Source organism: Chenopodium album, chromosome 8, assembly GCF_948465745.1.
Source record: "Chenopodium album chromosome 8, dcCheAlbu1.1, whole genome shotgun sequence".
In the NCBI taxonomy this organism is placed as follows: domain Eukaryota; kingdom Viridiplantae; phylum Streptophyta; class Magnoliopsida; order Caryophyllales; family Amaranthaceae; genus Chenopodium; species Chenopodium album.
This window is the reverse complement of record NC_137841.1, coordinates 69,451,390-69,595,568: the sequence shown is the minus strand read 5'-3', so window position 1 is coordinate 69,595,568 and position 144,179 is coordinate 69,451,390. Positions and strand designations below refer to the sequence as shown.

Here is a 144,179-nt window from a genome sequence, read left to right as displayed (position 1 = left end):
AGAGAAACACTAATTACCATAATATATATATATATATATATATATATATATATATATATATATATATATATATATATATATATATATATATATATATATATATATTGAACCGATTACCATAATATATCATATGCTAGATATAGGCAAAGTCACATAAATTGTTGATTACAAAAGCATTGAAATTCTAGTATTCTAAAAAAAAAAAAAAATTATATAAAAAAAAAAATTCAAAAACCATTGAAACATTAACTCCAATAACAACTTAGGACACTACTTTCTACTTCTTCTTAAGAAGATCAATTGCATATTGTTTCTTCATATTAGTTGGGGCTTGATAGAAGATGCGAAGCTTATGTTCTTCGGCCATGAGAATTGTAGCAACCTCCAAAGCTTCGGATGGAGAAATTCCATCTAACTTCATCACCTCATCCAAAACCTTGTTCACTTTTTCATCCATTATTTGCTCTCTTTCTTCCGCTTTAGACCATGCACTAGCCATAGTCCCAAGATTAACATTGATATATTCAAATATCTTCCCAAAATTGTTAGATACATCATGGAGGGAGGCCACCAAATCATCATCATCATTCCTACACAAACTCTTCAAAACTACTTTGTTCTTTCCCTTCACCTTAGCCTCCTTTGCCTTTGTAGAACGTTTTCCGGATTGAGTAGTGGAATCACTTGCGGAAGAATGAATCGTAGAAGCCTTCACTTTTGCCATTTTTGAAGGAGTTGAATGATCATCCTCTATCTTCCGTTTTCTAGATTGACTTGTAGAAGAATAAGTGTTCGAATGAGTAGAATTCACATCATCTTCTTCATCACTCTCGACATTCAATGGTTGCTTATCAATCTCTTGATCCATATCTTCTATAGCATCAACAAACGACTCACTTGCATCTCCGGTAGCTTTGTCTTTTGCATAAATTTCTGCTAGAGTGTCATAATGAACGAATGGAACTCCAAACAACCCCTTAGCTTTCTTATGAGTCTGCCATATAAGAGATAAAACAATTAAATTAATATTTTTTATGCATATACTAGACCTTCAATTCTGCTAAAATTTCTGATCTAAACTACCTTTGTAAAATTCTGACATAAACAGGGATAAATTGAAGTAGTTTAAATTAGATGAACAGATGCAGCATCAACACTGATTTCTATGCTACTATGAACCTATGAATCAATAAACGTCAGAACTGTTCAATAATGACATGCAAGGGTACCCTTTAAGAAAAAACTAATACAGTTTGCAAGTAACAAAACTACAGTAATACATTTCATTAACATTTCATTCGAGTCATTAACTCCACTCATGTCAAATAACATTGCAACTAATACAGTTTGCAAGTAACAAAACTACAGTAGAATACTGCAGTCCTCCTTGATACAACAAGTCTCTTCATGAGTTAATAATTAAGTACCAGATTTCAAGCATAAGCTAGCTAGCCTAAAGCATCACCTCCACCTGAAAGCCGATTCCAGATATTCAGTTTCTCTCAGATGACTCATTAAAATATACCCATAAAAAGGCACAAATGAGAACTGAAAATTTTGGGTTACATATCAGACAGAATAGACACAATGTCTACGCTTATATAATAAGCAAGTTATCATTTGTTGTTCTTTCTTATATAAATTATATTGAAAGCACAGCAATGCTCAATACAATCTTTATCAGTAATAGTAGCAAACTTTTCTTTATTATAAATAATAAGAAATATTTGTCCAGATGTACCTGATATATATCATTTCTACCTTAATATTTTTTTCTAAAACAACTATCACCCATTTTTTTTAGCGTAATGTAGCTAATGCTACCTTTAACTGAACATGTAACCAAATTTGACCTTCAAACCATCATTACTTAATCAAAGGCAAAATGGTGATGATCACTGCCCTCTAGACAAAGCTGAATGAATCAATTGAAAGTCAAATTACTTCATTTTCAATACAATATAAAGGAGGCATTAATGTAATAAAAATAAATTGGTAAAATAAATAAAATTTTTACCTTTACCCATCCGTCGAACACCGACTTATCAACTTGTAGAATCTTCTTCTCAGCATCTCATCCAAATCCTGAGGTGGATAACATTTCCGCCAATGCACTATATTTCTCCGACCAATGCTTGATCCTTGACTCAATGTGGGGAACCGCTCTCAAGCCGCAATTAGGAAGTACACGATTGATCATCTCTTCCAACTTATTCATGTAACCATTCTTAAACCCATTCTCACACTTCCACTTTGGATCACAACTCAACTCATGCAAATATCTTATTAGAACCGCGTCTTCTTCATACGTCCAATAACTTTTATTTTTGCCTCTTCCTCGATTGCTTGCCTCACCCTTAGCTTGACTAGCCTCCATCTACAAAAAAAAAAGTAGGTTAAAAGGCATATTAGAACTCAACATAACAAATTACAAGGCTAATTACAATAGAACATATCATACATAACAGATTATAAGGCATATTTGAACTGAACAGAACATAACATATTCTAAGGCATATCATACTTTTTGTGTTATTGACCATGTCTACCTCTCGCCCTCCAATCGTTAAACATATCTTGGGCTAATGTGTTTCTAAAATTGGTCCAATGATCTGAAGTAGCAACACTTGTAATAAACTCCCTCTCATCATCAGAATCACTCTCGGAATCATCATCGGATTCACTCAATTCATCTTCTTTTATATCATCCGTAGGCATGAATTTTCTAATTAGATTATGCAATAAGCAACAAGCCATCACGATACGTCCATGAGTTCGAATAGGGAAAAATGAAGGACTTCTAAGTATACTCCATCTTCCTTTAAGTAGGCCAAAACATCTCTCAATCACATTTCGCGCCCTAGCATGTTTCATGTTATAGAAATCCTCGGCACTTTCGGGTTGTCGATCCGTCCATTCTTTTAAATGGTATCTTTGACCTCTATATGGAGCAAGAAAACCCTCACAATTCATATACCCCGCATCAGCCAAATAATAATTACCTTCAAAGTTATTAAACAAAATGATTACTACCTACCAAAACTAACAAAACATATATAACTCACAAAAAAAAAAAGACCTTCACTTACCTCGAGGTACCCTAAAACCGTTTGGTCTAGAAAGAGCATTTCGAAGTACACGCATATCATGGGCCGAACCTTCCCAACCAGGAAGAACATAAATAAATTGCATATTAGGTGCACAAACACCCAATACATTCATAGCAATTGTTCCTTTTCTTGTTCTATACTTTGGTCGTTCTTGTGAAGGCACATTTACATTAATGTAAGTCCCATCTAATGCCCCTAAACAATTCTACAAAAATAGGAAAAAATATTACTTACAAACAAGCAAAAATAAGAAAATCCTAGCAAAACGTAGGGGCTTTGAAAATACCAATACCTTGAAGGATTTCCACCTTTCATCTTCACAATCATCCGATATTGGTGTGGGATTGTAAAGTAGTACTTCATGCAACTTGAGAAAAGCCCTTAGACAAAGGTGAAATTGTCGGCTCACGGTTTCTCCACTTCTAAAGAAGTATTGTCCAATAGACCTATTCTTCTTATGATGAGCCAACGTGTATAAAAACATGGCAACTATCTCTTGAAGCGACATGTTTTTTGTTCCACTCAAACCCCCGATGTCTCTAAGCATCTCACAAATAATATTGAAAGTTCTTCTATTAACGCGAAGCTCACTCTTGCATTTCACATCACTCTCCCTATAAAGCCCTCTCAATACTAACATTCGTAACAATTTTTTGTTTCTTTTCCTTTATTTTATTTGAACCCCCCTTATTGTAACAACGCAAATTATATACCACATCCAATACATCATCAACATAATAATAACCATTGCAATTACTAATTGTATTTGTTTTAGTTTTTTCTTCCTTATAGAACGCATAAGTCGAGCCATTGTACAAGAAACACAACAAATGGAAATTGAACCTGACAAACGGAAAAATTTTCATGATACGTTAGAGAACGAGATGAATGTCACATATTCTATTAGCCAAGATTACAGTCAACTGCATAAAGATTGCGTTGCAACACATCGAGAACTTGAGTATGGGATGCTTTCCCAAGGAGATTAGTAATCATGAGCTAGTTTATTTGAATATTTCTCTTATGATTGACTAATAATATTAACTATCTACTCCTTTTCCTGCATCTGATTTTCATCAAGCACCCACAGAAGAAGTCATATGGACCAAAGCTGAGGGTCTGTATAATTGGTTTTATTTTTACTTTAGCTTTGGTGTGGTATCTATTGTTAAAGCTGCCTAAATCGTTGCAAAGGGGATATTCTGGCTTACCTAGTGCAAATATGGACTTGTAGTCCCACCACTCAATGTTTCTGTCAAGTCTCAGTCATATTTTTCTTAACCAATCTAAACAATTGGACTATACTTTGATTATGATTTCATGAATTCAAGGGAAGAATATTATTGCAATTGCTTAAGCTTTTAGAAATCATTGGAAGAAATCAAAATTCTAAACAAGCAACTTCCTAATGCACTTAAAATCCAAAAAAATCCCCAACTATACAATCAACCCACCAAAAGTAAACCAAAATCATGGAAAAAATTGGGAGAGTAACACAAAATAACCAGCAAAAAAAATGCAGCAGTAGAAATCCTAAGACATCAGTTTGTATTACTAGTAAGCACAAAATCAAATTTGGGGGAAAAAAAGCCAAATAATAATAGCATAAAATCAAAATTTGCAGAACAAAAAAATCAGTAAGTATTATTTCAACAATACTGATAAAAGAAGCCAAATAATAACAGCAAATTATACCATCTAATTTAAGCATAAATCGAAATTTGGGGGGAAACACAAAATATACAACAATTACATGCAATAATAGCTATATATACCATCTAATTTAAGCATAAAATCGAAAATTGATATCATGTTAGCAATAATGTCATGAAACAAAAGGCAGGTGATTCAATTGAGAAAAATAAAACTCAAATAAAAATGAAAAATTAGGACAGAAAACCCTAGAAATTAACACCATAAATCGAAAATAGCAATCAACACAAACAAAAAATATGGATCGCAAATCAAATTAAGAGCATGAATCGAAAATACCTCCTAAATAGCAATCTTTCGATATACAGTAGAAAAATCAAAACACAATCAATCAAACAAATTTTATATAAATTCAACACAAACTCAACATCTAGGGTTCTTAATCAAAAAAGTGAGAGATCAAACCTTGAGATTGTGGATTTCTGGAAATTTGAAGTACGAAAATTTAGGGTTCTTCAGCGAAATTGTGGCTTCGATCGATCAAAGTTGAGGATTTTGAGGGGTGATCTGTTGTATGACAGGAGAGAGAATAGATAGAGGAAAGAAAGGGGATTTGTTTCCCCAAATTTTACAGTGGAAACAAAGTAATGGAATGGGTTAGAGGAGGGAAACGGTTTCTATTACTTAACTCTTTAACCAAACATCTTCTAACGGAAACGGTAACCCGATTCCGTTTCTAGCCCTATAAAAAGCCCATACCAAACATGCTCTTAGATTCATGCCCACCCTCTCAAACAAGTACTCCAACTACAAGTACTGAATTTAATTGGTTGTTATATTCGCTGATTAGTTATTTGAAATATTCGATTGTGGTTAGATTTTGGCATATATAATTATTAGTGTTATTGTTGTCTTTGTTTAGTGTAATTGAATAATCCAATGATTCTTCCAGTTACTTAAGTTGTTCTATTAATTGTATGCTTGTTGATGCACTCTGAAATTAATTATTTTATTGCTGCAAATACTCATTTGTAGGGTAGAATATATGGGTGGAAGGAGATGTTTGAAACGTAAAAGGAGTGCTATCCAAGAAGACGATTTGCAAGTAGTATTTGTCTGCAATTTAGTTTTGTAGCTTGCTTTTGGTCTTGAATTCAGTCGTTAATAATCGGCATTGTTGTGTTACTAGAGGTTGATTATTACACAAAACTGTGCAAATTCTCTCTCCTCAGAGTTGTCCAGTTCAGAAATCAAGTCGCAGGAGTAGAAGTTATGGTTTAGCAGATCGTATTACGGTCGAATTATCCACCGCCGACCAACGACGACATCGTGGAAATTTTCCCCTCTACTACCTAGATTGCTTTTCTCTCTCCTGCATTCCAATCAAACCCAAATTCCATTAATAGAGCAGACTTTATTGTGTTATTTTTCTTAACCATTTATGATAATTATATGTTGTCATAAATGTTCTAGGCTTTATTTAATGAAACCAGTGGAAGTTGTAAACCGGTAAATTTAAAAGCAAATTGGATATTTCACCCCACCCAATTAGACTCCCGAAGGGTAATAGGAACCATGATAAAAATTTCGGCAATTTTTATTTGCGGGCGAAAAAAGTCAAAAAATTCAAAAATTGAATGCATATATCCACGCCTTTTGAGAAATTTTGAAGGTTTTGGGTCACGGTATCGAAAAGCCTTGAGATTTTATAGAATACATCTCGGGGTCATATAATAACGTTTGGAACCATATATGGTCATTATACGTTGTCATAAATATCTGTGGTAGATTTGAGTTAATAAAATCGGTGCAAGTTGTAAATCGGTGAACTGACCGTTTAAAGGCAAATTGAATGGTTTCACCCACCCAATTGGACTCCTGGAGGGTATTGGTGACCATGGTAAATATTTCGGCAATTTTTTATTTCCGGGCAAAAAAAAGTCAAAACATTCCAAAATTAAAGGCTAATATCCACGCTTTTTGAGAAATTTTGGAGATTTCGAGGTCGGGTGTCGAAAAGCCTCAAAAATTTAAGGGATACATCTCAGGGTCATATAATGCCATTTGGAATCATATATAATCATTATATGTTGTCATAAATGTTCGTGGTAGGCTTGAGTTAATGAAATCAGTGGAAGTTGTATACTAGTAAATTGGCCATTTAAAGGCAAATTGGATGGTTCCATCCACCCTATTGGACTCCCGGAGGGTTTAAAGGACCATGGTAAATAATTAGGCTAATATCCACACTTTTTGAGAAATTTTGGAGGCTTCGGGGCTTGAAGTACGTCGAAAAGTCTTGAAATTATAGGGGATATATCTTGGGGTCATACAATGTAGTTTGGAACAATCTATGATCATTATTTGTTGTCAAAAATGTTCGTGGTAGGCTTGATTTAAAGAAATCGGTGCAAGTTGTAAACCGGTAAATTGGTCGATTAAAGGCAAATTGAATGGTTCCGCCCTCCCAATTGGACTCTCGAAGGGTATTAAGGACCATGGTTAAATTTTCTTCAATTTTTATTTGCGGGCGAAAAAAAATAAAAAAAATTCCAAAACTGATGTTTAATTATACACGCTTTTTGAGAAATTTTGGAGGTTTCGGGGTCCTTTGATGAAAAAACTCGAGATTTTAGTGGACACATCTCGGGGTCATATAATGCCGTTTGGAACGATATATACTCATTATATGTTGCCATAAATGTTTGTGGTAGGCATGAATTAATGAAATCGGTAAATTGGTCGTTTAAAGGCAAATTGGTTGGTTCCATCTACCCAATTGGACTCCCAGAGGGTATTAGGGATCATGGTAAACATTTCGGCAATTTTTATTTTCGGACAAAAAAAAAGTCAAAAAAAATCAAAGATTGAAGGCTAATATCCATGTTTTTTGAGAAATTTTGGAGTGTTCGGGCCAGTGTCTAAAAGTCTAGACATTCTAGGGAATACATCTCGTGGTCATATAATTTCGTTTGGACCCATAAATGATCATTATTTGTTGTCATAAATGTTTGTGGTAGGCTTGAGTTAATAAAAACGGTGCAAATTGGAAACCGGTAAATTAGTAGATTAAAGAAAAAATTGGATGGTTCCACCCACCCAATCGGACTCTCAGGGGGTATAAGGGACTATGGTAAACATTTCAGCAATTTTTATTTCCAAAATTGAATGTTAATATCCTTGTTTTTTTAGAAATTTTGGAGGTTTCGGGTCCCGGTGTCGAAAAGAAATAAGATTTTAGAGATACATCAAGGTGTAATATAATGCCGTTAAAAACCGTAAATATTCATTATATGTTGTCATAAATGTTCGTGGTAGGCTCTAGTGAACGAAATCGGTGCAAGTTATAAACCGATAAATTGGCCATTTAAAGGCAAATTGCATCATTTCACCCACCCAATTGGACTCCTAGAGGGTATAAGGGACCATGGTAGACATTTCGGTAATTTTTATTTCCGAGCGAAAAAAGGTCAAAAACTTCCAAAATTAAAGGCTAATATCCACGCTTTTTGACAAATTTTTTATGTTTAGGGACCCGGTGTTAAAAAGGCTTGAGATTTTTGAGAATACATCTCGGGGTCATATAATGTTGTTTGGAACCATATATGATCATTATATGTTGTCATAAATGTTCGTGGTAAGCTTGAATTAATGAAATCGTTGTAAGTTGTAATTCGGTAAATTGGTCGTTTTAAGGAAAATTGGATGGTTTCACCCACCCAATTGGACTCCTAAAGGGTATAATGGACCATGGTAGACAATTTCGACGATTATTATTTCCAGACGAAAATTTTTTAGGGGATACATCACGTCGAGTTATACTTTTTATCGGGTTTAGTTCGGGTTAATAACAAGTCGTGTTACATTCGGGCCTGGGTTTAATTCGGGTTATAACGGATTAGGGTAATTCTCAGGTTCGAGTCTGGTTCGGTTCAAGTAAATAATTTGCGGGTAATGATCAGGTCAAGTCATTCTCGGGTTTGAGTCGGGTTCGATTCAAGTCGATAATTTGCGAGTTATAATCAGGTCGGGTCATTTTCAAGTCGGGTCATTCTGGGGTTCAAGTCAAGTTCGGTCCAAGTCAATAATTTGCAGGTTATAATCAGGTTGGGTCATTTTCAAGTCGGGTCATTCTTGGATTCAAATCGGGTTATGTTCAAGTCAATAATTTGCAGGTTACAATCAGGTCGGGTCATTTCCAAGTGAGGTCATATTCAGGTTCAACTAACTATAAATAGATAATTATCATTTTTATCAAGCTAATTAATTCCTTTGACTATAATATATATGGCAATATACTAGGGAACTATAGTGTATAATTTAGGAATATAATTATCTCCTTTGACCATACAACAAATATATACTATATTTAACTCGTAAATTTGAGGATGATGCTCCTTTCTTTTGCTGGCCTGGACCGACTTGGTCTCCCTAGACAAAATGCTTTGATCAACAATAATAATGTGGTCTAAATTGCATTTAAGGTGATTTGAAATCGGGTCAAGATCAATTTGGGTTGACTTTAGGTCAGGTCAATAACAAGTCGTGTTAATTTTAAGTTGGGTTAGTAAGATCAGGTTGAAATTTTGGGTTGAGTAAGTAATAGGTCTGGTAAAATTTGGGTCGCGTCAATTAAAAAGTCGGGTTGAATTTGGGTCTGGTCAATAACAAGTCGGGTTGATTTCGGGTCGGGTTTGTAACAGGTTGGGTTAAATTCGGGTCGAGTTATGAACGGGTCGGGCTGAATTCAAGTCAGGTTGGTAACAAGTCGGCTTAAATTTGAGTTTGGTGCAAGTTAATTAAATTAGCCGTTGTAAACTGGTAAATCGGTGCAAGTTGTAAATCGGTAAATTGGTCGTTTAACAGCAAATTGGATGGTTCCACACACCCAATTGGACTCCTGTAGGGTATTAAGGACCATGGTAAAAATTTTGTCATGTTTTATTTTCAGGCAAAAAAAAAAGTCAAAAAAATTGTAAAATTGAAGACTAATATCCACGCTTTTTGAGAAATTTTGGAGGTTTTGGGGCCCGGTGTCGAAAAGCCTTGAGATTTAGGAATACATCTCGAGGTCATATAATGACGTTTGGAACCATATATGATCTTTATATGTTGTCATAAATGTTTGTGGTAGGCTTGATTTAATGAAATCGGTGCAAGTTATAAACCGGTAAATGGGTCGTTTAAAGGCAAATTGGATAGTTGCACCTATCCGATTGGACTCCCGAAATGTATTAAGGACCATGGTAAACATTTCAGAAAAAATCTATTTCCGGACGAAAAAAGTCAAAAAATTCAAAAATTAAAGGGTAATATCCACATTTTTTGAAAAATTTTGGAGGTTTCGGGGACCATTGTAGAAAAGTCTTGATATTTTAGGGGATACATCTTGGGGTCATATAATGTCGTTTGGAACCTTATATGATCATTATATGTTGTCATAAATGTTCGTAGAATGCTTGAGTTAATGAAATCCGTGCAAGTTGTAAACCGGTAAATTAGTTGTTAAGGCAAATTGGATGGTTTCACCAACCCAATTGGACTCCCGAAGGATATTAGGGACCATGGTAAACATTTCGGAAATTTTTAATTTTGGGCGAAAAAATTAAAAAAATTTCCAAAATTAAAGACTAATATCCACGTTTTTTGAGAAATTTTAGAGATTTCGGTGCACGGTGTCGAAAAGTATTGAAAAATTAGGGGATACATCTCGGAGTCATATAATGCCGTTGGGAACCATATATGATATTTATTTGTTGTCATAAATGTTCGTGGTAGGCTTAAGTTAATGAAATCGGTGCAAGTTGTAAACTAGTAAATTGGTCGTTTAAAGGCAAATTAGATGGTTCCACCCACCTAATGGGACTCCTGGACGGTATTAAGGATCATAGTAAATATTTTGGCAATTTTTATTTTCGGGCGAAAAAAAGTCAAAAATTACAAAATTGAAGGCAAATATCCACGCTTTTTGAGAAATTTTGGAGGATTTGGGGCTCGGTGTCGAAAAGTCTTTAAATTCTATGAGATACATCTTAGGGTCATTTAATGTCGTTTGGAGCCATTTATTATCATTATATGCTGTCATAAATGTTCGTGGTAGGTTTGAGTTAATAAAATCAATGCAAGTTGTAAATCGGTAAATTGGCCGTTTAAAAGCAAATTGGATGGTTCCACCCACCCAATTGGAATCCCGACGGGTATTAGTGACCAAGGTAAACATTTCAGCAATTTTTATTTCCGGGCGAAAAAAAAAGTAGAAAAATTCCAAAATTGAAAGCTAATATCCACGCTTTTTGAGAATTTTTGAATATTACGAGGCTCAATATCGAAAAGCATCAAAAATATAAGGGATCAATCTCGGGTTCATAATGCCGTTTGGAATCATATGTAATCATTATATGTTGTCATAAATGTTCGTCGTAGGCTTGAGTTAATGAAATCGGTGCAAGTTGTATACCGGTAAATTGGCCGTGTAAAGGCAAATTGAATTATTCCATCCACCCAATTGGACTCCCGGAGGTTATTAGGGACCATGGTAAACAATTTGGCAATTTTTATTTTCGGGCAAAAAAAAGTCAAAAAATTCCAATATTGAAGGCTAATATCCACACTTTTTGAGAAATTTAGGAGGTTTCGGGGCCCGGTGTCGAAAAGTATAGAAATTCTAGGGGATATTTCTCGGGGTCATATAATGTCGTTTGGAACATTACATTATCATTATTTGTTGTCATAAATGTTCATGGTAGGCTTGAGTTAAAGAAATCGGTGCAACTTGTAAACCGGTAAATTGGTCGTTTAAAGGCAAATTGGATAGTTCCACCACCCCAATTGGAATCTCGGAGGGTATTAGGGATCATGGTAAACGTTTCTAAATTTTTATTTCCGAGCGAAAAAAATCATAAAATTCCAAAAGTTGAAGTCTAATATATATACACGCTTTTTTAGAAATTTTGGAGGTTTTGGGGCCCGTTGACGAAAAGACTCGAGATTTTAGTGGACACATCTAGGGATCATATAATGCCATTTGGAACGATTTATAATCGTTATATGTTGTCATAAATGTTCGTGGTATGCTTGAATAGATGAAATCGGTGCAAGTTGTAAATCGGTAAATTGGTCGTTTAAAGGAAAATTGGTTGGTTCCACCTGCCCAATTGGACTCCCAGAGGATGTTAGGGAACATGGTAAAAATTTCGGTAATTTTTATTTCCGGACGAAAAAAAAGTCAAAAAAAATTCAAAAATTGAAGGCTAATATCCATGTTTTTTAAGAAATTTTGGAGTTTTCGAGGCTGGTGTCTAAATGTCTAGAAATTCTAGAGAATACATCTCATGGTCATATAATGTCGTTTGGACCCATATATGATCATATTTGTTGTCATAAATGTTCGTGGTAGGTTTGAGTTAATGAAATCGGTGCACGTTGTGAACTAGTAAATTGATCGTTTAAAGAAAAAATTAGATGATTCCACCCACCCAATTGGACTCCTGGGGGGTATTAGGGATCATGGTTAACATTTCGGCAATTTTTAATTCTAAAATTAAAGGCTAGTATCCTTGCTTTTTTAGAAATTTCGGAGGTTTCGAGTCTCGGTGTCGAAAAAAAATAAGCTTTTAGAGATACATCTCGGTGTCATATAATGCCTTTTGAAACCATAAATGATTAGTATATGTTGTCATAAATGTTCGTGGTAGGCTCTAGTGAATGAAATCGGTGAAAGTTGTAAACTGGTAACTTGGCTTAGTCCAAGTACACTTATCATATCCACAAGGTTATCTAGTATCAAATTATCTATCTAGTTTGTTAATTTGCTTGGTTGTTGTTCTACCGAACGAGTTTATATAGATAAGACTTTTGCGCTCTAGCTCAATCCTCATCAATCCATAATTTCGCGGCAGCCCTTGTTTTAGTTTTAATCATTGGCTCAAATACTCTTGATCTTTCCACGATCATTCAAGGCTAAGCAGCAACAACAAAAGCTGTTCGTCGTCCTAGTAGTAAGAGATGGAAGAAAACTTTGGAAGAAGAAATCGAAATTTTAAGTGATGCATCACCACCCGAGACTATTGCAAATCCACCACCTACTTTAAATGCTGAAATGTTTTACTAGGAATACAACAGCTATGCATTCCTCATCTACTAGTACTGCTGTGGCGTTGGCATTCATGGCTATCCAAATTGCAATTACTTGGCTGTTCCCTCGCCTTCGCCGCTCATTGGCTATGGCCGCAGCAGCAGTAAGAGAAACCCACCCTTAGGCAAGAGCTGGCTATTCATATTCCTATGTTAATAATGTTTATGGTCGTATAACAAGAACCTATTTTTAAGGGTTTTTTATTTTTAAAAAAAAAAAAAAATTAAAAAAATATTTTGATCAACAATAATAAGGTGGTCTAAATTGCATTTTTTTTTTAAATGTGTTAAATCGTTTATAAAATGAGAGATATGTTAAAATTAGCAAAACTTGATCCGGTGGGAAAGTTTGTGTTTCAGGATCAAACCCCACCCGAGATAATTTATAATTGTATGTTGATATAACAACAAATCTAATTATTCCGTGGGCAGCAAGAATTCTTTTTTTTTTTTTCCTTTTTTCATTTTTATTAACCTAGCTTCAAAAAAGTACCCTTCAAAAATATTTATTTTCTTAATATTTTTCTTAAATTAAAATATAAATGTAGCTTCCAATTAACGAAACTAGTTTTCTTTGAGCTATATCTCTATATGGGTTTTCTCTCGAAATATTGTTGTTAAGTGGTAAAGTGGAGAAAAATATTGGAGAAAACGGCTTAGCCTTTGCATTGATATTAATCACATTATTATACACAATACAATAGGAAACCTTACTTGCCGAAATTTCCTAACAACATAAACTTAACAAATATCCAAACTTAACATAAATACACCAAACCGACTCTAATACTCTCCCTCAAGTTGGAGCATGCAAATCGTGAATGCCCAACTTGCGTAACAGAAAACCAAACAGTTGACGTACAAGAGCCTTAATTGGTAAGAATAACTGCCAACTGATGACCAATCAAAATATATGAGGTAGAAATATTACCGTTTAACAACTCAACACGAACATAATGACAATCTACCTCAATATACTTCGTACGTTCATGAAACACCGGGTTTTTAGCTATATGCAAGGCCGACTGACTATCACAAAACAACTACATAGGATTTCAATGATTGACACCAAGAACAAACAACAACTGCTTCAACCATTTCAACTCACGAGAACTATTAAAATTCCGCCAAATTGCGACCGTCTCTGATGGTCGTTGAAAATAGCAAAAACGGTCGCTAAAAATAATTGCGACCGTCAACGGTTGAAACGTGGTGGTCGTTATTTATGTGGACGCAAAAGAACAGAATTACGACTGTTTTTAATAATATTTTCAACGACCATAAGGGAAACAGTCGCAAATATTAATAATTGCGAGCGGTTTAAGTGGAGGTTGCAAAATTAGATATTAGCGATCGTCTTAAGCCGTCGTTAAAAGTTTTTAAAAAAACAAAAAAAAAATCACAACCTCCCTGTACATCACAGCCAGCACAACCTCCACTACCCACCCAAACCACCAACAGCCACCCCGAATACATCACTAGCCACCCCAAATACACCATGCACCTTCACCCCCGGTAACTCCACCAGCCACCGCAAAAACTGCAGCCACCCTATAACTCACCCAACCACCATGGATTTCCATCACTTAACCGTGAAAACCCAAATCAAACAAACGAAACATAAATCAACCACAATTAAACCCACATTAATTAGCAAAATTCAAATCCAAAATTAACAAAACCAACAAAAAAAAAATAAACATTAGAATTTAAACGAAAAACAAAAATTAACTAAAAAAACAACCAAAATTAAGCTGAATAACAAAACAAATCCAAAAATTAGACATCAAATCAAACCCAAAAATAGATCAAAAACAAACCACAAAAAAAATTAACAATAAGCAACCAAACAAAACATAAATCAACCAAAAACAAAATCAAAAGTTAACCAAAAAAAAAACAAGAAAACTTACCTCAAACCCCAAAATAACATTGAACTCTTGGGTAATTTTCGGGTTCGAGTCGGGTTCGGTTCAAGTCAATAATTTGCGAGTTATAACCAGGTCAAGTCATTCTCGGGTTTGAGTCGGGTTCAATTCAAGTCAATAATTTGCGGGTTATAATCAGGTCGGGTCATTTTCAAGTCGGGTTATTCTCGGGTTCAAGTCGGGTTCGGTTCAAGTCAATAATTTGCGGGTTATAATCAGGTTGGGTCATTTTCAAGTCAGGTCATTCTTGGATTTAAGTCTGGTTATGTTCAAATCAATAATTTGCAGGTTACAATCAGGTCGAGTCATTTTTATGTGAGGTCACTAATTATAAATAGATAATTATCATTTTTATCAAGCTAATTATTTCCTTTGACTATAATATATGGCAATATACTAGGGAACTATAGTGTATAATTTAGGAAGATAATTATCTCCTTTGACCATACAACAAATATATACTATATTTAACTCAATCTAAATTAATTTAATGATCGCTCAATCTTATTAATTGCATATAAACCGATTCTTAGACTTAGGGCTTGCTTACATACATTTACTGAATTATGCTGAACTGAATTGAGCTGAACTAAATTGAATTGAATTGAATTGATTGGATCTGAACTGAACTGAAATGAATATTTCATGAGAGAAGAAAATTAGGAAATGAACTAAACTGAAATTAAGCGAAAGTGAACAGACCCTTAATGAGATAATTATGTATTAGTTTGACAAACATTCTTTCTTTTAGCATCTATGGATTGAGTAATGAAATAAAGAGTGATCGTGGAGACTAGGCAATAAAACCCAATCACATTCGCCAATAATAATAATCGAAGGATTATAAGAATGAAATACCAAAATTAATTTATAGATACAAATTAATACTTGTGCTACGATATATACTTGGTCCATCTTGTAAGAGCGAGTGTCTAGTGGTTATTGTTTTAAGTTTGCAACTTGCAAGAGATTTTTTTAGGTGCAACTTGCAAGCGATTATTAAAATGACGATATGCCATATGCATCACATGATGTCACTTTGCTTACATATATATGTATGACGTTTACAGGCTTTGTAATCCTTATAAATTAATTTAATGATCGCTCAGTCATACTGATTGCATATCAACAAATTCTTAGACTTAGGGCTTGCTTACATACATTTACTGAATTGAGCTGAACTAAACTGAGTTGAACTAAATTGAATTGAATTGAATTGATTGGAGCTGAGCTAAACTGAACTGAAATGAAATGAATATTTTATAAGAGAAGTAAATTAGGAGATGAACTGAACTTAACTGAAATTGAGTGGAACCTTAATGAGCTAATTATGTATTAGTTTGACAAACATTCTTTCTTTTAGCACCTATGGATTGAGTAATGAAGTAAAGAGTGGTCGTGGAGACTAGGCAATACAACCCTATCACATTCGCGAATAATAATAATTGAAGGATTATAAGAATGAAATACGTAAATTAATTTATTTTGGCTGGTTATAAACCCTTGTTGCCCCCACTTGACACTTGTTACATCTATGTAAGTGTATGTAATACGTAGCATTTTGGCATGATACTAGCAGATTTTTATTTCTTTTGTTTTCATTTGGAAAACCAAAGGAAGATCACATAGAGGACCCGGCGGCTAAGCATGTACCTTCAACGAACATGCAACGCATCTACCCTTGAAACAATTCTTGCAATTTGGAACCACACAATTACTACAATTTATTTCAATAGTTACATAATTTGATTAATATCTTCCACTATAAATACAACACTTGACTAGCTAGCTAAGTATACTCAAATAATAATCAAACTCCATAATTCAATTAAAAAAAATGAAGAGCTATTGTTGCAAAAACAACAACTTGGTGGCCATGGGATGGTTTCTTGTTATCCTAGGCCTGGTGATCACTAGCGGGGTTGACGGTTTACGCTTTAAGGGAACGGCCCTTGAGGGATTTCCGGAGGGCATTGTGAGGAGTGGTGAAAATGCGGCACAAGACGCCGCAGCCATTGAAACGGCACAAAACGCCGCAACCCTTGAAAAGTTTCTTCAGACTGAGAAGAAGAAAGAGTTTGCTAAAGCTATGAGTGATCCAAGCAATCCGGAAGAATATTGTAAATTGGCTAAATTAATAGAGGAAAGGTTCCCCGCAGCAATGAATAGTGCTAAGTACCAGACCTTCCGCAGCTATGTCAAAAATATCTGCAACAAGCATGATTAGTGGCAGTGATCCAGGCCACCATCAACGTATAACTGAAGCTGTCGCGGTCATTCATAATTAAGTTTTACTCTCTGTCTGTCTGGAATTAATTGTCACGTTAATTAATATAAGTCATCCTAATGAACCTGTGGGGGATTGTTGGAAGTTCTTGATATAAAATAAGAGGGGTGGGGAAAACAAGAGAGAGAGAAAAACAAATGAAAGGGGAAAATCCCACATTGGTTGGGGGGAAAGGTTTTTTCCTTGTTTTTATATTGTAGTGTCTTAACACTACTTAGTTGAGTGAGTGGGAGTTAAGTGTTACTCCACACACACACACACGCGCGCGCGCGCCGAGCCGAGCCGGGCCGGGTCGGGCTCGGGCCTCGGGACTTGGGTCTTGGGGAATGCGATGCGCGGGCGTGGGTCCTTGTTATCTTTTTGGAAGAATTTTATATCTTTTTCCTTGTTAAACAGAATATTCTTTTTATGTCTGTTGGGAATATTCTTTTTTGTCTGTTGGGAATATTCTTTTCTGACTGTTGGGATTACGGAATTAAGTCAGTCATTAATCCCTTGATTATAGTTGATTAATTAATTCCTTGTTTCTTGCTTACGTTGTTGACTGGTTGAATGAATCTGGTCGTTTTCTTAGCCAGATTCGTACCTCGTTTTACGTTTCATGTCTCCCTTCTTCTGCCTATATATACTCGTTGCTTTTCCCAGTCAAATACACACAACACATTCAGTTATCTCTCCTCTCTAAAATTATCTACACTCGAGTTTCTTCTGTTCTGTTTTCTGGGCAAGTATTCTGAGTTCCAGTCGGGTTTGTGAGTGCACATAAACTCCGGCGCCGTGCTTATCCTGGAGGGCGACCGCTTCTAGTCTACTGCACCGGGAGGTAGCGCGGAATCGTCTTTTAGGTCAGTGGTTTTCCACGACGCGGCTATTATCACTTTGGTTCACGCATCAAGAGATAAGTAATTTCTGTTTTATTGCTTACTACTATAACAATCTAAAAGACGACTATGGCTTCCAAGTTTCTGATTCCTGATATGTCTAAGTTAGAACCTCTAGATGGAAAGAATTATAAACGTTGGGCTGTTAGGATGCGTTTTTATTTGGAGCAAATTGATGTTGCATATGTTCTTGATGATATTGTTGAACCTGATGATAAGGATAATTTGTCTGAAAGTGATGTTAAGTTTGCTAAGGATGATAGAACCTGTAAGGGCATGTTGTTGCATTATATGTCGAATAGTCTGTTGGATATTTATATGGGTTTTTATCATGCTAAGGATATTTGGGATGCTTTAGAGAAAAAATATGGAACTGATGATGCTGGTACTAAACGTTATTGTGTTAGTAAGTGGTTAAGTTTTCAAGTTGTTGATGATAAGCCTATTATTGATCAGATTCATGCTTATGAGAGTGTTTGTATTAATATGGCTGCTGAAGGTCTGTCTATTTGTGATACTACCCTTGCTATTGTTCTGATTGAGAAACTCCCTCCCTCTTGGAAGGATTTTCGTAACCAACTCATGCACAAAAAGAAAGACCTAACCTTAGAGGAACTTGCTGCCCACCTCAAAATCGAGGAGGAAAACCGTATCAAAGATAAAACCCCTTATGTTTTTCCTTCCTCTTCTTCTGCCAAAGCCAACCTTGTTGAACCCAAACTCAACAACCAGTCCAAAGCCAAAAACAGTAACCTTAAGCCTAAAGGGAAAATTCAGAAGTACAAGTTTAAGGGTACTTGTTTTGAGTGTGGTCTGACTGGTCACAAGGCTAAAGATTGCAGGGTCAAGAAGAAGAAAGGGCAAAGTCAAGCAAATCTTATTGAGGATTCTGACGTTATTATTGCTGTTGTTTTAGAAGCTAACTTTACAGGTAATGCTGCTGAGTGGATTGTTGACACTGGAGCTACCAGACACATCTGCGCCAACAAGGACATGTTCACTACCTATGACAAGGTTGAAGGTGAAAATGTCTTCATGGGCAACTCAGCTTCTGCTTCTATCCAAGGCAAAGGGAAGATCGTTCTCACTCTCACTTCTGGAAAATTGCTTACTCTGACTAATGTTTTGCATGTTCCAGAAATGCGTAGGAATTTAATTTCTGGCAGTTTACTCATGAAAGCTGGACTGAAGCTCTCTTTCGATTCTGATAGATTAGTTCTTACTCGCAATGGGGAATTTGTGGGGAAGGGATTTTGTAATGGGGGGCTTTTTACTCTTGATGTTAAGATTGACACTATGAATAAGAATGCTAGTACTTCTTCTGCTTATGTTGCTGAGTCTATTGATTTATGGCATGCTAGATTAGGTCACGTTAATATTGATTCTGTTAAAAGGCTTAAACACTTAAATTTGATTCCAAGTTTTTCTAATACGGATTTTTCAAAATGTCAAGTTTGTGTTGAAGCCAAATTTACAAAGAAGCCATTTAAATCAGTAGATAGACAGACTGAAGTACTAGAGCTTGTTCATAGTGACTTAGGTGATTTTAATAATCACGAAAGTAGAGGGGGTAAAAAGTATTATATTACTTTTGTTGATGATTGTTCACGTTTTTGCATGGTTTATCTTCTCAGGTCTAAGGACGAAGCTGAGGAAATGTTCCTCAAATATAAAGCTGAGGTAGAAAACCAATTGGACAAAAAGATTAAAAGGGTTAGGAGTGACAGGGGTGGTGAGTACAACCCTGACACTCTTAAGGCATTTTGTGAGCAACTTGGCATTGTTCATGAGACGACGGCTCCCTATTCACCCGAACAAAACGGTATAGCTGAAAGGAAAAACAGAACTTTAAAGAATATGATGAATTCTATGCTTATTAGTTCTGGGCTTCCTAATAACATGTGGGGGGAGGCTATTCTTTCTGCTTGTCATGTTTTGAACAGGGTTCCTCACAAGAAGCTTGACAAGACTCCATACGAAATATGGAAAGGTCGAGTGCCAAACCTGAAATACTTGAAAGTGTGGGGGTGCCTAGCAAAAGTAGGCATACCTAGTTTCAAGAGGGATAAAATTGGTCCCAAAACTGTTGATGCTATTTTTATTGGCTATGCTTATCAAAGTGCAGCTTATCGTTTCTTTGTTAAAGGTGCTAACAACTCTTATGCAGGTGGTCATATCATTGAAGCTAGAGATGCTGAGTTCTTTGAGAACATTTTTCCTTTGAAGATGTCTTCTTCTAATGATAGTGAATTGCATGCTAGTAGTTCTGTTAGTTTGCCTATTGCTAATGCTCCTATTACTAACGATGATTATGTTTTAGAGCCAAGGAGAAGCAAAAGGGCAAGAAAGGAAAACAGTTTTGGTCCTGATTTTATTACTTCCTGTTTATCTGAATCTTCCTTAATTGATGATGATTTTGTGCATATTTTTGTTTTGGAAGATGATCCAAGAACCTATGATGAGGCAATGAGGTCAGTTGATGCTGTTTTTTGGAAAGAAGCAATTGATAGTGAGTTACAATCAATTCTCAACAATAACACTTGGGAATTGGTTGAACTTCCTAGAGGTTGTAAGCCCATTACTTGTAAATGGATCTTTCGAAAAAAGTTAAAGGCCGATGGATCCATAGACAAGTATAAGGCAAGGATAGTGGTAAGGGGTTTTACGCAAAAGTTTGGCATTGATTATTTTGATACCTACTCCCCTGTTACTAAAATTGCAACCATTAGGACTTTAATTGCTCTTGCTTGCATTTTTGATCTTGTTGTTCATCAAATGGATGTCAAAACTGCTTTTTTGAATGGTGACTTGGATGAGGAGATTTATATGGTCCAACCTGAAGGGTTTGTTGTTCCAGGCCAAGAGAACAAGGTTTGTAAGTTAGTCAAGTCATTGTATGGGCTCAAACAAGCTCCAAAGCAATGGCATGACAAATTTGATAAGACTATGACTGGTAATGGTTTTCATGTTAATGAAGGTGACTCTTGTGTTTATTTTAAGCATGATAGTCATGGTTGTGTAATTATTTGTCTTTATGTGGATGATATGTTGATTTTTGGGACTGACTTGGATCGAGTAAATGAGACAAAACAGTTTTTGAGTTCAAATTTTGAAATGAAAGACATGGGTGAGGCAGATGTGATTTTGGGAGTAAAAATCAAAAGGACTCCAAAAGGCATCTGTCTTAATCAGTCACACTATGTTGAAAAGCTTCTTAAAAGGTTTGACTCATTTAATGTCGATCCAGTTAAGACTCCATATGACCCAAGTTTCCACCTAAAGAAAAATAATGGTGATCCAGTTAATCAGTCTGAGTATGCTCGAATTATTGGTAGTGTTATGTTTCTAATGAACTACACTAGACCTGACATTGCTTATTCTGTTAGTAGGTTGAGCAGGTACACTCATAACCCAAGCAGTGATCATTGGATTGCTCTTAGGAGGTTGCTTAGGTACCTTAAGGGTACTGCGGATTGGGGTTTGCACTACTCCAAGTTTCCTGGAGTTTTGGAAGGTTTTTGTGATGCCAACTGGGTATCCGATAATGATGAAGTTAACTCTACTAGTGGCTATGTCTTCACCCTTGGTGGTGGAGCTGTATCCTGGAAATCTTGTAAGCAATCTTGTACTGCTATGTCTACTATGGAATCTGAGTTTATTGCTCTTGAATTGGCAGGTCATGAGGCAGAATGGTTGAGGAACATGCTTGCAGATATTCCGCTGTGGGGGAAGCCAGCTCCTTCAGTTGCACTTCATTGTGATTCGCAAGCTGCTATTGCTGTTGCTCACAACCATGCCTATAATGGGAAAAAGAGACACATTCGTCTGAGGCATAAAGCCGTCAGAAATCTGTTGTCTGAAGGGGTGATATCACTGGACTATGTTAAGTCCGAAAAGAACATTGCGGATCCGTTAACTAAAGGCCTATGTAAAAAACTAGTTTTGGAAACATCGGAAGAGATGGGGCTAAAGCCCGTTGTATGAATTGTGAAATAGTGAACTCCTACTCATCATGAGTTCAAAGGGGAACATTATATAATAATTCGGAAGCACATTTTGTTTTTATTGGACCATCTCTAGATGTTTGTTGTGCTTAGCTACAAATGAGAAGGAGGTTGAGCATATGGCTCTTAATGAACCCATATCCATATTTTTGGAGGTGTGTTGTAGCTCACACTTGATGGAGTTCACCTACTTAGGTGTGGAAGTGTGGCCGCTTCCTATGAGTATTTCGTGGGCTTATACTCTAGAGCACCTATGAGCATCCAGGCTGGACGTATGGCCAGTATAATGCGTCATCTTTATTCGCGGAATTTCAGAATATTATACATGTTCAATTGTGTGGCTCAAAGTGACGGGTTCCTAACTCCCTATTAAGTTCAAGACGAAAGTCACTTGGTAGGTGAGGGATCATAGCTTGATGTCCACTATGTGTTAATTCAAGTCGCGAGACATTGACACTTATGCAATTGTTTTGTTTTGCCCAGAATTCATCTTTTCCTTTCTTTCTTTTCATATCTTCGAACCTGTGGGGGATTGTTGGAAGTTCTTGATATAAAATAAGAGGGGTGGGGAAAACAAGAGAGAGAGAAAAACAAATGAAAGGGGAAAATCCCACATTGGTTGGGGGGAAAGGTTTTTTCCTTGTTTTTATATTGTAGTGTCTTAACACTACTTAGTTGAGTGAGTGGGAGTTAAGTGTTACTCCACACACACACACGCGCGCGCGCGCGCCGAGCCGAGCCGGGCCGGGTCGGGCTCGGGCCTCGGGACTTGGGTCTTGGGGAATGCGATGCGCGGGCGTGGGTCCTTGTTATCTTTTTGGAAGAATTTTATATCTTTTTCCTTGTTAAACAGAATATTCTTTTTATGTCTGTTGGGAATATTCTTTTTTGTCTGTTGGGAATATTCTTTTCTGACTGTTGGGATTACGGAATTAAGTCAGTCATTAATCCCTTGATTATAGTTGATTAATTAATTCCTTGTTTCTTGCTTACGTTGTTGACTGGTTGAATGAATCTGGTCGTTTTCTTAGCCAGATTCGTACCTCGTTTTACGTTTCATGTCTCCCTTCTTCTGCCTATATATACTCGTTGCTTTTCCCAGTCAAATACACACAACACATTCAGTTATCTCTCCTCTCTAAAATTATCTACACTCGAGTTTCTTCTGTTCTGTTTTCTGGGCAAGTATTCTGAGTTCCAGTCGGGTTTGTGAGTGCACATAAACTCCGGCGCCGTGCTTATCCTGGAGGGCGACCGCTTCTAGTCTACTGCACCGAGAGGTAGCGCGGAATCGTCTTTTAGGTCAGTGGTTTTCCACGACGCGGCTATTATCACTTTGGTTCACGCATCAAGAGATAAGTAATTTCTGTTTTATTGCTTACTACTATAACAGTATTAGGTTGATGTTATGTTTTTCAATTTCTAATAAGCTAGCATAATAAGCTAGTGTAAGTCATTATTATTGCTCTTCAATAAAACACAAATTATTATTATTAATCTTTTAACGTTAATACTTACAAAAGACATATTAAGACAAATCAAATAGGATCCTGATCCCAATTAAGTACATAACTATATATATATAAACTATAAATAAAGGACATAAATAAATCTAATATGTAACTTGCAAACAATGATCAAATGGAAGTTTTTGAATAGTGTTAAATACGGGTTTGGGCCGCACCCGTCACGAGAGAGTGTAAGTACAACACTTCACAAGATCAAGGAGGTTCCACCTCAAAATCATATGACAATAAGGGGGGTAGCCCCTTAGCCTTATATTGTGGTGGTAACTCTTGAATTCTTTCAATGTGGGATTCCATTATCACTATACTCTCCCTTTTTAGTGAATTAGTGTGGGACAAGAGAATGCTCACATGTGGGTTGTTCCCGGGCTCAACAAATAGTGCTTAATTCAACTGTAATTTGAAACGGAAGTACTATATACACAAGCTTGTTCACATATTTTCTTGAATCGTTTTAAGGAACTCACAAGTATGGACTACTAGTGATCAACCAACTTGTCCTCGGAGGGTCGAAAATTCAACTCCTACTAAAACATGTAGCATGGATTCTGCCAACCCCTACTTCCATGGCCTGGCATCAATGCTGAAGCAACAAAATTTTGAATGTATGTACTTTTCTATACGAGATATTTTGTTTTTTAGTTTGGTTCATAAGGTAACAAAAATAAATAAAAAGTAAATACGAAACCTATATCTATACTTATATATTAAAAGGCGTTACTAAGAACGTCTATGTACCACGTAGACCACGCTACGTCACCTACTCCATCTCTCATTATTCCACATCATCACTACTCAATCAACTAGAATATTGTTTCATATAAAAAAATAATGATAAGGGAATTTAAACACCCCACCTTTTATAAGAAAGATAGTTACTTAACAAACTAAGCCAATCATAAACTATGTTATAAACATGAAAATAAATGTATATAATTGATAATCACCAGGTCTAATTAAAGTAGCAGCCGGTGCAACGCCCGGGCTACACACTAGTTTTGAATCAAAACGTTACATGCATATGTTTAGAGGCTTCATCGATATAATTAAATCATATAGTCTCTTCAGGGATGTGATATAAATGAGATCGATCTTATTCCTATTTATAATTGTACGTGTCTTAATATACTATGGCATCGTATTATTTTTGCTGAGAATAAATAATATGCGAGCTGTTTTAGCATCCTTATAAAATATGGAAATTGATTGTAACATACTAAATAGTAATTTTGGTGTGAGTAGAAATAGAAAATTGTTCTCTCACAATGAGTGTGGCTAAATTAATATTTGGTGTGTCAAAATCATTTCCCACAAAATATATGTAGAAAATTAGAGAATTACAACTAATGTTCCAATGCTTGGTGCCTCGGTAGATATAAGGGTTGTTGACGAGACTTGATTGGTTTGTATTCATAGTTTCACCCTATGTTAAGCCTTCAAGTCGCAACCTTTAATAACCATTAGTGTTGGCACAATACTTCTAGTGTAAAGTTCGGCATTTAGAGTATTAAACAAAGCTTTCAACAAACAAAAATCATAACTCATTAGATACCCCACATACTCGTGAAAAGTAAAGATCACTTAAAAGTTTCATCTATCTTTTTTACCACCTTCCTTAGTTGTACTAGCTTATACATATATACATATTGGTCATACGCCCCACTAGCTTCATGCCAACCCTCTCAAACAATGCAAGTGCTCTAACTACAAGCTAAGATTGACCTAGATTTAATCTACCCATATTGTCTTGGTTGTGAGCCTTCCCAAGGAGACTATAAATAAGGCTTTTCCTCTAGCTTAATCCTCAGTCCTCACCCATCACCCACATATTAAGCAAATCATACAATACTCAGCATTGTAAACACCTAATTTCCTCCACACCCAAAAAAACCTTGAAAATGGATGCTAAGATCCATTTCTCAACCTTTGCATGGGTTTTCATCCTTGCCATAATGTCCTCAATTATCATGAGCTCGGTCTTTGTCTTGGGTGCCCGATCACTACCATCGGAGTCTGAGCATAAGACCGGTCTTCCTCTAACCCCTTCTACCACGACTACTAACTAACAAGATATGCCTATGATCTCACCGAGTAAAGTGGTGCTAGGTGGGTATGTTGGATATTCACCTCCCGGTAGCACTCATCACCGCAAGAATTCCAAATTTTCTATTAATGATCAACAAGCTTTCAGCAAGCCAACTGTAGTAAACCAAATGCCGCCATCAACTACACCTTAAAAACACATGATTTCGCTACTACAACGTACTATTGCTCGCCTTGCTTATAGTAGTATGTATCAGAATAAAACAAGTTACTCTAAAATGATGTTGTACTGTATTTTGTTGGTGAGGGATTAAACCGAAAGCCCTTAACATATTAATATGTTTGCTGTAACAAGTAAGTGAAATTAATTATGTCCTGTGTTTTTCCTATGGAACTATATAATGTGCTATTCCATGAAATTTGATCCTTATCACTTCATACTTCATCTTAATAACATCTAGATTAAAAAAAATTAGAATAACTAGCTAATATAGATTGTGTTATTCAAAATAGGCTAAATATGTTCGTTCCTGATATGGTGGTGTTATTAGTCTTCTTACTCTAGCTACGATGAATGATAACTAAGCTCAACTATGATTTCCAGATTTTGGTTGAGTCTATCAAATCACCATTAAACATGTTACGTACCACTTCTCAATAATTCGATCAAAAGCCGACTTAAAATATAATCACGTTCATCAACATACAACACGGCTTGCCTAAAGTTCTCAACAATATAACCCATCCTAGATAAAATGGATTCAGTCTCACTAATATGTTGCAATTTAACTAGAGGGTCCCAAATGTACACTTTCAAACGAAAAGCATTTTAGTAAGGCATTACACTTACACATGAATCAAAATTGCTTGAGATCAGAACTATTTTTCCCCTTCTAAAATATAGATTCCTTCTCACAAAAATCCAACTTTCCTAGTCTTCATCAACTTTTTATTATGTTTAGTAATTTAAATGGTCAACATTATGCATTGAAAGCCATGCTAAATGTAAATAGAAAAGTATTTACACAATCAAGAAAATGCTCAATTAAATTAATTACTTTTCCTCAAATTATTTTCCTTTTTATTCGTATTTTGTAAATTAAATGACATAGAAATAATAAAAGCCAAAAGCTAACGACACTACAAGAAAACAGCTTAATTACGACGGAAAAATTTCGTCGGAAACACCCTGTTTTCCGTCGGAAATCGTGTTTCCCACGGAATTCCGTCGGAACGTTTCGTCGTAATAGTATTTGTCGGAAAATCGACCTTTTCCGACGGAATTTCCGTCGGAAACACTTTTTCGACGGATTTTAGCATCGGAAGAGGTTTTCAAGGTACGGAAAAGTCCGTCGGAAATTTCCGACGTAAACAAAATCCTTTTACAAAAACAAAAAAAAAAAAAAAAAAAGCCCGCACCACCCCCACCACCATCAACCCCCACCGCTAAACCGCCACCTCCACCGCAACAAATTAAATACAAAAACTCCTCAAATATTCCCCACAACCACCACCGGCCACCCTAAGGCCTAAGCGAACCACCACCGACCACCTAAACCAAAACTAACCCAGATCCACCCACCAACACCTAAAACCAACCCTCACCCACCCACCTAAAACCGACCAGACACACCACACACCCAGCTACCACCCCCCACCACCAGCCCAAACCACTAGCTACCACCCCCCACCACCAGCCCCTAACCCGATCCACCACTCACACCCACAGCCCACCGCTAACCCGTTTCACTAGCCCCCCTAACCCGATCCACCATCCACAGCCACTAGAACCCTAACCCGATCCACCACCCACACCCATAGCCACACCCACTAGAACCCTAACCCGATCCACCACCCACACCAACATCCACCAGAACCCCTACCCACCTAACCGACCCCCTAATCGAACCCACCCACCAACCTAACCCAACCCCCTAATCGAACCCACCCAAACCCAGCCACCTAAAAACACCAGCCACCCGAAAATAATTTTAAAAAAATGAAAACAAAAAAAAAACCACCACGGCACCAGTCACCCCCCAACACAGCGCCACCAACCGAAAAAAATTTGAAAAAAAAAACATGAAAATAATAATAAAAAAATGTCTAAAAACATACCTCAATAATAGAAATTGGCTTTGAATTATTGAATTTGGTTTAAATAGGCCAAATTCGACCACAAAAAGCCTACATCTAGTCTTTTTATGGTCGAATTTGACCAAAAAAACCATTAATTTCTGAAATATTTGAGAAGCACCACCGTGTTGCCGCCACACCACTCGCCACCACATCATTCGCCGAAAAAAAAAACAGAGAAAGAGAAGATAAATGAGGAGATAGAAAGAGAAGGAGGAAATAGAAATGAGGAGAGGGTAGAACAAAATAGAGGAGATGACCAGAGAAGAAGAGAGGAGAGGAGAGAGAAAGAGGAGAGAGTTAGAGGGAGGCCCATAGTAGAGGAGAGAGAACAGATGGAATAAAAGGGTAAGGAGTGTCGGTTAGGGTTTATAAAATAAAGGGCTTTTAAAAAAAAAATGTCTTCCGACGAATTTAAATTCCGTCGGAAATTTTGAATTACGACGGAAAATTCCGTCGTTAAATACATATTTTCCGACGGATTTAAATTCCGTCGGAAATTACCGACGGATTATTTAAATCCATCGTAAATTTTCGACGGAATTTAAATCCGTCTACGACGGATTTATACGTCCGTTGGAACGAATCCGTCGGAAATAGGCTGTTTTCTAGTAGTGCGAACGCCCTGGGAATGAGCTAAAACTAGAAAGATTAAATTAATTAAAATGAACATTAATTACACCTACCAAAGCATAATTTTGTCATGCTTTTCCAAATTAATACCACTTTTGGTAATATTTTAAATGCTTATCCAACGCCCTGAGGGCATTCGTTAGCATGATCCTTAATGAAATTGAGTTTACAAGAATGAGTAATTATAACTTTGGTTGATCTAATAAATACATAAGGATTCAAATTTGATAAGTATTTTTGTATATAAAATAGTCCTAAAAATAATATACTCCGTAAATAGATTGTATGATGTAAAATAAATCAAAGTATTTTTTAGATTTTAACACCACAAAATTCCCAAAAAATGGTTTTTAACACTACAAAAAAAAAAAAAAAAAAAAAAAAAAAAAAAAAAAACACTTAATTTAACACCATAAATTATTTAAAAAAATTAATTTTACCACCACTTAACAGTTGCTGTCAAAAAATCAGTTGAGTGGGATCCATTGTGCCACGCGTCATCATATTATTAGTTTAGGAAAAAAAATTATATAAATCCGTTAAAACAAGATTATTGAACAAGACGATACACATTTATATATATATAGTTCCACATAAAAAAAACACAGGACATATGCTCAGTCTCCGATACTAGTGACCGTGCACCTGAGACAAAGACATTAGAAGACACCTTAAAACCTCACTTTAGCCTCAGCAATAAAACACAATGACATCACAATGACATCACTTTAGCCTCAGCAATAAAACACAATGACATTAGAAGACACCTTAAAACCTCACTTTAGCCTCAGCACCTGATACGGTTTTAAGGTGCAATTGATGGTGGAAACTGCTTCACTACAGCCTTGTGATTATCACGTTCATTAAACCAAGGCCGCCCATTAGCCATAGCTTGTTGGTAAAAGTTAGCAGAAGGGGTTGGTTTCTTAGCGATTATAAGGCCAGCCTTGTGATTATCATGTTCATTACTTTTAGTTTCGGTATTCTTGTAGTAATAGGACTAGGCGGTGATAGCTCATGTGCCACATGTCCAGCGTGACCAGCCTCCACCCCCAAATGTCTGTTAAAGTTAGTACTTCAAAGTTAGTTATTAGATATTTAGTTTTTAATATTGTTATTTACTTAGTCAAATTAGTAAGTTAGTATTGGTAGTAGTAGTGGCCTAGAATATTGGCACTATCAACAACAATCCCACATTCCCATATAAATAGGATTTGCATGCCAATTAGTTGCTTTTTATTTAGTTTGTCAGTTACCTTTGTAGCCTATAAAAAGGCATGACTCAATTAGAATTTGTTGAATGAGAAAGCATCAGTTCATTTTGCAATGTCTCTCTTTTATTTTTGCTTTCTTATATCCAACAAATTGGTATCAAGAGCCATTTGATTCTAAGGGCTTGTGAGGTTAAAAAATCGTGAGAGTTCTAATGTCTATCCCAAACAACTTTTCACTTTCCATTCCCACATTCAAAGGGGATAATTATTGTACATGGGCTATCAAAATGAAATCATATTTGAAAGCCATGAGTTTATGGGAAGCAATTGAGAGTGATGTGTATCCAATTCCTCTTTCACAAAATCCAACCGTAGCCCAAACAAAAAAATATGATGAGGATATGGCAAAAATTGCAAAGGCACTTTCGTGTCTACATTCGGCAGTGTCGGATGAAATCTTCACAACTATTATGGGTTGTGACACCCCTAAAGAAGCATGGGAAAAAATTGAGGAGTATGAAGGAAATTGTAGACACCCATTTGTATCTCCCCAAAACCAAACCCAGTGATGAGTATCTTTCACGTCGAATCATAATCGAATGAAGCGAAAGTGTAGAAAGTCTAGTGTTGTGGATAGTTTTAATTCCTTTTCTCTTTGAAAACTTATTTTAAGAAAACAGTCAATCCTGTTTGGTTGGTCCATGATATGGGTCCAATAGTAGTGTAGTTGGATGGGGCTTGACAAGAGCTTTCCAACGATATATTATAAGCCCAGGCCAATTCCGATGAATATTAAGGAAATTATGGCCAATTTACCAAACTGGGCCCGGTTTGAGCTTTATATGCGGCCCAATGATCTAGAGGAGGGCCTAATATGATTTATCATTCCTAATGCAATTAGGAATGGTTTTAGTCTTCTAGATTCTTCTAGAAGGTTCTTTTCATTCCTAATTCAATTAGCATTAATAAATTGACTTTTGTTGACTTTTCAGAGTTTTAATTAAAATCAAAGAACATTTTTGAGGAAAAGATACGATTTTACGGCAAAATTTATCAGATTTTAGAAAACGCGTCAAAAACAAGATTGGCGCCTAACGCCAGGCATTGGCGCCTGGCGCCGATTTTTTTTTGCGTGCGCCAAACTTTATTTTGTTAATTTTATCTTTTTGGCTGATTTTCTCTATAAATAATCATCTAAAACTCCGTTTTCATTCATCAACAACCAGCTTTTCAATTAGATTCACCTACAATCAGTTTTCAATTCTCTCTCATTCTCTTTAATTCTCTCTTAACTCATTCATCTCTCTTTCTTCTCTTTCTGTTTTCTAAACCTTGTTTTTACATACAAAATTCCGCATTCGCAAGATCTAGAAACATCTAGCCATATTCGAAGTTGCCTTCGCCCTAGACGTGAAAGGTTTAATTTCTGAGGGTTTGGTCTCAAATCTCTCTTTCAATTATTTAATTTGATTGTTTGATTATTTATTTTCCTTGAAGTTACTAACGTGTGTATTTTGTTATTAGAAAGAGGTACGAGGCATCCAAGTAAGTACTTTAATGGTTTTTTTATTGATGTTATGATGTAGAAATCATGTTTAAATTGTTATTATGATATTCCTAGTATCATGTCTAGGGTAACTTTAATATTAAATATGATTGTTACGATGCCTTTTATTCTCTTCCTAATATTTATGATTGTTAGTATCATGTTAGGGTTAAAGATTTGATCTTTATTGCTTAGTGACATGCTAGGGTTTGTTATTAATCTTGTTAGTATCATGCCTAGGATCTTGCTATTATTATTATGCTTTAACATGATTATGTTAATTATGATTAATTTTATTATTTTTATTATGATTATAATTGTTAAATTTTATGATCATGATTATTTTAATTATTTTTTATTATGATTATTATTATTATTATTATTATTATTATTATTATTATTATTATGATTATTTTGATTATTATTATGTTGTTTGATATTTATTTTTATTGCTTGATCACGCTTTTTATACATGTTTAAAGGGAATTTGTACTTGTAATCACGCTTAATAAGTTATTTAATAATCTTGTTAGGGTTAATGTGATTATAATTCAAGTGATCGCCAATAATAGATTTATTTGTGCATTAAATTCAACCAACATAGATAAACAGGTTTAGGGTTAATCCTATTGATTGCATGTTAGTCAGAAAGCGCACATGAATACGATCTGAATTAAGTAGAGGCCTATTATTAGGGCAGGTTCAATCTCTTTTAGGTTGAATTTGTACCTTCATCCCCGAACCCTTATTTGGTTCAAGACCTTATGGAGTTGACGATCTCTTGGATCGTTAAGGGGTGTAACCTTCACCTTGTGAACGGTTTACAAGTTCCTAAAACTTGTTGACGACTCTTTTGCTCTATCTTCTTCCCTTTTGGACGCCACCGTACTTTAGTGTATGATCACAGTGGTGTTTAAGCTAGGGGTTAACGCTTGAATTTATTCCCTACAGAAACCATCAAACCAAACTCATGCAAATTTTAAACCTTAAAAGAGAGTTTGAAATGATGGGGATGAAAGGTAGTGAAGGTGTCAAGGAATACGGGAGTCGGCTAATGTCCATTGCAAATCAAATCAAATTACTTGGTGGAGAATTTGACAATCAAAAGTAGTGGACAAACTTCTTGTTAGTCTTCCGGAAAGGTATGAAACTAAACTTTCTTCAAGTGAAGGTACTAAAGATTTTTCAAAGTTGACAGTTTCGGAGTTGATCAATTCACTCCATACGGTGGATCAAAGAAGGACCATGAGAAATGAAGATGGTGAAAACAAGAATGAAAAATCATTTTTAGCAAGGTCTCCTTATCAAAAGGGGAAAGGCAAGTCCCTCAAATGCAACATTTGCCACAAAATGGGTCACGAGGAAAAAGATTGTTGGCATAAGGGGAAACCTAAGTGTTTTAATTGTCAAAAATTTGGGCATATGGCAAGAAATTGTAAGTCCAAAAATGAAGAGCAAGAAAACATGGCACAAGTGGCCGTGGAAGAGAACCTATTTTAGAGTTGTGGGTGAGAAGTGCACCATGGAGGGAAGTACTCCAAAATTTGAAGAGTGTGTTGGTGAGATGTGCATCAACAAGTAAATATTGATGATTGGTGATAATGTGCATCAAAATGTGCATCAACAACATTTGTGTAAGTGATGAGAAGTGCATCATGGATGAAGATAAGTGCTTCATTAATTTATTTTTATCAAACTTTGAAGCAAAGGGGTGTGTTAAAGTTAGTACTTCAAAGTTAGTTATTAGATATTTAGTTTTTAATATTGTTATTTACTTAGTCAAATTAGTAAGTTAGTATTGGTAGTAGTAGTAGTGGCCTAGAATATTGGCACTATCAACAACAATCCCACATTCCCACGTAAATAGGATTTGCATGCCAATTAGTTGTTTTTTATTTAGTTTGTCAGTTACCTTTGTAGCTTATAAAAAGGCATGACTCAATTAGAATTTGTTGAATGAGAAAGCATCAGTTCATTTTGCAACGTCTCTCTTTTATTTTTGCTTTCTTATATCCAACAATGTCCAGCATGCTCAAAGGCAGGTCCAGCTTCTATCGGTTTAAAGAAAGCTTGTTGGTTAAAGTTAGTAGAAGGGGTTGGATTCTTAGAGACCGTAAGACCGGTCTTATGCTCAGACTCCGATGCTAGTGACCGAGCACCTAAGATAAAGACCGAGCTCGTGATCATTGAGGACATTAGGGCAAGGATGAAAACCCATGCAAATGTTGAGAAATGCATTTTCAAGAAAAAGGGTGTGTTTGTTTGATGTTTGGGTAATGGGTGAGGATTGAGTTAGAGCAAATGCCTTATTTATGGCCTCATTGAATTGGGAAGGCTAGCAACTAGCAACCATACATTCAAGTTAAGATACGTAGATAACATGGATTACTTGGATAGATACAAAATTAATACTTGTGCTACGATGTATATATACTTGGTCCATCTTGATTGTAACAGCAATTAAGTGTGTAGTGGTCATTGTTTAGGTGTGCAACTTGCAAGAGATTTTTAGGTGCAACTGGCAAGCGATTTTTAATTGTGACCGCCTATTCTCTTCACCGCGTCATATGAAATAAGGAGATATGATCTGATTTTAACATACAAGGTCGAATATGTTCTCATCTGAATTATAATTATTTGGTCTTGTTTGGTCTCATCTAATTTATCAGTTAGATTAAACATTAACCGCAATTTAATACTAATATATACACAAAAACATTATCAAATTAGAATTATTAGATTCGTCCCATCATGTACTTTTCAAATATGTAATTTTTATAATTTTTTAATACACAATTTGGGTATTTAACATTAAGTAAATGATAATTAAAAGTTTTTGCTGATCTAAATGTTTCTAACCTGATTTGAATTTATTTAATGCCTGATTTGTACATGGTACACCCGGTCACAAAAAGAGAACATCAAGATATGTTGCAATGAACATGTACACATAGTACATCAAGATATGTTGCAATGAACATGCTCACATAAAAGAACATATGTAGTAATAGGAAGAACGCGAGCTTCATTCCCTTAATTTTAGAAAAGATACTCCCTATTATCTAAAATTAATTATCCTGCATTAATTGTCAAATCTTCTCAAAAGTTTAGGGCTTGTTTGACATCATTTTTGGTTTTTAGTTACCTGTTTTTTTGAAAACTAAAAACAAAAAATAAGAAACAAGAAAAAGGTGTTTCCACTTTTTTGTTGTCAGTTTTTAAAATTATTATGATTCTAATAAGTTTAAATAATTTTTTATTCATTATGTGACATATATCATATACTTTTATGCAACAAAAAACCAAAAAAACAGAAAACCACAGCAATGCCAAACAAACCCTTAGTTTTCCTGATATTTTTCTCAATTTAAAATTATTTTCTCCAAATTTAATTCAAGATTTCATTTTTAAAATTCAAAATTAATTTTAAATATAATTTTGAATTTTAAAAATGAAATCTTGAATTAATTTTGGAGAAAATAATTTTATATTGAGAAAAATATACCCAAATGACACATCAAAATAAGGGAATTTGTGGGAAATTATGGGGAAAAAAGGGGGTCATTTTTTAAGGTCACATGAGAGGTCAACGTCGGAGAAAAAAAGTCAATTATTGTCAGATCTCGACTTCAAGTAAGGTCCCTCCAAATAACAAAATCAACTTATAATTTTTCTAAATATATTGAGCTTAAGATTTCATGACCTAAATTTGATCCTTACTTTCCTGTCACTTCATCTTATTACTACCTCCATTTTATGTTATTTGTAACTTTAGAATATTTTATATCTCACAAATAACATCCTAAATTAAAGTTGCAAATATTATATGAAACGAAAGTAGTATATAAAACAAGTGTAGCTTTAAAATTTAGAATAACTAGCTAACATTGCTTGTGTTATTCAAAATAGGGTATATGTTGCATCCAAACAGTTGTTGCTCCTAGTCTGCTTACTCTAGCTACGTTGAATAATTACTAAGCTCAATGACCATGAAACTTGTTACGTGCCACTTCTCACTAATTCGATCAAAAGTCACCCCAACATAAAATATGAAGTCATGTTCAACACATCTTGCCATCTAAAAGTTCTCGACAATATAACTGTTAGGTACAGGAGATTCCACTCCAAAGTCATCTGGCAATAGGAGATTTAGCCCCTTAGCCTTATTGAAATACTTACGTGTGTTATTTGATAGGATAAACTTCAATAGTAACCCGTCGTAGCTAAAATGGATTTGGTCTGACTAGTGGCGGACCTACCCTTGGTCCAGGTAGGTCACGTGACCTAGCAAATTTATTTTTTTTTTAAAAAAAAAAAATTAAAAAAACAAAAAAAACGGACTGTCAGTACTGGAAGGGAAAAGAAACAAAACAAAACCATATTCAAAATCACGCACTCTCATCCTCTCAAATCTCAATCTCTCTCTTCGCTCTTCGCCGCCGCACCGCCTCACCGGCGTTCATGAATTGGACTTTGCGTTCTTCGACTCTTCTTGCTGCCAAGTAACTAAGTAAGTTTGTTTTAAAGTTTTTAAATTTGTAAATTATACCCAAATTGTTGAATTGTTGGGTTGAGTACTTGAATTTGTGATTAATTGAGTTGATTATGTAATTTAATCTAGTTAATTAGTGTGTGTTCTATTGTTTTTTGAAATTGTTGATAATTTATCAATTTAAGGAGTTAGGGTTTCTGATTTTTTAGGAATTGAATTGCTGCTTTTTTTTTTTTTAGGAAATGAAATTGTTTCCTGTAAATTGATATTATAAATTGAGTTAATTGACAGTAAAATTGAGTAATTGATGATTTCATATTAGAACTTAGGGTTTCTGTTTTTTTTTTTTTTTTTTTTTTTTGGAATTGATTAGTTTGGATAATTGCATATGTGGATTGTAAATTGAAGCATTTGTGGCTTTCTTAATCTAATTGTTAATGTAACTTAATTTTCAGAATGAAAAGGAAAAAAATGTGTGATATGACTGATATCACAAGTTTCTTTGGTCCGAAAAATCCCCCTCCTCAACAAAGTCCTCCTCCTCCACAAAATCCTTCTCCTCCACCTCCTCCTCCTTTACAAGATCCACCTCCTTCACCACAAAATCCTTTTCCTCCACCACAAAATCCTTTTGCTTGGTTACTTATATAAAGCGAGATATGTTTTTGAATGTTGACATGAATGATATTATAGATCGATATCAAAACATGAAAACTCGTAGAGAGCGATTGTAATTTCTTTTATTTGGTTGTAATATGGATATTTATTACTTTTGGAATGTATTTTTTTTTTAAATATTAGCTTTTTTTTTAATATTCTTGCATTAATTATTGATTAGTAGTCGGTGGTGACCTAGCACCCGAAAAATCCTGAATCCGCCACTGGGTCTGACTAATATGTTGCAGTATAACTAAAGGGTCATACTAGCTAAGTAAATAAAAATTAGGTTTACTGTCATCTTTAATTGGTCAAATTCAGTGGCATGATTTGTATATTTGGGCGTCCTCCAAATTTTTTATTAAAAAAAAGAAAAAAAATAGGGTACAATTCAGTCGATGTAAAATATTATGCCCACGCCTATTGTCAATTATCTCAATCCCTCACAAGATTGTTCTCTTTTCCTTTCTAAAAGTGCAAAATTGGCCATTAGATTAGAAATTTAAGACCCACATATATGGAGTTAGATCTGTCATGTTGTAAATGTACACTTTCAAACAAAAAGCATTTCAGTAAGGCATTACACTTGCACATAAGTCAAAATTGCTTTAGATCAGAACTATTTTTCCCTTCTAAAATATAGATTCCATCTCACAAAAGCCAACTTTCCATCTAACTAGATTTCGAGACTGGAGGGGAAAATAATACATCCATAAACAAAAAGGTACACTGTAAGCATCACAGCGTCATAAAATACGAGCAAAAGGAACAGGCATGAAATAAATTCTACAGATTAAACAAAATTGTGATCTACTCCAACTTTATCCTGTCCATATCATTCATCACGCCTTCAAGCTGCAGACAATGAAATAATTGTATCAGCTTTGAATCAAGAAACTCACAAGCTAAGGACTATAATTTTGAGCTCCATACGGGTAAAATTTACCTTTGCAATTTGACGCATAAAGTAATCACCATATCGCTTGGGTGGCTTTGATTCAACAATATGGACCATACCCTGAAACATCACCAAATCAATTACAAGTCTATCGAAAATTACAACAGAAACATTAATACTTGCTGTAAAACAAAGAAATATAGCTGTTTGGTATATAATGATAAAATGAGCATTGCAATTTTATGTTCTCCATAATATTATATGCAAGGTTATTTAAAAAATAAAAAATATTAGGGGAAAAAACACTTTTTGCGGTTTCCAGTTGATCATCAGTTACAAAAGTGGCAATAACCAATCCTTAATAGTTGTGTCAAGATTTTAAAACTTGTTTAAACCAAAACAAATCAATAGAAAAGGCAGCAAGACCTTTCAATTGCATGTGTAAGAAACAGCAGATAGTGTATGCAGAGATATTGTACCATAAACATTTATCCTGAGAAATTAAAATGAACTTACATCATCAATATAGAAGTCAATATCAGCATTAGATATGATCTTGCCCTCAGCATCAACGGTATGTGTCTTGTGCTTGTATGTCATCAAAATAGTCCTGAAATTGCATAAGGTCACAACTAGGTTAAGAAATCTCCAAACACAAGCAACAGTAATAAAACATTTACCGGAAAGTCAAGTTTGACTTTATTTTCCCGGCTTTGACCTGGTCACATGACTTTCCGGTGGGAGGTAGTCGATTACAACATTTTGGGTTTTATAAGGTAGTTAATTACAACATTTCGTTTTCAAGGTAGTTTATCGCAAAAAATGGATTATAAAAGGTAGTTTTTTACAAAAAAAAAAAAAAACCTACAAATTAATACTTGTCCTACAATATATACTTGGTCCATCTTAATTGTAAGAGCGAGTGTGTAGTGGTTATTGTTTAAGTTTGCAAATTGCAAGAGATTTTTAGGTGCAACTTGCAACCGATTTTTAAAATGATGTCACTTTGCTTACATATATATGTATGACGTTCACAGGCTTTGTAAATCCATATAAATTAATTTAATCATCGCTCAATCTTATTAAGGGCCTGTTCCGATTGACTGTACTCAGCTGAACTGAAATGAACTGAACTGAACTTATTAATTAGTGATTTTTAATTACGGATTAGTGATTTTTAACTATGGATTAGTGATTTTTGATTATTTATTGATTATTTATTACTATACATATGTGTATATACAAATGTACATATTATTAATATTATTATTATTAATTATTGATGATGATGATGATTATTATTATTATTATTATTATTATTATTATTATTATTATTATTATTATTATTATTATTATTATTATTATTATTATTATTATTATTATTATTATTATTATTTATTACTTATTGATTATTATTATTATTATTATTATTATTATTATTGTTAATATTATTATTATTATTATTATTATTATTATTATTATTATTATTATTATTATTATTATTGTTAATATTATTATTATTATTATTGTTGTTGTTGTTGTTGTTGTTGTTGTTGTTGTTGTTGTCGTCGTCGTTGTAATAAGAGCTTAAAAGAATGAAATTTGGCTTTATATCATTACCAATATCATTAGACATAAATTAAGAGTTGAACTGAACTGAATTTCAACGGAAGAGAACAGACCCTAATTCCATATATATCAACTGATTCTTAGACTTAGAGCCTGCTTACATACATTTATTGAATTGAGATGAACTGAACTGAACTGAACTAAATTGAATTGAGTTGATTGGAGCTGAGCTGAGCTGAGCTGAAATGAAATGAAATGAATATTTTATGAGAGAAGGAAATTAGGAGTTGAACTGAAATTAAGTGAAAGTGAACATGCCCTTAATGAGCTAATTATGTATTAGTTTGACAAACATTCTTTCTTTTAGCATCTATGGATTGAGTAATGAAGTAAAGAGTGGTCGTGGAGACTAGACAATACAACCCTATCACATTCGCCAATAATAATAATTAAAGGATTATAAGAATGAAATGCGTAAATTATTTTATTTTGGTTGGTTATATATAGTTAGTAATTTGTATGTATAGCTCATTTTTTTTATCAAGGAGCAGTGCGGTCGCTGGCAAGGGCAGCCGGGGCGGTCGCCCAGGGCCCTGAAATCAAATTTGCTGTTTAAAGGAAAAATACTTAAGTTATATAATTCCATAAATGTTATACAAATAACAAACTAGCTTAGTGGTCAAAGCAAGTTTTTATAGTGGAATTTAATTGGCCTTGTATTTTGGCAATCCAGGGTTCGAGACCTGACACTTAATGTTTTTGTTTCTTTTTTTACTTCTTTCTTTACTTTTAATCTATCTTCTTCTTCTTCTTCTTCTTCTTTTTTTTTTTTTTTTTTTTTTTTTTTTTTTTTTTTTTGGAAGCAATCTATATTCTTCTTTTTATTTTAACCATTAGCTATTTTGTTTGGTTTTGTTTTTTATTTTTTTTTTCTAGAGCATATAATTTTTATTATTTTTACTTGTTTTCTTTTTGTATTTGTTTTAATCTTCCCTCTCATGTTTTGAATTTTTGAGTTTCATTTTTATAGTCGCCTTCCAATTTTTTATTTACTACTCTCCCATTCTATAATATTGTACAAAATAATTTTGAGGCACTTAAGAAGACAAAGGAAACATTTTAAAAGTATGTTTTTAAATAAAAATGACATTTTAAAACACCAATAATAGAATACATGCAGTATAATATTTCTAATAAATCTTACGAAAAGCTAAGTGTAATAACACTATTCATTTTGATTATTTCTAATGCACATTAGTACATATATGATACTCCCAATCCCAAGTCCCATCCGCATGAATTTCTTCTTGTATTTTTTTCCTACTTTTTTTTGGGGGGGGGGGGGGGTTAATGAATTTTATGCTACATAGATAAATATTTTGTTTTAACTATAGTATACTCGCACTTAAGTACTGTACTATTTTTTTTAAGTATAGTTTTACGGAAATTGAATGTATATTTAGTATATTGTGCAAACATCCAAATTTATAGGGGCCCCTAATTATTAGTTTGCCCTTAGGCCCCTAAAAACTCAGAAACGGTCCTGTCAAGGAGCAAAGGTAAATACGAGTATTAATATTGTGGGTGCACTTAATTGGTGTGTATAAGTTAATTAGATTACACTACTACAAAAATGCTCAAAGAGACCGTAAATAAGAGACCGTTTAAGTAGATAACCGGTCTCTTTGTTTCAAGAGACCCAATATTACAAATAACCGGTCTCTTTGGTATAGTCTTAAGAGGTAAATATTAAACAAAGACCTTTTAATATAGATAACAGGTCTCTCTTGTAATTTTTTAATTTTTAATTAAAAAAAGAGAGACCTGTGTTAGTACATAACAGGTCTCTCTTGAATTTTTTTATTTTAAATTTAAAAAAGAGAGACCTGTGTTAGTATATAACCGATCTCTCATTATTTTTGTAAAAAAAATTGAAAAACTTATTTAATAGAAACTCGTGACAACTGACAACTTAATTAATTGGTTTCCCTAATTTTTATATATAAAAAGGAAATGAAACCCTAAGTCTCTAATAATTCACGAACCTCATCAGTCTTCATCTCGCTGCGGCGCCGCTTCATCTCCTTCTCTCACTCCCCTCTTTCTCCAACTTTTCAACAGATGAATTAACAACCACCACCACCATGATCTACCTCCTCCTAATCTCTTTTCTCACCCAATTTATATTCGACCAAGTCAAATGAATATAATGACCTGCATTCACCTCTATCAAATCCGCCATAACCTTGTTCACTTGATTAAGAATCTCCGGGGTTTTTTTATTGTTTAGATTTTTAGAAAATTTACTAATTTTGGATTGTATAGAGGAATTCCACCTTGCCGCAGACACTAACAATTGCAATTCCACTGCAAGAATCCGCGTTGATTGTAGATTTATTGTTTTATTTTACTTTTGTTTAGCGGGCGTTCATCGTTTAGTGGTAAGTTATTTTGGTTTAATGATTTTTTTTTTTTTTTTACTTGCGTCTGGAATAATTTTGACTCTCAACTAAGGAGTATCAACATATTTTCTGGATTTGTAGAACAATATGGGTCTCCATCTTTTATGTCTTTGATTTTCATCTTCTTTATATATTCAAAGAAAATTCAATCCATCTAAAAAAAAAAAAAGAAAATTCAAGAAATCTTGTGCTTTAGTGAGTTAATCTTTTACTAACGTTATATATCAGTTAACCTTTTATGGATTTGTTAAACAATTGATGCTTTAGTGAGTTAATTTTTTACTCACTAGTTATATATTTGTTCAATTTTTCAGTTAAGTTTTCTAAATAATCTTAATTATATATAATTTATTAATTATGTGATTTTTGCTTTCACAGATGTTGTTTTCACAAGGAAGGAGTATTTCAGCTACATTTTTTGTTGATGTAATTATTTTTGTATTGTAGATTACAATCATTTGTATACGAAGTACATTATTTATTGTAGAATTTCAAATTTTTTTTTGTACTTTGATACTTTCAATTTTACACCATTTTTTTTTTTTAATATAGCACATATTGTAATTTTAATTTTAATTTAAAAAATCAAATTAAATACGTTTATTTTTTTTATTTAAAATGAGACTATAGAGACCGGTTAAGCTGAAAAAGCGGTCTCAATTTTCTTAAAAGTAGACTACCTAATTAAGATAGGCGGTCTTAGTTTTCTGAAAAGAGAGACCGCTTTTCTTATAAAAGCAGTCTCAACTTTCTCAAAATTGAGACCGCTTATCTTTAATAGGCAGTCTCAACTTTCACATTCTAGAGACCGCCTCTAACAAGCAGTCTCTTTGCCAAAGAGACCGCTGCGCTAGAGACCGCCTCTAAGGCAGTCTCTTTGGTTAAATTGAACTGGTCTCTTTGGCCAATTTTGTAGTAGTGTTAGTACTCGTGCGTTGCACGGCGGTTGATTAGTAATTTCTTCTATAATTTTTCATCTTTTGTTGTTGATAACTTTCTAATATGATTTGGCTTATTATTTTTTTAAAAAAAAAATTGTTATATAAATATAAAAAAAAAAATCATGTACTTAAAAAAAATAGTTATAAAATGTTGCATCATAATGTAATATTTACTATGTTTTTAAAAATATACGAAAATGATGGTTAGATTAAATATATTAATGTTGTATAATTTATAATTCATTAAGCTTATACGTTTAGAGTGGAAGCTAAATAAATGTGTATTTACTATTAATTTTTTTTAAAAAAATGTGTATTAATTCGTTAAAAAAAATGTGTATAATTAGCTACCGATATCTATGTCTATATAATATTGTTGTATTATGAGTATCCAAAAGTAGTGTGGAGTATATATAACAATATTGATGTCAAATTCAAATTTCACACCTAATTGGTCCTAGTTTCTACCTAGAAAAGACAACAAAAATTAAAAAAAAAATAAATAATAAAAATAAAAAAAATTTGATGACATCATAGGTAAAAATTAGAGGGAAATTTTTTTATAAGAGTTTGACACATAAGCACTTTAAGAAATTGTTGACATCATCAATGTTTTGTTTTAGTAATAGTTAATAGATAAAGATAGTGAGGCTAATAAAAACAGAAAAAAGAGGTAATGCAATCTAGTGGGCTTCTCATATTAGTCACCTATTTGTGACTTGACTTTATATATCCGCTAGGGCTTTTTATTTTATTTTAGTTTTTGATGCAAAAAAAGTAGTCTTTGGTCTTATGCATGGTGTGAGATTGTTAGAGATATTGAAAAATACATGTGTGATATTTTTGGATATTTCAAATCTCTAACTATATTTTCCAATATCTATAGTTTGTTATGTTAGACTTTGAAGACCAGCAAATATATTTTCCACACAAGCTCCTCAACGAACATTCAATTTCAACGCATCTTCCACTATAAATACCATACTTCACTAGCTAGCTAAGTACTCAAATAATAATTAACCTCCATAACTCAATTAAAAAAATGAAGAGCTATTGTAGCAGAAACAACAACTTGGTGACCATGGGATGGTTTCTTGTCATCCTAGGCCTGGTGATCACTAGCGGTGTCGACGGTGGCTCGTTATCCAATATCTTAAAGAACATAGCAGCGGAGATGAAGATCAACTGGTTTAATGGTATTGTACAGGAGGCAAACCAAGATTCTGCCTATGCAAAATTTTTAGACGATTATAAAGAGCTTATTAAAGGTGTTACTGATCCACGCAATGTGCATGACTTTTGTACTGCGGTTAAAGCATTAGAGGAAGAGCACTCCGACGAACGAACCGTCCCTACATATATTCCCGACTACGAGACCTTCGTACGCATTGCCAATTCCGACAAGAGCCCCTGCGACAAAATAAATAGTCCTCCGTCTGTCTGAAATTAATAGTCATGCTAATAATACATCCTGATGAACAAAGCGTGTATTAAGTTGATGGTGATCGATATATCATTATCAATCGCTTGCTTGAATTGTTATGTTTTGCTTTCTTAATAAGCTAGCATGCTCATGAGCTAGTGTGCGTACTTGTTGTTTGTTTGTTTGTTTTTCTTTATGTATTGCACTATGTTTGAGTGAGCTTAAGTCATATATTATTGTTATCAATACAATCAATTTGTTTTATATACAAAGGATTGGAATATATATTAATGTCGTTTTAAGATTGTAGACATCTAAAAATGTCTCCCCAAAACCAAACCCGATGATAAATAACCTTTCACCGTCACTATTGGTCGGATTTAATATTTAATCCCGAGAGTGCTTAAAAAATCGTATTTTACTAAATTCATAATTTTGAAAAGTCCATGGATTAGTCTTGGTGTTTGGTAAAAGCATAGTTTTAATTTTAGCCTAAACTTGTTAATTAATTTTAAGCCCAAGCCTTTTTTATTATTTTATTATTTATTTTTGGCCCAAACATTTTATTTATTTTTATTTTATTATTTTCTTATTTTAGCCCAAATAATAAAAGTCAGAAAAAAGCCCGAAATTATCAATCGGCACTTAAAAAGCCGAAAGAAATTAGGGTTAAAAATGAATTTAGACGGAAAAATGGACTGGAAGTGATCGTGTCACGGTACAGTCTGACCGTGTCACGGGAACCCTTCCCGTCTGACGGTGGGACTTCCCGTGACACGGGAGGTCTGCCGTGACACGGGACGTTCCGTGTCCTTTCCGCGTAAACCCTTAACGCGTTTTTCATTCCGTTTTCTTAAAATTTCTCGCGTCACTCCAAAACTGTACTGTGTCACGGGAAAGTGTACCGTCTGACGGTACAGTCTGACCGTGTCACGGGATACTTTTTTAGGGTTTTTATCATTTTAGGGTTCCGTGTGCTCCCTCAGCAGCACACCCGCAGGGGAAGGCGGCTTGACGGCGTCCGGCACTCCGGCGGGCGGCAACAGTGAATTTGAGTGCGGTGGGGCGGGTGGGCGGAAGTGAGAAGTTAGGATTTAGGGTTTGAAAACTTTGAAGTTTGAACGAGAAAAGAGAAGAGGAAGGTGAAGCCATTTCCCGTGGTTTTTTTCTCAAAAAAAATTTTGTTTTTTTTTTTGTGGGGGGGGGTAGCACGTGCCCCCCCGGGCCCCTACGTGGGTCCGCCACTGATTGGGTTAATGATGATGCCGATATTGATGTTAATGTTGCAGCGTTTTATTCTAGAAAATTCGAAGTAAATTTGAGGTAACATATGTTGTGGCTTCTCCTTTTCTTGGTTGTTGAAGTTTCTTTTAAGTTTTCACGTGAAACTCTTGCTAGTCCAATAGCATATTGTAGCATTTCAACTCACCGGCGGTGTGGCTATGAATTGCAAGTAAATGATGCTCAACCTTAATTCATGAAGTTTGTTTAGGGTGAATACGTTAGAATCTCAATATCTTCCTATAGTTTTTAACTTTTATATTGATAGATTGACATGAAGATTAACATGAGCTGAATTTCAGAATTGAATTCAAAAATGAAAATCAGAACCGAATTTTCGAACTAAAAAAGAAGGGGAAAAAATGCTTGATAGCTCACAATGCAGTGTGCACCTAGAAGTATCTTATAAATAACAATAGCCAACACTTCCAGATTTTGATATTTTATTGCGTGCATAACCCCTTAAAGTTATTGATCAGTCGTACTTGTTCTCGGAGGATCAGTTTGCTCGATTAACTTCAGAAAGCTCGTTCCCCTTCGTTACGAGGTATTTTTAGGTGATTTTTTTATTTGAATTTGGGTGAAATTTTGTCTACTTTCTTCCTTAAAAATTTCAGAATTTTTCGAGTTCTTTTGCTATTAAACTGGACTGTTTTCCGCAACAGTGTCAGTTTTAGTCCGAGTTGATAGTTATTGTTGTTTGTGTGCGATTTTGTTCCAAGTTGTGCTGCAATTTTTGCTTTGTTTTGTGCGCATATTGTGTGTATAAATCATGGCAGACGAGGCTATATTCAATTCATGAATAGACTACTCATTATATTCAATTTAATGGAAGTTTGATTTTAATTACTTGCTAGTGCAAACTCGGGTTTCATAGTGAACTAGGATTAAGAATATCTACTTTTGAGAGGTACCCTTATTTTATTGCTTGTATTCCGTCATTATCGAGGGGGATGATTTGATACTGATGTCTGTAGAAGGAGAGAAGGTTGATGTTAGGTGGCCTAATTGGTTTGCTGCAGTTGCAGGGGAGGCTATTAAAAGGTGGGTTTCGTGGTGGGTTGTTTCCGACTTTCCTTTGAGAAGATGAATAAGGTATATATTGTTCAATGTATCCCTTGTAATTATTGATTTGTTTTGAAAGAGTTTGGTACTTGAAATTGGATAGTGTTGATTGTTTAAATTGTTAGAAAAGATTTAATTTTTGATTAGATAAATGCATTGTTTAGTAGGTGTCGTGGAGTATGTGGACCGGAGGTAGAAGTTTTGTCTTGGTTAGAGGTAATGTCACTTGTAATATGGTTCCTATTTTCTATATAGTTGGGAATTCTTATTGGGTTGCTTGTTTAGATTCTACATAATTTGTATAACAGGGGAAGGTATAATTTGTATAAATCAGGAACTGACCATAAAACTATGTAAAATTGTTCTTGTCTATGGCTTGAGTTTTGGCATCCTAAATTATAAGGGTCAAACACACATACTACGTTTAGAGCATTACTAACATCTTGGTTGTATGCTCATGGTAAGTTATTCCTTCTTTGTTGGATAAGACATTGTTTGACCAATCAAAAAGAAAGGGAAATTTTTTTTGTGTGAATCTAGATTAGTTATTGAGCTTGTCATTTTGATGCATTACAAACCTGATTTTTTTTTTTCATTTTCTATCTGAATTCTATATGCTATGTGTATTTAATTGCTTGAAAATTGACTAATTTTCTCGTCATTGCTCATAAGTTAATCTTTCCTTCATTTTGTCGAGTACTATGATTATGACTTGTTATCTAATTATCTTATACTAATTTGAGATGAAAGTCTAGTGATGTCCTGCAGTTTTATTGCTTGTTGCTAAGATCTACTGATGTCCTTCATGTCTTGTACAAATCCTCTTTCTTTTGAGGTTGACAATATTATGTATCATCTAATCTTTGGACCTTTTAATTTGTTTCTAAATGATGTGCATCTACAAGTGGGCTATGTCTGTAAGATATCTTGGGACATCAAATCAAAGTATTGTAATTTGGAGAAGTATTCAGAAGCTAATGCTGAAGAACATTTAGATGAATCTTGCGCCATCTACCCCTAACACTCTAGGTAATAGTTCTTTTTATTTATTTTTATTTATTTATTTATTTATTTATTTTCTCTTTTTTCAAATTTTTTATCAATTGAAAGTTGCTTGTGCTAGAGGAATAGGAACTTAGTAGCAGGAAAAAAATACAGCAACTACTAGAATTGGATGAGTTTCGAGAACAATGGGCTAAGTTTGGCAAGATTTACAGCTTACAACGATATAGAATTGGACGAGACTCGAGAACAAGGGGATAATTTAATTCTTTTAGACTTAATTTTTTGTTGAAAGACTAGTTATTTTATTGATCAATGTTATGATTAATCGCATTTAGCTTAATAAAACAATATAACACATTTCTATACGACTACTTTTATTTGGCTTAATAGTTATTGTTATTACATATATTCCTAAATTGTAAATCAATAATTTATTATTCAAGTTTTAATTGTTTTGTGGAAAATATAGTTTATTTTGTTGTTTGTTGTGGATGAATCAAGTTGTGTGAAATCATTTGGAGTGTTTATTGTATTGTATTTTGTGGGTGAATTCAAGTTATGTGGAACCATTTGGAATATGTGTTTTGTTGGTTGATTTGTAACAGGTTTTAATCCATTTGACAATGGGTTGTTCGGTAAAAAAATACTACCAAGCATGTATTCAAATTAAATATTGATCAAAATAAAAATTATATATTTATTAGTACCTGGCGTAATCTAATGCTAGTTACTAATAGATTATTTTTTTTAACAAAAACAAAACTATTCGTAACTGACGTTAGGCTATGCCAATTACAAATAATACCCTTATTGTAACCGGCGTAACTCAACGCAAGTTACGAATAGTATGCTTTCTAACTTGGAAAATAGGCTATTTGTAACTGGCGTTAGGTTAAGCCAGTTGCGAATAGTACATTATTAGTAACCAACATTAGCCAGTTACGAATAATTTTCATTAATTGTAACGGTGGCATTCGCAACCAACAATGTCAGTTACAAAAAGTCAATTTCGCCAGTTACAAATAGCATTTTTTCTACTAGTGATCACTTAACAGTGACAACCCAAATCAAACAAACGAAACATAAATCAACCACAATCAAACCCTCTTAAATTAACAAAATTCAAATCCAAAATTAACAAAACCAACAAAAAAAAATAAACATTAGAATTTCAACGAAAAACAAAAATTAACTAAAAAAACAACAAAAACTAAGCTAAAAAAAACAAATCAAACCCAAAAATTAGACATTAAATCAAACCCAAAAACAAATCAAAAACAAACCACGAAAAAAAGTAACAATAAGCAACCAAACAAAACATAAATAAACAAAAAAACAAAACCAAAAGTACGAGTTAACCAAAAAAAAAAAAAAAAAAAAAAAAAACCTTACCACAAACCCCAAAATAACATTGAACTTCACCTCGAATTTGGTTTAATAAGGCCAAATTCGACAATGAAAAGTCTAGATCTAGGGTTTTCATGGTTGAATTTGACCTTAAAAACCATAAACTAGTTAACACCACAAAGCTAAGCATCAAACCAACACACCTCGAATTTGGTTTAATAAGGTCAAATTCTTTTGTTTCTTTATAGTTGCAATACTTTCTTAAAATAGAAATTTCACAATATTTGCAATATACTATAAAAGAAAGGTTTTTATGGTAAAAATTGAACTATTACCTTTACTAAAATTTCATATGATTATACTCTTAACAACCTCTTAGTCCCATTTTTGGTATATTATATCATGTGAGATACACTTTTCATAAATACCCTGATAAAGTGTATGTTTCAATTATTAAAATTTTTCTTAAGAAAAAAAGAAGAAGAAGTAAGCATTATATTATAGTTGGTATAAAATAGTATTATTGACATTTTTTGTATTTATCAAATTTTTAGTTTTAATTTTGTAATTTTTATTCTTATTTTGTAATTTCTTAAAACTATTAATTTTATTTTTCATTAAAATTTTTAAAATTATATTTGCATATACTAGAAAAGTACATAGTAACTTGTGTCCATATTATATATAATTATGTGAAAAAATTGAAGGTGGACAGCATTTACAATGTATATAACCCTTCATTTTGGAGTGATGATGTATATTCAACACTTGGTAGATATCTATCCCGTTGCATTTTTACTATATATGCCAATTAATACGACGTTAAAACAAGATTATTGAACAAGACGATACATATATATATTACAACTTACATTTTCCCAACTTAATTTGAACAACGAACATTATTAGTACCTTATGTACTAAATTACAACATTAGAATTGAAGACAACTTATATGAAAACCTCACTTTAGCCTCAACAATAAAATACGAGTAGTATTTTATTCTTGTAGTAATCAGTACTAGGCGGCGGGGGAACGGGGATATGATGGATATGAGGGAGATGAGGGAACGGGGTCGGTTTTGGGTCAAAGTGCGGAATAGAGAAGACTAGGCAATACAACCCAATCACATTCACCAATAATAATAATTGAAGGATTATAAGAATGAAATACGTAAGTTTATACAAATAACAAACTAGCTTAGTGATCAAAGCAAGTTTTTATACTGGAATTTAATTGGCCTTGTATTTTGGCAATCCGGGGTTCGAGACCTGACAATTTATGTTTTTGTTTTTTTTTTTACTTCTTTCTTTACTTTTAATCTATCTTCTTCTTCTACTTTTTTTTTTTTTTTTTTTTTTGGAAGCAATCTATATTCTTCTTTTTATTTTAACCATTAGCTTTTTTTTTTTTTTTTTTTTTCCACAGCATATAATTTTTATTATTTTTACTTGTTTTCTTTTTGTATTTGTTTCAATCTTCCCTCTTATGATTTGAATTTTTGAGTTTCATTTTTATAGTCGCCTTCCAATTTTTTATTTACCACTCTCCCATTCTATAAAACTAGATGAAGCCCGTGCGATGCACAGTTTGTTAGTATTTTTTTATAAAAATATTTTTGATATTTATGTGATTTTTTGTTATTAAATTAGCTTTAAAATATTAGATAAAATTCCTAATCTCAAAGGATAATATTTTTTATTTAATTAATTTAAAATTTAGTATCTCATTCGTCAATTTTGCTTACGTGGCATTTCAATTATTTAATTGTAAAAGAAATTAATAATCTCTTATTTAATAGCCTACAACTTAAATTTATAATCCTACATGGCACGCTAAGAAAAATTAAATCCTACGTGGCTCTCTAAAAACTCGGGGAAAAACTCCCCTTTATATATACACTACCTCCGATCTAATTTACTCGCAACAAAGGGGTATTATTTGTGAGACATAAAATATTTCTTTGTTGCGAGTAAATTGGAACGGAGGTAGTATATTAGATTGTACAAAATATTTTGAGGCACTTAAGAAGACAAAGGAAACATTCTAAAACACCAATAATAGAATACATGCAGTATAATAATAAATCGTACGAAAAGCTAAGTGTAATAACACTATTCATTTTGATTATTTCTAATGTACATAATACATATATGATACTCCCAATCCCAAGTCCCATCCGCATGAATTTCTTGTATTTTTTTCCTACTTTTTTCAAGGTTTTTTTTTTTTTTTTTTTTTTTTTTTTTTTTTTTTTTTTGGGTTAATGAATTTTATGCTACATAGATAAACATTTTATTTTAACTATAGTATACTCGCACTTAAGTTAATACTGTACTATTTTTTTAAGTATAGTTTTACGGAAATTGAATGTATAATTAGTATATTGCGCAAACACCCAAATTTATAGGGGCCCCTAATTATTAGTTTGCCCTTAGGGAAAAAAAATTTATAAGAGTTTGACACGTAAGCACTTTAAGAAATTGATGACATCATCAATATTTTGTTTTAGTAATAGTTAATACATAAAGATACTAAGGCTAATCAAAACGGAAAAAAAAGGTAATGCCATCCAGTAGGCTTCTCATATTAGTCACCTATTTGTGACTTGACTTTATATATCCGCTAGGGCTTTTTATTTTATTTTAGTTTTTGATGCAAGAAAAATAGTCTTTGGTCTTATGCATGGTGTGAGATTGTTAGAAATATTGGAAAATACATGTGTGATATTTTTGGATATTTCAAATCTCTAACTATATTTTCCAATATCTTCTTAATTATGAGCTGTATTAGTTTGACAAACATTCTTTAGTTTAGCAAGTATGGATTTAGTAATAAAGTAAAGAGAGGTCGTAGAGACTAGACAAAGTGACGAACCCGGCCCTATCATATTTGCTAATAATTGAAGGATTATAAGAATAAAATACGTAAATTAATTTATTTTGGCTGGTTATAAACCCTTGTTGCCCCCACTTGACACTTGTTACAACTATGTAAGTGTATGTAATACGTAGCATTTTGGCATGATAGATGATACTAGCAGATTTTTATTTCTTTTCTTTTGTTTTAATTTGGAACAAGATCAGATAGAGGACCGGCGGCTAAGCATGTACCTTCAACGAACATGCAACGCAATTTGGAACCACACAATTAATACAATTTATTTCAATAGTTACATAATTTGATTAATATCTTCCACTATAAATACAACACTTGACTAGCTAGCTAAGTATACTCAAATAATAATCAAACCTCCATAATTCAATTAAAAAAAAATGAAGAGCTATTGTTGCAAAAACAACAACTTGGTGGCCATGGGATGGTTTCTTGTTATCCTAGGCCTGGTGATCACTAGCGGGGTTGACGGTGCGTTCAACTTTAAGGGAACGGCCCTTGAGGGATTTCCGGAGGGCATTGTGAGGAGTGGTGAAAATGCGGCACAAGACACCAAAATCATGGAAAATGTCGCAGCCATTAAAAAGTTTCATCAGAAGGAGAAAGAGATAGAGTTTGCTAAAGCTATGAGTGATCCAAGCAATGCGGAAGATATTTGTAAATTGGCTAAATTGGCTGAAGTCAATAAGTCATGCGGCGAGGATGATTACTGGCCACCATCAACGTATAACACTGAAGCTGAAAAGATTCTTGAGATGAAAAAACTCAAGGCCCTTTATAAAGCTATTACTGAGCCAAGCAATCCTCAAGAATTTTGTAAGGCGGCTAGAATTTTGTACCATACCTTTCCTAAGTACCTGACCTTCCGCACCATTCTCGAAGCCTGCAGCAAGTATAATATGTGACAGTCCAGGCCACCATCAACGTATAACTGAAGCTGTCGCGGTCATTCATAATGAAGTTTTACTCTCTGTTTGTCTGGAATTAATAGTCACGTTAATTAATATAAGTCATCCTAGTGAACAATGGGTGTATTAGGTTGATGTTATGTTTTTCAATTTCTAATAAGCTAGCATAATAAGCTAGTGTAAGTCATTATTATTGCTCTTCAATAAAACACAAATTATTATTATTAATCTTTTTTTTTTTTTTTACAAAGCTTATTAATCTATGAGCATATATATATATAGTCACACAAATTAAACGTTAATACTTACAAAAGGCATATTAAGACAAATCAAATAGGATCTTGATCCCAATTAAGTACATAACTATATATATATAAACTATAAATAAAGGACATAAATAAATATTTTATATGTAAACTTGCAAACAATGATCAAATTGAAGTTTTTGAATAGTGTTAAATACGAGTGTGGGCCGCAGCCATCACGAGAGAGTGTAAGTACACCACTTCACAAGACCAAGGAGCTTCCACCTCAAAACCATATGACAATGAAGGGAGTAGCCCCTTAGCCTTATATTGTGGTGGTAACTCTTGAATTCTTTCAATGTGAGATTCCATTACCACTACACTCCCCCTTTTTATTGAATTAGTGTGGCATAAGAGAATGCTCACATGTGGGTTGTTCTTGGGCTCAACAAATAGTGTTAAATTCAACGTGTTGATGTAATTTAAAACGGAGGTACTTTATACACAAGCTTGTTCACATATTTGCATGAATCGTTTTAAGGAACTCACAAGTATGGACTACTAGTGATCAACCAACTTGTCCTCGGAGCCGAGGGTCGAAAATTCAACTCCTACTAAAACATGTAGCATGGATTCTGCCAACCCCTACGTACTTCCATGGCCTGGCATCATTGCCGAAGCAACAGAATTTTGAATGTATGTACTTTTCTATACGAGATATTTTGTTTTCTAGTTTGATTCGTAAGGTAACAAAAATAAATAAAAAGTAAATACGAAATTTTGAATCAAAACGTTACATGCATATGTTCAGAGGCTTCATCGATATAATTAAATGGGATAGTCTCTTCAGAGACGTGATATAAATGAGATAGTCTCTTCAGAGACGTGATATAATTAAGTTTTACTCTCTGTCTGTCTGGAATTAATAGTCACGTTAATTAATATAAGTCATCCTAATGAACCATGGGTGTATTAGGTTGATGTTATGTTTTTCAATTTTTAATAAGCTAGCATAATAAGCTAGTGTGCTTTGGTTTGGTTTGATTGTTGTTTGTTATATTTTTATGTTTTTACCTATATCAGAGCGAGTGTAAGTCATTATTATTGCTCTTCAATAAAACACAAATTATTATTATAAATCTTTTTTTTTTTTTTTTTGACAAAGCTTATTAATCTATGAACATAAATATAGTTAATGTCACATTAGTAAAAAATAAAAAATAAAAAAATAAGCGTTAATATTTACAAAAGCTAAGGAATATTAAGACAAATCTAATAGGATCCTGATCCCACTTAAGTACATAACTATATATATATATATATATATATATATATATATATATATATATATATATATATATATATATATATATATATATATATATATATATATATAAACTATAAATAAAGGACATAAATATATCTTATGTGTAACTTGCAAACAATGATCAAATTGAAGTTTTTGAATAGTGCTAAATTCAACGTGTTAATGTTATTTGAAACGGAGGTACTATATACACAAGCTTGTTCACATATTTGCTTGAATCGTTTTAAGGAACTCACAAGTATGGACTACTAGTGATCAACCAACTTGTCCTCGGAGGGTCGAAAATTCAACTCCTACTAAAACATGTAGCATGGATTCTGCCAAACCCCTACTTCCATAGTTCCATGGCCTGGCATCAATGCTGAAGCAACAGAATTTTGAATGTATGTAATTTTCTATACGAGATATTTTGTTTTATAGTTTGGTTCGTAAGCTAAGGTAACAAAAACACTATCTCCGTTACATATTATTTGCAATGATTAGACATTTTTACTCTCTACTTATGTCAAATCGTTGCAAATAATATGTAATGGAGGTAGTAAATACGAAATTTTGAATCAAAACGTTACATGCATATATTCAGAAGCTTTATCGATATAATTAAATGAGATAGTCTCTTCAGAGACATGATATAAATGAGATCGATCTTATTCCTATTTATAATTTTTTTTTTTTTTGAAGGATATTCCTATTTATAATTGTGTCTTAATGTACTATGGCGTCGTATTTTTGCTGAGAATAAATAATATGCAAGTTGTTTTAGCACCTTATAAAATATGGAAATTGATTGTAGCATACCAGATAGTGATTTTGGTACACCTTGTGAGAAGAAAATAGATTATTATGCTCTCACGATGAGTGTGCCTAAATCAATATTTGGTGTGTCAAAATCATTTCCCACAATATATATGTACAAAATTAGAGAATTACAACTAATGTTCCGATTCTTGGTGCCTCGGTAGATGAAAGGGTTATTGACGAGACTTGATTGTCTTGTATTCATAGTTTCACCCTGTGTTAAGCCTTAAATTAAAGTCGCAACCTTTATATTATTGTGCTCTCACGACGAGTGTGCCTAAATTAATATTTGGTGTGTCAAAATCATTTCCCATTATACTACCTCTGTTACATATTATTTGCAACGATTTGACATAAAGTAGAGAGGAAAAATGTCTAATCGTTGTAAATAATATGTAACGGAGGTAGTATATATATGTAGAAAATTAGAGAATTACAACTAATGTTCCAATGCTTGGTGCCTCGGTAGATATCAGGGTTATTGACGAGACTTGATTGGCCTGTATAGTTGTATTCATAGTTTCACCCTATGTTAAGCCTTCAAGTCGCAACCTTTAATAACCATTAGTGTTGGCACAATACTTATTGTGTAAAGTTCGGCGTATAGAGTATTAAACAAATCTTTCAACAAACAAAAATCATAACTCATTAGATACCCCACATACTTGTGAAATGTAAAGATCACTTAAAAGTTTCACCCTATCTTTTTTACCACATTCCTTAGTTGTACTAGCTTATACATATATACATACTGGTCATACGCCCTACTAGCTTCATGCCCACCCTCTCAAACAATGCAAGTGCTCCAACTACAAGCTAAGATTGACCTATGACCTTAATTAGCTTGTTCATTATTTAATCTACCCATATTTTCTTGGTTGTGAGCCTTCCCAAGGAGACTATAAATAAGGCCTTTCCTCTAGCTTAATCCTCACCCATCACCCATATATTAAGCAAATCATACAATACTCCGCATTGTAAACACCTAATTTCCTCCACACCCAAAAAAAAAACCTTGAAAATGGATGCTAAGATCCATTTATCAACCTTTGCATGGGTTTTCATCCTTGTCATAATGTCCACAATGATCATGAGCTCAGTCTTTGTCTCGGGTGCCCGATCACTACCACTGGAGTCTGAACATAAGGCCGGCCTTACAGTCCCTAAGACCCCAATATATGGTCTAAAGAATCCAACCCCTTCAACTAAGACTACTAACCAACAAGATATGCCAATGACGCCGAGTAAAGTGGTGCTAGGTGGGTATGTTGGATATTCACCTCCTGGTACTCATCACCGCAAGAATTTCAAAACTTCTATTAATTATCAACAGGCGTTGAGCAAGCCAACTGTTGTGAACCAAATGCCACCATCAACTACACCTTAATAACACATGATTTCGCTACTACGACGTACAATTGCTCACCTTGCTCATTGCCTAAAACTATGTATTGTGCTCACCTTCTACTAAGAACTTATAATAGTATATGTATTAGAATAAAACTAGTGAATCTAAGGTGATGCTGTTTTGTTGTTGAGACTAGACCAGAAGTCCATAACATATTGTCGTTGTAAGTTTGATCAATTGTCCTGTGCTTTTCTATGGAACTATATAACGTGTCTATTCTAATCGTGTTGTTGTAAAGCAGCAAGAATATCATGTATGGAGTTAGATCTGTTACGTAGCAAATTTACACTTCAAACGAACAGCATTTCAATAAGGCATTACACTTTCTCATAAATCAAAATTGCTTGAGATCAGAACTATTTATCCCCTTCTAAAATATAGATTCCATCTCACAAAAGACAACTTTCCATCTAACTAGATTTCGAGACATGAGGGGAAATGATACATCCATGAACGAAAAGGTACACTGTAAGCATCACAGCGTCATAAAATACGAGCAAAAGAACAAAAGGCATGAAATAAATTCTACAGATTAAACAAAATTGTGATCTACTCCAACTTTATCCTGTCCATGTCATTCATCACGCCTTCAAGCTGCAGACATTAAAATCATTATCAGCTTTGTATCAAGAAACTCGCATACAATACAATTGCCAAGTACTATAATTTGAAGCTGCTACTCCGTACAAGTGAAATTTACCTTAGCAATTTGACGCATGAAGTAATCACCATATCGCTTGGGTGGCTTTGATTCGACAATATGGACCATATCCTGAAACACCACCAAATCAATATCAAGTTTCCCAAATATTATAACAGAATCATTATATTACCGGATTTTGGGATTGCTAGAATAAAATGGAGGTGAAAGTTGGGATTATTGCAAAATAATCAATAGTTGGGATTATTCAATGTAAATTGGACAAAGTTGGGATTAATAAAATAATTTTTTCCTAAAAATATTACAATGAAAAAAAAAACAATTTTAGCAGTTTCCAGTTGATCAGTTACAAAAGTGACAATAACCTAGTTGTATCAAGACTTTTAAACCTGCTCAAACCAAAACAAATCAATAGAAATGGCAGCTAGACTTTTTCGATTGTATGTGTAAGAATATATGCAGTGATGTACCATAAAGGCATAAACATCTATCCTGAAAGAAATTACAGTGAACTTACATCATCGATATAGAAGTCAATATCAGCATTTGATATGATCTTGCCCTCAGCATCAACAGTATGTGTCTTGTGCTTGTATGTCATCAAGATAGTCCTGAAATTAAAAAGGGCACAACTAGGTTAAGAAATCTCCAAACACAAGCAACAGTAATAAAACAGTTACAGAGTCTTAACCTCAATGTAGCTTCATCCACTTCCATGTATGTAGCAAGTTTCCCAAGAGATATGGTAGAATAGACCTTCAAAAAGGTGCGAACACCAGAAAGTAATTGCTGTTGCTTCACTTCATAAAGGAAAAGCTTCAGTTGAAGTCTGTAAGCATCCTGCATCAGACAATATTAGATTGATAATAAGATAACATCTCTAAATCTCAAGCTCTGTATAGCAATTATCACGAAATTTACATAAAATATTTTCATTTCTTGTAGATCGGGTAAAAGATCTTTTATCATTTGAAAAAACAAATGCCAAGGCAGAAGCTAACAGTTTCCAAGGACAAGTACCAACATTCTTTTTACTAATTAAGCACACAACAAGCGAAATATATAGTACAAGCCTGAAGAAGAGAATGGTTACTGGCTTATCTCTTACAGGTCAACAAATGTTAGTACACACCCTTTACCAGAACACCAAAACAAAGTACTTGCACCACAAAAGTTACTGCAACAATCAAATAAATGCAAGTAACGTAAGCAGTTAACCAACCTGATTGTAATTGACTAGCGGCTCATCAAAGTTAGGGGGTGATGGAGTAATAAATTTGGGACACGCATATGAGAAAAGTTCATCATAGAGAGCAAATGCCTCGTCATCATATCTTTGCATCCTACTCATCTTCTCACCATACTTCTCCCTAAGCTGAGAGTTTACAGTTTCCTCTACAAGTTTGGTCTGGGGGCATAGAGAAAGACAAATTGCCAGCAAAGCATACATCTGCTCATTTTTCTTCAGTATTTGCTCATACTGTGGAGATTTCTGATGATATTGTTTTGTCTTGTAGATATACAATAGAATTTTATTAAATTCACGAATAGCCACAACATATCTGCAAAGAAAAAATTCCCAGCAGATTAAAAAACAAATCATATATTTCAGCAAGATGCATGCAAGCAAAGCAGCAAACATACCTTCGTAACATAAGATTGGCGAAACCATAATGATAGATAGTAGTGATGTGGCTTCCAATTACAGTGGTATATACACCATGCTGGCTAATGTCAATTGGAAGCATGCATTTCAATCCAGTGTGGTAATCCCCCAACAGACAGTGAACTCTAAGCAATCCCACCATGCTGAAGTACCCCAATACCCGCAAAACATTACTTCCACCATTATAATCATAACCATCATCTGCAGTGAAATTTTCAAGTCCCTCTTTCTCCCGCTCCAATATATCAATGATCGATGACTTGTCAACAAGTGCTTGCAGATAGTTGAGGACACCATATACACTCCAAGCCTGGAGCAGACCAATAAGAAAGAACGAAAGAAGATTTTTCAACTTCAAAGAATATATACTCAAGCAAGACAAGGATAGGCATGAAATAAAAATTATTTCCCCAATACAGATGAGTAAAAAAAATGTAAGGGACAAATTAGGATAATAACCATAAACAGTAATAAAACAGCAGAGAAACAGGTGATCTAGAATTGACTATTAGAAAGCTTGTAAGTGTGCGAGAAAGTTATCCCCCAAATTCCAATAATTGCTAATATCTTGGCATCCATAATTCCTTCTAATAGCTCCTTTGAGTCAACCAGGATACTCAAAAAGTACTTTGTATAACATATCAAGCAATCCCAACCTAACAGCAATACAGAAGAATTTCATCAAAGAATGGATAGCTCAAGACAATCAGAACATGCAAAGGCAAGCTTCAATCACCACCACCACCATTCAAAATAAGTCCTTCCCTAAAGCAGGAAAGTAACTTCCCATCAAACAAATGGTATATCAGTCATCAATTCATCATGATAATCCTAAGCCACAAAAGATAACTAGAACTTAAGCTCACATGACTGCTAAAACTCACTCAGAGAAACATAAAGATACCTTTTTTTTTCTAAAAAACTAATGGATTTGATACTAAGTAGACCAAAAACATATTTGCACCAAACAATATCATTTTTATGCACGTTTGACAGGAAAGGATTACCAACTCCATACCCTCTCTGATAACCTCCCACCAAACAGACAGTTGATAAGCCCAAATCCAAGCCCCCCCCCCCCCCCCCCACCCCCAAAACCAACACACACACCAACATTTTTAAAAACTAAATAAAAAAATAAAAATCCTCCTAAAATTCTCATGAGTAAAGACAAAACATGTTGTAAACCCGGACTTTCTGCTCCTAAAAACATAACAAAGAGCAATGACTTATTAGTTGTTAAAAGTTGATTTTGAAATTCCAAGAATTGTCCATTTTCCAATAACTTCTTCACAATATGATATTAACGCATCCCTAATTCACATTATAACTAAACAGACCAACACTACATAAAGTAAGAAAGTCCATGATATAATTCCTAAGTCTACATGAAAGCAACCATCAAATTTATATAATTTCAAAGTCTTGAGTCAATCCTTTAGAAGCTGACCAAAAAAATGATGTAAGATATTGGATGCATAGTAACTCAAAACGTTGAATAAACAAAAAAAACCTCAACCCTCCTCAAATAAATCCAACAGAAAGACCAACATATATACTCACACTACCATAAAAGGAAACAACAACAACAACAAAGCCTAAGCCCCCACAAAATGATTTGGGGTTGGCTAACATGAATTGTCATAAGGAACAATCCGAAAGGAATACTACTAAAAAAGGAAAATTCTAGAAAATGTAGCACACCCTGCAAAGAGGAAATCATACAAAGGAACCCAAATCCCTCACGCCTATAAAAGCAAGAGAAAAAAAAAAAATCAAGCACCCAAGCTTCTCAGACAATAAGAGGATATATGTGTAAGTCTAGACCTCAGCCGATCTACTGCAAATCTCACTTTGACCAATCAGGTTTCAAGCATTGACAGAAAACCACAAGTCCCCAACTTCAAAAATACAAAATCTCCCATCCTCCAATAATAATTTCCAATTCTGAATGTTTGAGTTCCACATAATACTAAAGTTCTAATAAAGCAGCTCATTGTAAAAAATCCTAAATACTCGATAACTTATCAAGTGCGTAGCCTCTTGACAGGCTCACCAAACTTTATGACAGCCCAAAAACATAACATAATGTAAATTAAAAATCTAAACTTCCAAAACTTCAGCATTTTATATCAAGAAATTGTAGACACTTCTAATCAACAATGCACAAAAGAGCTCCCTAAGGCATATACAGCCTGATGAACTTCCTAGTGGTAAAAGATTCCTAAAACATAACATTCACAGCCTCAGTCTCCTCAAGAAACCCCTAAAAAGCACATATAAAATCACAAATCCCTTAAATCAACCAAATTCAACACTTATCAATAAAAATCACTAGTATTCTGACAAAAAAAAACTCCAACTGAGAGGTTTATTACATGTAAAAACTCTAAAAGCCCAACCACTGTCGAGCATTCCAAAAGTCAAAGGCTTCCTTCACTCACTTAGATTAATAAGGATAAGATTACCAACAATTCAAAGATAAGTCCCAAACTTCACAAAGTTTAGCTCCCTAACCCCCAATAAAATTAAAACAGAAATATCATAAATGAAGGCTTCAAGCCACCATATAAACTGAAGCGCCAAAACATAAAAAGGAAAATTTTTAAAACCCTCAAGTCCATAGCACAGTTGCTTCTCAACTTTACAAAATAGTGTTTAGCACAACAAGGATATGCTGTAAAGACAGAATACGTTGTAAACCTACAAACGTAACAGAGAGCAAGGTCATGTTAGTTGTTAAAAGTGGATTTTGAAATTCCAAGAACTGTCCTACTTCCATCAATATCTTCACAATAAGATACTAACAGCATCCCCAGAGTTCTCATCGATACCTAAGACCAGACCTGTGATAGTATGTAAAGTAAGAGCATCGATTTGATATGATTCCAAAGTCTACGTGAAAGGTGAACATCTATTTGATATAAATAAATCCATAGGCTATAACTCAATTCTTACAAAGTTGAATAGAAAAGTGACCCAAAAAGAAAGATGCACGAAATTGGATGCAAAGTTACTCAAAAAAAAAAAAAAAAAACTAAATCCTCCTCAAAGAAATGCAAAAGCAAGGCCAAAAAATATATGCCCATGCAACCAGAAAAGAGAAACTCTAGAATATGTAGCACACCTGCAAAGAGGATAACATAAAAGGAACCCAAATCCTCACAAACACAAAAGCATAAGAAATAATTCAAGAACCCAAGCTTCGCAAATGATGAGAGGATATCTATGTATATCAAGACCTCAGCTGATCCACTGAAAAATCACATTCTTACAAGTTCTAGGTGTTTCAAAGCATTGACATTAAACCCCAACTTCAACAAAACAAAATCCCCCATCCTTAAGCACAACATTAAGCTTAAGAACAGCCCAAAAGCACAACATTATGTAAGTTAAAAATCTAAACTTCCAAAACTTCAACTTTTTTAAAACAAGAAATTGTAGACACTACTTGTCAACAATGTACAAAAGAGCTCTCTAATATACATACAGCTTGATGAACTTCCTGGTAGCAAGAGATCTACAGACATAACATTCACAATCTCAGTCTCCTCAAGCAACACCTAATTAAAAACAATGAAAACCCAAAATCCCTTACATTCAGATGATCTCAACACTTATCAGACTGGATCACCAGTATTTTGACAAAAACTTTCTACTACTACAAGCAAAGCTCTAAAAGCTTAACCACTATCAAGCAATCCAAAAATCAAAAGCCTTCTTAACTCACTTCTATGAATAAAGATAAAACTATCAACAAATCAAAGGTAAGTCCCAAACATCACAAAGTCCAACTCCCTACCGCCAATAAACAAAAACAGATAATATCCCATACGAAGGTTACTATATAAACTGATGCATCCAATATAAAGAAAAACTCTTTAATCTAACCAAATATTCTATGATTGAATGGTTTATGTTAATATGATAACAGAGTCAAATATCTTGATTTTTCTTTCAAAATCTACCCCCTCTTCGAAATATAACTCAATTATTGTACTCCCATATATGTTTTTCCGCACCAAGAACTGCCATTAACTCGTAAATTTAACAAAGAACATCCAAAATTCCAGACAATAACTGAATTACACCTACAATCTCCGCCACACTGAATGCCACATACTTACAAAAGCAACACAAGTTCTCTCATCAAAAACTGCAAACCATTGCACCTACCATCCCAAAATCGTTAAACAACCCCAACACAAAAACACCCAACAAACTTGAACCCCTTAAATTCAGATATCCTCAACACATTCGACCAAAATCACCTCTAATTACCAAAAAGTTCCAGCTAATATAACCCAATTCTCAAAAAACCACCTTAACTTACCTCGAATCACACCCAATTACCAGAACACCCACATAACTATTCTCAACAAAAAAACAGTAAAATCACCTTTTAGCTAATATAATTCAATTCTCTAAAAACCACCTTGATTCGCCCTCGAATCGCACCCAATTACACATAAAATTTCCAATTAACAAAATTCCAAACAATTAAATCAAAAACACAAAATCAAAAAAAGAAAAAACCTGATCAGCTTGACGAAGCAAAGCAATCTCCTGCTCAGTCTTGGACTTCATCTTAGCCCTATACTGACAAAAACTCTGAAACTGGTACACAAACTCATCAACCATATCCCACAACCACTGATTGGGCAACTGCATATTAACAACCCCATGAAGCACAACCTGAAAAAGGCTACAATAATTATCCCAGCTATCAACCCGCTGCTTAAGCGTTGGCTGCATCCGCGCGTACAAGTGACGGAACCACATCTCACGATACAACAAGCAAAATACATGATCGTTATCAACGAAAGGAGCAATGGCATCAACAGAAGGCCAAGGAGTGTCCTTAAAAAGGCGATCACTGAGAGTGTGGAAGGAGGTTTCGTACATCTGGTGGATTTCGTAGACGTTCTTCTCGCGGATGTGGCGGTAAAGGTGGACAACGAAGGATTTGACGGAGTCTGGTACGAGGTTGGGGTCGTAGCCGGTGGTGTCGAGGTTCGATGATGGTGGCGCGTTGCTGTGGTGGTCGTCGTGGTCGTAGGAAGGCGCCATTGTTGCAGAGGTTGGAGAGAGAGAGAGGAGAGAGAAAGAGGAATTTAGGGTTTTGGGAGAAGATAGTGAATAAGGAGATATTGTGGGAGGAAAAAGAGTGTGAGCGAGGATGACCCGGGTTGTTATTCGGGTTGCACTTTATTTCTATTTAGGATTTGTTCTTACTTTTTTTTTTTTTGTTAAGAAATATTCTTACCTAATTTACTTTCACTCAACTTGTGGGAAAAAATAAAAATAAATAAAAATTGTGATTTTTTTTTTTTTTGATAATTATAAGAAAAAAAAATTATTAATGAGGAATCATGTTGAATTCTTTTACTTTTCAAAAATAAAAAAAATGTTGAATACTTTTAGATGTGTAGTTTTAAATTATAAAAACATTTGCTTTTTTTTTGTCGCATAGTTAATTGAATTTTACATCGAAAATTAAAAAACGAAGGAAAACTAAATAGTATTGGTTTTCAAAAAAAAAAAAAAAGTACTGTAATAATTCCTAAAAAAAAATTTAAGAAAAAAAAAAATAGTGATGAAATAATAAGCTAAGTGCTAAGAAGTGTCAATTAACATATAAAAAAATATAATAGATCTTGCTAACATTTGCATCAGGACATTGACTTACAATCTATAATATATATATATATAAAGGGGAGTTTTTTCCCGAATATATATATATATATATATATATATATATATATATATATATATATATATATATATAAAAAGGGGAGTTTTTCCCCAAGTTTTTAAAGAGCCACGTAGGATTTAATTTTCTTAGCGCGCCATGTAGGATTATAAATTTAAGTGGTAGCCAATTAAATAAGATATTATTAATTTCTTTTACAATTAAATAATTCAAATGCCACGTAAGCAAAATGGGCGAATGAGATTTTAAAGTTAATTTTTTATTTTTATTTTTTTGACACAACCGTAGCTTAGCATATTATTAAGTCAACAAAAGTTCGAGATCATTACAAATCGCCCCATGAATTTCCGGGGGTTACTCTGAACTCATTAAAAGAACTACTAAGATTAGCTAAGCTATGAGCAACACAATTACCCTTTCTTTTCACAAACGAAAAGGAACACAAAACACATTGAGAAACAAGACTAAGAATGTCCCGTATCACATTCCCAAAGGCGGTTGAAAGCGTGATCCCCTTCTTCATATGGTGGAATAACTTAATATTATCAGTTTCAAGGATGAAATTCATGTACCCAGCCTCCAAAGCAATCACAAGTGACTGCCGCATTGCAACGGCTTCACCCAAATCCACCTCAAACCTGCCCAAAAAGTTTAAATTAATTAAGTACAAAATATTATCTTTTGAGGTTAGGAATTTTATCTAATATTTTAAAATTAATATAATAACAATTTTAATCACATAAATATATATATTTTTTAAATACTAACAAACCGTGCATCGCACGGGCTTCATAAGTGTATATATATATATATATATATATATATATATATATATATATATATATATATATATATATATATATATATAAAAGAGAGTTTTTTCCCGAGTTTTTAGAGAGCCATGTAGGATTTAATTTTTTTAGCGTGCCACGTAAGATAAAAAAATTTAGTGGTAGCCAATTAAATACGAGATTATTAATTTCTTTTAGAATTAAATAATTTAAATGACGGTAAGCAAAATTGGCGAATGAGGTTTCCCAGTTTAAATTAATTAAATATAAAATATTATCTTTTGATATCAGGAATTTTATCTAAATATATAAGAAATTTTATCACATAAATATATTTATAAATTTTTTTTAAAAAAATTTAAACAAACCGTGCATCGCACGGGCTTCATCTAGTTTAATATATTTATAAAGTTGGTATCGATTTCAATGTTCTTACCAAAATCAGGTGTTTATTAATGTAGTTAACATCTATTTTAATTTAATATTTCCATTATTAGTAATCTTAACTAACACCAACATTCATTAGCTTTTGGCATTAGGATATCATCCATTGCCAAGTAGTATTATCACTAGAAAGTGTAGTTATAATCTTCTAAGCTAACACATGATTGTTTTAAGACAATTATTAGGGGTTTACTATGGGATGAATAATAACAATCCGTAGGTGAAATTAATAAAAATTTGATGTAACGGTCTGAAATATGAAGTTGAGTCACACCCTAAAAAAAATAAAAAAAAAAACAATTACGGAGTAATGTATTTGCTAGAAAGACATATTGGATGTAAAGTTTCTCTTATTGATAAACAGAATATGGAGTACTGTATGTTTTATTTAATAGCAAGGTTGTAAATAAATGCAAAACTTTCACTGTTCATTAGTAAAACCCTTTATGAACCAATTTTGTTTTTCAAAATGAAAAATTGGGGCGGCCTCAACATATTGAAGGATTACAAAGCTTTACAACAGTCTTTATCAAAGAGACATCACCACAATATGTGATCATTTTTCCTTTTGACTAGTATATGTGGATATGTGATTAATATTGAAAAATTATAGGAGCAATTTACAACTTTCTCATACCAAAACCATATTAACCTCATGTAGAAGATTGACAGTTAGATAAAATTCACAAGTCAGTGAAGCAAAATTCAGATTATCAGCGCCTCCCCTATGTACAGACCCCTCGACGCTGCTCTTTGTTGATTTCATACTTAAGAGACTGTCCAAAATAAACAGAGGCAACCTTTAATGGACTTATCCATGAGGAACTAAGTGTCAGCGCCCATTAGTATTTGTTGTGTCTATGAGCAGAGAGATAATCCCTACATCACCGAAATCCTCAACTAAGATGGCAGAAACCATACCAAGAAATTGAGAATGTTATCATGTCAATAATCTCTGTCTGCTTTGACTGATACTAGTACGAGGCATTCCTTCATGTTCCTCTGATTCTTCTTCTTCGTCCGAGGATAAGAGGGAAGATCCCATCCACGTTTTAAAGCCTTCATTGACACGTCTCTCAATGTCTGGTGTGACTTCCCAAGGATTTGCTTCCAACATTTCCAATCCAAGATTTCTTCCAGAGAAGTTGCCCTCATCCAGAATTGTGGCAGCTTTCCTTCTCAGGAATATGGCAGTGGCTCCGAATAAAATCACAAGTCCCCATGAGGCAACCTCATAGCACCAAAACAAGGGCACAGAACAGCTACTCCCCAACGTGAGAAGACTAGAACCCAGAAAAAGTGCAAGAAGACCAAAGAGGATGGCAAACACCATATTAAGGATGGCTAGACAACGTACTCCACCTGCAAATCAGAGTGTAAACGTTAATTATATTTTTTAGAACTCGCAACAGATGTCTTTTGAAACTCTTAAAGCCAGCTCTTTGGCTACATACTTAGACCATCACATGAGCATTTGTTCATTTTCTTGTGTATGAAGAAATGCATTTTCATAACATTAACTATTTTTGTTTGTAAGGTAGGTAAAACCACTCACACAGCATCTGGATATTGAAGATTGATCAGTGATACAAATTACAGAAAGAAAACTTTTACTCTTAACCAACAGAACCAATGAGAAACCATATTTCAATTTGCGTAACATTATCGTCCAACTGTTAAATGGTAACACAGAATCTATCATTAAAATCTAAAACCTACTTGTGTAGTACTACTTTATACTACATTAATATTCTCACAACATAGGTTCGAAACAGAGAGCTTTCTCACAATAATACAATTATAGTGCGCAACTTCAAAACCTAGTGAGCAGACATTTGTTACTGACACTAGGGAGTATAAACTAGCTGAGTCCCATCCACCAGAAAATAGAAAGAGAGCTTAGAATGGAGAGGGACACTACAGCAGACCTGGATAACTTGAAATTTAGCTGGTTTTCACCTCTTTATTAATAACCCCCCTTCAGCCCACAACCATTTCCTAATGTTATTCCCCTTGACAAAATAATTTATCACTGTGGAGAAATAAAACATAAGATGATCAGAGAGAACTAGAAAGTAGCATACCCCTCCTTGAAGCACAATAGTTGTTCTCAACCACCTTCAAACACCAATGCCTCTGAGGTGCAGAGTAAGCAACCATAAATCCTGCACCATAAACAAAATTAATCAACAACTGGACACTAGATTAAACACCAAATTGCAACCCTAAATACCCCTTATTATCAATGGCAGAAGCAGAAAATGGTTTCAACAGAGAGAAAAAGCGCAAATTTGTAAAAGGTCAAACTTATTGATTACTCAAGTATACAACCACGAGAATGAAAGAGATGATTAAACGGTCCATTTTCCATATTTCATAGCAATCTAAGGCCCCTTACAACTCTTTAGTCCAGTTTCCATCTTTCACAATAATCTGGGTTTTGTTTGGTAGGATAACTTGGATGTGTGTGACCTTCATCCATTTATACTAAGAAAATAAAATAAAATAAAATAAAATAAAATAATATTGGGTTACATTACCTAAGAAATCCAAAGAAAATGGCAATGAAGTGATGATGAATTTAAACTTTAAATACAGAAGACAGTTTGAGAATTATACCTAAATAAAAAACTAAAAATGACCTCAAATCATTGTGGTAGATAAAGCATTTTATCTGCACTTCCTTAGAAAATTATAATTGGTTTTATAAACTATTTTCACAGAAAATCACAGCTCTCATGGATTCATCATTCAATCCCTCGATGACTTACAGCATACTGAAAGAAAAAAGTTTTTAAACCAAATAAGTCAACAAGGCAGTCTTTGCCATGATGTACAACGAACTAATACTTTTGCAAAACAAAGGAAAAATTAAGTCAAAGGCTTCATGCAGTACAGAAACTTGGTTCTATATGCCATTTCACAAACAGAGTTGGCACCATATAAAACCCCCACTTCCATCCATGAACCAGCAACAGGAAAAGATTTCAGTTGACCATAACAACATTAATATTTGCTTAAAATAATCACTAAGCATACAAAATAACTAAAGTGCCACTGTAAAAGTTAGACATTGTAAAGGACTCAAGGACCAAATAGATAAATGGGTTATTGTATGCAGAAGGGAGTCAACCAACATGCTTCATTTTTGCAGCGTACTATTTTAATATACAAATAGAATGAAACAATGCTTTTACAGAAGCAATTGAATCACAGTAAACTAGAACCAGAATCCATTATCCAATCTCCAATGCTTTGTAGCCCCAAAACCTTCTTTCTCAAAACTAAACTAAAGATCAAACAAAACTGCAAAAGCTACTCCAAAAGAGGATTTTGCAAGGAAAACAGAAAATGAAATAGTAAACCATCCTAACCCTCCTAAAAAGCTAACAGGGTTTTCTGATCCCAAAATATAATCTCAGAGGACATTTCCAATTATTTAGCTACACCAAGCCACATTAAATCACAAAACACAACTTTTCTTACTAAAATCACTAGCTCTACTGACTTCTGAATTTTACCCACCATGAATCCTCTTTCCTGTTAAAGTTTAAGCATTTTTAAATCATTTCCAAATGAGCCTGTCACTTTTTAAAAGCTATGTCAATTAAAAATTCATACTCCCATAGTTCCATTTCAATTAAAAATGTCAATTCCATGTGCTTAGCATTCAAGATTACTTTCTTTTTTTCCTAATATTCTGCTTTTCATAAAAAACAAGAGTAATTACTAATTACCCAACAAAACTCCTTACTCGGTTATTCATATTTCATTTCCTTCTTCCAAACCAAGCCTACAATCATCTGCAACGGACTAAAAGGGTGGACTCTCAACTCAAGGGTCAAGGCAACCTTAACCCTTGTTTTTTCATCTCGGCCTACTGAATCAGCTGAGGACCAAAATGTGAGTAAATAACAAGGACCAAATTCTAGAGCTTCAGGATCATCCCGAAACCCCTATAAGTCTACACTATAACCATCACAAACTAATACAGTTGCCTATGAGAAACGTTTTGCCTGGTATGGTTCATGTTTACATCTCCTAAACAATCAGCAGAGCTGATAATTATGATACCCAAACCTCCTTAAAAAAATTCAGCTTCTATAACCAGCAGACCTCAGACTTTATTTAGTATTAACTTCTCTTCTTTAATTTATAGAATAAAAAAAAGGAAGCACTCAACTGGCATGTCACTTCTATTATGCATCTTGCTATCCTAATGCCAGGTTCATATGCTTCCTTCAATCCTTCCCAAATAATCCCAACCAATATTACCCTTTGAACAACAATTAACGAATCCTATTAACTTCGACATACTCACAAAACTTTAGTAAGAGATCACTCAAGAGTTCAATTTTGGCAGACTGAAGCGTCAATATATACATACCCTCTCTAATCTTTATTAGTACTTATTATAAGCTCATCCTTCGAATTCAATTCAGAATGTTAATGACATAACAGGCTGCATTCTATAGGATCTTTGAATCTATGGTTTCTCAAACACTCTACTACTAGATATTATCTATGTTACTCGGACCTCTTCATTTTACCTCAAATACCCGTGTCGGACCCTTGACCCTCGAGCATGGGTATGACACATGGACACTTCATTTCAGTTGAAAATCATAAAAAAAATTCACAAAATAGCCGAGTCGGACACTTGGATACGTACCCGTGTCGGACATGGGTACCCGAGTCCGAGTAACATAGGATATTATCAGCCTTTATTCACTCCCTATTCCTTCTACACTAGAGTGATCAAATATAATGAAATAAAATGTCAAAGGCCCATTAGCAAATAAAACTGCAGGAAGACCCTTATAGAAAAAATTATTTTGAGAAGGTATACAATTATACATTTAGTATATCTCCAACATAGGTAATTCAAGTGTGATTTAAAGGTATAGTCTGATCTAGCCAATATATTACACGATGCTAATGTAATACATCACAAGAGAAAAATGCAAATCAGTCCATCCACAACAGAAACCAAAGCAGGGGTCACATACGGAATGTGAATACTCACTAATCTAGTAATCTCCTAAGTAAACAAAATCCTCTGTACTTCAAAATTCGATTTTCCACCAATTACTCAAAGCTATAATCCTATCTTTGCTTCCCTTAAAGCAAGCCGCCATGAACTCCAAACTTTCATAACTAAGCTAAGCTAGTAAACCTAAGTACCTAACATCTCAAAAACCAAATCAAATCAATATACTTCAAATGCAATATTCCACCAATTTGCAACACGAAGATCCTGCCATTGCTTTACTTGAGCAAAATCTTAAACTTTTTTACCACCCTCTCAAATCACAATTACCAATGTCGGAAATGGGACAACTATATAGTAAATTTCAATGAACGATTCAATTGAATAATCTTCAGTATTATAACCATACAATCACAAACGATAAACACAATCAAAGCATAATGTACTCCTCAATTGTTCTACACATACATATCATCAACAATGCTTGAAAAAATCAGTACTAAGCATTAAATACATTTCCTAAAAATGCTACTTAATATTTCATAAAATTACGATAAAATCACGCGTCAATGGGTGTAATTAAACGTTCCGACTAACCTGCAACAAGATAAAGGACGGAGGCCAAAAACAAGATCGACGAAGGAAGAAACAACACCATATAATAATAATCAACAGTTTCTTGATCCGTAAGATAAAAAGCTCCAGGAAGAGGATCAGAATCACCAGAAGTAGTAGCATTAATCGGCAAAGGTTGAAGACGAAGATCAAAACAAAAAGGCCGATTACCAGAATCACCAGGGAACACTATCTTCAAACTAATAGCAGTAGAAACAACAATCGCAAGAGAGATAATACACACAATTGACACACAAATCGGTCGTTGAAGCTTAAGCCAAGCTTTATCTTCATCTCTGAGATTTTGATACTCGTGCTTCGGCATAAAAGCTTGGCGAAGTGCGTCGCTGATTAAATCCATTGAGAAAACCCTAGAAATTTGGGGGAATTAGAGGAGAGAGAATTGGAGTGAGGTTGAAGGTCGGAAACCCTAACAATGGCGGATGAGGAGAGAGAAAGTGGAGAAATGGCGGTTGCTGGTGTTGTTAGCTGCTGGTGGTGTGACGAATTAACGAATGTTTGTTACAATTAAAATATTTTGAAGGTGGTGAGTTATTAATTAGTTGGATTTATTGGTGATTAGTGTAAAATGAGTTTATTAGAGTGGGATTATGTGAAAATTGGGAATTATTGGGAATCTAATCATTTACTCCGCGTAGAATGCACGATATGTTTGGCTTATTTAAGGAGGTGTTGATGTGATGACTTGAGTAGGAGATTATATTTTTTTTTTCATTTTTCATGTAGAGATGGTTATGGATCGGAGGTAGGTCGGGTGATGCAATGACAGATCATCCAAGGGAGACATAGACCTTTATTTCTAGATTTCTAGTGGCAAACATTGGTAAAATTTCTTTCAATTCACTTGCATTTAATAATAATAAGCACATCAAGATAAGTAATATATATATATATATATATATATATATATATATATATATATATATATATATATATATATATATTATCCAAACGAGAATCCACTAAAAGAACGGGAAACAGAACAAAGAAAACCAAGCAAATAAACAAATAAACAAAACAAAAAAAAAAAACAAAACTAAAGCTACTAGAATCTATGGTGGAACAAGAAGAGGCAAAGAGACTCCCCTTGCATCCTCCTCCAAGATTCTACCTAGTTCTAAAGGAACAAAAGAAATGATACTAAAATTCGTGTCTTGAGAGACTCCGCAGTTGGCCAACCAATCCGCTGCGCGATTTCTTTCTCTATAAATATGAGCTACCTTCACCCTCCAAGCATCATTGTTAAGCATCCTTAGGCATTCGTTGATGGCATGGACATTTTCACCACCTCCAGATTCACCTTTTCTTAGGATTTGTATACAAGCTAAATTATCAAGTTGTACCTCAAGTTGCTTAATTTGCAGGTTCTGAGCCAATTGCAGACCCTTAACCAATGCTAAAATCTCAGTTCTCAATGCTGAACAATGACCAAAGTTTGCTGTAAATGCAGAAACAAAATTGCCTTCACTATTACGGATTATTCCACCCCCAGCAGTAGGTCCAGGGCACCCTTTGGTTGCTCCATCACAATTGAGCACATACCAATTAGCATCAGGTGGCTGCCAAGAAATGTTAGCTTGAATTCTTTGCTAAATTGCTGGTTATTTATGGATAGAAAGGCTGCGCTTTGTCTCATCCACTCTAATACTGAGAAAGGCACCTATGTCGACTGGAATCTCTTCCTGTCTATTGTAGATATAGCAATTACGCCAACGCCAAATCCACCAAATAGCCACCCCAAAGATTGTTGGCCAATCCTCAGACATGTAACTTTGCTAGATGTAGCTGCATCCAGTCCTTCAATGATCCTTGAAAAAACTGGAAAAAAAACTTGTGGGATGAATTAGCTTACGCCAAACACTTTTTGCAGCAGGGCAATCACGTAGAATGTGAAGAGTAGATTCCTCTTGAGCACCACATATATAGCATTTGGGTAAATCTGTAAGGTTACGCTTGTACAGGTTCAGATTACTAAGAATGCGATCATGGCAAGAGAGCCACATAAAGGCACGAATCCTTTGTTGTACAGGTGCTTTCCAGATTAAATCCCTGATCATAAGAAATATATATGGAGTATTTTTTTTTTAATTAAAAATAAGAAATTATATTTTTTTTTTTAAAAAAAAACATAAAACTTGATTAAATTCCAAACTTCCAACAAAATAAAGTACAAAGTATATTAAAATAGATGTATTGAGAGCTAGCTTAGTACTAACATTGAATCATTGATACAATCATGCAATACAATTATAAAAATTTTGCGCTAAGACGTTCTACTCCACCAATAATACAATATTCTCTTTCCTTTTAACTTCTTTTCCAATTTCTTTGGAAAGGTTGGCAAATTATTGTCTTTTGGTATATTTAATTTAACCTCTTCAACATAATTAGCTTTGGAAGCCCGCTGGCCCTCTGGATTAGAAACAAGGGTTCCTACACAAAGATTTACATAGCCGCTGTAGCCACTATTGATGCGACCTTCATATTGCTCCAACTTTTCATATTTGAGATCATACCAGACCAGATTAGGATGTTTAGCGTAGTGGAACAATAAAGCTTCCGATCTTGTACTCATATAAGCAATGGGAGGACATTCTAATGATACCAATTCCTTATTGTGGCGTGATACACGACACAATTTAGTCCATGATTCTTTCTTGATCCATACATCTATAAAATTCCAAGTTAAAAGAGATAGACAAAAACATCCATTCAAAAACGATAAATAGACACGAAGTATAGTATCATCATCAGGATCAGTATTTGGAAAACCCAAGTCCTCATCCTCCCATTCTTCTGTAGAAAGATTAAAACAAGCCATTCGAAGATGTATATTATCTTCACCCATTAAATTACCTTCGAAATCCAAATTTATTTGTGATACATCATCGACCCCTCGGAGAACACAATGTAGCATACCATTTCTATACATACTAGGGCATTGAGGAACATAAAACTTTTTTTGGAGAGGTACAAGTCGAGGCGGTTGTGAACAAGTCGTTGTCGTTGTTCTCCATGAATTCGAATTCAAACTATAAATCCAAACGTCTCTAACTTCTCCCAACATTATCACGACAATCTTATAATCAACATTTTGACTATCATAGCCAAACCCATATTCCATGCACCTATTATAATAATTCAGAACCGGGCAATTGCAATGGACTGGTTTAAAAATACAAGTTAATGGATTGAATATTATGAAGCCCTTATTATTACCGATCTCAAGGCAAACCAAGCCATTGCATGTACCTATAACACGAATGTCCGAACTAATACAATTTTTAGGCACCAAATTTAATTTAACAACTTGAGAGGGAGACTCAATATTTTCTCCAAGATAAAGGAATTCGCCTTGGGTAAAAATAAATAGACTATCATGAAGATGGGAATCGATTTCCATAGACTTCGTAAGATGATGTTGAATAAAAGGTGAGCTATTGATGAGATTGTACCACTCTTTGCATACACACTTGAACCGCAACAAAGATTTTGCTGGTAGCCTTGCCAAAATATCAAACATCACATTTACAGGAATATAGGATGACGCCATTGTTAGCACCTAAATAAAAAAATAAGTGAATAAATAAATAATACTAGTATACAATTAAAGCGTAGATGATTGCCTTCATATATGTATATAGGCACAAATAACAAAAAAAACCTACTCCCACTACAAGTATAATACTTCGTATACAAAGTATCTTTTACATTAAAAAAGATAACTTTTATTATAAAATAAAGTAGAATCTTGTTTCTTGATTTTTTTTTTAAAATCTCTATCTTTTACAGTACTGTATTATTAAAAAATATTAAAAAAAAGATAACTTTTATTATAAAATAAAGTAGAATCTTGTTTCTTGATTTTTTTTTTAAATCTCTATCTTTTACAGTACTGTATTATTAAAAAATATTAAATCTTGTTTTTTTTAAAGAAAGAATCTTATTTCTTGATTTTTTAATACAATAAAAAACCATAATAATTAAAAAAAGAGTAATCATTTTTTACAAGCATAAACTGTATTTGAAAAAATTCTGAAAAATTCTGAGACTCAAAATTCTTGTCAGTATTTGAAAAAATTCTGAGACTCAAAAAGACTTTCCATTTTTGTCAGAAGATCAGTCAAACGTTCTGTCAGTAATCAAACTCAAATAAACTTTCTTTTTCAAGAAAAGAAGTGTATCATGGAACGGTAATACTGTAAATTTTCTTTCAATGATTTCTTTTTTATTTTTTCCCAAAAGATTTATTGAACTTACCTAATTCTGATGATTCTGATGGTGATTTGCAGGAAAATTTAAACCAGTAATTATAAAATAAAGGTATTAAAATATAATGTATTGGCTGATCACTTAGCCAATACATTGATGTTTTCGACTTGTAAATCTACAGACTTACAATGGGAAGTTCGAAGGATAAAAATCATCCAAGAGATCAAATACTACCAGGCAGATGTAATTTGCATTCAAGAACTTGAATGCTATGGCCAGCAACACAATATTGATGAATTATTTAACCAAGAAATGAAGAAAATGGGATATATTTATGAAATTTCAGCCACCCAAGGACAACTATATACACAAAATGGGGAAACAAGGCTGGCCTGTGTCACTTTTTTCAAAAGTGACAAATTTCATTTACATGCTTCATTTCAGGTACAATCGTACACTTAATTCGCCATGTTTCACCAAAAAAGAAATCCATAACTTGCACTAAAAATTATCTATTTTTGTTAGATGATAATTTTCAGTTATCAGTTCCTGAGAATAAAACAATTTATGTGGGGTTTCCAATTCCAGACCATAAACCAACCTCAACAATGGCTAGTGTGAGATGGGAAGCATCTAATATTTTTTTTTGTCAGATTAATGTTTCCAACGGTGCTCAATTCAGTTGACCATGGGCTATTAGATATTTAGATCCATGGGCTCAATTCAGTTCTAGGAGTATCTAATATTATGTCTACTATTATGGCAATTAGATATTTAGATCCATGGGCTCAATTTGCAACCTAAAGTTGCTTAGGAGATTGGCAGCCTCAACTAGCTAACTTGTATCCCTTATTAACGAATTAATCAATCAATTACCAACCTTCCATTTCTTTAATTATTTGTTAAATTACAATAAATTGCTTAATCTATTACAAATAGACATGCAAAAATCCACCCATTTAGATGGCTGACTAGCTGTAATACTCCTAGATCTAATGCAAAAATCTAAATGAGTCATACATTATGCTAGTACTGGTTTGGAAGCAATATATGAGGATGGACTACATTATTGTCATTATATTCTCACCTAATCCTAAATGCAGGAAGTGTTTTTATTTTGTAGATTAAATTTCGTGAGATAACAACGGACTTCCTACGCAAACACAATTTTCCGCCTGACACTCAAAGGCGTTTTCAGGTAGATAGTGCTGGTCTTGCCCTCATTTTAGATTACAATCATGGCAAAAGTAAAACACGCTTATGCATATCAAATGTGCATATTGTATCCAGCCCTCAACTCCCTGATGTGAAGTTACTTCAGGTAATTATTTGGTATTCTACTAAATTTTGATTTTGGTTGTAAATTACGGTTTCTTCTAATGATAATTTCTGTTTTCTTAGGTCTACATGCTGCTGAAGGGGCTTGAAACAATTAAAGAAAAAAATATCCCCATCATCGCAACAGGGGATTTCAATACGCTTCCTAAAAGGTACTCTACAGTCTACACCTTCCTAGATGATTTTTAAAATCAGGGCATCATAATTGAACATGCTAGGCATCACATAAGCAACTGTCAGACAATTTAGGCATCACAATCAAACCCACAAGGCCATAAGCATCATAAACAATTAAGGCAACATAGATGATCATTAAAGGCAACACTAGGCATCATATCCAAACCCACAGGTATAATAATTCATAAACAATATATGCATCATAAATGAACATCATAATTCATCATAAACATGATAGGCAGCATAAACATGCTAAAGTATAGCATCACATAAACATGATACGGAGTAACTATTAAATCAATTCTATCATGCTCATAATCACCTCCATCAATCACACAAAAACACACATAAATCCCCTGGCCAGCAAGAGATCACACTTGCTGGCATCCAATATATTCTCAATACAACTAATCTAATCAAAATATGCTTAAATCAACCAATTACAGAGATCAAACTAGGGAAGAATACTTAGCTATGTCATTCACATTAATCAAGTAATTTGGGATCAACAAGGGACTTGATTGACTGAGGAGGAACACCACCAGGACCTTCAACGTTTAGGGTTTTGCTCATCACAACAACAGGCCGAACCCAGATCACCATCACCAAATTTTTTTGGACATTTAATTACGAAAACCGTGAAAAACCCTCAAATTAATATAAACTCACGGATTCGAACAACGAATCGCCTAAAAAAACCCAGATCTCGAATTTTAGAGGAGAGTGAAACTGAATAGTAATAAAAAAACGTAGATCTACTCGAATTCAGCAAACCAAATCACAAATTAACAGAGGGTTTTTGTAGAAAGGACTATTACGTGCTGAAAAATCAATTTTTTTTAGAAAAAATTCAGAGCTTGATTGCTAGAAATCAAAGAGAAATTGAGGTTGAAGATGAGTGTAAACGAAGATAACCCTAATTGACGAACGCAAAATCAATTAAAGAGGAATATAATTGAATTTGGGGTTAATCATTAACGGGCAAAATAAAAAATTATGACAGAAAATTTAAAAGCTTACATCAATAATGAGATTTGCCCCCTTCTTCTTCTTCTTCTTCTTCTTCACTTAATCTGTTTCGAGGCGAGAGAATGAGGTTTTGAAGGTGTGAGGAGAGAGAATTTGGTTCAATTTTTAGAGTGTGCGGTCTGCCCCGTGATATTAGGGTAAAACTGCCTTTTTCTTTTTTTTTTTTTTTTTTTTTTTTTTGAGGGCAAAACTGCCTTTTTCTTTATGTCCTTTTTTTTTTTTGTTTTTTTTTTTTTGTTTTTTTTTTTTTTTTTTAGGTACAAGAGAGAGGTAAAGGGAACAATAATTTAAATAGAAAATATTAAGTTAGTTCAGATAAAAAAAAAATTCAAATTTTTTTTTATTGTTTTATACTTTGTTTTTATTGTTAAATATCTTCAATTTTGTAATAAAAATTATGTACTTTTATTAATAAAATTTTACAGATCATCATATTTGGTCAAATCAGATGATTGCATCAAATCAAATCATATCATAAAAACAAGATAACTAAACAAGCCAAATAAAGGAAAAATTAAACAAAATATAAACAACCCAACAAAGAAAATTAGATTTTCCTTTAAAAAAAAATCCTAAAATGATCTTTATTACGACTACTACATTATTTTAAAAAAGGGATTATTGCCTGGGACCATCTGACTACATGAGGCAAGCGCAAGCCACCCCACTTAGCACTTATTAATTTACTCCGTATCATCCAAGGGAACCGTCATTTTGATCTGAATTAAACCCATAATTAGCTTGTTAATAGCAATCTCACATTCTCGTTTAAAAAGAAGAGCAATCTCACATTCTCATTCACATTATTGTGCGGGTGTGCCACATGAAAAATATATATATATATATATTTTTTTTGACAAGAACATGAAAAATATACTACTCCGTATTCCGTACATCCAATTAGTTGTGAATCAAATTTCTTATCTTAATTTTACTTTTTTTTAAAAAAAAAACTCTTATTTTTTTAATTTGATGCATAAGTAAATTTCTTATCTTAATTAACCAAACTATATATTATATATATAAAAAAAAAACTCCTTCCATTCCTTTTTTTTTTTTTTTTTTTTTTTTTGGTTTAAACCCCTTTCTTATCTTTTTTTCATCCCTTTCTTTCTCTTATTTTCCTTTATAATAATAAAGATGTCTTTACCTATTTGCTACTAATATTAACTTTGTACTTTTCAGTGACCCATACAACCTGATCACCCAGGGAAAGCTCGTAGCTCCTACGGCAGAAGACCTTTGTGGCATCGGGAGATTTTTAAAACCTACCATCCGATTGGTATTCAATTATTCATCTCTAATCTTAAAAAAACGTTATCTTTCCAAATTTTGTAACATCATAATAAATAATAATAATAATAATAATAATAATAATAATAATAATAATAATAATAATAATAATAATAATAATAATAGCATTAATTGTTAATGCTAATGTGTTAAATTTGTTTATAATTATAGGAAAGCGCATATGCTCAGCTTCTTAAGTGTGGCCGGGCAGCGATAGGTTCATCGAGGTTCATGGATTTGGAAACCGGTGAACCAATTTTCACAACTTCTAGGAAAGAGGCTTCTGGATACGTCTTTAAAGGCACGTTAGACTACATATTTTACTCTGGTTAGTGTACTCCTTATTTATATACTCTATCTTTTTAGTTTCAGTTTATAGATTTTGGCTTCGAATATTTTCAAATAATCTACCAAATGTGATAAAAGAAACATATGCAATATCAAGTACGAATGAGGGAGTATATGTTTATAATATGTAATACAAAATTTGTTTACTCCCGAAACAAATGTTATATAATATTATTAACATATCATGCTTGTTTTTGTAATGACAGGAGACGACTTTTTAGTTGTCGGCCTTTTGGACCTGATAGAGGAGACGCACCTGCCTTCCTCGGAGTGGCCATCAGACCATATCGCTCTAATGGCCAATTTCAATTGCAAAAGGCGACAACGTTCCAAGGATGTTACTAGTAATCCTTGGCAAGTTTGCGACTAGGTGTTAATTATTAAAAATGGATAGCTAGTATATTGTATAGACTACGTATTAGGTATGTAAGAATATGTAAAGCATAGTTTTTCGAGTTTAAGTGATTCGAACTTGCGAAGTATATTGAATTATTGATAGACATAGTTTATATTTGTTTTTTTGATAGGCATGGTTTATACTTAACTTTTGGAAGGCGTAAACTTAGATTAATTGATAGTGGATTTTTTTATTTTAAATTTTTTCATTTTTATGTTGTCATTTATTATATGTTGCAGTCAAATTCTTGAGAGTATTATGGGTCTATGGTACTATTCACTACTATTTCCTCCTTTCTTGTTAATGTTACAACAAAATATGCATTCTAATTTTTTTTACAAATATTGTAAGTTTGTAACAATTTCCACTTTAAGATTTTTCACAAATATTGTTATATTACTCGTAGTATATTTGCATATGTTTATTCTTTAATCTCTATCTCTCTATTAGTCACATAGCTCCTGGCCCTATAAATTCAATTTATCTCTCTATTTCTCTATTTATTTTAGATTTCATGTTTTTTCTCATTATATTGCTGCAATATTTCTAAAATATATAGAGGAAGTATAAGATACATTAGGGTGATGAGTAAGTTGTTAATGCTCAGGATTTAATTTACCCCATATCACACTCAAATTATTTCAACTCTTGCATCTAGCTTGAAAGTACTATAAGATAACATTAGGTTAATGAGTAAGTTGTTAATCTCCATATTACACACTGTACATTTATATCAGAGTTGCACTATAATTCTAGGGTGGGCTAACTTATATCACTACTACAAAGTACAAAAAAGCCCTTAAAGAACTGTTAAAATATGCCTTAAAATATAGGAAAATTCATTTTAATAATCTTAATTATGATTGATTTACTTTTAATAATTCCTATTATCTAATAATCCCAGCTTTGTTATCACTTTGCTTCTAGTAATCCCAATGAGGCAATGACCACTTTGCTATCATAGGAAATGTTACCTTTTTTTTTTTTTTTTTTTTTTTCAAAAGGTCAATTTCCTTATAAGTAGGAAAGCTTGCTTGAAGTATAATCAAACCCGCTATTCAAAAAAAAAAAAAAAGTATAATCAAACCCTTGTCACAGACTTACAGGATGGAAGGAGTAAACTAAGTAAAATTGACTAAGATATTATTTTTGGCTAACATTTATTGCTAAACTACAAACTTTTTTTTTAAAAATAAAATAAAATATTGATCCGATCCATTAATAAAAAAATCATACAACATCTACAAAGAGATTAAAATTTAATAAATACATGATAATTGAATCAAATAAAAACATCCTTACCTACTATTATTGTTGCAAATTGTACATTCTTCATACCCTCTTATCGCTGTGATTTATAACCTTCTTTGACGAGAGGGTCTATCAATCTGTTGTAGCTGTGAAAAAAAATTCCGTCTAATTCATTTGATTGTAATCGAACGATTAACCTTTTCTTCGATCCCGCACAAATCTTTACGCATGAAACAACTTGTACCATACTAACCCAATATATGGAAAGGGAATGGGAAAGTCTAAGGGGGGTGGGGAATGGAGTTAGAAGGATTTGGGGTAATGAGGAGGGTAAATGGAATTATTAACAGTGTTAAACAAACATCAACAAAGAGAATCGATCAAGTTGATTCCCATTCCCTTTTCTGATTATCCCCAACCAAACAACCCCTTATTACCTTCAAATTTATTGATTCAATAACAAAATCATAAAGAAACTTAAGGAAAAAGGTCGAAAATAGCCAAATTTCCAGAGAAATTTAACTATTTTTGGCCTATGGGTGGACACCGAACACGGGAAAAGTCAATACCAATAAACAAAAATCGCCTATTAACATTTACACTTCCCTCTACCCGCCATTCCGCCAGGCCAATACTGAATACTCCCATGGCTGCTTGGCCTGCTTCTCTTCGAATTTCCCCAAATCAAATAGCACATAATCAACTAATTTACAAGAATTACCAGCTGTATAATTCCCAGTTTTCTGCTACAACAAACCACCCATTTCGTCGATTTAGGCTTCCAAGCTCTCATCTTGGAATTGTTAGACTCTCAAATCAAGCTCAATCATTAATTAGTAAGTCCAAAATCCTACAGTACCTTTTTTTTTTGGGTTTATGATAATTTCCTTCAATTATCACATTTACTACTGTACTTAGTTAGCTTGTAAAAGTTGTAATTAAACTTGATTGTTGTTTGTTGTACACTTGTACCAAATTCTTGCTATTCAGTGTTAATATCTTGTCAGTTGATTAAAGTTGCGAATTTTATTTATGTTTATTATTTAATGTAAAGAACTTTGTTGTGACAGATTTTACAACCCCAATTATAGAAGTTCCACTTTTATCATGTGAAGAGGTATGATGTATTCTTTTTATGTAAATTGTTACTTGTTAGGTTAATTGGTAATATCATAAATTAGACTAATAATACAGTATCTTAATTGGTCAATATGATCCAGAAGTTAATTATATACTTAGAAGCAAGTCTGTTTCTCCTATGATAATTATTGGAAGTAAAAAATTTCGATTTGTTGGAAAATTTCAGGCAATTGAGAGGTTAAGATTGAGTAGAGAGAGGCATAAGGGCAAACAGCAATTCTTGGCTATGTACTCTAGTATATTTGGTGGAATTACTACAGACCCTGCGGCGATGGTCATCCCCATGGATGATCACATGGTACATAGAGGTCATGGGATTTTTGACACCGCGACTATAGTGGAAGGGTATCGTTTATGATTCTTTGTTGGATGACATTACATTGTTTTATATGCTTTTGTCGAATTACTTTGATTTGATTAGATAATTTAGATTGTGCAAAAGAGGGGTTATGACTTTGTGTAGATAATAGTTTGGAAACTATGTTATATTCCTCCTCATATAGGATTGATTAGGTTCGAGTTATGCATAAGCTTGTAGGTGAATTGCCTGAATGTTGAGGGATTTATAGCAGCAGGGGAGGAAAGGGCAAAAGGTAGAAAATGACACAATACTCATTCTAATCTGTGCGGTGTAAACTTTGTGCATATTCGTCCTTGTATAGTATACGACTGGTTTTATACCATTGAATTAATTGTGTATAGACAATTACAATGTGCTTTATAGAGGGGTTAACTATCCATCTATGAGTTAGTTCGAGGTCAACTTATCGAGTCTAACAATTGTGTTTGATGGAGGTTGTAGAGTTGAAGCTGGAGAAAGATCTAATGCCACAATTTTAAAAAAAAATCGAACTTAATTACTGAAAACGTATGATTCGTTAATGAAATGCCAAATGTATAATACTTGATGAAATGTCAAGTTTGGTTTTTAGCATTCTTTATTCTTAAGCAAAATTTTCTCTATTAATGATCTTATCAACGTTGATTAGATATCCCAGTTTACTCATAGGAAAGGACGCAGCCCCAATTTATTACTTCTTATGTGCAGTCATCTCTACGAATTGGATCAACACCTTGATCGTTGTGTGAGGTCTGCATCTATGGCAAAAATCAGTTTACCGTTTGATAGGGAAACCATGAGAAGCATACTGATTCAGACAGTTAGTGCTTCTAAGTGTAGAAATGGCTCTTTAAGATATTGGCTTTCTGCAGGACATGGTGACTTTCATCTCTCCCCATCTGGGTGTGCTGAGTCAACATTTTACGCCATTGTGACTCAAAGTTCAACCTCATCTGATCACACGGGGATCAAAGTAATTACATCTTCCATTCCAATAAAGCCTCCTGTGTTCGCTACAATGAAGAGTGTCAATTACCTTCCGAATGCACTATGCCAGATGGAAGCTGAAGAAAATGGTTGCTTTGCATCTATATGGCTGGATTCTGAAGGATTTGTTGCTGAGGGTCCAAATATGAATGTGGCCTTTGTCACGTATGATAAAGAGCTTATGATGCCAAGATTTGATAAAATCCTTAGTGGTTGTACGGCCAAGAGAGTGCTTAAGCTTTCACAGGAGCTGGTTAAGAAGGGTGACATTCGAGGAGTAAGCACTAGGGATGTGACCGTGGAAGAAGGGAAAAAGGCTGAGGAGATGATGCTTTTTGGCAGCGGTGTCCTAGTGCGTCCAATTGTTCAGTGGGATGACCAGGTCATTGGTAATGGTAAGAACTTTGTTTTGTTTAAATGCTCTTAAGGTTTATATGTTACAATGAGAAAGTAGAGATGTTAGCTCTGATTATCCTGGTAAAGTCTCTAGAGGCTAGTACATTAGACTTGTGGTTAGAACCTGTCTGCGTTGTTGTTGATCAGCTCAGTAACGTACAGAAATCATAAGAATTTGGATTTAGATATGTGTGACAGTGTCTACTCGGGAAGATATCACATGATGCTTAACGTTATTCATACATTTACTATTTGAGTTTTAATTTCAGAAGCGAAAATTGCGACATAAGCTATGTCTAAACATCGGTTAATGCCTTTGTGGTGCTGATTATAATGCAGGAAATGAAGGTCCTGTTGCTCGAGCACTTCTTGAACTCCTTCTGCAGGACATGAAATCAGGCCCATCAACAGTTCGGACACCTATTCCTTATTAGTCACAAAGAGCATTATGCATTGTTTTTTGCTCGAGTCAATGGTAGGAAAAAAGATCTCAGCAAGTTCCCATCAGCATGTAAATTGACCTCTGTATTATTGAATATTCTTCTGATTGCTTGCAATTATAATGTGATCTCTTCTGTATATTAGTATGGTACTTGTGATTACGTAGCTATGTACTATTCTGGACATCAAAAGCTTAATAATATTGTGCATTTTGGACTTACTTTTGCCTTTTTTCTGGTCCCCTCTCCTACAGATAAAAAAAGGGCCAAAGGAGATGGTGCTTATGGGCAGAGTGGTTGCTATGTACTGATGTGTTGGAGCATCCAGTTATTCAGTGGGATGAATAAGTTTCCTGCTATGGTTGATGTTAAGAGGGTACGTCTTTTTTCTTCTCACCATTAAAAATATAGAGGTTAAGAGAAGAGCTGTTAAGGTTAAAGAACGGCTACCCAAGTTCAATTAACAACTGGTAAGGGCAAAAAAGTTCAGCTAAAGGCTAATAGGCGGATTAGACGATGGCTGTATTATATTTTCCTTTCTTTCTGTTGACGTTTCCTTTCCCTAAAGGAAAATTTGCAAAGAGCACAAGTTGTTTTTGCTTTATAGTAAAGTTTCCTCCCATATCAACCCTAGCATAATTTTTTGTTGTTAAAGATCAGTTGAAAAAGCTATTACAAGAATAAAGAATTATACAAGGAGCTGTACACTAGAATGACATACTAATTTCCTTATAATACTTTGTTTACTTCGTATTTAAGAGAAGTAAGAATTACTTTTGGAAATGAGAAAGCATCTAGCATCTCTGCATCATAAACAATGTTTGGTTTTAACTAAGCTTATCACGAACCCAGCTTCGCCTTCCTTCATTCCTTCATTCCATCCAAAAGAGATGCTTTAATTTCTCTTTGAGTCCTTAACCATATCATTGTCGTTAATGCTGATACTAAAGTCGTTTAAGGTTTTCTTCATTCAAATACAGAGTAAATAATACTTTTTTGTCCCTAAATAATAGACCACATATGACTACGAATACTTAAAAAGAAATGTGTAATTATTAACTTATTATTATGAAGTGCAATATATAATGCTATATTGAGTGCTCCATGACACTTATTGCATATAGGATGCTGACATTGCATGAGCTTTCAGAGGCTACAAATGGACAAACATATTATAAAGTCCACCAAACAATTGAATTGAGATTTAAGGAGGAGAAGAGAAGTAATGTGGCATAGTGGGATTCCATAAAATAAAGTTGGTATGTTGGTGGTAATCCTATCCCCACCAAAGTTAAGGATTTGTTCACATCAATCTTCAATCTTCTTAAACTTTCATATTTTGTCAATTATATTGTTCATGCAACTTTTACAATGTTTTTCAATCTTTTCTTTGCGTGGATTTTTATTTATGGAGTTTTGAAAAAGAACGAAAACTAAAGTTTAAGCAATCTTCATACAAAGAACTCGCACAGAAGTATTGGAAGTCTAATCAAAACCTAAAAGCGACAATAGCACATAATTACGTAATAAATACAATACATCATGAATTGAAATTCATAATGCATGAAATAGAAACGTTCATGTAATAACACATCAACAATAAAAGGTGATCATGAATGGAAGAACCAACTACGATAAACCCAACTCATCACAATCATCAAGACCGAACCTCCATTTTATTTTAAAGGTAAGAAAAAATATAACAGAATAATAGAAAGCTTTTATCACGAGGAGAATTTAAAATTCCTGATATTTTAATTAATCGTCGCACCTATCCTAAATACAAATAGTACTCCGTAAGAATTAAGATCATGTTTTAGGCTGGATGGAAGACAACGAACATCGATTCCATGGCACATGCACTATCCTGCTATACAATATTTGATGCCAACATGCTACTACAAGTGGCATAAATTAATACATAACCGAGCAAGCAAATCAATCAATTGGTCTTAATTAAGCCTATCTTTAAGGTTATTATTATGATCATAATTGAGCCTTGGCTAGCAGCCGTAACAGGAAATGTAATTATTGCCAGTCAATGCATATCTGACATGGACAAATCTACATCTTCCTATATGATTATTTTTTCCCTAATTAACTAAAGCTAAAGCTAATTATATGAAATATTGCACTGAATATATTGATACATTGGAATTTAAGTCAATACATTTCCTCCTCTACTTTATTTGATCCGATCTCTTGTAAAACAATGTGTTAAACAATATTAAATCGAGTATAATGTGTACTAAAATGTTAAATCTCATATATGTGACTTCAGATCAATATACATTTTGAATTAACAATAAAAAATACGAAGTAAAAATTATACTTGTATATTTTCGTGTATTTTTTGTGTGAAATTCTCACTTTGATGGATCACATAAATAGTCTTTCTTAGTGGGGTATTATTGGGGAGTTTGCAAGTGAATTATTCATAGCTTGGACCATAGTTATCAGTTTGTATTCGTTTGACAATAATCTTTCACTATCAAGGTTGGTCATCAATGAGAAAGAGGTTCAGTTTCTTCTACCTATGCTTGTCCATTTTAGTGGAATGGTCAGTTAATATAGTACGATACCTACTATTGGCATGTGATGATATTACTTATTAGATGAATCTTCTGATTATTTTTACTACATAAAATGTCAATAAAAATAAAAATAAAAATTCATCACATAGTGGACTAGTGTAAGACATTGTAATATACAGATTACACGTTAATTTTGTTAAACTTAAATTATTATAATGATTAAAATTAATTTTATACTAATTACTTGTATAATACTTTTGTAAAACTTCTTTAGTTGTTTGTTCTTTAGATTGAACCTACAAATTCTCACTCTATTATTTGCAAATGCTTTAAATTCAAATTTAATTTAATGATCTTTAACATATGCAAGTATAACCGCATTGTGAGATCAAATTGTTTATTTTCTAAAAAATTTGCTATGAAACTTTATGCAAAATGTCCGTATCCATGTAATCAAACAAAAAAACTTATTACATACGTAGTATATATCTGTAAAACCATCAATTAACTTACTGAATAGATTGACATGAGATAAAAAAGAATGCTTTCAATGTACACGGTGCATTGCTGGTGACGAAAGTCATGAGACCATGTTTGTTACGTAATATTTATGGTTAATCGATAACACTTTTCTCATAATGTTATATTGTAATATAATTCGTATCTAACTTTTATGGAGTATATCAATTTAGGTGATTTATGAAGAATAAAAAAGTTTCATTCCATAATCCATAGTTCCATACCCCGAGTGCATCTAGGCGCACAGGGCCTATGTATTTGGCATGCACATAGGAGGGTAATATGGGATTCGGTGGTACATTTTCTCTCTTATTTCGGTACAGTAGTACATTTTTGCGTACTTCTATACATGTAAACTGTACCATTTAAGTATAAATTATTTGAATAGTATGTATTATTATGCATATAGTGGTATTTTGTGTTATCATATTTTCTATGCTTGGATCTCCATTATTTTCATCCTATTTACATCCAAAATATATTGGGCGTATGCGCCAATATTTCTCCCCATGCCCCAATATAAATTGACTTCTTGATTTCATATATGGTGGCCCATTCTATATCACCTACAAAAATTACTCCTACAATGCAAAAACCATGCCGTCCAAAAATTAGTTACAAAACCGCTGAAATAAACAAACAAAAATAAAATAAAAATTCCAATCCAACGGCTCCAAGAAAATTTCCGGCATAAATGACGTAACAAAATCACACGTGTCACAATCTTCTCCTTTCTCCTTCCTTTTTTCGTGTTATATGAAAAAGAAATAACTATGAATTTCATTTTTGAGATGATCTCACATTTTTAATTTTCCCTATCGAATCCTCCAAGAGGGAGGAACAGAGGAGAGAGAAAGAGTGAGGAGAGAGAAAATTTGAAAATTATCGAAACTTTGATTTCCATTTTTTTTTTTATTTTAGGGTTCATAATCCGATCCAGTGAGTGGAGTTTTTACTAATCGGAGATTTCGCCGGAGAATTCTTGATTATCCGGTGAAATTAGGTCGCCGGAATTTGATTGATTACAATTTGTTTGATTTGATTGAAAATTAGTTGAATTTTGGAAGATTGAAGAAGAATTTCGATAAAAATGGTGAATTCTATGGTGGAAAGAGCAACGTCCGATATGTTGATCGGACCTGATTGGGCTATGAACATCGAGATCTGTGATATGCTTAATCAGGATCCTGGGTAATTCAATTTTTATTCTTTTGTGATTACTGTTTGATTGTTTTATGATTGGTAATTAGGTTATTTTGAATGTTTAGAGCTAGGTTAATTGTGATTTTAGTTAAATTGTTTAGATGGGAAACTGCTATTTTGGGAATTGGATATCATGAGAAGAATTGGGTTAGTTTTACATGATTAGAGTTGGAGGATTTAGTAGAAATGGTTAATAATTTGGTTGATTTTCATGTGGTTGTAACCTGTATTGCTTGTTAATTAGGGTTGATTGTCTAACGGCTATTATATGTAGAATAATGGAGTGGTGAGCCTTTTTAGTGTGCTTTAATTGGTAATGGAACTGTTATATGGAGTGTTTCTATATTTAGCCGAGAATGGAGCGTCATTTTACGGGGCAAGTGGTAATCTTGAACGTTATTCTACTGCCAAAAGGACTCTCAAGAGAGTGTTGTGCATCTTTGTAAAGAAGGCACTTGGGTGCTTTGTAAATGGACTCTTAACAATTTGATATGCATTATGGATAAGGGATTAAGGGCGCATTCATGATTAGGAAACTTGTGGGAATGATGCAATCAAGGGGAGTGTAAGTTGGTACCGTGACAGGGAACTGTGTTGATTTTAGACAGTGGCTTACAAAGTACAAAGTACATGAAATGGTGACTTGAATCGTTAGTTTCAGTGTAAAAGACTGTGTATACAAGGTATACTCAATTAATTTGGTAGTCAAATGTGTGGGATTTTAGACTCTGGCTTGATACTTTCATAGTGATCCTGTGGTGTTCAGTTTCTGGTCAGAACAGCATTTGTGCATCTTGTTGAGAGCCATGATATCACTCAATATATTGTATTTGACACTCACTTCTTTAACACATATCTTTTATGCATAATGAACCTGTGTTGGTCTTTACTTGTATGCATGGGACTTGCACTTCAGCAAAACCTACTCTTGATTGAGACGTAGAGGATTCTATTTTGTGGACTGTGTGGCTAGAGCAGAGTCGACGTGTATTTCATGAAATGGCTGTCACATATGCTGTGGGATAAAGTCGTCTTGTCAGCTTCTTTAAGGGCTAAAGCGGTGGGTGCTGACCCACATTATTCTATAGGGAGATTCTAAGAAATTGGGATAATATGTAGCTGTGATAATTTGGGTTATTTTATAAGGACATCTTGTACTCTTATTGTACTTTGGTGTTTGTTTGGTGCAGTTCTACTCAAATATATACTTACCTAAAAGAAAATACTTTGTTGTGTGTCTTTTATTTCAAGAGTCTACATATTTTTACTAGCCACTAATTTTAATAGTACTACCTCCATTACAGGTTATGTGCAACGATTAGACATTTTCCCTCTCTGCTTTATGTCAAATCGTTGCGTATAACCTGTAACGGAGGTAGTATATGAATTATTATTGTACTTGATAGTACGTTAAATTGTAATACTTATCATTTAAGAAGAGGCATTTGGATGTTCCACATAGATGTGGACAGGTGATACTAAGGGGTGTAGAAATAAGTGATAAAGGAGGTAGAACTGAGATCTGTGGGAGCTACTGTTATCCTTGGTTTGATATTATGGTGCTTTAGAAATCGTTCAGTATGATGTTTTTGGATGTGCATAATGTGGGTGTTACTTTAGCCTTATACCTTCTCTTTTGTGTGTTTACTCATGATTTCACATCTTTGAAGCTGCAACTGGTTTCAAAAGTTTTATTTATTGTTGTCTTTCTATTAGCTTCTATTGAAGGGGTTAAAGGATAAGGTGCACTTTAGCATTTCTATTAAACAAAAAAAAAAATTAGGCATTTAATTTAACAAAATATTCTATGACTGATTGCAGATAATGAATATTAGTTATAGAATGTATACAATTTTCAGAGTAACCCATCATATTCCCATATTATATACTCCCTCCATTCTCTTTTGTTCTTACCAATTTCTGTAAATACATAATTTTAGAACAATTTGAAAAAGGTGAGTGGGTTTAAAATTAGTAGAGTAAACTAAGAGAGAGGGTATAGAAAAGTGGGTGAGTGTGTGGAAAGGTGAATTAAGTAAGAGGGGGTGTGTGGAAAGGTGTAATTGTTCTGGGATATGAGGGCAAAGATGATAAAGGATTAAAGGGGCATGCTTAAATTAGAGTAAAGCTATGTGAGTAGAACAAAAAGGAGCAATAAATGGAAATTGAGTAAAACAAACAAGAACGGTGGAGTACAATTATTATTAGAAAGGAACCAAGGAATTAAGAACATTAGGCAATGTAATGCGAATTATGTAATTAGCTAGAAGGACATCACTTTGTTAGTTGCCCCTGTGGAATATCTCCTACACTTGTTACCTTAAGCATAGCTTTTGACACTAAGGCCAGTGTCCTATATGAGTTTTGTTGCTAATAGCTAGGTCTGATGTCTGCTGTTGTCTGTAGATAATTTTTTATGCAAATGGATTTTAATGGTTAAGTGTTGCTTCTTTTGGCTATCCAGGCAAGCTAAGGATGTTGTGAAGGGCATAAAGAGGCGTATTGGGAGCAGGAACTCAAAGGTTCAGCTTCTTGCTCTAACGGTGAGCATCTTACAGAAATATTAACTGTAATTTTTCAGTTTGAGCTGTTGTAACGTTCATGCTTATTCTTCCCAATTGTTGTCTATCCTTGGGTAAGGTCGTGTACTTTCTCTCACACCACCTTTGGAAGGATAAATATGGTTTTTTAAAAAAACCTTTTATTCTAACAGTATTCTTATTTATTGTCTCATAGTTTATTTATGATTAATATTATGTTGCCATTTAATTGACATGGGAGCAGAAATGAGTTATGATTCCTTGATTATTTTTGTTGGCTTGTGCTTGCTTATTTCTGTAAATCTTAATTTGTCATGTTTTTCTATTGTGTTAGCAAATTAATTGACCAACAGATCAATGGACAGAGGTAGTCTTATTTTAGCATATCTTCTTAGTTTGCAAAAAGGCATGTTGTCTGTTTATACCTTGTCTTCTTCGTATGTTGCAGTGAACTAAATTGGTTATTTTATCTGCATACTGCAAATGTAGCTGCTGGAGACAATTGTAAAGAACTGTGGGGATATCGTACATATGCATGTAGCAGAGAAAGATCTACCTCACGAGATGGTGAAAATTACTAAAAAGAAGGTCTGGGAATTTTGTTATGATTTTAAAAAGAGCAGATGACTGTTGCTATATTGACTTTTCCGTTTTTGAGGTTTTGGCTCATGTTACTTTTTATTTTTGTTGTAGCCTGATTTTCATGTCAAGGAGAAGATATTGATTCTTATAGATACTTGGCAAGAAGCTTTTGGTGGACCCAGAGCACGATACCCGCAGTATTATGCTGCTTACCAGGAGTTATTGGTATTTTTTTTTTTACTGTTGCCTCACTTGTTTTGACTCTAGAAGGGTTAAATCTGTATTATGTGCTAAAATGAGTATGATGCATTTCTTTTTTTTCCTTTTTTCTTTTTCCGTGCTGTGGTTTCATGGGACTTTCCTGATATAGTGCTTTTTTTTAATCATTGTATGATTATATGCTTCTTTTGTATCAGCGTGCAGGTGCAGTTTTTCCTCAGAGAACAGAAAGGTCGGCTCCTGTATTTACACCGCCACAAACACAGCCTTTGTCTAATTATCCTTCAAATGTGCTCAATTCAGAGCAGCGTCCAGAGTCAGCAGAGGCTTCTGCAGAGACTGAGTTTCCCACCTTAAGGTTTATTTTCTAACCTCTTTTAGCCATAGTTTTGAATGATCATTTTTTTTTTTTTGTTCTCCCCCTTTTGAGTAGGATTATGTTATTTTGTTCCTCAGTTTTCAAATATTTAACCCTTAGATGTTGTAGTAAAACTATTCAAGTAAATTGAGCAAATTCACTGAGGGGCAGAGGAATTTAGTCTTTCTGGCATGCTAGTGTCCGATGAGCTCGAATTCATCTGCCGAGCAAGGGGAAACCTTTTTCTATTTTATATTTTAATAATATTATAATCAAAGAATAGCATTAGATTTACCCCCTAAGGATTCTTTGTTCTTTGTACTTATTGTTTCCCTTTTGAATAGCTTGTCAGAAATGCAGAACGCACGAGGGATTATGGATGTCTTGTCTGAAATGCTAAGTGCAATTGATCCATCTAACAAAGAGGTAAATGTTGTTTATTATTTGTAGTTGAAAATTATAGCAATATGAGAAAGGTATATGTCAACACTACTTCTTTAAGCTTTTAGGAAAATGGTCTTTTGCTAGAATAGAAGGTACCTCTTTCAGAAAATTTTGCACTACTTGTGAACAGTAACATAAAATCGAAGGGCCTTATTTGTAAACTTTGTTAATCACATGAGTATTAGTCATAATACTCCTTGCCAACTGCTGTTTGTTATTTATCAGCAGGTAGATGCTAGTTATCCTTTAATTAGATTGATTTAAAGGTGTTCAATAAAATTATTTGTTGAGGTAGTGATTAACTGTATTGATATGACAAACATTGATCTTGAATTAAAGGATATCTTTCTTCCATCAATGCTAAGAATGGGCACTATCCAAGGCAGGATCTTGTTTTTGGGGGAATTGTTTTATGGAAAACATCTCTTGCAATAACAGAGAGCCTGATTTCATTTGTGATTAGGCCACTTGAATGTCTAAAACTTTAACTAGTATGTGCTACACAAATACGGAGTTGCAATTATTATAAACGGTTAGTTAAATAGGCCATTTTTATTATAAGTTACTCTATTTCCTAGCCAGAAAGGTTAATTTTTGGCTCTGTATTGGGAAATGAGCAGCTTTAAATTTCTAATGACATTTTTTGAGAAGTACTGCTTCTGTTGGTATTTTTATTTGTCAATTTATGGTATTTATTTCTTCTCCTGGCAATCTTTGCAGGGCCTTAGACAGGAGGTAATCGTTGATTTGGTAGAACAATGCCGAACATACAAGCAAAGAGTTGTGCATTTAGTTAATTCAACTTCGTAAGGCCTACTTCTCTCACATTGCTCTTGGAAATTTGGTGTATGGGGAGGGGGGGGGGTATCATTTGTTTTATTTTTTTAGTTATGCTTATTAGTTAACCTTTTTTTTTTTTTTTTTTTTTTTGCTCTTTAGATTTTGTAGATTTTTAATAGAGAACCTATTGCCAAGATAGAATCGGCTCATTTAGGCATCTATGCATGATATTTTGTTAATTATTTAAAACAATTTGTAAATGCTTTTTTTCCGAACTAAAATTGCAGTAACAAGAGTTATCATCCATAGCTGTGCATTTGCTTTGTTCATCAAGCCAAACTGCTAAAGTGTATACTTTTATAGTTATTCTGCTCTCTGTTTCTGCCTTGCCCCGGCTTAGCTCTCCACTGATAAAAGGCTGATTATGTACACGATTAGGGTGTGGTAGTAAGGTTTTATTAGTTACTCTTAACTTGTACTACATATTGTACTTGTGTCTGTGTAGTTGATATTTCTTCTTCTGATGGGATTGGTTGCAACTTCTGAAAGATCTAATAATCTGCTCAATTTTTGTGCTTGTAAGTTAGATTAGTTAGACTGTTGTTCTCTGAAGTTAAACATCATTCTGGTTTCAGGGATGAATCACTGCTTTGCCAAGGCCTGGCTTTGAATGATGACTTGCAGAGAGTACTTGCAAAGCATGAAGCTATTTCTTCAGGAATAAAAGTGCCGCAAGAGAACTCGAAACCTGAATCTAGTAAAGGGCTTGTAGATGTTGACGCTCCTTTGGTTGATACAGGAGAAAGCAGCAAACAAACTGATGGAAGGTACATCTGCATTGATTGTATAATTCTGAATTATATTGTCTGTTTGGCTTAACTAATTAGTAGTTATGTTTCTCGGTATTTACAATTTGTGTAAATGGCTTGGCCCGAACTTTGTATAGAGAAATTAACTGACATGTCTATGTTTGTTGTCATCACATTGCTTGTGCTTGGTATTGTGATTTATCTGTATCCAGCGGATGGGGCTTTGACAATAAAATGTTAACACAATGGGCCAAAGTGGTCTGACTAAGTTGACCAGGTCAGCTAGAAACCTATTGAATATTGGCTGTTAGGGGCCTGGAAATTCCTGTCAAGCATGGGTTAAAAACAAGGTTTAGACTGGGCTACTTGGTCTTGTGTAAAATACTAGGTTTTATATGCTGTAGACTGCTAGTATGGCTGGGATGCTTCAGAAATGTTCCTGGTATTTTTTTGACATTCCCATGTGCATATATCAAGTTTTGAGTGTGACCACTGACAGAGAGTATTTTTGAAGTACGTCAGGCAGACTGTAATATTAAGTTTTGACCAATTATATCCTGCTATTGATTGAAGGATTTAACTTCTGCATAACTTGTATAAATAATTAGCATTTCACTCATCTTATGTAAATTGCTTTTTTGGGATAAGTTGGAATAAATGTAAAATTATTTTAACTTTTTAGCTCGTTTAAGGGCTATCTCGAGGAGTGTCATCATTTGGGAATTATGAAATACAGCACCAAAAATTTTGATCATCTGAATTAATCATTCGCTTCCAATAATTATCAGTTAAATGATACACCTCTTCCCTGTCCCCCTAGTTTGGCATAGACTAGTGGTAGAACCAATTTTTTGAGGGTAATAATGAGCTAGGGACCTCCAATTTAACCTCACGACTTTTTAAGGTGCTTCTATGCTCACTTGGGTCTGTTATGGATGATTTTTGACCATTAATCTCTCAAATATAATTACTTGTTAAGAATACTAATTTTCAAATCATTTAATTCTTGCTGAGATTTATTACTTGAATTTGAAAGAATTTAATGGAAATGTTATTTGAACAATGTGGGCTAAGGTAGTAAGCTAGGCCAAAAGTGGTGGATAGTATTTTGGTTTATTTTGTAAGTTTCAAATTAAACCCAGAGTTTGGCTATGAGCAGTTTTATTTCCGGTATATCTACATTAATAGGATAGTTGACCATGGTATTGGTGACTTTGCCATAAGCTCACAATCTCACATGCATCACTGATTCACTCTAAATGTAAAAGTATTGAGCAACCCATTCAAATTTTACATTTAATTATGAATAACTCGTTTTCTACTTTTTTTTTTTTCTCATCGATATTATATTTTGTAGCTCTGCTTCAGGTGCAACTCCTCCAGCTCCCCAAGCAAATGGCTCTGCAGCCACAACAGACAAAGCATTGTCCAAAATTGACCTCCTGAGTGGTGATCTTTTAGGTGATGATTTTAGTACTCCAACTGCACAGGACTCGTTGGCTCTAGTTCCGGTGTCTGCACCTCCACCTTCAAGTCCTATTCCTTCTGAGCATAATGCTTTAGCTCTTGTCGACATGTTTTCGATGGACAACACTCCAGAATCCTCAAATTCTCAGCATGCCTTTTCTGGTGGACAAGGTCAGCCATATCCTTTGGGCCCAGAACATCCACAGCAGCATAATTTTCAACCAGGGCAACCAACACCATATGCAAATGGAATGGCTCCAGGTATGGGGCCGCCTCAGTATGAACAGGCAGGATATTCGCAACCTGCAGGAGCTTCCTGGAATCCGCAAGTTGCTCAGCAGCAGCGACAGCCTGCATCACCTGTCTATGGTGATTAACTCTTCTCTTTTGCTCTTTTGTAATCTATGATAGAGACTGAAATTTTTTATGGTAGATCTATGTTACTCTTCTCATTTTACTGCTAGCACATTGGTCACTTATTTAACAAAAAGCACCTTGGCACGGGTAATCAGCATCTGGTCTTTCACTTTGGGATAAATAGATGATCTGTAAACATTGCCCTTGTTGACACTTGTAGTCCAAGTTTGAATAGTATATAGGAGGTAGATCAGACTTGCAGTTATGATGTTGTTGCCTTTCACTGACATGTCATTACATTTGGCCTTTCAGGTCCTCAGAATGGAGGGTCATTGCCACCACCACCATGGGAGTCTCAGCCTGCTGATACAGCCCAGCCATTCACTCCTCAATATTCTTCTTCAATGCAAGCCTCGCCGGTAGCTGGCCAACAACCACCAAATTTCCAGGGTGGTGTGCATCCGTTTGCACCTCAACCTCCTGGAAATGATCAAGCTGTAGGAATGTACCAACCGCACATGGCAGGCGGTCATATGCCAGGAATGAATGTGCAACCTGTGATGAACCAAATGCCAGGCATGTTCCCTCAGCCTTATCAGGGAGGACAGATGATGGGTATGGTTCCTCAGGCAATGCCAGTTCCTCAGATGAACTCTATGTATCCAGCTCAAATGTATGGAAATCAAATGGCAGCTTACGGCTATGGTTATGCACAGCAGCCTGATGCTCAATATCTTGATCAGAGAATGTACGGTTTGTCTATGAGAGATGACAGTTCTCTGAAGAATGCTTCCAACCAGAATTCGATGGCTTCTTACTTACCTCCTATGAGGCAGAAACCTAAGGGAGACGATAAGTTGTTTGGAGATCTGGTTGATATGGCAAAATCGAAGCCAGGAGGAAAAGCCGCCCCTAGTAGGACCGGGAGTGTGTGATATCATGGCTTGTTATTGCATTATAATCTAGATGTTTTTGGAATATTAGCTTGCTTTGCTAACTTGACTCACTTTGGTTCATTTATTTTCCACCCCCTTTTTTTTTCTTTTTTCCGGGGAGATTTTCTGCCTTCCTCAACTGAAAAATTCTAGTATTCAAGTATATACGTCTTTTTTGCTATTTCACCCAAGTTTGAGCGTATCTCTATGTGGGCATTGAATTTGATGTACATCACCTTATAGTCAGGTTGAATTGACTTGGAGAACTCTTCTCCCTTTTTTCTCTTAAAATAAATTCTTGTAGTCACATTATTCACATTTTGCTTGTAATGAAAGCACTAGGTGATTGTTTAATACGTTTATTTTTTATTTTTACATTATTATTTTTTATTTCTGTTTTGTTTCATTTTGTAATCTAATCTTATAAACGATTCTCAAATTTGTGTACTGTGTTTACTCTGTTATTTGTATAGTATTTTACTATTTGTCCTTGGTTTTCTTGAAGCGCGAAAGCATTTTGAAAATAATAATAGCATGTCTAAGTATGGTTGAAGACATTTTGACATCAGTCGTCACATCCATCTCCATGCATTTATCGTCCAGTATGTTTAATGAGAAGATCAATAGAAAATACTATGCTGTGATCATTCATTTATGGAGTACGGTATAATTGACATTGCTACCTGTTGCCGAGCTGCAAAGCAAAGTCACTACTCACTAGGCTATTGATTTGAGAAACCTGATAAAGTTTGTTAAAGCATTGAAAATCGAAAGGGTATTTTGTTTCTGATTCACAAAAGGGGTGGATAGACTCAATGCGGATCACGTTCCCGGCAACCTGTAATATAACATCATCAGTGACTGCATATAGCATCAGTACGCCTTTAGAGAAATGAGGTAGAGTTTTGCTAGAATGGATGCAATGAGACTCAAATCAAGCCTCCAAGGCTAAAGTGACAATGATACTTACATTTTTATGATGACTGAAAAATCATAAAATCCATTAAAAGAAATCACAAAACTTTGAAGGCAGCTTAATAATCATTGGCAGATAAGTTCCCTTTCTTATCCTGAAAGGTCTATTGATCATCACATGAATGCGATGTGAGCAACAAACATGGATTCCATATGAATTTGAGTCTAGAAAGACATACACTGTAGTATTTTAACCAACCAAAGCATGTCATGTTCTCCCTGATGCTACATAAAATCAATGGTGATTAAAAGGGGGGGAAGGGGGGAATTTTTCTCTGCAAGTATTCCTTCTTGCAGGAGCTCCTGGGTACCATCCAAAATAGTCAAACATGCTATCATAAAGGCATTGACATGCCTGCAATAAGAACCAAACAACAGAGATTTTAGTCAACTTAGAATTTATGAAACAGTCAATTCCAAGGATAGCAAGGGTGAATATTTAAAGAAAAAAAAGGTATAAAACACTCGTGGAGTCGTGGATATTATTAAAAAAATAAATAAATAAAAGGTATAAAACACTGGCATTGTCCTAAAAAATCATGATAAGATGATGCTCAACTATTGCTGAAACACGCTACATGTCCATTTGACTTAATTTCAATGAAATACATTCTCGTGATCTGTATCCCATAGCCAGATCACAACAGAGCACAATCAGCAAAAACACTATTAGCTTTGTCTGAAGATGCCTGGAATCTAGCTAGCTGCTAACATAGTAACATTACATGCAGTTCACAAGAGTCTTCTCTCAGGTGATTTCTTTAGGGGTGGTAATGCAAGTATGGTTATAATCTGGCCAGATGGAAGAAAAGCTTACTTTAATCATCTTCTCATTCCGTTTGAGAAAATGACAAAGCAACAAGTGTGACTTATTACTGACTTGAGTGTTCTCTCATTTATTAGGAAAAACAGACGTATGCAAGTATCATATAAATATATATAACGAAAAAACATGTTTGCTACTTGCTATTTAAAGAACACCAGATAAAAACCCTCAATCTAAGACCTGGCAGTCTGAAAGCTACGTCTTACTGCAACGGACTAGCGTTTGAGACAATAAATAAGTCGAAAGGTTGTTGTTTGATTGTTAAGCTTAAAGCTTCAAAAGATAAATATGGCTTTAGGCCATAACTCTCCAAAGTTCCTCTTACAAATTTCTGGATACCCTCCTCCTACTAGTCTCTTACTTCTTATACTACAATTACATTACTAGGATTGGCAACATAGCCTTAATTACTACAATTATCTACTCTTGTCCTCATACTATTTTAGTGCAATACAAAAGCTGCTTGTCTCCCAACGGTCCTCTGTTTCTCTCCCTGGCAGTAGCTTACGGCTTGGTGTTGTGGCTGGTAAGTGGCTGCTTCTTTTTGTGTCTCCTGCTGTAAACCAAGTTCACGGGTGGTTGTTGATGTATTGCAATACCGCCCCCCAAAAGCGCCACCTTGTCCTCAAGGTGGAAATGCGGAAAGTGCTCTTTGATGGCTTCGGCTTCCTCCCAAGTGGCCTCGAACTCGGGCACTCCTAACCACTTGATTAGCACTTCAATGTTGCTGTGCTGCCCTCCCTTGTGCCTCACCTCCAACACTTGCTCTGGCTCCACTACTAATTCTAACTCTGGAGTTAGCTGAGTAGGAATGGTAGTGGAAGTTGGCGCATCCCCAACAGCACGCTTCAGTTGAGAAATATGGAAGACGGGGTGAATGCGGCATTGCTCGGGAAGGAGTAATTTGTAGGCAACCTCTCCCACACGCTGCACTATCTCATAAGACCCATAGAAGCGCGCGGCCAGCTTTTCAAATGGCCTTCTTGCCAACGATTTCTGACGATAGGGCTGTAGCTTGAGGTAGACAAAATCCCCGACTTCAAATTCCTCCTCCCTACGCTTCCCATCCGCATTTCTCTTCATGATCTGCTGGGCACGCATTAAATTCCATTTCAACTCATCCAACATCAAGTCCCGCTCTTGCAAAACCTCCTACCGTGGTTTGCCCTATGGCCACTCGAATTAACTTGGGTGGTTCCCTCCCATACACCGCTACGAATGGGGTCACTTGGGTTGAGGCATGAGGTGTCGTATTATACGAATACTCGGCCCAAGAAAGCCATTTAGCCCACGTTTTAGGCTGCCCACTTGTAAAACAGCGTAGGTATGTTTCTAGCCTTTTGTTCACCACCTCCGACTGCCCATCAGTTTGGGGGTGGTACGACGTGCTTCGCTTCAATTCCGTGCCCTGCAACCGGAATAATTCCCTCCAAAAACTGCTCAAGAACACTCGATCCCTGTCAGAAACGATGCTTGACGGAATCCCATGAAGTCTGACTACTTCCCTCACAAACACCTCGGCAACCGTATAAGCAGTAAATGGGTGTTTAAGCCCTATGAAGTGAGCGTACTTCGATAGCCTATCAACCACTACAAATATCGTGTCCACCCCTTTCGATCGCGGCAAACCCTCGATAAAATCCATACTTATGTCTTCCCATATTCTCTCCGGGATGGGTAACGGTTGCAACAACCCCGCCGGCGATTGTTGGGAGTGCTTGTTTCTTTGACAAATCGAACACCCGCGTATGTATGCTGCCACGTCTTTCCTCATTCCACCCCAAAACCAATCCGAACCCATCTTCAAGTATGTTTTTGTCTCACCGATGTGACCTCCCTCCGGGGAATCGTGGTAAATTCGAAGCAAGGCCGTCTTATTCGCTGAATCTCGCGGGAGAACAACACGACCCTTGTACAGCAACCTTTGGTTCTCCACCGAATAGCCACGTGGTCCCTGCCCCTGCTCCACTTCAGCCTTCAATTTCTGAATTTCGAGGCTCTCTTCGATCTCCTTGTGTAAAGAACTAAAGACTCCCACTCCACCTTATGTGTAACCAACAGGGCATTACATTCCTCCCCTGTTTCACTCCCTTCACCCCCGCCCCGCCTTGAGAGGGCGTCAGCCACCCGATTGGCCACCCCGGGCTTGTATTGCAAAACAAAATTGAACCCCACCAATTTGCGCACCAATTCTGAAATTCCATTCTGATTTCTCGTTGTTCGGTTATGTACTTGAGGCTTTGTTGATCACTCCGGATCACGAATTTCCGACCCAACAAATAGTGCTTCCATTTTTCAACGGCTAGACACACCGCCATGAGTTCTTTTTCATAAATCGATTTGCCTTGCCCTCTAGGACCGAGCACCTTGCTAAAGAAAGCCACCGGCCTTCCTTCTTGCATCAACACCGCTCCAAGACCGTAGCCCGAAGCATCGGACTCCACCACAAAGTCCTTCGAAAAATCTGGCATAATCAGTACAGGAGCCGTGACCATGGCTTGTTTGAGGGCTTGAAACGCCTCCTCGGCCGCCGTCGACCACCCAAAATTATCTTTCTTGAGTTGCTGTGTTAGAGGCCTTGCAATGTGTGCATAATGTTGGATGAATTTCCTGTAATATCCCGTAAGCCCCAAGAATCCCCTTAAATCTCTCAATGATTTCGGTGTGGGCCAAGTGATCATGGAGCCCACTTTATCTTGGTCCATTGCAACCCCTTCACTAGAAATAACATGGCCCAAATAAGCCACCTTGGGCTTACCAAACTCACATTTCTTTAGATTTGCTGAGTGCCTTTTGAGTGTAGCTAACACCAATTTCACGTGAGCAACATGATCATCTTCACAAGCACTATACACTAGAATATCATCAAAAAAGACAAGTACAAATTTACGAAGATAGGGTCGGAATACCTCATTCATAAGAGCTTGAAAGGTGGCCGGAGCATTAGTGAGTCCAAAAGGCATGACGAGGAATTCGTAATGCCCTTCGTGCGTTCTAAACGCGGTTTTGTGGGTATCTTCCGGCCGCACTAAGATTTGGTGGTATCCGGCCTTAAGGTCAAGCTTTGAAAACAATCGGGCCCCATGAAGCTCATCTAGTAGCTCGTCGATCACCGGAATTGGGTATTTGTCTGGAACGGTCTCCTTATTGAGAGCCCGATAATCCACACAAAATCTCCACGACCCGTCCTTCTTCTTGACTAGAAGCACCGGGCTCGAAAAAGGACTCGTGGAAGGCCTTATGATGCCGGCTTGCAACATCTCTTCGATAAGCTTCTCGATTTCGTCTTTTTGAAATTGGGGATATCGGTAAGGCCTAACACTAATGGGGTCACTCCCTTCCTTGAGAACTATGGAATGCTCATGGCCCCTACTTGGGGGAAGCCCACTTGGACCCTCAAAGACCCCAGCAAACTCCTCTAACACCTCCTTCAAAAATTCTGGTGGCCCACTATTCGGCTCATCTTCTATTGGGCTGCCAACTTGCTGCTCAACCTCGTTCATCTCCACTAAATCGCCCCCTTCTTGTTTCCTCAAGGTTTTGATCATAGCTTTAAGGGTGATTCCCGATTTCACTAAGCTGGGATCCCCTCTAACCACCATAGTCTTCCCATTCATGGACAAACTCATTTCTTGTGACTTCCAATTTGTGAGCACGGTTCCTAATTTTTCAAGCCATTGAATACCCATGATCACATCCGAATTGCCCAATTTAAGAGGCAAAAAATCCTCCTCTATGTCCCAAACTCCCAACTCCACACGCACCCCCTTCCATTGTCCCTTGCCCTTGATGTTTTCCCCATTCCCAAGTGAGACGCCAAAACTAGCGTCACCGGAGACGTTTAACCCGAGGCTCTCAATTGTTCTTAGTGATATAAAATTGTGCGTGGCCCCCGGGTCGATCATTACCACCACCGAGTGCCCTTTAATTTTCCCCTTGAGTCACATTGTTTTTGGATTAGACAACCCAACTATTGAATTCATGGAAACCGAGACCGGCGTCACTTCACACTCCGGCTCCGGGGCCTCCACGGCTGTGAACTCCACTCCATTCTCTTCTTCCTCTTCCTCCACCATCAGTACGCTAAGCCCCTTAGCGGGACACACATGTGTAGGTCCCGTCCACCTTCCGTCACAACGAAAACAAAGACCCCTTGCTCTTTTATCTTGAATTTCCTTATCGGTGAGCCACCGGACTTCCCCGTTAAACCTGGTGGTGCCGGAGTTCGATCGGTTGGGAAAGGATGATGATGGTTGGTTAACAGAAGATGCTGAGTGTTGGATGGAATGGGTTGGGTTGTGTGTTTGGCTAATAGGTGGGCTTGAGCGAATTGGGCTAGAAACTGATGGGTTTTGTGTGGTTGTTGTCTTTTGGGCTGGCCAGCTCCCAAGAGTGTGGCTGCGGGGCTCCGATTAAAATACGAATATGGGCCCGGTTTTGAGAATGCTCCACCCGTCTTCCTAAGGCTGCTGACCCGGTTCCTTTCCTCGACCCGGATTGCCAGATCCATTGCGTCTTCAAGAGTGAGCGGGTTTAACATTCGGATCTCAGCTTTAATCTCCTCCCTCGAGCCATTGATAAATGGGCCTTTCATCAGACTTTCGGGTACATCCAACAGGGGCGACGCTTTCTCTATGAACAGCCGCCTATACTCCACCACCGTCGTTAACTGCTCCACCGCCAACCACTGCTCGTGTAGGGTCCCCGAGTTCACCGGCCGAAATTGGTTCAAGACACGACTCTTCATGTCTTCCCACCCCACCATGGGTCTCCTTCTACTCTCCCATTGGTACCACAGAAGCGCGTCGCCATCCATCGCCACGACTGCGGCTTGTAACTTCTCCGTCTCCGTCAAACCGTAGAACTGAAAAATTGCTCACCCCGGAGGATCCAACCATCGGGGTTGGAGCCATTGAAGGACGACATCTCCAACTTTCGATATCGCCACCTTCCACCCCCCTCGCGGTTGTCTTGGTTGGGCTTTCGAATTCCACCACCCGCGTCGGCATCCCAGTTGCCAAACCTGAGGCCTCCGCCTCCTAGCGGTGTTTCTCCGAAATTTCCCTCTCCAAACGGTTGGTTTACCCAACGCCGCCATCATCGCCCTCATCTCCTCGATGAACTGGTCTTGCTTCCGGGTTAGTGTGTTTTGGATTGAGTTTTCTCCTTCTCCGACCTTCTCGAGAATTTCTTCCATCCTCTCTTCAAGCGCGGCCACCCTCTCCGGGGTCACCGTCATCGGCGTCGGCGGCATCTCGCTCTGATACCAAGTGCAACGGACTAGCGTTTGAGACAATAAATAAGTCGAAAGGTTGTTGTTTGATTGTTAAGCTTAAAGCTTCAAAAGATAAATATGGCTTTAGGCCATAACTCTCCAAGGTTCCTCTTACAAATTTCTGGATACCCTCCTCCTACTAGTCTCTTACTTCTTATACTACAATTACATTACTAGGATTGGCAACATAGCCTTAATTACTACAATTATCTACTCTTGTTCTCATACTATTTTAGTGCAATACAAACAAAATACAAAAGCTGCTTGTCTCCCAACGGTCCTCTGTTTCTCTCCCTGGCAGTAGCTTACGGCTTGGTGTTGTGGCTGGTAAGTGGCTGCTTCTTTTTGTGTCTCGTGCTGTAAACCAAGTTCACGGGTGGTTGTTGATGTATTGCACTTACAAGACATCAACATAAGTAGCTGGCATGTACCAAATAGCTCAACCTAATCAAAAATTTGCCTAGTAAAGTCAATTGGCAACTACCAGCACAAATGAATCCTATAAACATCAGGAGCAAAGATTAAGTTAACGTTTTCAAAGTAGCATACACGTAGCTATAAAGATTTCCTATATGCAAAAGAGAGTCTACTACTTGCCGAAAGGTCTAGAATGTCCCAGAAACCCACCCCATCCTGAAATTCCCCACCCAGAAACCCACCCTCATCCTGAAATTCCCCACCCAGAAACCCACCCTCATCCTGAAATTCCCCACCCAGAAACCCACCCACATCCCATAAGCCCCACCCCGTGAAAACCCTACCCCGACAAAACAAGCTCTGACAAGGAAGGTGGGTAGCCATGGGGTGGTGCTGGTTTAGGCTGAGGGCTGGGAAAGTGGGAAAGGGGATGCTGAATATCAGTTTTTTTTTGTTTTATCATTTATTTTAAAATGTAGGACAAATTAGAAGGCAACATGTGACAAGTCACTTTCTTTAACCGGTTACCAACTTAAAAAAAACCGGACAAGGGAATATTTAGAGAAGATAGGATTTAAAGGTGGGATTATTTCTAGATTTTGTAAAAGTTGGATTGTCGTGAGTAGTTCGAGCAAAGGTGTGATTATTCTTTTCAATTTTTCCTTTATTATTTATTCATTAAGAAAAATGTGAGATGGAAACAATATTTGTTGAAGAATTCAGGGAAAGAAAGGAAAGATTATAAACAAAAAATTGAAAGTAGAAAATTTGTGGTTAGGTTGGCTTCCTAAAGTAAATACTTAGTGATAAGGACTGGGCGGTATGGTTTATCAGTGTTATGGCTATTGTTGCAGATTAAGAAAAATATAAGTACAATTATGATGATTCTTTTCATTGTCTCCTCTCTCCAGTACCCTTCTAGCTTCATATGATAAGCAGACAAGGTAGATTAAGAAAGTGAGATGACTAAGTTCTCTCATATTTGAAAATTAACAGTATGTAGTAGAATCAGATACTACATCATACATCTGTTACTTAGCACAGACTACTGTGACTCAACTTACCCCATCGAACAAGATGCAACTACAAAGGCAGTTGATGATTAGAATACATTTACCAAAACTTAAAAGAACTCGTGAAATTAATACATTGTCCCGGACTGAAGGAGAGCATTAAACATAGCATACAACTTTCTACTTTTCAAAGGTTATCCTTTTCCCTCTCGACAACAGGCGAGAAGCACATCATATAGTCCCTACTCCCTAGCGGCCTAGCAGCCTTGGAGGAAACGCAGGCGGTTTCAAACTCAGCAAAAGATCATCAAATTGTGTAGCACCAACTTAAAAAGACCTCCTCAAAACCTTTTCTAGCAACCTTATCAGCATAAAAAACTACGAGCGAATTCCAAACGCAATTAAATGCATCACTTGCCAGAGTTGCCACTTGCCACCATCCAAATTTTCTCATTTATTTAATGGACAAAAACTTTCAAAGTTACGAATCTACAGCCAGCAAGGTTAACTAAAATACACCTAATACAACCACAACGTACTCATTATTTTGTAAAGGGGAAAATTTAACTTAGGTAGCTTTCCTTATTCATGTGGGCATATAAAAAATGACAAAGTTGAAAATCAGCTCAAGACAAGTACAACTTTTGCTTTCCCAAGTCCCCTTAAGTGTAACCATTTTGCAGTTTTTGTTAATCAAGACTTTTTCCTACTATCTTACCTACGTAACACCATGTTGTATATTAAACAACAACAAGGATCAAAATCAAGACAATCAACTTAAAAACACATCCCCATTTTACAAATTAATTCACCAAAGGGAGACATAAAATCAAAATATACGAGAGGAGGCAGAAAACCCCTTTGGTTAAACTTTTTCCTGAAGCATAGATGAGATTAAAGATGAAAAAGACGCTAGCATTAGCAGAAGATCATTGATCATACGTTCTGGCACATTGGTACAAGAAACCCATTTCATTCTTACAAAGGTTTAAGACCCACCAAGTTCATACATTTGCATATAACAATTATATGAGCAAAGGTGAAGAGTATCATCAAAACAAAAATATTTTGTCCAGCTCTAATTCTCAATGAACTAGAACATGGAACTACGATAACACCGTTTAAATTGAAGCCTCAAATGTCCCCAAATAATTGTCAAAGTTCTACCCAAAATACATCTATACTTCGATCAAACCACTTTGTCATTTGAAGTCTGTATGTTTATATAATAACAACTCTAAATCTCCTCAAATAACTTTACATCCCTGAAAGCTTATGCTGATAGCCACGATATAATAATTTGGGCTCCACCTAAAACCTATTAGCTTATGCCCCACAACAATATTCCCCTCTAATTCACCATTAGTAAATACATCCCTTCATGATCACTTGAACCTTATCCCAACAATCCAACTATAAATCTCAAGCTTTATTCAAGAACATCCTTTGTAAGCATGTAGGCACCATTCTTGTTACTTTGTAAGTGTGAAAATTTTGGTTGCATTTGCTTCTCGATCACATCTAGCAACCAATAATATCCCACATTAATACCTTTTGTGCAAGCATGGTACAATGCATTTGACCTCGAATCTATAACACTAATACTTTATACTCATTATATCATAATATCTCATACTCATTATGCTTAACAATTCAACTTTCTTGAAGGAATCACTTAAGCCTCTACATCTATGGCTATGCTTCTACAACAACAATATTCCCCTATAAGACTTGAAGGGGGGTTTCATTCACCCTACCAGGAGTTCTCTATGGCGTTTAGGTGCTTTCTTTAAACCCTTTTACTTCAGGAAAGTGTAAAACTCTCACTTGAGCAGAGGTTAGATACAAGTGTGATATTTGCCCAACATTGTCTTTTCTAACTTAAGTGGATTGCTCCTATTGCCAATTGTTTTTGGAGGGTATCACAATTACACATTAGTCTCTCCTCCCTCTTAACCCCAATCGCTAACAAATTCCTTCAAAGTTTGTACATTTAACATGAAAAATATATACATATATAATCCGTAATATCCTACAACTCTGCTTTAGGCTCCATTCCATTAAAATCATTTCACATAGCCTCATAACTATCTTGTCCCAAGAACCAACTATAACTAAACAAAAATAACTGAAATTAGACAAATAATAACCCCATGCCCATGCCCATGAACATGAACATGGTCAACATTTAAGGTTTCTATAGAAAACCGAATCGGGTGATGAGTCGAATAGAACTCGATTGAAGAAATTATCAACTAATCTAGGTTACACCCACATACACTTGGTCAAAACAAAACAGCATTATGTAAAGAAGAGGAGAGAGAAAAGGAAAGAAACCTTGAGGAACTAAACACCAATTCTGGGAATCAACAGATAATACAGACTGTAATCTAGCAGAAGCAATCGCACTGTGCAACGGCAACATTGTAAGTAAGCAGCTTGCTTCAACAGGTAACCTAAAACCCCACAAAAACCCAGATTCAATTAACATCATAAAATCTCAAAATTTTAAAAACCCATCATCAAATTCATCCAAATGATTAATCAAATAACTAAAAGATAACATTTTAACTACAGATTAAACGAAAGAAAAGGGAAAAAAACCTTGAAATGCGAGGAATGCGCTTAGTAGAAGAAGAAACTGGAGATGGGGTGGTTGATTTGAATAAGTTAGCAATTGTAGGAATTGATTTGCATCTTCCTCGAATAGTAGATAATCTGGAGAGAACTGCTGTTGAGCTCATTTTTACTTATTTTTTTGCCCTATTTCCAGAATTTCTAAGCTTAGTGAGGATGAACCAAGAAGTTGAGGAAACGCAGTTTTGTTTTTTGTTTTTTTGTTTTTTATATATTTTTTTTTTTTTTTTTGTTTGACTCTCTTTTAGAGGTGTCCATTAGGACTTTGGATTGGACTAAAGTCTAGTCCAATCCAATCCGAAATATATTTGGACTCTCATTTTATAGTCTAAATTCAAATTCAAAGTTTTCAAAATCCAATCCGATCCAATCCAAATTAAAATTTCATAGTCCGAATCCAGTCCGATCCAATCCGAATTAATAATAAAAAAAAATTCCTAAGAAATGATTTAGGGTTTCTAGTATATAGTAATGAGGGGATTTGGCAGATTTGGGCTATTGGGTTTGGGCTTACTAATGTTATATGAGTTGAGGTTTATTATTATTATTTTTTTTATATATTAATTATATATATGTATATATATAAATTCGGAGTATTTAGACTGGATTTGACTTTTTGGACTTAAAAATTTTGAGTCCAAATCCAATCCAAAAATCCGAATTTCAAACTTTTTGAATCCAAATCCAATCCAAATTTAAAAAAGTCCAATCCAAATAGCTTATTTGAACTGGATTGGGTTGGATTTCGGACTGGAGTCCGAATAATGGACACCCCTAGTCTCTTTGACTTTGGTTGCTTACACTTACATTAGGCCCAAGAAGAAGATATACAATGTGCAACGACACAATGCCCATTCCAAAACACCAGAAACATATATTCGGGTCTCAAAAGAAGAAAAATGTCTAATTATTGTAATTAATATGAAACGGATGTAGTATATAGAATATATTTGGGGGAAACATAAGCATATATGTTTTGAACACTACCGACAGTTATGCCATAATTTTTTTGTTAAATGTGATGAGATTACCGTATTGTTTAGCTTTTGAACTAGCATGTAGTAAGTTAAAAGATTGGTGTTAATGTATTAAGATTTAATAGCCAAGTTTGTGCATTGACAAATAAAAGTTAAAATATTCATTTATTAATGAGCGGTTAAGTATTTACCTAGCTCTAGGTACTACCGGTTGTGTAATTAAATTACACCATTCAATATCTGAGATCAAATTTCGTCTACATCACTGTCTTTTGTGACTCTCACTATACCTTACAAAAATCACTATAAATTGAACCCATTTGCCAATTCTAGCTATTATAGAATTGTGATATTTCCTAATCAAACATTTCCCAAATCACAGTTCACAACCACCTAGCCCACCTCTTTCTTTTTTTTTTTTTTTTTTATAGGACGAGGAAAATGCAATAATGATGCAGTGCTCAAGTTTCATGTTTTTGAGTTCTAGTTCTACTTTCGGAGTAATTTAATGGGTTTCCAATTGTTCCATTCCAAGTTTTCATTAACTAGATCAAGTTTTTCTTCATCAATGGCTTGGATGTTTTGTCCTAGTATTTGAGACATACAACAGGTGCTACTTAGAGAGTCCTCTGAAGAGAATTTGTGGTCCTCTGAAAAAAAAAAAAAAAAAAATCTAATAGGAACATAAAACTTAGATTACACTGCTAATATAGTAGAACTAGACCAGAGATGATCCACTGGTTTATTTATTAATGAAATTAATCTTACAAATAAAGTTCTCTATATTCCAGTGTACCAAAATTATAACTAAAATGAAAAGGAAAGAACATAAGAAGTAAAACCAAAGAAATGGAACCTTAAGGACATAATAATACACCTGACAGCAATGATAATACAGTTCACTTGGCACATCATCAATGAGAAATACACAGCTTTAAGATGCAGATTTAGCTGCTTCATTATTTGAGGAAGCATCATGTATGAATTCAATTTATTTATTCGGTTGAATTTAAGCAATTCAGAATCATCATACGCCTTCATGCTTGCTCTACAGAAATCTGTCAAACCAGTCACTAGCTTCTTTGACCATGGCCGGTGTTATTTGGTGTCCTATTCCAGGTTCTGCTATGAGCTGAAAGTAGATACACGGCATACACCATCAGAGATATCAATGTCTATTGTTTAAAACTCAAATGAGCTAAAGAGAAGAAGATGATAGCTTATTTTACTTGTGACATAGAAGTGCCATCTCCATGCATTTCTTGAGATAAAATTGAGTCATTATTGAAGGTAGATTTTTTTAATTGAGATGAGTAGCAAAGGAAAGAACCACAGGAAGTACGATCTTCCTTGGGGAATAAAAATGATAAAAACTTCGTATTAATTATTTCAAGGTAATTATTTTAACAATTTTGCTTCCAAGAATCATGCAAAAGAAACCATGCCGATATTCTTATCATGATTCTATTAATTACCTTGAAATAATTACTGTGATGATATGCTTTATATGTCATCTCTGCTCTTGATACAGGTATATCTAGACCGGCAAGGGGACATCGAGGATCATCAGCACCTGTATATTTGACAGAGAGATTCAGTCCAGTGTAATATCAAAACAAATTAGGTCAAAAAAAACCTGGTTTTGGCCACCTCAGAGAGAAGTAGAAATGTCAACAAAAAAAAAAAAAGACAGAGACCTCACTTGCTGACTAAAAGAAGCCATTAAGACTAGAAGCCAAGGAACATATATACACATCACAAGATAGATACATTATGCAGCAGAGTATTACAAATCTTCAGGACTCAAATAATTAAAAAGAACAAACAGAAGAGTATTTTGAGCTCTCAGACTGCCAGAAGATGCAAGAAAGACAAATTTTGGGGTAAATAAACATATAAACTTGTGAATTGTCAAAAAAATGTCACATGTACTGAGCATAAATACCATGCTCGTAATTGTACACTTGTTGAATAAACATCCACGCTTTTAGAAAAGGTTGCACAAGAAATGATCTTGCTCTAATTTACTAGTGGATAGCCATGTTTCTCTAAGCCCACATAAAGACAGTATTTGTCAGTATTAAAGCTGCTCTTCTAAAATACAATAGGGAAACACTACACAGATAATTTATTTTACAATAAATGAATTAAATTCTGCTGATGCAAATCTAATCATCAGTAAATTTAGTAGTAGGAGCTTTACTGTCAATTCAAAGTCTTAACATGTCTGAAGTTAAAAAGTCATACCATTCAAAATTGCCAGAGGACGAGGAGCTATTGCCGGGATTGTGTAAGGTGCATCAAACTTTGAAGCCAGACCAGGAGCAATCCTGTCCCAAACCTGGTTTAAACAGGTCCACAGTATGGGTTAACAACATTACAACAGTGCAATATATTTGCTGAATTATAGATAAATGCTGAAGTATGTATACGTTGTGAATGTGTTCCTCTTCTTTGAAAATTTTAACCAGGACCCTTATAGAACAAGGGAAATACAGAGAATGACAACATCAATCACATGCAACAAGTAGATGAATAAAATCAGCAACGGACCTTCTCTACGACTTCTTTGTCTATAACACTCTTGCCCAAATCAACACGGGCTTCTGCAAATGCAAAGTTTGGAAAAAAAAAAAAAAAAAATCAGATAAGTTATCATCCCAAGAACAGTTAATGTGAAATGTTGCTTTTGCTTCTTTCACTGTTCACCTTCAAAAACAGACTTGATACTGTCTACACGAGCCTGCCATTTGTCATTGTCTATGGCCCACCGAAACCCCTACAAACAACATCATTTGGTTAGTCAGCTGTGGAATATCAGAAACAAAAACATGTAGCTTTCACTAACTGCACCTGAACTCCAATGATAGGTGCAACCACAGCATAGCGTGTGTCAGCAAAGGCAGCATACCACGCATGCATTCCTGAATAGCATGATGAACTGTGAGCTACATTAAAATCAAAGAGAATATCATAGTTTAGATAAGGTGAACTGCTCTAACAAACCTCCAAGTGACTCGCCAGTGATTCCAATCCTTGCATGATCAATATCATCCCTATGATGAGTAAGATAATCAGCCAACTTTATCAGATCCCATACCTGCAGTATATCTACACTCTTAAACTTGGAACAAACTCGAATATTTTTCTTTTTCATTTCAACCCTCTTCCTCCCAAAAGACAAAAACTCAAAGAAAAAATAGAAGGTAATTGCAGCTCATAGTTACAACAAAATACCAATTTAATAAGTGTTGTTTCTTCCTTCTACAAGATGAGAAGTCTAATATAGGTCCTCACTGTCCTCTTTTCTTTTAGGAGAAGATAGGAAGGGAAGACTTTACCGTATCAAATATAAATGGCATAGTGTCACCGTTTTTCCATGATGATACAAGTGCCTGCAATTCATTAACCAAATAACATGCTTATAAATTAGCTAAGGCTTTTGTAATCAAAAGGTTCAAAAGCCTCGAGCACAATAGAAAGACCAACTAAAGAGGCATGGTACAGAATATACTTCACTATAGGTTGTTGGACTATTAGCACGTTCACCATGATAACGGGAATCAATGGCAACAGCAACATAGCCGCGTGAGGCGTAAGCCTGGAACATATGAGAACAGATATAAGGTATGCGCTAAAAAATGTTAGATTAATTAAAGCAAAATGCACCAGTTAATATCAGTAGCCACCTCAAGCAAAGGTCGAACCCATTCTTTGCACTTATTCGTGCTGTGCAGGATAACAACAGCTGGTCTCTTTGGCAGATAACTAGTTCGCCTCATGCTCAGAATCAAAATTGGTAAACATCCTTGCGCAGAGGCCTATGCAAGATCATGAAACATTAAGTCAGTCCGAATGTGTAACAAAATTGGCAGACTGCCAGTTAATGCCTTTAAAATAAATGGATACCCCAGAAACTGCCAAAGTAAGCAGCAATTATGAGTTTACGACACAGATGAAGTTTGTCAACACAGCCATCTCATCTTATCTCAATAAAGAGATACAGGATTTTCAATCAAATTGCTGCAAAGACAATCTGATCAGATTAAGCATATTCTGGCAATGAATCTACAAGGCAACTTATAACTCAGGCACGTGAATGTCAGACCATATGTTACTCCCCTCCATCCCAATATACTCTTTACACTTCCTTATACTTAACATTTTCATATTTGTTTCAAATGTAGATGCAACAAGGGTCTTCTCCATACCCAGTAGGCGCTAAATTTTTCCACTTGGAAGGAGCCAAGGAGTGTATGAGATTTGAACCCATGACCCTTTTCACATTGGCTCTCGATACCATACCAAAGGATTAACGCTTAAACTTAAACGGATGGATGAAGCCCAAGATTGGCTTTAATACTCTATCACTAAGAATATGCAATGAATGTGTTTGGCATTGTGCTTAGAGTCAATACCTCGGTGTGTAAGTATATATTTTCTTCAACAAGGAGATCCTTAAGATTGTCGATATCTGCTTTAGGACAAGATTTCATAGCCTGGCAGGAATACGAGGAATAAATTAAGTAATAGGAATGTACAAGACAAAGCAAATAAGATACGCAGATATAAATCATTTCCAAGTTGAAAAGGAGATGAAAATGAGTAATAACCTCCTGGAAACTTGGAGGTGGTGGTGACGGACTCCCTTGATACATTGGATCCGTTACAGGCTTTGCAGGTTCGACTCTCAAAGGAACTACAAGAGATGGGAAAACACAAATCAATCTTGCAGCCAAAGTACATATTTGTCCAAAAAAGGTTGCATATTGTCCCAAGTCATTGCATATAGAGATTAAGGGCCTAGGCTGCACCCATCATCATCAACATAGAGTCTACTTAACAAAGCCAAAAGAGATTCCACATTAAATCATATGGTAATAAAGGGAGTATAACAGGATAAACCGATCAAGTGTAATCATCTCTATCTTCTTTTCTACATGTCGGACACTCACATAGTCACATGTGTTGTTAAGAGATAAGAGTAATACAAACTTCAACGATTAACGTACATCATTTTATTTGTAGTAGTTGTTCCCACTAACCTTCTTCTTCTCAACCATTCCAATTAGGTACACCATAGAAAATCATGCATAAATTGAAACCATCTTATGAAATGACAGCTCTTTCCTAACTATATTTTAGCCCGCAACAACATCAATATAACAAAAACTTCATGGAGTATCATCCAAGATGATCAATCTTATTAGAAACATGTAGGGTGAGCACTGAGCAGTCTGAGCACACATCAAATACCCGAAATTCAAAAAATAAATAAATAAATAAATAAAATTAAAAATTAAAAAAAAAAAAAAATTACAGGGAGTAAAATATAACAAGTTGATAAGATTAAGGCAATTCAAGGGAACTATATAATAATCATCCTTACAGCTAGTCGGCTACAACCAATCGTTACAACGTCTTTATAAAAAAAATATGTATTTTTCAGCAATGTGTGCGAGGGATGTATTAATCTTTGCAATAATTGTAGCTTTGATGAAAGAAACCTTTATTTGATTCTATCTAATGAATTTGTTAATTACTTAATTTAGATTTTATTTGTAGAAGAAAAAAAAAATTAAGCAGTTAAAGCCCTTAAAGGGAGTAATATCCAAAACTTTGTCCTTAAAAGATGGTAAATTTATTTTTATTTTATTTTTATTAAAAAGATCTTAATTTTATTTTTATTACACCAATCAAGTTAACTTTATAAACTAGTTCACTATACCTTCCATTAAATCTTGTTAGTTTTCAAAACTAACAACAAATAACAGCATTATTGTTATACAATTCATGTGTTTGAAATTAATCAATCTCGAAAATTATCATATACTTCCTCAATTCAATCTTAAACAAACACCAAATTTCTACTTCTCACCAACTATCTACATTAATACATTGTCATCAAGCATTCATCTAATTCATTCCACACAAAAAATCAAAAAAATCAAACATTCTAATCATCAATAAGTCAACTTCTACAACATTTCATTATTCAAAAATTATAAAATCAAACACCTTAAAAATTCCCAAAAATCATAAAAATTAAAAATTAGACATGAAATTATATGAAACATACCTTCAATTCGTCGGCTGCGAAGAAGTTGATAGAATTCGGCGCGTAAAATGGCAGGATTAGCAGCAATTTCTTCCATTTTGTTCTTGTTGTTCTGATTTTTCGAGTGTTCTGTGAAATGAGTTGACTCAACTCGGTATTTATGGGAGGAATATGGAGAACAAGTATGGTAGGAGAGAAACGAGAATATTGGCGGGTGACTTGGCACGTTTTTACAGCACGTTTGGCGTAGATGTAGCTGAGGCAGAGCTCGCACATGTGATAATGGAGATAAATACCAAGCCATTTTATAGCAAGGAATACTTTTTTTTTTTAATTATTTTTCTCAACAAGTCAACAAAATATAAAGGTTTTCACTTTGTTTATTTTTTTAATAAGGAGTATTTTTTATTGGTTTATTACACCTGTAATTTTTTTTTCATTTTAGCTATATTTGTAAACTAATAATTATCAAATGGGAAGTTCGTATTAACATGCACTTTTGAATTATTTTGTAAACAATGAAAGAAAAGATATTTTTCAAATGTAAAAATAAGGTGGAGTGAACTGGACCTTATTAGACACATTATTATGGAGAGAGGAGAGGAGAGGAACTTTCCCAAAAAAGGAAAAAAAACAATCAAAGTTAAATAAAAAAAAAAACAATCAAAGATGGAATTTGCAGCAAATAAACATAAAACCTAACGCTAATAGTCAATAAGTCAGCATAAATAATTTATAGTCAGCATAAACAATTGTTGCCTTGTTGGTAAACCATAATGCATTTCTTAATATAGCCTCAACCTTAGTCTTTTTTTAAAATAAAATGATACTCCGTAAGATGTAGTAGTGGCTAATTGGCCATGTGCTCATGTGCATGGAGGCACCGAACTTGTTAATACGGAGTATCGGTCTTGAAGAGTTTAGCCTTTGCTTTGTACAGTTTTGTACTCGTATTTCATATTCATGAAACCACATGATCTCAGATAAACTACGTTTAAAATATAAAACTGTAATCATTAATTATACGAAGTATATAATTGTTTCACCTTTTACAAAATTTTCTTAAACTACGTACTTATAGGAATTAAGTACTTCATAGAGAAAGTAACATTACTGAACATGTTACGGATCTATCATAACTTCACAGAGCGTGTAAGCGTGATATAAGTGGGATCAGTGGAACTGATTTTTATTACCATTAATCAACAGTTATTAACAGAAGACACTCTTAAGTCTGAACTAACCGTCAGTTGCTTAGCCATCGATCTGGAAAATATTGTGGAGACTCTGGACTCTATATTGCTGATTGCATTTAGGCCTAGAAGTATTATACAGTTTTCTCTGTCTTGGGTTTTAACATGCCATTTTCGTTAGGAAGTCCCATATGCTGGGCAAAAGCATTGGTGGAACCAAAAACCACTCCGCCTGTTCTTGTGGCTGGTGTATGGTTAGCCATCGAAGCAAATGGCTTTAAGATGCCATTACTGAGATGCCCGTTATAGAAAGCGTCAGTCTTTACTGATGGTCCTTGAATACCTGCTTCATTTCTCGCTTGGGAAGAACACATTGTTTCTGCAGATAAAAAAAAAAGCAGGTCAGAGGAAAATAGGAGTAAGTTTTTTCCAACTAGCTAATAAGAAATGCATGTATTCTAAAATAAGATAATCATCTCATTTCATTTTACATAATGAAATAAAACCTAGCATATCTATTATAGTCAGAAAGCTAGTCAAGTTCACAGAAACTAAGTAAAAATGAGAAAGGTTACCTTTAATGCTACCACAAGTTATCAGTCGGTTGAGAAAATCACGGAAGTTGGTCAATACCGCCCTCTCTTGTTTCACAAAACAATCTGTGACTTTTGGCTCACTGGATGTCTCAGGAGCCGTGTTTTGGTTATTGACTGTTGGTCCTCTTGAACTCTCTTCCATCAGTACAGTTTCCTGTTCATAGCACATCAGTGCCATTGTTCCAGGAGATGCTGGCCTTCCATGAAGTGCATCACTTTCATCCAACCCAGAACTCTCTGGATGAATCCTAACAGCTTGCTCATCAGTTGAATGATTCTGCAGAGCTCCTTTTTCCATATTATACTCTTTCTGATCATTCACCTTCGCTTTTGTTTCAAAACTGCCACGAGACCTGGATTCATCCTTCTCTTGATTATCTATATTGCTGTTTTTATCTGAATTTGTTTAAGATTCAATATATGATAGATTAGTGAAAGCAAAGAAAGAATAACTGGTGTTACTCAAATCTTGTGACTAAGCCAAAACAGTTCAATTCTATGAAACAAATTCAAATAACACCTTCAATCGCAGATGCAAAGAGACTACTGAAGTCTGCAGCTAAGGGTTGAAGTTAACATTTTTTACTAATAGATTGTAACCAAAGAGCACGAACTGGAGTGAAAGAGGAAACGTGCTTTGAGATTTCAGCAAAGATTTTCAAACCTCCATTTGTCTTTGATTACAAAAATTTGAACTATCAACTCTAACAATTTTAGTTAGCAGAATTCTTATAGCACAGCAGTAAAATTGCAAAGAGCAAACACAATTAACATTTCTCTGAAAGCTAATACATCAATAGATGAGTATCACAGCCTGCACAGGTGCTTATTAGCTAAATCTTCAGCCCAAATATTTTTCCTTTCATCTGCATAACAAATGGCTACTTGCCACTTTATCAGACAAGGAAATTAGGAAAGAATCTTCAAATCTTAAAATTTTCAACAAATCTTACAACATCACTGTATGAAGTCTAATAAACACAGAAACCACCTATTTGAAACTAAATCAAGATAATGGATAACCCAACGAAATTCTTCCTGTATTTTATGTTTAGGGTGGTCCAAACAGGTGGGTAATATTTTTACTTGCACTCAATGGAAAATGAACATATTCAGAGTCTAGAAGCAATTCAATCTCCAAATCAACATTACAATTGCATTGCTTTTCAAATTACGATACCAAAATCATAACTCATAATTATAAAGGAAATTTTAGTGATGCAAATCATACAATGTCAAATGTACTAATAAACAATAGTTGTGCTTGTGATATACCTACAAAAGGCTTTGCTGCCTCCTTTGAGACTATCACCAAAAGAGAACAAAGTTCTTTCACGTCCTGCGGTTGAATGACACCAGCTAGTGGAGACCTTAAAACACACAAAAGCAGAAATGAGCAACCTGTAGTTCTTCAAATAGAAGGCTGTAAATTGCACAAAGTGACAATGCACAGGGCATTGCTGCAACAGCGCACTGCATCAGGAATACCTATATGTGATTTTTGAAGCAGCTTGGGAACTGGTCCCACGAGTAGCAGGTGGTTCTGATGGATGAGTTGGAGGGGCAGATTTTACATGATTCCCCTGAAAGAAGAGGAGAAAGTACATGTCAACCACAAAGACAGGTAAGAAAAATTACAGGATATATCTAAAAGAAAGGAAACCTGATGCCTAATCTGTGATTTAAATGCATGTAAATTGCGTCTGTTTAGGTCAAGAAAATGACATGGTTAAACATACTAATGTTGAGACAGTCAATCTTATGCATAAAATCAAATTTCTGATTGTATTAACTATAAATGAGTCATTTAGAGAGCATAAGCAAAAGAATGGCAGTTAATCCCTCAATTTAAACTGCATATTTTTCCCTGTACATTACAAAACTAGCAGGTGAAATTAGTAGACCAACTACATTAGCGTGGTGACAATGATAAGGATACCTGCATGTAATGTGTATTACGATAAAAAGGCTGATTATTATACATGCCAATGAAGAGTTCCTGACTTCTCCTCTTTCTTGATCCTGGAGAATTACCATAGCCAGATGGCCCAGAGGACCCAATTGCACCATTGATTGCTGCATTTGCTGCTTGATATATCATGTTATTGTAGTTGCTACCATGGAAGAGAGCTCTTCTCTCTTCACTTCCCTCAAAATTCTTGCAATCAATGCATTTACAATTGTCGGAACAAAGAATATTTGCTTGGAAGCACTCACAGTACTTCTTGAGGCACCCTGATTTTTTACAATTGCACCCCTTATTATGTTTTCCCACCAGTTGTGCTGGCCCTGTTTCTGGCTGCATTCCAATAGAAAACTTAAGTGATAAGTTATCTTTCAATATGTCAATATAAAAGTGCAAAAGAACAAAACCAATAGTTAGATTCAGTATATCACAAATTTAAAATTGAGACTGCCTTTCAAATAAGCAAATAATTGTAACCAATAATTCATGACAGCACACCTGAGCAGCAGATACGAAAATGTTGCATAATATCTAACCAATGATGATAACCGCAAGGATTACAAATTTACCAGAACAATCTTTGAACTAATACCAGTAGAGGTTCATACAATTATTTATCCACAACATTACTTTTATATACTTAATATCCATCAAAACCTCACTCAAGAAAATTCTTATCATCCCCCTTGAGACACAGAAAACACAATACAACCAGAATTAATTAATCCAACAGCACACCTTATTCATTCGGGATCCATGTGGACTACTTGCAATCTTAGGTCTGAATGCATTAGGATTGCGCTCCAGGGTTGCTCCAATTGCTTCTTGCCTTGCTGATTCATGATCCACATTATTGTGACAATTTACGCAATTGCATCCATCACAATAGATCCCAGAGGCAAAGCATTCACAGTACCTGAACACACATTTTAGTATGTGATAGACTTACATAGTGCCACAAAAATATACATGCTACACCAACAAGGCCACTCATCAGAATTCATAATACAACATCAAAATACTGTAAGTTATACAGTCTATGAAGTAATAGACATGATTCATAAACTACAACTAATTTCATCTTGGCAGTACGCAGTGAACAGACCATACAAAGAGGGCCTTACACCTTCTGGTGTACCCTTTATCAAGTTCCGGCAAAAGTTTCATGACTTGTAAAGGTGTATCTACAAATATCACTCTCAAAAAAGCCAGACATCATTGGTGACAAATAGAGTTACAGCCATTTCCGAAAATCTGCGTCTTCTGGTAGAGTACTCGGTACTCACCCAAGACTCTGATAGATCCTAAATGACATTGTTTCTCAAGATATCCCATTGTTTACCGAGTTAAAACAAGTGCAAGAGACATGCTAGAATTGCTAGCTCAGTAGTAGGCATATCCAATAAGGTACCCCAAAATCTCTGGCCCTCTTGTTTTTGACTGGACTATTATTTATGCTCCCGTAAAGCATAAGCCATTCTGCTTGTATGGAGCCCTGCCAGAACACAGAACTACTGCCAGACAGGGGCTTTCCTTGCTCTTGCTTGGGAGCATACCATGTCTCTCTGCCAACAAAGTCAACCACTAGATGCCACTTAGCCGCCAACTTATAGGAGAAATCTTGTTAGGATAACTTTGCTAAGGGGAATCACACTCATCAATATAGGAAAATGCTAGGGACACTTAAAAGGAAGATTAAACAGCTTCACACCCAACCCTCAATGCATAATCATCCATGCCACGAACTCAACATCACAATTCATATCCAACTAACTCATGTTGGCCGAGCACCTTGAGAGTTAAGTATCCATGTAATTACCTCGAGTATTTTAGATTAAATACAAGGCAGCACATTCACTGAGGTCAAAATGGTAGAAGTCTCACATTGCTTGATTTTCCAGCTCTAACCTTATGCCTCTTCATTCTGGGGTGTAAACTCTACAAATTCGTTATAAGGAAGAAAAAAATAAGTGTACACCTCTCCACCTTGCATGATTGCATGCATGTAACTGTCAATAATGTAAACAATGTGAGCTTCCTACCAAGGGGTGAAAGGGATAGGCATTATGGTGCCTATAGTGAGATAGAACTCATGGAGACCAATTCAACTTCTATGTTAACTCCAAAATATATAGAATCTTTGTCTCCAAATAAAGGCTCCCCCAAACTTATCCAATCACTTAAAGGAGTCCAATAGAACTGCATGAACTAGTCATCAGACATCAAAGCGCAATGTACAAAAAAGTCCAAGCTGCACCAAGGCGATAAGGATATCGCTACCATAGTACGCCTTGGTTCACCCCATTATCAAAGTGAGGCACACGTAATATTTTTAAAAAATTAATATAAATAAATAATTTTTAAAAAAATAATAAAAAAAACACACTCTGGTAGAGGCAGACTTGATAAAAAGTAGAAACAAACGTTTTGAGCCTCACCAAAATAGCCTAGCCAACACCTTAAAAGACATGTAGGCCTGTCACCTTGCACCTCACTTTATAGGCATGCCTTTTAATACATTGTCAAAGACAATCCTCAGAATGATGTTACAATGCGCACTTATGAAACTTGTATTTTCACATATATATCTTGTCATAGGCCTTCATATCATGCCAATTAACAAGTAGACAGCGTCATCAAAACATATAGTTAATCCGATTAGCATGAAGATAAAGCTCTTGTCTATTGTTTCAATTGGCTTCATTAACACAACATGTCCTCATTCAAGAGGTCTTAATACAAGCATGGGTTCTTACTTTGTGTGGGAACAAAAAAACATTACACAAATTGCAATGCCTAACCTCTTCATATGTTTGTTGCTCAGAGCATGTGTAGCTGCTATCTTCTTGCTTACAATACCCCATCATTCATAATTTTATAAGATGGTCAATTAGCCACTTAGCAATCAAACTCCTTCATGTGAAGGACTTCAAAAGCTCGTATAGCTTTGAGTGAAAAGCATCAAAACTTATACAAAAACCCTTCACTACATGAGGCCTCTCCCATACTCATTATCCACAAAGCCAAAGTAGATCTGTGCTACAATTATATTTCAAATGTACACTTTCCATATTGCACTTCCATGACAAATTCTATGTCTACATGCCTTTCATTACTACCTTTACAGAATTTTGTTTTTCTCCCAGATTTAACCTCAATCATTAAAAAAAAAAAAAAAAAAAGTCAAAATTACCATGCACAAACTAGTCATATCCAAGTATTCTTCCCATCTAGATACCAATCTCTTTGGCCCAAATGGGTCGGTCACTATACTGTAAAATGCCGTTGTTGCGGTCACTATAAGAGTATAAGCCTGTTGATAAGGCTTTGATTTCACAGAATACTCTGATAAGACCATTAATGCAAGTATGACTTCAAAGATACTCATCCTTTCACTGTTTAACAACTCACCAACTTAAGGGCTCCCTCATGGTCAAATAACTCTACATGAGGCAACCTTTTTTGAAGGTTTGGACTAGCACACCCTTATAAGGAGAGATGTGTAGGGATTAGAAGGGGTCACTACGATGCCCACTATGTCACACCCAAGACAATCAACTCAAACTCAATCCAATCAAACCAATTTCCCACACAACCAAAACAACAATAGGGCAGTAGCAAAATGATAATAACACCAACAATTACGGAAGAAACAACAATCATCAACACACCAAGATTATACGTGCAAAACCCCTTTAACGTGAAAGATAAAAACCACGGAACTGTTTAAGGAATCCACCCTAGCTTCTCTTATTGATAATTAAGGGTAAGATAAACCTTAATCTGTCTACACAAGGTTTAACAACTCACCAACAACAACAAACAATAAGAGATCGAAATTAGAGAGCAAAAGAGTATAATTCACCCAAAAGACAGCAATTTTGTCCGAAGACGATTCTCACCAAAACGACGATCCAACTGTCCAGAATAAAGCCCTTGATGTCAGGAGTAAGCTATCAAAATTTTAGCACGATCCAACAGTAAAAATCCGGCAACAACTAGTTTTGTAGAGGCTGCCAGAAAAATCTGAAGTTAGAAGCTCTTGTAAAAGAACCCTAACTCTCTTTCTATTTTTTATTTGTGATATGCTCAGCTACTTGCCGCTCACTTAGGCACTTGTTAGCCACAAGATATCCCATCTAAAGCTTCTAAGAGAAACCACAATAGTCACATGTCAAATATGGACCAAAAGTAAGACTTGTCCAAGTCATTTGACATGCAAGACTTGGGTCGTGCAGAGCAAATCTAAGGCATGGAGATTGCTCGTGACAGGAAGGCCGGAAGGATGTGGCTTTCACAAGAAAAGTATATTGAATGGGTGCTTGAAAGGTTTAATATGAAGCATGTCAAGCCTGTTGGTACACCACTAGCAACACATTTCAAGATAAGTAAGAGAGTTTATCCTAAGGAGAAAGAAAGTATGTCATCCATTCATTACTCTTATGTTGTTGGTTCTTTAATGTAAGCAACGGTGTGTACAAGACCAGATATTGCTCATATTGCCGGTTCAGTGAGAAGGTCAGAAGGTACTTATCCAATCCGGGTAAGGCTCATTGAGAAGCAGTTAAGTAGATCTAAAGATACTTGCGTGGTAACTCCAAACTTTGCTTGTGTTATGGAGATGGTAAACCTAGATCTTGATAACAGAAAATCTACCTAAAGGTTATGTGTTTACATTTTCAGGGGAGTCATCTCATGGCAATCCAAGCTACAAAAATGTGTAGCATTGTAAACAATTGAAGCAGAGTACATTCAATTGTGGAAGCGAGCAAAGAGATGTTATGGCTCAAAAGTTTCCTTCGAGAGCTGGGTTTGAAGCAAGGTGAATATCTTGTGTTTTGTGATAGTCAAAGTGATATGGATTTTTGAGTAAAAATGCAATATACCATGCTCGTACCAAGCATATTGATCTTAGATATCATTGGTTACAAGATGTGATTGAAAAGAAACATTTGAAACTAAAGAAAGTCCACACCGACAAGAATGGTGCAGATATGTTAATAAAAGTGGTTCGAGCAAGCTTTATGTTTGTAGCAAGCTTGTGGAAATGAGCTTCAAGTGATTATTGAAGCATGTTGGTCTTCCTCGTGTTAAGTTAGAGGAGGAGATTTGTTGTGGTTCCAGCCAATTTGCAATATCCATATATTGTTTTTTAGACTCGTATATTATGGGTTCTTTTCATGGACTTGTTAAGTCTTAATTTTTGCCCATATTTGGCATGACTATTGTGGTTTCTCTTAGAAGCTTTAAATGGGATATCTCGTGGCTAACAAGTGCCTAAATAAGCAGCAGTGGGCATATCACACACACAAAATAGAGAGAGAGTGAGGGTTCTTGTGAAGAGCATCCAACTTCGAATTTTTCTGGCAGCCTTTACAAAACTGGCCATTGTCGGAGTTTTTACCATTGGATCATGCTCAGCTTACTCCTGACATCAAGGCTTCATTTTGGACAGTTAGAACGTCGTTTTGAGCTATGGTGAACTGTTGTCTTTTGGGTGAATTCTACTCTTCTGCTCAAATTTCAATCTCTTATTATTTGTTGTTGGTAGGTTGTTAAACCTTGTGTAGACTGATTTGGATTTATTTTACCCTCAATTATCAATAAGATAAGCTAAGGTGGACTCCTTAAACGATCATGTGGTTTTTATCCTTCACATCAAAGGGGTTTTCCACACATAATCTTTGTGTTGATAATTGTTGTTTCTTCCGATTATTATTGGTTTTATTATCATTTTGCTACTGCTCTATTGCTATTTTGGTTGTGTTACTTTGGTTGTATGGAAAATTGGTTTGATTGGATTAAATATGAGTTGATTGTCTTATGTGTGACATAGTGGGTGTCGTAGTGATCCCTTTCCAATCCCTACAAGATGAAAGGTGACTATCTTTTTTTTGGAAGAGAGCCAATTATCTAAGCTTACATAGAGTGTCAAATTTCAATTGTGATTGCTTCTACTCTCACGGCAGTTGACACCATTCTCTTGACACCTATGGGCATGCCTATGCTCGCATCATCCATTGTAAACTTGGGATCAACCTTCATAAGGCTTGTCTTTCATTAATGGCTCCCTTTTGAGAAAAGATTGCCACATTTCACCTAAAGGATTTAGTGTGCACAAGCACAAACCACAATATTGAAATCATGACAGTCGCACATGACGTGTCAAAGTGCAGGCCTGGACACTTCAAGGATAAGCATGATATAGGTGGGAAGCGTCACAAAGCTTCATAGCTAAAATTATGGCAAAACGAAGCATATATTACCTCAATTTACTTATAAGAATATGAAACAAAAAGGAGGAGAACAAGAACTACCAGGACTTTTATCATTCGCTCCAATGACACACATATTTTATACAGGTTCCAAATTAGACTAATTGAAAGAATAATTATTCAGTTGAAGCACTAGGATTTATAAGATAAAAAATAACAGCGATCAAAATAGATAGCAAAGGCATGTCAAACGGAAGCAGTTTAAAAAACAGTCATTATAAATTTCAGCCTCCTTTAGAGAACCCCAAAAAAAGTAATGAAGAGCCTAGTACGCACAGCAAAGTACCACAGGCACCTGTTTCTAAAGTACAGTCATTTTTCAAAAAGATAATTTGAAGCACATGTAAAGGTCTGCAAAAAGAGAGTATGAAGCATGTAGTGAAATCTACAAGGAAATATAGCAGCCTACTCAGCAACATAGGGCTAATTGGTAACGGAAATATTACCAATAGAAAATGAAACTTCTCTCTAATATTAAGAACACAGGTTTGTAATTCCAAGGTTCACAATTGGCAAGAAAGATCATTAAGTTTAGTAAGAGAATGGGTCTAGTGGTCTACTAATAATTACTTACAATTTTAAACACCTAGAATTCTTGCAATTGCATTGCTTTTGCTTCTTCGGAGTGCCATCTTTGACTTCAGGAACAGTAGCTTGTGGTTGAGGACTCTGTGTCTCTGGCTTGCTAACAAAGAAGTGGAGAAGACAAATGAGTGAATAGAAACGAGCAAGACAACTGACTGAGCGTAACACATAGTATATACTAAATACAAACTTTGTCATTTCTTATCAATTACAATATTACACACTCGAAAATTATTTCTACAACTGAATGCTCACTTTTCTTTCAACAAAATGAGAAAAACCAATTCAATGAACATTAATTCAGAATAATTAAAAAAAATCATGAACTATATTATAACATTTGAATGATCAACAGCTTACTTCTTAGTAAGACACTAAGATTGCACGCGAATCAATATGTCTTTAACAGCTCGTGAACGAGTTTAGGGACTTCAGCATAAATTCAAACAACTGAAGTACTGAACTCAAACAGCTAAAGTATTGAACACAAACAAACATTTGAAACTTATATAATACTCCGTAATAAGCCAAGCTTGACTGCTTGAGCACCATGTTCACATTGATTGAGTTTCATGGACTAAGGGCTTGTTGTGATTGACTGAACTAAGGTAAACTGAATTGAACTTATTAGAGCTGAGCTGAACTGAACTTATAAGAGTTGAGCTGAACTGAACTTATAAGAGTTGAGCTGAACTTAATATTTTATGAGAGAAGGAAATTAGGAGCAAAACTTAACTTAACTTATTAGAGCTGAACTGAACTTATTAGAGCTGAGCTGAACTAAACTGAAAATAATCGTATCATAATAAGCCTTAAACATATAAGTAATGTGTGATGTGTTCCTAAAAACCCTCAAATTCATTTACTTAAATCAAACAATCAAGCTCAAAAGTTTTGAACAACTAACTCGAGCTGGACTCGACGCCTCGACCTCAAATTAAATTAGAAGAACAAACATACACACACTTATAGTCTAAAAAATCGTCTCGACTTAGCTCATTTACACCTTTGCTTCTAAACGCATTAAAATTTATTATCACTAATTCCAAATCTCAAATACTAAAATAATCACATAAACAAACAACTCCCGTGCAATAACAACCAATTAATTTCCAAATTAAGAAACATACTCCATACAATTAATACACAACATATAAAACCTAATCCAACAAACTACCAAAAAATTCAAAAATTTAAATATTTCTCCAGAAATTAAACTGAAATTAATGCGATTGAAACCACAACACAAAATCAAGAATTCAAGACACTGAAACTTACACTGTCGCCGCCAATGCCGGCGGCCTAGGTATAGGATGTGCCGCTCGTTGAACAACCTGAACAGGCGATTGATGAACCGGAACCTGTCGAACCGGTGATTTCTGAACCGGAGCAAGTGAATTCGGCGTAAAATCCAATTGCCGAGCTAACTTCTTCGGCGCAAATTCCGATGATGATGAAGACGGTGCCGCCGCCGTTACCGCCGCCGTTTCTCCTCTTTCCATGCCAAATTACCTCCAAATTTCTCAATTTCTAAGCCAAGTTCTTCAAATTAATCCGATTTTAAACCAAAAAGTCTAAAGAAATCAAAGATTTTTCTCTTTCTAATTTAGCGATTGCAAAAAACCTGAAACCTCCAAAAATGGAAGCATCGGAAAAAAAAGCTCCGACAAAATCAGCGTTTTCCGACGGAATTACTCGCCGGAGAAGACGGGAAAAGTTGTTAAACGGCGTCGTTTTTATGCCGGTGATGAGAGAGATTGAGGAGAGAGAAAGTGAGTTTTTAAGTGGGCATGGCATTTCCTCCCTCTCAGAGTGTTATACATCCCTGACCTTTTGAATTTCAATTTCGGTGATTTTGGACGGTTGGATCATCACTTTTTAAGATCCAACGGTGTAGCTTGAAAGAATTAGATCTACGGCTTTAAATTATGAAGAATTTTGGAAGGAGAATTCTTGGCCGTTGGATTTGAAAAAAAGGCAGAATTTTTTTCCGGGAAAATGACGTCATGCTGTTGTATTTTTTATATTTTTGAAAATTTAAAAGGATATTTAATTAAAGGAAAATCATACAAATTTGGCGCTAAATGTGTTAGAGTTATAGTACACGTGGAGGGTGTTGATTAGAGGGAGCAGAATAAATCTTTTGGAAAAGATGATAATTATTTTTTTTTTTTTTGAAACATGGAAAAGATGATAATTATTCTTCTTTATTTTAATTTATGGAAATGAATTTGAATTTTCAAATGGGGGAAACGACGTCGTAGTGATGATGCATGATTTTGAGATTTTTTTTTATTTTTTTTTTTTTGGACTCGTGGGAGTTATAAGTTGTGGGGTCAAAATATTTTGTCCTTGACTGAAAAAGCCAACTGTTTGCTGAAATAGGGTAATAAAGGGTTTTTAAGCTACTATGGCGGAATTGAGCCAGGGTTTGTGGGCCTGGTTCATTCAATCATGTAGTCATATTAACCATTATTTATTCATTTTTTGGGCGTGTTTATCCAAATCGGTTTTGGCACACCTTAATAGCCAGTTAGCCACCTAGTCGAAAGTAAACAGGTTTACCGGGGTTGGGTTTGAATAATAACATGAAGTAAACAGGTTGGACGGATTGGATTTGATTACTAATGTAGTAGTTAGGTTGTACACGTAAATTATTAAGTAAATTTGATCGTATTTTTAAATGTATTTAGCCCTAATTCTAAATTTTAGGGTTCGTTTGGCATTACTGTGGTTTTCTGTTTTTTGGTTTTTTGTTGTATAAAAGTATATGATATATGTCACATAATGAATCAAAAATTATTTAAACTTATTAAAATCATAATAATTTTGAAAACTGACAATAAAAAAGTGGAAACACCTTTTTCTTGTTTCCTGTTTTTTATTTTTAGTTTTCAAAAAACAGGAAACTAAAAACCAAAAATAATGTCAAACAAGCCCTTAGCTTTGGGTTTTTTATTTAAAGCTTCAATTAGCTAAAGTTTCTTAGCTATTACATACCCCTAGTTAATTCAATCATATAGTCATATTTAATATTACATTTTGGGTATTATTCGAGTTGGTAGGTTTGTCGATTTGGGTTTGATCCTACCCATTTTGGATATATAGTTTCTCGTCAATTAATTTAAATCATATATTGAATAGGGTTAAATCTTGATTTCAAATTTTAGGTTTAGGTCAAGCTAATGAGTTAAAAGGGTTTGTAATTTTAAACCTTCAACTACATCTAGAATTAAGGCCTAAATATGATTATAATGAAATTAGGAGGGAAAAAATTACCCCGAACAAAGATTTAACCATTAATTGCAAAAAACAAAAAAAAAAAAAAAAAAAAAAAAAAAAAAAAAGAAGAAGAAGAAGAAGTAGAACTAGTCAGAGATTGTGTGGTATAATAATTGCGGGGTATCTAGATCAAGTCTCAATTCACAACCCCTAAAATTGTAAACAGAGTCACAACCATACAATCGAGCATGAAATTAGTGGCAGTCCAAACCCACCCAAATTGAATTGCTAGTCTTTATAATAGTGTTAGATTATGTAAATAATTTCATATATAATATTAGTTGTATTGGGTTGAAACCTATGCAATGCATGGTTTATATAAAGTCTATTTTAAATTTATAAAAATAAATCGCTATTATACATGAATATAAATAAGAATTACGTGTATTTTGTAATTTTAAAAATTTTAATTTTAATTTTAATTAAAATTATGATATAGTATCTGTTCAACGTAATCTAATTCATAGTTCAATGTAGGAGGTCATTTATTAGTGTGCTAGTTAAAATTGTTTCAATTTCCTACGATAAATTGATAGATTTTAGTTGTAATGGAGAAGGTTTCAATATTTAAATTTCAAAAATGTTGAATATGATAGCTTTCCACAAAAATGAAAAAATTAAAAAAAAAATGACATCATCATTGCATCTAGCCGTGAAAATTTTTATTGAGGAAGCGACACATGGGCAATGGTAATGTCAACAAATTCTGTTTTAGTAATAGTTAATACAGTTAATAGATTTTACTAATATATCCTTAGCCCTAATCCTATTAGACTCTTGTATAAATATTTGATGATTAATAAATGAGAAAGGTACGATAAATATTCTCTCAAAATATCTAACTTTTTGTTATAGTTTGATTTATTGTATATTTAATACGACTATACAGGTACAGAAAAATATAGTTTTAGTTTTAAAACACATACAAAAATATTTAGTGTTAAAGAACGTTTTTGTCTTTTTTTAAATCTAATGCGGAGAAAGAGGGGGAAAAATTGAAAATAAACTTTTGCTAGCCATCTTGGCGATAAACATTACGAGTACTTAAGAAGCAAATACTTTTGCTAATCATATTGGACAGACAAATTAGTAGTAGAGATATAATAATAAAGAAGCAGTAATAATGAGTATTTCACTAGACTAGAAACTAGTTAGACTACAACTACACCTATTGAATATTGATATCTAATTTTGTACAATAATCCGTATTATATAAGAATATATTTTTTTTACAAATTTTTGTATGCGGCTGGTCATATGGTGCAGTAGGAGTTACTTGTATGGTGTTACTAGTTTTGTCATGGGTTAGTTGTAGACGTTACTTGTATTTTGGGGTTACTTGCATGAGTGTTTACTGATTTTGGTTAGGGGTTACTTGTAGGGTGTTACTGGTTTTGTCAATGATTACTAGTAGGTGTTACTTGTTTTGTCAGGGGTTACTCGTAGGGTGTTGCCGTTTTGGTCTGGAGTTACTCAGAATACAAGTAACACCTACAAGTAACCCAACGATACAAGTAACACTTTACAAGTAATCCATACAAGTAACCCCATAATACAAGTAACTCATACAAGGAATTGTAGAATACAAATAACAGCCTACAATTAACCCCTTCCGCACCATGTGGTTTGTCGCACTGAAAAATCTCTGTTTTTTTTTTATATATATATATATATATACAAATAATACGAGGGTTTTTTTTTTTTTTTGAATGGATACGAGGTATATATATACTAGTAGATAGGTTAAACAATGAAAAAAAATTGTTCATTATTCAAAGTATATATATATATATATATTTTTTTATTTACCCCATATATTACTTTGTACTCCCTCTATTCCTTACATACCTATTCTCATTTTCCATGGGAATTGAAGAGCTTAAAAATTCCTTAAACCCATGATTAGGAGTGTTCATAAATCGGTTCGGACCGAGAAAATGGACCGGACCACTCTGGATCGAACCCGAACCGGAACGGACCGAATTAATCGGTCTGGTCTTCGGGTCATATAATTCATTTTTCTGGTCTTCGGTCCGGTCCGGTCCAAAACCCTATAAAAATCGGTCTTGAATCGGACCGATTTTTTTATTAAAAATATGCGTGAAACCTTAAATAATGGTTAAAATTATCCTTAATAAGCTTAGAAAACTTTAACTTTATAAGTTTTTTTTTACTAAACATACAAAAAAAGACGTAAAAAGTGACGTTAAAATATATTTTTTCCTTTACTTTTTTCGTGTTTTTCATAAATTTATTAAAAATTTAGTAATTTTTTTTTTTAAATTGTTAAATCGATCCAAAGCGGTCCGGTCCGGGTTTTAGACCGATTCTTTCGGTCCGGTGCGGGTTAGCTTAATCGGTCCGATCTTCGGTTCTTAAAATTTTAATTTTTGGTTTTCGGTCCAATCTGGGTCGGTCTGGTTTTGGACCGATGAACAGCATGATTGAGTACAAATGTGCCAGTGAGAGTAGAGAGAGATAGAGATAAAGAAAAGCTAGTTGGTAATTTTTGAAGAAATAAAGTGTTGGAAAAATGATGTGAAAAGGACAAAAAAAAAAAAAATGATAATAACTCGTCAAAAGACAGAGTATTGTCAAAAAATACATTCTTTAAATAGAAATAGACATATACTCCAATGAGTAATTTTAAAACCTCCAAAAAGGAAATTAAAGTAGGCATGTAGATAATAAGGGACAAAGGGGTACTTCTATAAAGTATGGTACATAAATAGATGAATGAAGTGACTCATAATGGGACGTTGGAGCAAATCATTACAATTGAGTGGGAATAACTAATTGTTTCTTAAGCTCCAAGATACAGTGATCAGGATTGTAAACAGTTGTTAACTTGTCATAAGCACAAAACATCTAGTATTCTCATTGGCTTCGTATCTCAAGGTTGAATCCTACGGAGTATTTCAAGTGTAACTAGGTAAGCACTACTACCTGGGAGAAATTCTAGATTTTCTACTACAAAAGGCAAATTTTTGAATAAATTGTTGGGTGTGTATTGTCACTTTCTAGGTTATTATTGGATCGTGTGATATGTCCTTCTCTCATTTTTTTAATGTCAAAAATTCTTTATGTACAATGGAAAGTTAGACATCTACATTGATTAACACATTTTTGGCACAAAAAAAAAAAAAAAACAAAAAAAAAACGGAGTATTGAATTATACAAGTACTTCATATTAAGTTTAAGCTGATGCTGGTGCGAATTTATTCCACTTTGAAGGAGGAGCGGATGAGATTCGAACCCGTGACCTTTGTGTCACGCTGGCTCCGATACCATGTTAATGGACCATCTCAACCAAAAGCTTAAACTGATGGTTGAGGTCCAGGAATATGTTTTATACTCTATCATAAACATTTGAGAAAAGTTACATAAACTTTACATCTAACATTAGGAGTACTTGAATCTACCGTCTTAAACACTCTTTTTTTCTTAATAGTATTTGATCTGATTAAAAAGTTAATTAGTCACTACTTAAAAGAGTTAAAATGCTACCCTCCAATAAAAAAAATGACCTAGTTTGCTGCTTAGCTTTATTAAAAAAGAATGGATCAGTGGACTAAATAATACTCCCTCAGCTTTTTTTTTTTTTTTTTTTTTTTTTTTTTTTTAATTTAATGCATCAATTTGACTTTTGCACTATTCACCTGTCATATTTGATTGATTTTTTTTTTTATTTTTTATTTTTATTACAGAGTATAAAACACGGAGTAATTAAATGTTACTCGTATTTTAATATATCATTAGATTCAGCATAATGTATACTTTCATAACATAATTTTGTTACAATTTTTACTAATGCACAATTAAAGATATTAATGGTCAAAGTTACGTTTTGACAATGTAACGGTCAAACTGATGCATTAAAAAATATAAAAAAAATAAAAGGAGGAGTACTCTGTAGTCTATACGTTGCATACAAGTTCTTCAATTTGCATCATACAGAGTACATCAAAATCTCATAAACCCTTCAATTCACTGTTTCCCGACCAAGTAATACGTATTTGACTTACCTGATAAAAAAAACTTACCTTACATTATATTTCATAGATGTTTAGAGTTTGAATATTTCTAAGTGAGATTGTACACTGAGTAAAGGTGAGGATCGTCTTAATTTATGGTTTAATTAAGGGCATATTTTCTTTAGCTTAATTTCAGTTCAGTTCAGTTCAGCTCTAATCAGTTCATTTCAGTCCAGTTTCTAATTTTCTTCTCTCATCAACGATTCATTTCAGCTCTATCATTTAATTTAGCTCCGATTAATTCAATTCAGCTCAGTTCAATAAATCAGAACATGCCCAAGAATATCTGCCCCGTAAGTAAAAAACACTGTACCTTTAAAAGGGGGTTATCTTGTCAAAAAAGAAAGGGGGGGGGTTTAATTTGGAAAAACCACTGTTTCTCCAAGGATTTGAGTTCTCAAATTTTAGTTCCTATAAATGATTTGAGGATTATCGCCAACGTAAAAGGAGTCCACCTGCGAGCAATAGTAACGTACTGACTGTATTATTACAAACTTTAATTTTTTTTAATTTTTTTTTAATACCAAGTACTGTACAACTTTTGAATTGACTTGCTATGATAAATAATTTTCTATATATCTAGGTCATTTAATAACAGTAACGATTTTAAAAATAATTTTCTATCTAGCTCAAATTCATAAAAAATTAATTAAACTAATAAAAAATATAAATAATAAATAAATAAATAAATAAATAAATAAATAAATAAATAAAGCCTATCTTTAATCAATTTTGTTAACGTTTGGAGAATTTTTGCTTATGGTCAAATTGGTGTTCCGATCCAAGCTAAGCTATACTACGTATTATATTAAATCTTAGTTTAAGCTAATCGATCAACTTTTGAAACATTTATTGAAATGTAAGTTTTGCATGGTATGAGTTTTGTCAATAATATGGGTTCTTTACCATTTTGACTCTTTCGTATTGGATGAAGCATGTTATAAATACTCGTTTGGCAGAGGAGGGGGCAGAACATTATGTTTTTGTACTCGTTTTACGACTTTTTCTGTAATTATTAATTAGTATGCAATCTATACATTTTATGGAGTACTAGTATAGTTTTTCCAAAAAAAAAAAAAAAAAAAAAAAATGACATTCATTTGCTAATATGTTTGAAGAAAACTTTGAGAAATTTATCTGCATTTTTACTGATTATTTAATTTTTAAAATGATAATAAATCATGATTAATGTGGATAAAAGTAATTGTTATAGATAATATATTGTACTATGTAAATGTTTTTTATTATACGAATATTTCTACAACGTAACAAAGAATAACAAAGTATTTCGTATCATCTAGGTGGCAGAAGAAAAAAAAAATTCCATAATCAAGTTAATTAGGACTATTAATCTAAATATTGTTGATTAAATAATCGCAAGTCATTATGTAATTTAAAGCCTAGCCTCTCATAACATCTAAGAAAGACTCTAAATTATCAATCTAAATGTACAACATTTACGTATGATTTTATGTACAACAGTAGATAGGATAGAGTGAACAGTGTTAGTTGAGCGTCAACTTTTTAAGGCAATCCAACCAACGACATTAAGCATGTATAACCTGGACCATCTGTATCCTTTTTTATTTTATTGTTTTTTGAGAAAGGGGAATCTAGGTCGAAACTTGTTGCTATCAATCTATCAACAAATTTATTAAACAATAAGGATCGAGTATTTGTATGGCTCACAATGCAACCAATTAATTAACCAAATAAACAATACTCTCGCCTCTTGCGATGAATACTTATGTTCGTCTAAAACCATACACCCTCCGTTTCATTTTGGGATGCACAATGTATATTTACATTTTTTTTTCATTATTTATACGTTGTTTTTCATCATTTTATTAATATATTAAAAATAAATGTTAGGATGTTTAGTATCATGTAAATTGTATAATATTGTTATATATGAGTATAGGAACTTAATTATATAGTACGGAGTACTATATAATATATTCAGGGGCAAATAAGTATAGTATATTGTCATGTGTTAGATTTTAAAATGTGTTATTTATTATGAAACAAAGCTAGCCATAATTTAAAGGTACTATACCATTATTATCAATCAATAATTTTTTTTTTTTTAATACAAAACTACAAATTACAAAACACAACTTTTTTTATCTGTAGTATCTAATTTATTTTTTAATACTCCCTAAAAACAAAGTTTATGATTGAAGTGTTTGATGTGACTAATATAGATAAATAAAGTACTTCGTCATTGATACTTAAAGGACCCATTATATACAGCCATACAGGAAATGACTTTGGCACACCAAAATTGATTTTAAAACACCTCTATGTGAGAGCACAAATTACTATGCTATTTTCTTATAGGGGTGTGCCAAAATTAATTACCATTATATACACTTGACTTAAGCGTATCTGAAAGTTAGCTAGTTTAACCCAATACATACACATTCATTTTAATTCTTGCATGATCAAACCATATGTATATTGAAGCACTCTTAGCTTAGAAAATATCCAAATTGAAGGATCGAGAGTATAATAATTAAACTCGGGTATTGAAATTACTTCATATGTATTACATACGGAGTAGTATATACATGTATTAAATTGTCGATAAAATTGGCTAAACTATTAGAATATATAGTCTTAGCTTGAAAAATCATGTAACAACTTTAACTAAGCATATGAGGTTGTGCTACGCTAATTTCTGAATTGAAGGAAGTGTCTGTAAACTGCAAAGTATTAGGGACGACTGATTTGTTAATTGTAAAAAGGAGCATAAAGAGATCTAAGACCATAAAAATATGCAATGATTGTTTTTCCGAACATTATATTGACTTTATTGGTATGGTACATCAATAATATTTCCCAGATTGATCACTGTTGACCCTTCTTTTTTATTGCGAATTATATTTAATTTTTTCTAGTCAATAATTCCAAAATTAAAAAATAAAATATAACGCTTGCTTTCTAATTTGCTTGAATCTTTTTATTTGTGTACAGGGAAACGGTCGATAAACTAGCAATTTTTTTATTTTTATTTTTTTTGAAAATTAATAGACGATATTTGATCTTATACCCGGAGTTAATTTGTGCCAACATGGTGACATATCTAATACTCGTACTTACACGAATTGCCATTCGGATACATACATCTTCAATTCATACCACAAGCTAAATTATAGCTCATATTGAATTAGCAGTTTCGATTATGCATAACGTATTGCATCTAATTATGTTAGTTCATCAATTGAGTTAGTCCAAAGTTGGTGTTGGTTAAATTATTATCACCTTCAATATATGTTGTCTTTAACATTAAACTAATTGTATATGATCTGAAAATTATCATTTATACTTAATTAAATTAGCAAGCCTATTAAGTTTGCTTTTATTAATCATCCCAAACAAGCTACAAAATGATACCAAGATGGAATGTCAGCTAATAATTTAACAGACCTTTTTTTTTTTGTTAAGATTGGACAAATTGGTAGGGATTATTTTTATTTTTTTTCCTATAAGTTGGTAAAGGGGCAATTCAGGCTAAAACTGTATTACTTTATTTAGGCTAAAACTGTATTATTATTTCCAAATTGCAAATTAAAACTTACAATACAACCATTTCTGCATATATGCACATACATTTTCCTTCTCTGATCAGTCCAAAATTAATGGTTTCATGAACGTGTTTTTAGGATGTCTGGAAAAAAAAAATGTATTTTACGTTTATATTTGTAGTACGGATTTAAAGTATATAATACGCTGCTACTAATATCAATAAGAAGATGCAAAAATAATATAGTAAAATACCAAAATTCGATTAATAAGTTTGTGCTATTAATACGTATATAAATCTTTTTGTGAGGTTCAAAGTTATATAATAATACTATTGCAAAATGTGATATACGTAGTACATAATTACTGTATTTTGGACCGATCGAAAAAGTAGTAATACGGATACATAACCATGTCAATGAAATGCACAATAGAAATAAGAAGTACAGGACATTACATAATTTTAGCATACAAATATCAATCATGGAAATATTATTGTCTGCCCAACATTTTACACATCTCTCTCATTTTCTCTACTGGTACAAAATCCATGGTAAGTTATAAGAACAGTCAATTTCCTATTGTTTTTTTAAACCCTAAACAAAAGAGACAAAGAACGTGGGATGCTTCATAATGTGGGGCTAGGCCACCTAATTTAGGACATCAACATATTAAAATAAATACAAAATAAAATATAATAAAAAAAAAAATAATACTTCCTGGGACTCTCAAATCTTGCATGCCCTAATTTAAAAATACGGAGTAATTTAATTTGTTTCTTTAAGTTTATTTCATACTTAGTATTATACGTAGTAGATAGTCACAAAATAGATGCTATAAGTAGTCAAGTACTCGTACTACTTTATTTGCATATATGTATCTTTAGTCTCACCCCCATTTTCTTTCTCATCTTATCTACTAGTACAAAAAGTAATTATATGTTCATATACTTGCATTGTCCGGTGTTAATTTGAAACATGACGAAGGAAGTATTGTTGTCCTTACTATTAGCAAAACTAGTGCCAAGTGGTACCGGACTAGCAGTTACAATGTAACCTATAAACTAAACCTAAAGCTATTGTAACTATTTATGCTGCAAAAATATAACAATGTGGGGTGTACGATAAAGATGTAATGTTTCAAGGTAGGGAATATTATACTCTTAATGGGGTCTACTCTTTATGTTTTTTATTTTTATTTTCAAATGAACATTTAACTTTCTTAATTGCATACAGAAAAAGTGGCTAAAAAGGTAGGCCCTATTATAATTTGTGGGGATATGCTCCATTTAATATGTGACATATTAACATAAAGTATGTACGTCTATGAACATACATATGTATGTCTAGTGTAATGTATGTAAAATAGCATGCATATACTAGTATATCATATGCTTTGATATCATATGCTTCATAGAGTCCCCCATTGGAAAATTCGACATGTCTACAGAGAAGCAAACAGAGCAGCAGATTGGATTGCAAATGTTGGTCATCTTGTCACTGATAAATTAGATATTTCTTTTTGTACCTCTTCAGCTTTGTACCCCATTCTCACCTCAGATGCTTTAGGATCACCCCTCGTGAGGAGGTGGTCCTAATTCTTTCCTTTTTTTTCTTACCTTCCAAAAAAAAAAAAAAAAAATATATGCTTTGATATTATATTTATGGAGTATGTTGTAGTGATGGTCCATACTCTTTACAAGAACTTATGATACTCCGTAGTCCGTACTATGTAATTATGTAAAATAAATGCATTAATGAGATGGCATTTATGTTTGATCTCGTTAATTTATGCTATGGTGGCTAATGGGCCGGGTTAACCTAAGGCCTCCTGCCCAACTAACATATCAGTTCAGGCCCAATTAAGGAATAGACAGAGTTGCTTATCGTCTTATCGGGTCGTCCTATGTGTGGATCGAACTCTCAACCTTCTCGTCCGTCTAAAATGACCCCAACCCAGCCTGATTGCCCATCGAGAAAGCCCGATAGTTTGGTTAGTTCACGGGTCATTGGCAAATCCCTACCACCAACGTACCCACTTGGCTTGACCTATTGTGTATTTGTGCTATATACTAAATCTTGCCACATCATCTTCTTATCTTTAAACTAGAACAATAAAAATGTTTCTCATAAATTTCAAGCTCAAGCTCACCAAGGATGATTTGGATGTCTTATTACCATCTCATTTTTGTAAGTGTCTTACTATCTTAACTATTGATTAATAAATACTAGTATAATTATTCACTATTATACTTGGTTTATAAATATGTATGTATGTTTATTATATTTGGATTGGGAAGCACTTACCATACTTACTAATTATATTTACTCATCATCAGGATAATAGATGTAAGACAATTTTTAATAAAGCCCTCTACGACCAAACACCAACACAATAACGGTCTATAAATAATACGGAGTAATAAATTATAAAGGGTTTTTTTTTTACATATATATTACTTCCTATAAATTATAAATTTTTATAATATAAAGATTCAAAGACTAAACATTTATTTCATTAATCAAATTAAAGAAAAAGATTGGACAATTATTGCTTTTATTATCACTCTCTCATCTCCATCAATTATTTTTTCAATTTAACTTTTATGTTCATCAATACAATATTTTAAATCATGAGTATATAAGTAAATATAGTAAAATAAAAAGAAACTAGCTCTAACATTACTGATTTATATAAATCCAGTACTCAACTTCCCCCCTTCACTTATTATTGCAACATTTTTTCATTTTACGGTTGTCGATATAAAATTAAATGTTTCACATAGCTCTAATTATTCTAGATAGGTTAAAATTATATATATAATGATAATATATACTGAGATAAATTCAACAAAATCTCACTTGGCTATATTTTCCGTACATTAAAGGTGGTACAGTCAAATAGATCGAAGTGCATGAGTACATACTACACCAAACTTACTACATGTTGCAAAATAGTTTAAATAGAACTATATATACAAGCTAAGGTTTGAGATTTTTTAAGACTGATCTTCCGTTGCAACTTTAAGATGGATAGTGTTGAAACTTGCATTGAAATACACAAACTTATCTTGATCATAGATACGAATTAAAAGAAAATTTAAACAACTCCACTTGAAATTAAACTACATTCGCACTAGTTTTTCAAATCAATTGGATTTGGCTAAATACGAATTTTTGCCTAAAATCACATTTTTATTTATTTAAACATAATGGATTTTAAATTATTTACTGAGGATGTTTTAAGAATAAAAGCACATGAGATCGAATTGGACATACTACAAAATATCAATCACTGTTCATTAAATTAATTCATTGCCTTTGAAAGTTACTCATAAAAAGGTGGTGATTCCTCAACTATGCTTGAATTCAGCCACTGTTAGTAACTTACCTTTTGCCCTTTAAAAAAAATTAAAAATAAATCCTGAATGAAGACTTCATTGATATTGAATTGAAGATTATTACTGTAGTAATTAAGTACAGTGGATATTAAGAAGAAAAACACTTTAATTAATTTGTTGAGCTTTAGCACTTGTTTGAGCTGTCTAAACAGGCCCGTTAAAGAATGAAAAGAAAAAAGATTTACTCAAACTTTGATTCTGAAGCATATGTATAAACAACCTATTCAGGAAGAAGGAGGTGTATCGGTGTATACAATCAGATCAGATCAGATCAGACCACATTATTTTATTTGTACTGTGTTTGGTTATTGTTGATATTTTAATGCGGCTATAATAAGAAATTTAGAAATTTATAAAATTTTAATTTGATATGTTTATATTAGTACAAAAAAATGTTAATGTTTAGTTAAATTAGAAAATCAGATATAAACAGATCGGATTAGAAAAATTTTAATTTCATAGATAAACGGAGCCCATCATGTAGATAATTAGACTAATAAGATTAGTCACTAAGAAGTTTTTAAATTAATAAGTTGTTGATCAATAAAAATATAAAGTTTCAAGCTATAAAATTTGAAATTGTCCATGTATTTTTGTATGCTTGTTAGCAACTATACCGGGTATAATGTTGTTTACTTGTTTATTTTTTAGTAGATCGATAAGAAAAACTGTCTTATCCAATCTATCGATCTGAGTTACGTAATAGTAGATTGGATACACTAGTTTGAGAGCGCGCACTAGCAAACTCATAGAGGTCCTTGACGAGGATTGAACCCTTGTTTTTAAGGCTAGACGATGTTTACCTTATAACTAGACCAACCTTTAATCGGTATAGAAAGCAGAATGTGTTGTGGACTGGTGGGGATTATTCTTATTTACATCCGTAATTATTGGATGTGAGTCAGCTACATAAATCTTTCCTAATTCATAAAAGGATTTGTGTCAGAATTTTTTACTACAAGTATATTAGTTACCCCCAAATATTTTTATCCAGCTTATATCGTAGTACGAGTAGTAAAAAAAGAATTCCAATTTGGTCCAATATATTTTTTTTTTATGAAAAAACTGGAGTCAAGCTATGGATTCCTAAATCTAGCTGAAATAAAAGAATATTCTGTGTTGTTCCCTAAACAAATAAATTACGTACTGTAGTATAAATAATGTGTTTTATTTAAAAGCAAAATATTATCATTTAAAATGTGAGTGCCCCAATCCCTAGTGGAAAAAGGCATTGGGGACAAACCATACGAGATTTTATTCATTTATACAAATATTTTTTATTTTTTTTACATGATAAGATACAAGGATGGGTAGGGTGAGGATAGAACCCAGGTCACCCTTAAGGAGATGAAGGGATAAATCGTCCCTCCACTCCATAATCCTCCCATATAGGATTATTATACAATGAAAGATAAAATTTTATTTTAACGTTCTTTTTATATAAGGTGTTTTGTAGACAAAGGTAATCTCTAAATGATAGGAAGATACGGAATAGATATTTATTTATTTATTTACTAATGATAAGAAATATTTAGACAGTTAGACCATGTTTAGTTCACCTTTTTTAAATCAAAATTTTAAAAACTGAATTTGAGATCAGATTAGATTATAGAAAATAAGTTTAGAACTATTAAAATTAAAGTAAAAGTCATTTAAAAATTATGTTTCAAATTTTTTTTAATTATTAATAATTTGGTGGTGATTTAATATAAGTTTTCCTTACGCTGTGTATAAACATTTAAATTAATACATTTTCTACATTATATTGATACTAATAGAGTATTAATTTTAACATGTATAGTATGATAAAGACCATGCGCCATTTTGTGTAACTAAGTATTTGATAATTTAAATGAATATTTTCACTTGTGATTCCTTATTATATATGGAGTGTCACTTTCAATTCCTAGCTTGACAAAGTAATTTAATTTGTGGTATGTGGAATTGAAGTGTTACATTGTTTTAAATATTAATAAGTACACTTAGAGCATGTTGTATGCCATTGGAAGGACAAAAAATGTACAAACCAAACTGATAGTTATAAAGATTATGATTCATACCCGACCAGATTAGATAATTAGACACTAAAAAATTTCATATCTAAATAACTTATATAAGATTAAAAAAAAAAAAAAAAAACAAAAACAAAAACAAAACAAAAAAAAAAAACACTTGGCCTTAGTGTATAAAATGAGAAAAGTTCTTTTTTTTTTTTAAAAAAAAAAAAAAAATCTTGGCCGTAGTTTTTCTCCTTCCAATTTTCCAAATATAATTTGTAGATTGCATCATCCCTGGCCATTTTTTTTTTTTTGAATAGTGACCATTATTTATATATAACATGCATAATGCAGTAATTAAAAAAAATACCAGTATGAAAATACAATTACATGCAAATAAGAATCCAACATATTTGGAATTATATACAATAGTTCTTTTGCCCTTTTACTTGCAACAGTTTTCATTTCTCATGCTTGTCAATATATCAATCCAATTACTAATATTTTCTTTATTATAAATAGCCAAATAGGTAACAATTTTAGATAATGTAAAAGTATGAATCAACAAGAATTAAACAAGATTCCACGTGATATAAATGATTGTAAGTTATCAAAGTGAATGGCATAATAATCAACCAATTGCAAGGAAAAAAAAAGACAGAGGACGTATAATTGAATAATTACCACTTAAAATATATGGATAAGAGTCTTGACTTCTTTTATAATCTAACCCAAGTAAATGGGGATATGTCTTTGTTAACTAAGTTTTAATTTTATTTTAATTTAATTTTTATTTTTTGATAAATCATTGCATTGTACTCCGTAACAATAATAAATCAAACTTTTAATGATTTTTTTTTTTTTTTTTTGATGCGAATGAGGAGCACAGCTCCGGGAAAATCAAATTTTTAATGATAATTGACCTAAAGTTAGGTAGATTTTAATGGACCCAAACCCTATATTTTAGATCATGCCAAACACACCATGCCTAAAATTACAATGACTAGAATCTGATTAGGTCAATGTTATAAAAAGTTGAGACAATCTTTATCGAACAAAAGATGTGATTTTATTTACCTCTCATTACAAAAAATAAAACTAAGGTTGGAGCTACAAGTATTTATTGATCTGATTGTTTATGTCATAATGTCATACTCTTATTTAGTATGAATAAGATAATGTGATAAATAATAGACACAAATTAGTGGTAAGGTTTGTATATCTCAGTCTCGAGGTTATGGGATCAAATCCCATTAGAGGCGTTTTGGGGTGGGAATTCCCTTACCGTACCCTTCTCCCCATTTTCAAAGTGCTAGCCCGTTAACCCAAATCGGGAGAAAATGTGAGAGATTCTGAGCATGTAGGGCCTTTTTCCATACTATGAAGTATGTAAACCAATTTTGTTTCTTCAATACAGAAAATACATAGTGCGGAGTAATGGGCTAATGACCTAAAGGGTAAAAATTAACACCCGAACCTAGCTATATATGAATATATAGTCATTGACTTGTTATTATGACTTATGATTATAATGTATTTAATTAGAAGATGATAAATTGATAATTATAAGTAAAAAATAATTTTAAAATATCTACTCTTTATAATTTTATAAAAATACAATTAAGATATTAAGGAAGTAAAGTTATATTCGTAAAGTGTATTAAGGGTTTGTTCTCTTCAGCTTAATTTCAATTCAGTTCTGTTCAATTTAGCTCAGTTTAATTTAGTTTAGCTCAATTTAATTCATTTTAAATTATTTGTAGTGATTTAATAAATTAAAAAGGACATAATCACGTAATATATTGACAAGGGTAAAATTCATATTTTTACAATAAGGTGTATATTTGAAAAAGATACTCGTAGTATGAATGTATGATGAGGGCAGCTAGCTGTGTGACGACAACATAAGCGGACAGGAGTAATTGACAGGAAGAGAGTGGGGCCTTTCCTTTTCCAAATGCTGCCCCTGCCCCGCACCATACTCTATATTTTTACAGGTACGGACATAGTGGTGGGCATGGGCCGTGCCGGGCCTGCCGTGGGCCGTGCCTAGGCGGGCCATGAACAGTGTCGTGCCGGGCCGTGCCGGCCCACGGTGGAGGCGGGCCGTGCCGTGCCGTGCCGGCCTTCAAGGTTTCCCTGTCCACGGCACGGCACGGCCCACCGTGCCGGTCGTGCCGTGCCGGGCCGCCCGTCGTGCCGGCCACCGTGCCGGCCCACGGTGGAGGCGGGCCGTGCCGGCCACCGTGCCGGCCCACGGGCCACGGCTTACCCTTTTTTCTTTTTTTTTTTAAAAAAAAAAAATTAAAAAAAACTTTAAAAAAACTTGAATTTTTT

At 34.3% G+C, this 144,179-nt stretch overlaps 9 protein-coding genes and 2 long non-coding RNA genes across 14 annotated transcripts; 3 read left to right on the top strand and 8 right to left on the bottom strand.

The window, feature by feature from the left end:
• Positions 1-133: 133 nt before the first annotated feature.
• LOC145556435 (uncharacterized) lies at positions 134-2,058 on the bottom strand. Its single transcript, XM_081618091.1, has 2 exons — positions 2,018-2,058; positions 134-994 (listed from the first exon to the last, which is right to left on the bottom strand). The coding sequence occupies exon 2, from the start codon at positions 866-868 to the stop codon at positions 278-280; it is 591 nt and encodes a 196-aa protein (XP_081474217.1). The 5' UTR covers positions 869-994; positions 2,018-2,058; the 3' UTR covers positions 134-277.
• Positions 2,059-36,937: 34,879 nt separating this feature from the next.
• Positions 36,938-37,762, bottom strand: LOC145556434 (uncharacterized). Its single transcript, XR_014091857.1, has 3 exons — positions 37,658-37,762; positions 37,190-37,261; positions 36,938-37,098 (listed from the first exon to the last, which is right to left on the bottom strand). It is a non-coding gene; the product is annotated as an uncharacterized LOC145556434 (long non-coding RNA).
• Positions 37,763-56,119: 18,357 nt separating this feature from the next.
• LOC145642140 (uncharacterized) lies at positions 56,120-63,307 on the bottom strand. Its single transcript, XM_081693235.1, has 7 exons — positions 62,679-63,307; positions 58,121-58,452; positions 57,699-58,038; positions 57,168-57,316; positions 56,994-57,087; positions 56,516-56,587; positions 56,120-56,409 (listed from the first exon to the last, which is right to left on the bottom strand). The coding sequence occupies exons 1-7, from the start codon at positions 63,210-63,212 to the stop codon at positions 56,365-56,367; spliced, it is 1,566 nt and encodes a 521-aa protein (XP_081549361.1). The 5' UTR covers positions 63,213-63,307; the 3' UTR covers positions 56,120-56,364.
• A 2,190-nt stretch (positions 63,308-65,497) lies between these two features.
• LOC145642139 (uncharacterized) lies at positions 65,498-71,586 on the bottom strand. Its single transcript, XM_081693234.1, has 3 exons — positions 70,678-71,586; positions 67,175-67,255; positions 65,498-66,452 (listed from the first exon to the last, which is right to left on the bottom strand). The coding sequence occupies exons 1-3, from the start codon at positions 71,054-71,056 to the stop codon at positions 66,031-66,033; spliced, it is 882 nt and encodes a 293-aa protein (XP_081549360.1). The 5' UTR covers positions 71,057-71,586; the 3' UTR covers positions 65,498-66,030.
• A 1,323-nt stretch (positions 71,587-72,909) lies between these two features.
• LOC145642138 (F-box protein CPR1-like) lies at positions 72,910-77,661 on the bottom strand. The gene is made up of 2 exons (XM_081693233.1): positions 77,464-77,661; positions 72,910-74,278 (listed from the first exon to the last, which is right to left on the bottom strand). The coding sequence occupies exon 2, from the start codon at positions 74,267-74,269 to the stop codon at positions 72,980-72,982; it is 1,290 nt and encodes a 429-aa protein (XP_081549359.1). The 5' UTR covers positions 74,270-74,278; positions 77,464-77,661; the 3' UTR covers positions 72,910-72,979.
• Positions 75,085-79,483, top strand: LOC145555433 (carbon catabolite repressor protein 4 homolog 1-like). Its single transcript, XM_081617176.1, has 7 exons — positions 75,085-75,372; positions 75,468-75,545; positions 76,052-76,249; positions 76,330-76,418; positions 78,658-78,754; positions 78,937-79,093; positions 79,320-79,483. Exons 1-7 carry the CDS (start codon positions 75,085-75,087, stop codon positions 79,481-79,483), a joined length of 1,071 nt encoding a protein of 356 aa, XP_081473302.1.
• A 1,834-nt stretch (positions 79,484-81,317) lies between these two features.
• LOC145556433 (D-amino-acid transaminase, chloroplastic-like) lies at positions 81,318-84,760 on the top strand. 3 transcript variants are annotated; one of them, XM_081618090.1, is made up of 6 exons: positions 81,318-81,597; positions 81,832-81,878; positions 82,068-82,246; positions 82,950-83,623; positions 83,964-84,099; positions 84,319-84,760. In XM_081618090.1, the coding sequence occupies exons 1-5, from the start codon at positions 81,408-81,410 to the stop codon at positions 84,056-84,058; spliced, it is 1,185 nt and encodes a 394-aa protein (XP_081474216.1). In that variant the 5' UTR covers positions 81,318-81,407; the 3' UTR covers positions 84,059-84,099; positions 84,319-84,760. The 3 variants fall into 3 exon arrangements, 2 of the variants coding, with proteins under 2 accessions (XP_081474216.1, XP_081474215.1); XR_014091856.1 differs by having other exon boundaries at positions 81,319-81,597; positions 83,964-84,135; XM_081618089.1 differs by lacking the exon at positions 84,319-84,760 and having other exon boundaries at positions 81,319-81,597; positions 83,964-84,285.
• A 2,784-nt stretch (positions 84,761-87,544) lies between these two features.
• Positions 87,545-97,198, top strand: LOC145642137 (TOM1-like protein 9). The gene is made up of 10 exons (XM_081693231.1): positions 87,545-88,308; positions 90,785-90,863; positions 91,350-91,448; positions 91,554-91,667; positions 91,859-92,019; positions 92,364-92,445; positions 93,184-93,269; positions 93,879-94,070; positions 95,410-95,888; positions 96,189-97,198. Exons 1-10 carry the CDS (start codon positions 88,208-88,210, stop codon positions 96,809-96,811), a joined length of 2,016 nt encoding a protein of 671 aa, XP_081549357.1. The 5' UTR covers positions 87,545-88,207; the 3' UTR covers positions 96,812-97,198.
• A 611-nt stretch (positions 97,199-97,809) lies between these two features.
• Positions 97,810-108,136, bottom strand: LOC145642136 (uncharacterized). Of its 2 annotated transcripts, none has more exons than XR_014115646.1 (3): positions 107,922-108,136; positions 107,655-107,773; positions 97,810-98,141 (listed from the first exon to the last, which is right to left on the bottom strand). It is a non-coding gene; the product is annotated as an uncharacterized LOC145642136 (long non-coding RNA). The 2 variants fall into 2 exon arrangements; XR_014115647.1 differs by lacking the exon at positions 97,810-98,141 and adding an exon at positions 103,923-104,331.
• Positions 108,137-109,605: 1,469 nt separating this feature from the next.
• Positions 109,606-115,266, bottom strand: LOC145556432 (uncharacterized). The gene is made up of 13 exons (XM_081618088.1): positions 115,011-115,266; positions 113,545-113,630; positions 113,350-113,430; positions 112,621-112,752; positions 112,446-112,532; positions 112,273-112,326; positions 111,938-112,031; positions 111,785-111,855; positions 111,641-111,710; positions 111,485-111,537; positions 111,179-111,272; positions 110,407-110,504; positions 109,606-110,063 (listed from the first exon to the last, which is right to left on the bottom strand). Exons 1-13 carry the CDS (start codon positions 115,084-115,086, stop codon positions 109,980-109,982), a joined length of 1,080 nt encoding a protein of 359 aa, XP_081474214.1. The 5' UTR covers positions 115,087-115,266; the 3' UTR covers positions 109,606-109,979.
• Positions 115,267-115,978: 712 nt separating this feature from the next.
• LOC145556431 (protein tesmin/TSO1-like CXC 5) lies at positions 115,979-127,395 on the bottom strand. The gene is made up of 8 exons (XM_081618087.1): positions 126,883-127,395; positions 125,594-125,704; positions 119,483-119,660; positions 118,718-119,077; positions 118,267-118,361; positions 118,054-118,148; positions 116,758-117,174; positions 115,979-116,561 (listed from the first exon to the last, which is right to left on the bottom strand). The coding sequence occupies exons 1-8, from the start codon at positions 127,104-127,106 to the stop codon at positions 116,317-116,319; spliced, it is 1,725 nt and encodes a 574-aa protein (XP_081474213.1). The 5' UTR covers positions 127,107-127,395; the 3' UTR covers positions 115,979-116,316.
• Positions 127,396-144,179: the final 16,784 nt, after the last annotated feature.

What these genes read in the sequence shown, in the direction of transcription:
- LOC145642140 (XM_081693235.1), bottom strand. Translation starts at nt 63,212, where the DNA reads ATGGCGCCTTCCTACGACCACGACGACCACCACAGCAACGCGCCACCA. An exon ending in GTGGATGAAGCTACATTGAG is followed by an intron (nt 57,088 to 57,167) that starts GTTAAGACTCTG and finishes TTTTAATTTCAG; the next exon opens with GACTATCTTGATGACATACA. An exon ending in TTGACTTCTATATCGATGAT is followed by an intron (nt 56,588 to 56,993) that starts GTAAGTTCACTG and finishes GTGGTGTTTCAG; the next exon opens with GATATGGTCCATATTGTCGA.
- LOC145642139 (XM_081693234.1), bottom strand. Translation starts at nt 71,056, where the DNA reads ATGGATTTAATCAGCGACGCACTTCGCCAAGCTTTTATGCCGAAGCAC. An exon ending in CGTCCTTTATCTTGTTGCAG is followed by an intron (nt 67,256 to 70,677) that starts GTTAGTCGGAAC and finishes TTTATGGTGCAG; the next exon opens with GATTTATGGTTGCTTACTCT. An exon ending in CTATTGTGCTTCAAGGAGGG is followed by an intron (nt 66,453 to 67,174) that starts GTATGCTACTTT and finishes TCTGATTTGCAG; the next exon opens with GTGGAGTACGTTGTCTAGCC.
- LOC145556435 (XM_081618091.1), bottom strand. Translation starts at nt 868, where the DNA reads ATGGATCAAGAGATTGATAAGCAACCATTGAATGTCGAGAGTGATGAA.
- LOC145556431 (XM_081618087.1), bottom strand. Translation starts at nt 127,106, where the DNA reads ATGGAAAGAGGAGAAACGGCGGCGGTAACGGCGGCGGCACCGTCTTCA. An exon ending in CCGGCATTGGCGGCGACAGT is followed by an intron (nt 125,705 to 126,882) that starts GTAAGTTTCAGT and finishes CTTCTTTGTTAG; the next exon opens with CAAGCCAGAGACACAGAGTC. An exon ending in AATTCTAGGTGTTTAAAATT is followed by an intron (nt 119,661 to 125,593) that starts GTAAGTAATTAT and finishes ATGTGTGTTCAG; the next exon opens with GTACTGTGAATGCTTTGCCT.
- LOC145642138 (XM_081693233.1), bottom strand. Translation starts at nt 74,269, where the DNA reads ATGGCGTCATCCTATATTCCTGTAAATGTGATGTTTGATATTTTGGCA.
- LOC145556433 (XM_081618090.1), top strand. Translation starts at nt 81,408, where the DNA reads ATGGCTGCTTGGCCTGCTTCTCTTCGAATTTCCCCAAATCAAATAGCA. An exon ending in ACCGCGACTATAGTGGAAGG is followed by an intron (nt 82,247 to 82,949) that starts GTATCGTTTATG and finishes TCTTATGTGCAG; the next exon opens with TCATCTCTACGAATTGGATC. An exon ending in TGACCAGGTCATTGGTAATG is followed by an intron (nt 83,624 to 83,963) that starts GTAAGAACTTTG and finishes ATTATAATGCAG; the next exon opens with GAAATGAAGGTCCTGTTGCT.
- LOC145642137 (XM_081693231.1), top strand. Translation starts at nt 88,208, where the DNA reads ATGGTGAATTCTATGGTGGAAAGAGCAACGTCCGATATGTTGATCGGA. An exon ending in ATGCTTAATCAGGATCCTGG is followed by an intron (nt 88,309 to 90,784) that starts GTAATTCAATTT and finishes TTGGCTATCCAG; the next exon opens with GCAAGCTAAGGATGTTGTGA. An exon ending in ACTGAGTTTCCCACCTTAAG is followed by an intron (nt 92,020 to 92,363) that starts GTTTATTTTCTA and finishes CCTTTTGAATAG; the next exon opens with CTTGTCAGAAATGCAGAACG.
- LOC145555433 (XM_081617176.1), top strand. Translation starts at nt 75,085, where the DNA reads ATGTTTTCGACTTGTAAATCTACAGACTTACAATGGGAAGTTCGAAGG. An exon ending in ATTTACATGCTTCATTTCAG is followed by an intron (nt 75,373 to 75,467) that starts GTACAATCGTAC and finishes GATAATTTTCAG; the next exon opens with TTATCAGTTCCTGAGAATAA. An exon ending in AGACTACATATTTTACTCTG is followed by an intron (nt 79,094 to 79,319) that starts GTTAGTGTACTC and finishes TTGTAATGACAG; the next exon opens with GAGACGACTTTTTAGTTGTC.
- LOC145556432 (XM_081618088.1), bottom strand. Translation starts at nt 115,086, where the DNA reads ATGGAAGAAATTGCTGCTAATCCTGCCATTTTACGCGCCGAATTCTAT. An exon ending in ATATATACTTACACACCGAG is followed by an intron (nt 112,753 to 113,349) that starts GTATTGACTCTA and finishes GATCTTGCATAG; the next exon opens with GCCTCTGCGCAAGGATGTTT. An exon ending in GTCCAACAACCTATAGTGAA is followed by an intron (nt 112,327 to 112,445) that starts GTATATTCTGTA and finishes AATGAATTGCAG; the next exon opens with GCACTTGTATCATCATGGAA.